General features: G+C 43.5%; 1 protein-coding gene and 1 pseudogene across 1 annotated transcript; both read left to right on the top strand.

Annotated features, from left to right (window-relative positions):
• Nucleotides 1-44,841: 44,841 nt before the first annotated feature.
• Nucleotides 44,842-141,499, top strand: LOC126249287 (uncharacterized MFS-type transporter C09D4.1-like). Its single transcript, XM_049950942.1, has 7 exons — nucleotides 44,842-45,138; nucleotides 61,864-62,094; nucleotides 67,403-67,544; nucleotides 83,447-83,649; nucleotides 85,976-86,079; nucleotides 110,920-111,030; nucleotides 141,211-141,499. The coding sequence occupies exons 1-7, from the start codon at nucleotides 44,842-44,844 to the stop codon at nucleotides 141,497-141,499; spliced, it is 1,377 nt and encodes a 458-aa protein (XP_049806899.1).
• LOC126249902 (5S ribosomal RNA) lies at nucleotides 121,923-122,040 on the top strand (annotated as a pseudogene).
• Nucleotides 141,500-144,179: the final 2,680 nt, after the last annotated feature.

Here is a 144,179-nt window from a genome sequence, read left to right as displayed (position 1 = left end):
TGCAGGCCGGCCGCAGTTGCCGAGCGGTTCTAGGCGCTACAGTCGGGAACCGCGCAACCGCTACGGTCGCTGGTTCGAATCCTGCCTCGGGCATGGTTGTGTTATGTCCTTAGGTTAGGCAGGTTTAAGTAGTTCTAAGTTCTAGGGGACTGATGACCTCAGATGTTAAGTCTCACAGTGCTCAGAGACATTTGAACCATTTTTGACTGTGTGCAGATTTTATAACTGTGCTGAAACTTTTCATTTATTCCTTGCTTCCAGTGGTCATTCCTTTGATGATGTCATTGGTATCTCTTCTGTTTCTTCACGCTTTTCTTATGACTGTTGCTAGTAAATATTTCATAATTGTTGGTACCTGCGGAAATATTAATTATTACTATGATATTATGGTCAATGCTCAAGGGAACTATTACCACGATCACACGATTGTTACTTCATACATTCAGAGACATTTCCGGAACTTTTTCTGTGACTACAACTGCCATAAATCTGTTATACTCATTTTTATTTAATTTTGAGTGATTAAAGTACTGCACTTAACGTCCTTACGTCAAGTTACAACAATATTACGTCCTTGTGGCGCGTTCTTGCGCCATCGCGCAGATTAGGCCACCTTATAAATCTTCCGCCTCTGAACGATGATTTACAGCTTCCATTTACACAATTAACGGTGCGCTCCTACGTCCTTACGTTGAGCGTTCTACCTTTTGTCATATGTTTTCCTCAAAGGAGACAAACAGCACTGTTGACACTCACAGGTGTCATCGCAAACAATATACTGGTGAAACAAACATCTGATGCAAAACATTTCTTCATCACGGTCCACTGTTCCGAAAACTGACAATTTTAAATGTATGATCATTCCTACTGCTGTTGTAACATTGTGGTATTTCCCTTTACTTTGTGTTAACAATTACTTCATTCATGTTCTCGCTTTACGTTAGCAAGGTACTGTACTATCTTCAGAGTGAATTGCCACGCCACTGCTTTCCGCATTTTCATTCGATGTCATAGAGACTATATTTCATTTGCCAGATAATTCTTAGGAGGCTGAACAAATTAGTCGACACCCACGCTAAATATGAATGCAACAATTTTCAGTTGTGGATAACAACATTCTGCCCAGCTATTGCACAAATTTCTCCAGCTTATACTAAATTATTCTTACGCTATATTGTTAAACCTACTTATTATCTAAATTTATAATTAACTTACTGACTAAACATATGTATATTATTTACAGAATCCTTCCCTTTTTAAGTCCACGTGCCTCTCGTCTTACTTCACGAAGTGTTTGATATGACTGAATCAAATGGCTCTGAGCACTATGGGACTTAACATCGGAGGTCATCAGTCCCCTAGACATAGAACTACTTAAACCTAACTCACCTAAGGATATCACACACGTCCACGCCCGAGGCAGGATTCGAACCTGCGACCGTAGCAGTAGCGCGGCTCCGGACTGAAGCGCCTAGAACCGCTCGGCCACAACGGCCGGCTGATATGACTGAATTTGACTTTATTTTCGGGCTGTTTCTCAGTCTTGCCAGACCCATGGCCTAGTCAGTCGTGATTATTTATTTCTTCAAATTGTACACCGTCTGGATTTGTTCAACTTGTCTCTGTCCCTAGTTGTCTATTATCATGATGATTGTATTGCCATTCTTGGTCACGTCGGTGGGGGCCACTCCACTGAACCCTAATGTTCCAAGATTTCCATTTCGGTTCAAGTGGTTGCATACTGTCTCTCACGTAGTTTCTCCAATTGGAATTATTTCCGACTTGGTTTCCTAGTTTAAAATTTTGTTGTTTCTGTCTACTTATATCATTTTGCCCTCTGTTATTTCCGTTATGATTCTCGTGTATCGCATTCTTTATTTCCTTCTGATTTCCTTTCTCTCTTGCCTGCTGTTCATTAAAAACAAACTCCAATTACTTTAACATTCCTTTAAATAGTTCTATGTTGTCACTCCACCTGTCAACTAGTGTCTGCTGATATGCTATTGGTAATTTCATGTAACACAGTCGAATAATTTCTGAAGGGTCATATTTTCGAAAAATTTTACTGGATTGCGCAACACTGAATTTCCGAAATCTCTGCCCATCATCAATTCTTGTTTGATTGTATCTTGGACCTCTCTAGACCAGTACTTGTTGAGAAAGGCCGCGCGTAGCTCCTCATATGATGTACATGTTCTGGCTATATTCCTCATCCACTCTGCTATTGTGCCTTCCATATGTGAGCAGACAAAGTCTAACTTGTACATGAGAGCCCAGGTGAGTGGTGAACTGAGATCAAATTGTTCCATAAACGTTTTTGGATGTAAAATGTTTCCATCATCTTTATAGTGTTGGAATTTCCTGATCGAAATAAAATGCTTGAAATCGAAATTCTCCTCTGGGTGTTCAGCTGTTTTCACTATGGACTTCCGTATCTTTCACGCTCCTTCTGACGTACGCTGCTCTGCCTGGGTCTCTCCTCGTTTCTACCACGTATTCTGTACTACTAGGTAGGTGTGCAGTAATGCATATTAATGGGGTACATGAGTTGATGTTGTATGTTTCGTTACTTCTAGAGTAGTTCGCTGTTTGTGAAGCTGTCAGGCTGTGTGTGGACGCTTCATTCATGTCACAAGGTCCCTCCATCGTTCACTCACTGTGTTCACTGTCTATAAGACTTTATTGTCTGACACGTTCCTTTCAATTTACCGCAATGACTTTGGACTTGCTGCTATAGTAGCTGGCGTCTGCAAGTCACCTCCCCTCTCGGTTTCCGTAATCGCGGTACCATTCGTCTCGGATTTTATTTCATCAGTTAGTTCACTTGGGTTTCCAACCTTTCTTTAAATTGTTCTGATTCTGCAGTAAGTGTTTTGTTAGGCGGAGTCTGTTTCTTACATAACTGCGTCTCTTCAACTCACTTTACTCTTGTCTGTAATTTGTATATTACTATTCTTCCTCTTTTTGCGGTACGTTCCGTCTCCTCCTTAGTAGCACAAGCTACGCGTTTTGCGTTTCTCGCTATCAATTTCGCAGCGTTCGCCGTTCTTTTTGCCTCTGCTATCTCGCGTTCTAGTTTGGATCTCAACACAATCATCTCATCTTTGACTTCCCTAGTTTCAGTTTGAATTGTATTAATCTCCATCTTCAGTTCAGTACTGACGTTATTTATCCGTGTTTTCACATCCTTTCGGAATTCCTCGTTGCTGTCATCTTTAGCAGTACGCAAGTCCGTTCTTTGCTCATCTATAGCAGTAAGCATTTCCGTTTTCAGATCGTCTATAGCAGTACTCACTTCCGTGTTCTGGTCTTTAAGAAAAGCCAGGAGGCGTGACAATCCTGTCGTGTCTAAGGCTTGCATGTTCGTTCTGAACTAGCACGCAAATTTATGTCCCCTTCCCTGTCAATGTCATTGTGTCTCTGATAACTGCGACTACGCACACCAATTGATCAACTACGTACGGAAACATTAGACTGTTGTCGACTGTAGTAATATGTAAGGCTTTTACGTCCGCGTGGACTACCTACATCTTAGTTTCTAATGTTTACAATTGCTTCAACATGATTCTGTGCTTCGTCCTCGCTATCAGGTGCACCACCCATGGCCTGACTATGTGCCGTTCTCCATAAATTCTCTGTGGCCGGCGTTTATCTCATTACTTCTCTGCGCTCCCGACATTCGCAGTTCTGTGTCGTCCCACAGGCTTTTCTTATTGCCATGTGCATCTGACATTTCGTACGAAATAGCAGAAGAAATTACTACCCCAATAAGAATTGTGAAATCTCAGTGCAGAAAGAATAGTACTTGTGATCTCAACAATTTATCATTATTTCCTTACACTGACAGAGCGTATGCTATATCACCGTCATCGTAGAAAAACGGCAATACAGAGCGCTGCTTCTCGATGTGCTCGGCACCAACAACACTGCTGGAGAGTGACTCGAATACATTGGACGGCTGACTGCGTCCCGTATACTGCTAAACGAATACTGCTTTATAACTTCACTGTACAACAGACGAAGTGGTCTGTGTCACTGTTCACTGAACCAGACGCGAACTCCCAGCCGTGGGGCAAAGTTCAGACAACGTCTAAGTATACCAGCAAGTTTAGTATCGTCACAGCTATCTACTACAAAAGAGCGTGAGACAGCAAGTCCGTCCGTCCTATGCACAGAGCACGTCCGATCTGAACAAGCTCTAAGACAGAAGACGGTAGACTGCTCACGTTTCTTTACAGCGTTTCCTACAACAAGTGTCGGTTCTCCTGGCCTGGAAGTCGCTTTCTTCTGTGCGCCGACCACTCTCCGACTTGGATTTTGGTTTTGACAGTCAAGCTGCTTCATAGACTAAATGTGAACCTACCAATCCGCATCAAGTCGGTTACAGTTTTCGCTGGAACTTCGCCGTGCCTAAGTGATCAACAAGTCGGGTCTCGAGCCATGCGAAATCCGCTGTATTGTCTACGGCCACGGCAGCCAGGCGCCGGACGCCACCGCGTCTCAGGATTCGCGACTCTCAAGCTGCTGCCGCTATTCACCGCCGAACTCTACGAAGATGGTTGCCGCGGACCGCTAGTCCTTCCCACGGTTACGCATTTCAAGAGCTTCTCAAGAGCTCCCTGGAAGGAAAACGTCTTGCTATAAGCATACGCTCCCATTCTTTCTTACACTGAGCTAGTACAGCAATACTTCTAACCGATCTCCAAACATGCACAAACAATATGAACTGAAGTAAGCGTACTTGACGATTTTGATCTCACAGATGGTCAAATAATGAATTAGAACGTATTTGAGATCTCCCTGTAGTAGCTTAATTAAGTAGTACTGGAGGGAAAGGCTCCTTGTAAGGGGCAAAATACTGCCACCTTACAAAGCTCGAGAAATTGTTTTTAAATTCACTTTTAGAAGCGCCTCAAGATAAAATTTTTCCATGTTAATCCATCCTTTAAAAGTGGTTGAGAATAATTGTTATCCTGATACTGGAAAGGATTTTTATGCAACTTTTAAAAGGGTGTCCGTCTAAATTGTGCCCTTTGTTACTGTTGCTCTTGTGCTCTTCTTACTGGTTGCGTTAAAATTAAGTATAAGGCTCTATCAGTTGCTAACAGCTAACTTGTTGCGTAGTAGAACAGCCTGTATTAACTCCGCCGGCTGGGGTGGCCGAGCGGTTCTTGGCGCTACAGTTTGGGATCGCGCGACAGCTACGGACGCAGGTTCGAATCCTGCCTCGGGCATGGATGTGTGTGACGTTCTTAGGTTAGTTAGGTTTAAGTAGTTCTAAGTTCTAGGGGACTGATGACCTCAGAAGTTAAGTCCCATAGTGCTCAGAGCAATTTTTTTGTATTAACTCCTGTTTAGTCTGTTCAGATCGACTCGAACTATTTGTGTAACATTGCTGAAATTACTCGATGCGCACCCCGGCGCTTAGATTGATTAAGGGGACCGGTACATGATCAACTTGTCACGTATTGATTTTAATATGGTGAAAAAGTTGCCTTCCATCTAAATTTTGAGTAAAGTTATGGATGTATGTGCATGTGCTTTTCAAGTATATGAATTTTTCCCACTTTTATTGCGTTGAAAGTTTTTATTTAAGCTCTTCGTTAATCAAGCCTCCGTTGAAACTTGGATTTGAACCTGTTTACTATTTAAATTGCTAACCTGCCTGTGAAATAAAATTTTGCTTAACCGTTTCAAGTAACGTTTGCTTTAATGAAGTCTGTCTGAACAATTGTTCTGCATTTCGGTTATGCTGCTTCAAAAGTTGTGCCTGCTTGTAAGGTTAAATTTTCTTAATTGTTTCAAACAAAATTTTTACCTTAAACAAAACCTTGTCAAAACATTTTTTTGCTGAACCTCAGTTGTGCTACTCAGATTGCTGATCTTGTCTGTAAAATCAAAAGGTTTTTAATTACTATATGCATGGCGTCTGTGTACTGTGTAGAGGCAAATGGAAGAAAAGAAATTATATTTTTGCAGTATCTTCGACTTTCGTTTAGTCCCATCCCTCCAATGGGCGCACACGCACACACACACCTCCATATTTTATACATCAACTACTGTATTCCTTACATACACTTCTGATCTCTCTCTAAATATTCGTGTTTCAATTACTGTACTCCTTATATGCACATGTGTTGTCTCTCTAATTATTCATATGTCAATTACTGTACTACTTACACACACACATACACATACACACACACACACACACACACACACACACACACACATCTCTGTATTTCATATGCCAAATGCTGTACTGTATGCACATGCACTCCAATGAGGTGTGTGTGTGTGTGTGTGTGTGTGTGTATGCAAGGAGTCCAGTATTTGAAGTATAAAATATACAGATGTGTCTGTGCGTGAGCAATTATAAGTAAATATATCGGAAAGTGCTAAATGGATAAGCAGGGATGGCTAGAGGACAAATGTAAGGATGTAGAGGCTTATCTCACTAGGGGTAAGATAGATACTGCCTACAGGAAAATTAAAGAGACCTTTGGAGAAAAGAGAACCACTTGCATGAATATCAAGAGCTCAGAGGGAAACCCAGTTCTAAGCAAAGAAGGGAAAGCAGAAAGGGGGAAGGAGTATATAGAGGGTCTGTACAAGAGTAATGTACTTGAGGACAATATTATGGAAATGGAAGAGGACGTAGATGAAGATGAAATGGGAGATATGATACTGCGTGAAGAGTTTGACAAAGCACTGAAAGAGCTAAGTTGAAACAAGACCCCAGGAGTAGACAACATTCCATTAGAACTACTGACAGCCTTGGGAGACCCATTCCTGACAAAACTCTACCACCTAGCGAGCAAAATGTATGAGATAGGCGAAATACCTTCAGACTTCAAGAAGAATATAATAATTCCAATCCAAAAGAAAGCAGGTGTTGACAGATGTGAAAATTACCGAACTATCAGTTTAATAAGTCACGGCTGCAAAATACTAACGCGAATTCTTTACAGACGAATCGAAAAACTGGTTGACGCCGACCTCGGGGACGATCGGTTTGGATTCCGTAGAGATATTGGAACACGTGAGGCAATACTGACCCTACGACTTATCTTAGAAGCTAGATTAAGAAAAGGTAAACCTACGTTTCTAACATTTGTAGACTTAGAGAAAGCTTTTGACAATGTTGATTGGAATACTCTCTTTCAAATTCTGAAGGTGGCAGGGGTCAAATACAGAGAGCGAAAGGCTATTTACAATTTGTACAGAAACCAGATGGCAGTTATGAGAATCGAGGGGCACGAAAGGGAAGCAGTGGTTGGGAAGGGAGTGAGACAGGGTTGTAGCCTCTCCCCAATGTTATTCAGTCTGTATATTGAGCAAGCAGTAAAGGAAACAAAAGAAAAATTCGGAGTAGGTATTAAAATCCATGGAGAAGAAATAAAAACCTTAAGGTTCGCCGATGACATTGTAATTCTGTCAGAGACAGCAAAGGTCTTGGAAGAGCAGTTGAACGGAATGGACAGTGTCATGAAAAGAGGGTATAAGTTGAACATGAACATCAACAAAATCAAAACGAGGATAATGGAATGCAGTCGAATTATGTCGGGTGATGCTGAGGGAATTAGATTAGGAAATGAGACACTTAAAGTAGTAAAGGAGTTTTGCTATTTGGGGAGCAAAATAACTGATGATGGTCGAAGTAGAGAGGATATAAAATGCCGACTGGCAATGGCAAGGAAAGCGTTTCTGAAGAAAAGAAGTTTGTTAACATCCAGTATAGATTTAAGTGTCAAGGAAGTCGTTTCTGAAAGTATTTGTATGGAGTGTAGCCATGTATGGAAGTGAAACATGAACGGTAAGTAGTCTGGACAAGAAGAGAATAGAAGCTTTCGAAATGTGGTGCTACAGAAGAATGCTGAAGATTAGATGGGTAGAGGAGGTATTGAATAGAATTGGGGAGAAGAGGAGTTTGTGGCACAACTAGACTAGAAGAAGGGATCGGTTGGTAGGACATGTTCTGAGGCATCAAGGGACGACCAATTTAGTATTGGAGGTATTGGAGGGCAGCGTGAAGGGTAAAAATCGTAGAGGGAGGCCTAGAGATGAATACACTAAGCAGATTCAAAAGGATGTAGGCTGCAGTACGGACTGGGAGATGAAGCAGCTTGCACAGGATAGAGTAGCATGGCGAGCTGCATCAAACGAGTCTCAGGACTGAGGACCACAACAACAACAACATCGGAAAAATGATGTTCTGTCACCATTTTTACAATCAGTCGACGAGAGCCGTTCAATAAACAATGCAACAGATTTCTTTCTCGTCCATTTTCGATTGAAAAAAATTGCGGAATTTGTTGTGGGTTCTTGTGGAATATTCCCGCTTCAGCCGCTGCAGTTTCATGAAGTTCCGATACGTGACTGCGCTACACACTGTCATAGCACGGCTTGTAGGTTAGGTCATCAATGCCTTACAACACCTCTTGTAATAGCTGGTATTTGGCGTGAAATAACGTTTTTGAAAATACTTGTACTTACCCAAAGTGAACTCGAACAGGATGTGTACGCAGTGACATGATAACGTTCACCTTGTCATAGTTTCATGGACCTATAATGTGCTGTGTATTGAACTGGGGACCTAGAAACGACGGAGAGTCTTTGTCCCGCCGTAGCCCTCAGTAGTTCACAACCCCACAACAGGCCACAGCATTCCACCCACCCCACCGCCGCCCCACAGCGAACCCAGGGTTATTACGCGGTTCGGCCCCCAGTTGTTGGTACAGACGGACTTGCTGTCTTTGCTCTCAGGAGAGTTTACAGTTAGAATAGTTAGGCACTGTACTGTTGCGAACCTATACGATTCTGGACTTCACCTCCTGGCTGGAAGTCGTCGTTGAGTACGCAACGTTCAGTAATTGAGGGCACTCCTTCTGCCTATACTTATGTTGAGACGTTATCTGAACTCCGTCCTTGTGGCTGGAAGTTCACGTTTCTCGTCTGTAGAACACAGAGGGGAGAAGAAAGTATCAGAGTATATTAGTCAAAGGATCGCCTTCTGCCGTCGTAGTGTTTGGAAGATTTCGTTTTGTGGCTGGAGTTCTTCCATCGACGCAGACGTGTACGAGAACCAGGACGCTGACGCACCAGACGCAGTACATAAGGTGATATCGCAAATTGCTTTCGCTTATTAGAGCTATAAAGCTAAACAACTGTGATAACGTTAGTTTATTTCCACTGAGGTTCCACACCACTGTAGATCATTTTGGAAGTAGTGTCTTCTAGTGTTGGTACGAAGATGATGTCAGTCATTTCGCGTTATTGATATTAGACCGCGCAGTCATAATAAGGGGCAGAGTTGGGCAATTGATTAGTAATTTTACTTAGGAAATGTAAACTTTCTAATATAATGGTTTTTTTAAAATCTGCAATAAATATATAAGCAGGAACAACGTTTATCATTTAGTAAGATTAGTTGCCTGCGTTATTCATTTATAATTAGATTATAATTTATAGAATTAAGAGATCCTAAGATCTGCTTCAGGGGGTAATCAGACAGGGCCAAATCTTCATTTAGCGTTTATTATTTTCCGTTGCGCACGTTCATTTTACATCCGCCTGGAGTAGCATCTTGGAGAGTGTTACATAATTTCAGACTGCTTCATCCATATTTGAGCCAGAGTAAACAGTGCAATCTGTAACATGCCCTTTTATTTATATTATTGTTCCCGCTCGTTCGGGATCTAAATAGCAGCCCAAAATTAGATAATTAATTAATGTGACCGTGTACCTAATGGGCTGGCAATCGGATTGGACTGCTCAGGGGATGTTACATTCCGTATTGTCCTTCGCAAATACTGTAATAAGTACTGTTTGGTGGTAAGAAGGACACAACACAGTTTCACAAACAAGATCTATATTCTTAGCAAAAGCACAAAATAAGGAGACAGCCACTGCCTTCGTCAATACACTGTTAATGACGGCTAATCTCAGCACAGGTTTCTTTAGCTATTCTTAATCGTCACACGCAACATTCAATCACTGTAATCCAAGTAATGCCGGCGCGGTAGACGCGGGAGTTCAATAACGGCACTTAATATCACTGAAATCACTCTATAATTAAACTTTCTCACTTTCTCGTATAATACTAACACAAAGGGGTTAAACCACGGCGATGGCCACTCCCTTTGCCGGTAATTTACATTAATTCAACTGCTGGCTTCTGCACAGCTCTGCCCGCCTCGCGGGGACCTACCACACCCTGACTCCGCACTCTCCACACCAACTCTCCGCCCAGTTCTTCCCGCCTCGCGGGAATCTACCCAAGCAGCACTCGGCACTCCGGTGAACCCCCTCTAGCTCTCGCGACCTGCACACACACTACTCGATAGTTGCCCTGTCGACCTGTGTGAGCGCAAACTTAGTAGTAAGGGCCTGCGGACCCCTTACATCCCCGCCCTCAAAAACTTCTTTTGAACCGCAGGCGAAAAAGAATCGGCAAGGGATTTAAAACATGGCTACATTTAAACAGTACATATAATACAAATAATTAATGAATTTACAATTTGTCAAGATGATCCTGGACTCCGGTAGTGGGCTGCCTCCACAACAATTTCTACAAAAGGTTATTACATCACATAAATGGCATTGTCCAAAATTACAATTTTTCATCTCAACCAGCAATAGTCCTCTCTAGTCCAATATCTAATGAAACCACACAACATATACATTCAAAAATCATTACCTAAACACGGAACATATGAATTATTACTACATTACAATTTAGATATTACAGGTTTTATATTCATTCTTAGATAGTCTTTGACGTGAAATATGCAACTCTAATTGTAGTATATCACAAAACACAATGTAAATAAACCCTTCCCTCTTTCAAATGTCCATTTTACAGCTAATTGTCCTAATCATGTCCTACACACTACTTCAAGGAGCTTAGACGCTCTCAGTTCATACGTTTGCTCTAATCGAGTTCCTCTTCCTCATATGGGTTATTTCTGCTCTCGTGCGCGTAGTACCTTTTTATGTTTTCCACATGCTCTTTACCATGCACTCTCTTTGTCCGCGCATATTCCAACTCCACAGTGTTAGGATGACCAATTTTTATAATTCTGTATGGTCCTTTATAAACGTGGTTAAACTTATGTATTTCAGAGTTTATTTTCTTTGATCTAGCATGAACCTTTACTAATACTAGGTCTCCCACTCGGTAAGTTATCGGTTTCACTAGTTTGTCGTGTCTTTCCTGTCTTTTCCTAGCCTTTTCCTTCATACTTAATTCCACCAGCTCCAACTTCCTTTCCCAGGGCAATGAACTTCCTGGTGGGTAGACTACCAACTCACGAAAAATACTCTCGGGTTCCTGATTAAGCAATACCTCACATGGTGCAAACCCTGTAGAATCATGTGGGAGGTGATTCCTAACCCGCTCAAATTCTTCCAGATATTCTTTCCATGAACCATGTTTCCTATGACAGTAGGTTCGGCATAAACGGTTCAATTCCTTCATTGTTCGTTCCGCTTGGTTAGAAGCTGGCCTATACCTAGAAATGGCAATTTGCTCTATTCCGTGCTCCCTTAGCATCTCTGTCCATTCCTTTGACCTAAATTGTGACCCATTATCACTCAAAATTCGCTTAGGAATACACACCTTTGGAAAATAGTCTTTCTCAAATTGGTTAATGATGGCTCTACTAGTAGCTTTCTTCAACGGGTAAAATTTTATGTACTTGGAAACCAGTTCTTCCGCTACTAAGATTTGTGTGTAATTCCCTCGTGAGGCAGGAAGTGGCCCAAATAGATCCACTGCAACTATGTCTTTAATTGCTGTTGGTACAATTGGATGCATATATCCTTTGTGCTGTACTGTAGTCGTTTTAGATTTCTGACAGGTGTCACATGTACTCAGTATTTTACGTATACGCCTCCCCATGTTGTTGAAAGCACAATCCAACTTCAACTTTTCCAGACACTTCTTCGGTCCATAATGCGCATTACTATAGTGCGTATACCAAATTAATTTTTCTACCACATGCTCAGGCACACAGAGTTTCCAGTTCTCCTCACTCTCCTTGTTTCTTTTATAAAGTATCCCATTGTGAATATAATAAAATGTGCGAATTCTTTCCTCTCCTGCACACCTGTATTTGTTTTTAATTGTCTTTAATTTCTCGTCCTCGTTCTGTTCCCTACGCACATTCCTTAGGAACTTCCTTATGAATTCTTCATACTGTACTCCCTTCATCAGGTTAATTCTAACTCCTTCTCCTTCCGGCCTGTCCACCAATATTCCTCTTGAGTCAGCTGGTAATCTTGACAAAGCATCAGGTATTATATGTGTTGCTCCTGGTTCATAAATTATCTCGAAGTCATAGTCCTGTAATGCCAGGGCCCATCACGTTAGTCTGCTATGCCTCAATTTACTTGTAGTCAGAAATGTCAGGGCCTTATGGTCAGTCACGACTTTCACATGCCTCCCGGCCAAATAATAGCGGAAACGCTTAAAGCCCCACACAATTGCCAATGCTTCCCTTTCAGTAATCGAATATTTTCTCTCCCAAGCATTCAAACTTCTGCTACCGAATGCTATTGTTCTTACTCTCTCACCTTTTCCGCTCCTCTCTACTTGATATAAATGTATTCCTAGTCCATAGTCCGAGCTGTCTGCTCCTAAATAAAAATCCTTGGAAAAATCTGGGTGGTACAAGATATCTGCATTATATAGTGCTTCCTTGATATTCTCAAACTCGGTTTGGCACTCTGCACTCCAATGCCACGGCATCCTCGCCTTGGTCAATTCCCTCATACTTGGGGCGTTAAGCATAGGTCCTTTGACAAACTTTCTATAAAACTCGCAAACCCCAAAGAATGCTCGCAACTGTTTCTTACTATGGGGAGCCGGAAAATTTTTAATAGCCTCCAGGATAGATACCCTCCTCGGATATTACATGGCCCAGAAATTTTATCTTTGATTTGCCAAATTCCGACTTGTCCAGGTTTACAGTTACCCCTGCGGTTTCAAAAGCTGCCAAGATTGCATCCAGTCTATCCAAATGCTCTTCCCATGATTCGCTTGCTATCAAGAGGTCATCCACGTAGACAGTGACCTTCTTAAGTAACTCTTCACCTAGTATCTTATCCATTGCTCTTATAAACTCAGACACTGACACATTAAGTCCAAATGGCAACACTCTAAATTGATAGCACCTTCCTCCATAAGTAAATGCTGTATACTGGCGAGACTCTGCGGCCAATGGTATCTGCCAGTACCCAGCAGTCAAATCGATACTACTAAGCACCTTTGCTCCTCGGAATTTTTGAATCAGTTCTTCTATAGTTTCCGGTTTGTCCCTCTCCGGTTCAATGATTTTGTTCACCGTTCGTGCATCCAAAACTATCCTCACTTTTCCATCCTTCTTATCAACAACAAATAGGGGGTTGTTGTATTGGCTATTGGCCCGTTCTATAACCCCAAGGTCCATCATCCTCTGTATTTCTTCATCTACTGCTCTTCTTTTCGCCTGGGGAATGGGATACTGCTTTATATTGAACGGTTTATGGTTCTTTATTTTTAACTTACACTCCACTCCTTGCATGATACCTGGCCGTTGAGAAAATACTTTACCACGCCTGTATAATACTGTAGCTAATTTCTTCTTAGTCCTCTCATCTAGGTGCTTCATCTCCTCCAATTTTTTTCTGATCTTGTCCTCTTTATGTCTATCCTCTCGTGCTAGTCCCTCAAGGTATATCAACACTTCTGCTCCTGGTTCCTCTTCTCCGTGTCCCGTGGTGGGTTCCTCTTCGTGACACAAATTTATTCTTCTGAATTCTTCCTCTTCTTCGATCGCATTCCCTTCAGCAAACTTCAACCTCTTCTCTTCTCCCTTCTTCCTTTGACTTTGATAGTACCTTCATCAAAACTCACTACTGCATCAACTTCATTCAACCAATCTATCCCTAAAATAATCGATGTGTTTAGTCCAGCCACTACCAAAAACGTTGCTTCGTATTCTTCTCCCTCTATTTCGAATGTAATTAACACTTGTTCCTTAATAGGTTTACTCTTTGCACCCAATGCGTTCACAATTCTCACTCCACTCACTGGGAAACTAGGCAAGTTAACATTCGCTTTTAGTATCTGTTCATATAACCTTTTGGATATTGCACACGCTTCACTTCCTGTATCCACTAATGCCTCGATATTCAGTCCACATAACTTGATCCCTATCATGGGTAACCTGGGTTCTTTGGGAATCCCACTTCTTTCCTCCAGTAGATCTTCTCTGAGGTCTCCACCATCGTCGTGTCTTAGTAGGTTTATTCTGGTCCTCGTAGTTCTCACTCCCGATCGGACCTCATCTGGAGTGTCATTCAGTTTTCCGGTCTCTCCTCCTCTTCTATATGCACCGTGTCATTCATTCGCCTATCCCATCTTCTCTCATGATCTCTTGGTTCTTCATTCCTTCTCCAATCATTTCTCCATTGACGTTCACCACCCTGGTTCCTGTATCTATGACTGCCACCTCTTCCTCTATAATTAGACGAATTACCGAAATGATTCCTTGGGTCATTACCTCCCCCTCGGTTTTGATCATTAGGTTGATTGTATCCCTGTGATCGAACAGATTCCAACTGTTCCAGTATCTTCATCAAAGCCTCCCTATCTTCAATTAGGCTCCCGGATACAGTTTCTTGCATTCTCTGGCTCATTCTTCTTTTTATTGCCGATATCATTACGTCATCACTCAGGGGTTGTTCCAGGGTCTCGTTCAATTCCCACAAATGTTCAGCAAACTCTCTCAACGTTCCCCTCCATGTACTAAGTGACTTGCGGTGGAGTAGGTCCTCAATTGCTGCACATTGATGGCTTTTGGACCAGTATTTCTTCAAGAATTCCTCTTCAAATTGGTCATAACTCGTAGTCCCTTCCTTCTTCCTGACTCCCCAAGTGAAAGCCTCACCTTCCATCCTATCTATTGCAAATTGAATCTTGTCTGAGTCCTTAAGATGTGCTGGGAGAACTCCTTTTAGCCATTTCATAAATATCATTGGGTGCAATCCTCCTTTCGGTCTAAATTTCTGCCCTGTATTACTTTGGATGCACCGATTATCACTGCTCATCAATGTAACGACCTTACCTCCCCCAATGGCTAAGGTGGCATTGCTAATTCGTTTATCAATTTCTTCTGTCTTGCTCTCCAATTGCTGCACTCCCTGTTGTAATTGCTTGACCTCCATTTCAACCCTCTTCTTATCCTCTTCTCGTTGCACGGCTATAGCATTTCTCAGATTGACAGCTAGTTGGTTCTGCCTATCTCCTATCCCCTTAACCGCCTCATTGCATTGTTTCTGCATCTGCGTTACTTTGGCAATTCGATGATTGCAATTTGTTTCCACTTCGTTGATTCTTTCTCCCAATTCGGCTTTCGTTCCTTCAATATCGTCTTCTATCTTTTTTGTTAATTTTCCTTCCACCTTTTCCACATCTCCCTGAACTTGGTCTATACTCTTCTGCAGCTTATTCTCTCTCTCGTTGATATCCATTTTCCACTGTTCTTGTAGCTTCTGTATTTCCTTCTTCAGATTACATTCCATCTTCATCTGCGATGTTTTGATCTCTTGTGCTATAGTTGCTTGTAACTCCTCCTTTAATGATGCGTTATTTTCTTGTGAATTCTTCTTTAATGATTCTTGACCTTTTAGCAACTCTACTAACATCGACCGTATATCGGCATCCTCTGAAACTGGCCTAGCTCTCATCGTTTGTCCCGGTGTCTCAGGATAACTAGTTGAATGTGCTGATGGGCTTCCTAATGACAATCCACAATCACTAATTCCTGAATCATCTCTGTCTTCCTGTCCTATCCCTTTCCTTTCAACTACTGCCTCACAGACCTGCTTATCTTCAGAAGACATTTTTGGTTTATTTTTAATGCCCTGGCAAGTAATACAAAATAACCTCCAATAACCCAAAACACTCCTAATTACCATGAAACTAATCAAACAGTCCCTGCAATCCTTTCAGTTAATTCCCAAAATGATACAACATGCATTAGTACTGAACATAACAGCCCTCAAAAACCTAAATTTCCAGTAACAATTTCCACATACACAGTTTATGTAAAAATGTTTTAAACAAGATAATCATAACACTCACAAAATCTATAAATGCAAATTCATCAAAACAATTATCATTTATCCAGTGCAGTGTGCATAAATAAGCATGCTAGACTTCCGAGTATGTTTCGCGACTTTTTTTTTTTTAAATTACTGCAATTGAGCACTTTTCCTAATGTAAATATCAGTTAAAAACTGTTTATTTATCGCGAATACTGCACACTGCAATTTACTGTTATGTTAACCCGTCGTCTTCACTCACCAACCGACGTTACCGCGAGTCGCGATGTTTTGACGTTTGAGATGGGTGTGGCTGTGCCGCTGCTGGAGCTCGCGTGAAGTTGAAGATCAGCTGCAAGGCGACGTAGTTCCCCGTCGGCCACTCCGTGGCGCTGCAGGCGGGCGTAGTTCGTAGTTCGGCCGCTAGATGCCGGAACTGCGCTCGTTGTCTCGAAGTTGCGTCGCTCCGTGGCGCTGTAGGTGGGTGTAGTTTGTAGTTCGGCCGCTAGATGCCGGGACTGCGCTCGGTATCTCGCAGTCGCGTCGCTCGCCGTGGTGTCGTGTGAAATCACCTCGCGGATCGAAGCTCTTTGGTGCAACTGCTACGCGGCTGTGTGACGTCATTCACTAATTGCGTCGCCACAGTACATTATCGTCAGCATACCAGTTTATGGGTCCACACGAATTCGTCCGATTTTCACCGTTCAAAAAGCAATTTCAGTCAACATGTTATCATTAAACACCTTTCTAACAACTTGTGTGACGAAGTCTTGGCTCGTTTTGCTATTTTAATGTTCACACGTGTCTCTCTTTAGTGTCCACTTTTCACAGTTTTTCGCGCGGATTTTCGCATTTGCACTTTACAACACAGTTTATTGACGCTATTGTTCTATTTAATATTGCAAGAAAAACAGTTTTGTCACAATCGTGCGATATTATTACTTCGTATTGTTCAAAAAATGCACTGTTCCTCATCGCGATTTTAACGTTGCAAAATATTTTCTTGCTTTAAGCACGGTAAATTACCTATTGTTCATTACGACTCGTCCGAAAATTGCACTTGTCCTTTCACGGTAAGCCAAGGGTGTAACATGCCCTTTTTATTTATCCGCTCGTTCGGGATTTGAATAGCAGCCCAAAATTAGATAATTAATTAATGTGACCGTGTACCTAATGGGCTGGCAATCGGATTGGACTGCTCAGGGGATGTTACATTCCGTATTGTCCTTCGCAAATACTGTAATAAGTACTGTTTGGTGGTAAGAAGGACACAACACAGTTTCACAAACAAGATCTATATTCTTAGCAAAAGCACAAAATAAGGAGACAGCCACTGCCTTCGTCAATACACTGTTAATGACGGCTAATCTCAGCACAGGTTTCTTTAGCTATTCTTAATCGTCACACGCAACATTCAATCACTGTAATCCAAGTAATGCCGGCGCGGTAGACGCGGGAGTTCAATAACGGCACTTAATATCACTGAAATCACTCTATAATTAAACTTTCTCACTTTCTCGTATAATACTAACACAAAGGGGTTAAACCACGGCGATGGCCACTCCCTTTGCCGGTAATTTACATTAATTCAACTGATGGCTTCTGCACAGCTCTGCCCGCCTCGCGGGGACCTACCACACCCTGACTCCGCACTCTCCACACCAACTCTCCGCCCAGTTCTTCCCGCCTCGCGGGAATCTACCCAAGCAGCACTCGGCACTCCGGTGAACCCCCTCTAGCTCTCGCGACCTGCACACACACTACTCGATAGTTGCCCTGTCGACCTGTGTGAGCGCAAACTTAGTAGTAAGGGCCTGCGGACCCCTTACAAATCTGACAACTAGCCGACATCCAGGGGAGTGTTAACTCTTTCTTCTAGATTTGCTTTGCCATCAGATCATGTTTTGTCATCTCGCTTAATATGTATCTTCTATTTTACAATCAAGAAACTTGTACCGTAACGTTTGTATAAGATCATTCCGTATTGATACATTTATCACTCATCAACAATTAAGTAAAATAATGACAAGACCACCATTTCATTAACATTATTTCATCATTCAAGTTAATGTAGATTCAGAGGGGTTGCATAGCATTTACACCAGGCGAATTTCGCCGCTGAGACATCAACTTGAGTTCCCGATAATGCTCTTCAAACCACTGTAGCATGGTTCTGGCTTTGAGACACGGACAATTATACTGCTGAAAGATGAAATCGCCGTCAGGGAAGACAAGAAGCATGAAGGGATGCAGGTGGTTCGCAGCTGTCAGCGTGTCTTTTGTTACTACCACAGGTCCCATGCAGACACAGGTGAATGTCTCCCATAGCATAATGTTGTTCCCACCAGCCTGCCTCCGTGGCGCACTGCACGCTTCAGGCCGCCGTTCACCTCAATGATGGCGTTTGTGGAGATGAACTTCGACGTAGTCTAGCAAAAATTTGATTCACCCGAAGAGCCAACACCTTTCCATTGATCCACCTTCGAATCCTGATGGTCCCGTGTCCACTACAATCGTAATTGACGATGTCGTTGGGTAAACATGTGAACACGTGGGAGTGGTCTATTGTGGAGCTTCATGGTCATCAATATAACATGAACGGTGTGCTCTGAAACACTTGTTCATTCACCAGCATTGTGCTCTTTCGGCAGAGATACCACAGATCACCATCTGTCCTACTTTACACAGCAGGCAAGCCGCTGAACCCCACGTTATGTGAAGAGTCGTAGACGTCCAACCATTTAGCGCCTAGTGGTAGTTTCATTGTCCTTCTACCTCCTTCCGTAGATGCTCACGACACAAGCATGTGAACATTCGACCACTTTTGCCGTTTACGAGATAATCGTACACGGGCTCTGCGTAATAATAATCTGTCCTTTTTCAAAGTCGCTAATTTCAACGGATTACCCCATTTTCAACCTCTTTCTTCGCTAGGGTGATCCCACGTCTGTGTCTGCTCCGCTTACATACTTTTGATACCACGTCAGGTGCCTGCAACGCCACCAGGCACTATCCTACGTCACTGTGGGCAGTGGTCATAATGTTTTGCATTGTTGTTGTTGTGGTCTTCAGTCCTGAGACTGGTTTGATGCAGCTCTCCATGCTACTCTATCCTGTGCAAGCTTCTTCATCTCCCAGTACCTACTGCAACCCACATCCTTTTGAATCTGCTTAGTGTATTCATCTCTTGGTCTCCCTCTACGATTTTTACCCTTCACGCTGCCCTCCAATACTAAATTGGTCATTCCTTGATGCCTCAGAACATGTCCTACCAACCGATTCCTTCTTCTAGTCAAGTTGTGCCACAAACTTCTCTTCTCCCCAATCCTATTCAATACCTCCTCATTAGTTATGTGATCTACCCATCTAATCTTCAGCATTCTTCTGTAGCACCACATTTCGAAAGCTTCTATTCTCTTCTTGTCCAAACTATTTATCGCCCATGTTTCACTTCCATACATGGCCACACACCATACAAATGCTTTCAGAAATGACTTCCTGACACTTAAATCGTTTTGCATTATCAGCGTATAAAGCAGATTGGAATCTTAGGAGAGTCGTAAGAAACAACATGCTGTAACAAAATAACGCACTCCTTTGAGACACCGACGGGACAGAGCCAAAACAAATTCCTTTCTTTAGCTAAAGACCTCTGGGCGCGAAAATGAGGAATCGCATTAGTAAACCTGGTCTGACGTAGTAGTTTTGGAAGATTATCTGGAAGTGGGAGGACGCTCCGGGAGAATTGACACTTGTCATTGGATGACTGCTCGTGAGAAGCTAGGACTAGCTCTCGAAGAAGATGCGGATGCTACAAGGAAAGACAAGAACTAAGGAGACACTTCGTCCGATGCTAGTGACAGAAACACATCGAACTGTGCTCGCAGATTTCGGTGTGAGAAGTAGTTATTTCACATTTGCAGCTCCAACTAGAGCGTGATGTGAAGTTTGCCTTTGGTAGCTTTTCGGGATTCACAGGCATCGTATCCGGCACAGAGGTTGCCGACAGCAGCACTGGCGGAAAACACGACCGGCGCTATTAAAAAACTGGAGAGATCTGCAGTTGACTTCGGTGTGTGGGTCGCAATGTACTCAGTAAACGTTAGAGCGATAATGAGTAGGAAGAAGACGCCCTTCTGGCATGCATAATTTAATGAACTCAAATCTTAGCAATCACTAAGACAGACTACGGAAACGGATCAGTGAGCCAGTAATGTAGTAACCTAGCTGTCGGTTCCTTGTCTTGAATCTCCACCAAACTTAATTACTTAAACTGTTTCATGTTCTTGCGATAATATTTCAGTGAATTGGGTGTTATACAACATGTTTGTGGTACATTTCAGTGCAACTACTGCACTCGTTTCGTGTGAGGATTTATAATTAACTATAGAACTTACGGTAACTTTGACTTTCATTACATACATATCTTACCTGATCAAAAATTAAATTACAGTGTCTCTATTCGATCACCCTTTTGAAGGTTGTAGGGCCATAATTTAGCGTTAACTAACAATCCTTGTGTAACAAATGATAGTCTACAGTCTTCATTGGGGATCTACATACTGATACAGGTTAATTACCTAAAGGCGTAGGCGGTGGCGTAGTTTCTTTTTGACATACCCATCCCAGGATGACGACAGAGACTGGCGACCTTGTGATATGGCCAGGAACCAAAACTTGCACTTTTAAATTTTCAGAAATTTTTTTAGAACCTTTTGCCTAACATAATGCTCAAAGAGCAAAGAGAGAAGTAAACATTTTACATTTAAAATTAGACTGGTTTGTAATAACATTTCTAGACACATAAATCCGCGTTTTTTGATTGGTTTAATAACATTTTATGTACTTGTATGTGAGGTGTTTCGAATACGTGTTTCAGAGAGGACTAGGAAAATGGCTCTGAGCACTATGGGACTTAACATCTGAGGTCATCAGTCCCCTAGAACTTAGAACTACTTAAACCTAACCAACCTAAGGACATCACACACATCCATGCCCGAGGCAGGATTCGAACCTGCGACCGTAGCGGTCGCACCGTTCCAGACTGAAGCGCCTAGAACCGCTCGCCACACCGGCCGCCCAAGAGAACTAGGAGTCATACGAGTGCAGCTACGGAGTTATTTAAGTTTACGGGAATTTCGAATATGGAACGAGATCAAGATAGTGATTATCAAGTATGGGTGAGCTGCAGATAACTTTTGCCACGGAACGGACAATTCAGAGTCCATCCGTGCTTCAAACTGGACAGAGAATTTCGAGTCAGAGGGTGCAATCTGATACGACAGGCAGATCGAGAAAGAGGGCGCCATGGTCGCTTCATGACATGACGGTGCGCTTAAAAGGATCAGAGATTACTGGGCAGAAGCGAGCGCCAGGTTAGTTTCACCACTAGAAAGGCATTCTCAACTGAGTTCAGGAGTGTCAACTCCCAGTAGAAGAGATGAGAAACGTAGCTCCGAACTTGCTTTATTGCAGTTTCCGTAATAAATGGGGTAGGTGAATGAGGCAGCGTGAAAGAAAGTGTTACATGAAATGAAGATAACTAGGAAAGAGATAAAGAATAAAAAGTATATTTTGAAGGAATATGTAAAAGGGTTAGCGACGGAAGCAACGGAATGAGGCTACTCAAGCCAAAAAGGTATCGAAATTAGCTAAACAGTTCACAGAAGACGTAGAGAAACCACGGGAAGGAATAAGTATGCACTTAATACAATTTAAAGTCCTGGGAAAGTATCTGGGAAAAGTAAGCTGGAAGCAGACAGAACAAGAAACACGCATGATGGAAATCGGAATAAGATTGGACAATATTGATGCTGATACTGTCACGGAATTAGATTAAACCTCAGTACTGTTAAAATTGCGCAAGGAGAAATTAATCTCACGTGAAATACAGAAGAGATACAAGGATTCTCGAAATTCGAATATAACTTCAGCCGGGGAAAATCAATCATTGGTCCAGTCGAATACACCACAAAAAAGAAGAATCAACAACTAGAACGGTTTTCGTAAACCGATAGTGCAACGTTCACGTTTGGATGACAATTCTACTCTACTCATGAGGACGCATGCAGCGGACATGAACAAGTTTGCTGCAAGCGACAGTAGAAGTAGTGAGTCAGCAACATACGGGGAACCTGTAAAGGGATACAGACAAATACAAACAGCTTATAGGACGTACGCTCGGGAGGAAGAAGCATTTGGTTTCAAGCACTTCCTTTCCGTACAGAAATTCCAAACGTTTATAGACAACGGCAAATCTGTTCATCCCAAGGTGTGAATATCTCAATTCAGTTTGTCATTACAACCATCATGGCCACTGGAACATAAGCTAGACCTCTTCTGTGCACATTTCGAAGGAGACCCGGCATTCTGAATGAGTGAGACAGCACAAACGTGTAGCTCATATTAGAATTTTAAAGATGCTTTCCTTGCGATATACTGGTCCAAGGGAACTTAAGAGCGCATCAAGCAAGAAATTGCATTGCACAAAGACTTAGAATCATCAGAACAGAGGAATCTGGTGAAATTCTTTGACAGTCTTTCATGCAAGAACCAGAACTTGGACGCGCCAAACAAACGAGCGAAATCATAGGATTTTGCCATAAGAAAGCAAAGCACCTCTCAGGTATCAGCAAGCATTGGCTGGCAGGTGTGAGGAGACATAGAAGCATTGAAATCGCTTATTACGGGAGTTATAAATTTGCTTTCAACGAGAATCAGGCGAAGAAAAGAAGGAGGGATGCAGTAAACAATACGAACAATTCTAATAATTTTTGTGGACGGCCGCCATGAGGAATAAGATAGGAAGGAAATGCCCGTTGACGATATATAATCAGCAGAAGAGGAACATGTCACAGAAGATAAAGGTTTACAAAGGAAACATACAGAGGTACATAGAAACTGTCTCTATATTTTAAATTTATATTTACAATTATTCAATATAACGTTTGTTCCACGCCACATTTGAATAATTCAGAGAATAGGGTTTTTTTTTTTTTTGTTCTGTGTTCTTTGTTGTGAGTTTCGTTAAGACAAAATCGACACCCAGTCCAAGAGAAGGACCACTTTAGGAGTAATAAGGGGAAAGTACCATACAAAAAGTCGGTTGACAGGTAGATGGAGTAGATAAATGGATGTATATAGAGAAGGATGACTGGGAGGAAGTCATTTGATCCAGCTATTTGTCTAAAATCTAGAGAAATTGTGTTAGATTAAAATTACATAGGGGTATGAAAGCATGTAAAATTATACCAGCAAGACGGTGGTGAAGGGTTAAGGCATGTCAAATTATTAACAACGCTAGTGTAGTACACCCAAGTTATACATAAGTTATCATAAAGGTCTAACATTCACCTTGTAATCTATTCCTACTGTTACAAGTAGTAAATAAATATAGGATTTCTTGTACCTCTTGGAATGATTTTATGCCACTGAACCAAAACATTTCGCTTTTATAAATGAAAAACAAAATATTGAAGGGCATAGAGCTGTTGTACATATATGGTAATTTCATAAATAATTTCCTGATAAATACTTTCGGTTAAGATTTAACCAATTTAATTTCTGATTTACTATGTACACTTGACAGCACAAAAAGTGGGTCACTGCCGAATACAACCAACATAACGTAGCTGTGTTGCAGGTCCTCTAAACACCAAAACCCTGTGGGGTACAGTCATTTGACTACACACAATGGGTACCGCAAGAGACTACTAGAGACCAAAGGTCTTTATGGCCGTCAGTCTAAGGGTCAACTAATATCGTCATACAAAGCAAATTAGAAAACACGTTCTTAGCGATGAGACATCCCATAACACTCATAAACTAATCTTAATTACAACAAGTGACATTCCAAAAGTTGTGAGAAAACGGATTATTTTACATATATCGTACAGTAATCCCTCCTCAAAATTAAATACTTGAGAGAATATATGGAGTTACAAAGCTGTACGGCAATTGGAAAAAAGTTTTTCGCTCTCCAGAAGGTTTTCCATCCATGTGCTGAGCGTCGCTCAACGGCGAGTGGCTCTGGAATCTGGATATTGGACGAACCAGTAAAAAAAAGCGATTAACAGCAACAAGCACTCTACGGAAATCTCAATATTAACAGCGAATCACCAGTAATATCATTGTTCTCGTAACACATCAACAGCTACGTGTACACATGTACACAAATTTCAACTTTAAATGACGTGACCAACGTCTTCGTTCTAGACCTGGATTCAAACCCAGCACCTATAGCCATTGCTAACTAAGCTAAGCTTTGTTTGTGCGTTATTGAGACCCGATAACTAGGCATAAAGTGACGTGAAGTATAGACGTTTGCACCAGTATCAGTTATCAATTCAGATCCTGAAAATAAATGACGAAAACGTTTGTACTGAACTGGGAATCCTGTCATAACAGTTACCTCCTTGGGAACTACCCCCATCGACGTTTAATATGGTGTCATTCACAAGGAACAAGGTATGCTCATGTTTAAAATTGAAATTCCATCATGTAAAGCTTTTGACATGGATGCGAACCCAGCACCTAATCGGATTGTTAACGAAGTACGTAAAATCAGAGTTAAATATCAAATGTTTTCACCAATAGCGAAATGTTGGAACCTTAAATGACGATAGAATTGTTTATGCCTGACTGGGATTCAAACCCAGCATCCAGCGCCATCATTTTCTAGCCAGGAACAGACAGCTATTGTTGGTAGCGAGGTGTGCGCATGTTTAGCTAGACATCAGGCCACGAAAAGTTCTGTGCTGAATGGAATTTAAACCCCGCACACGTGGTCATGAAGACACTTTAACTATCAAATTCTTTTCCAATAATAGTTAAGAGTGGCATGTTTGTACCTTCAATGTTGTGATGGAAAATACTCTGTGCTGGCTAGAAGTTGAATCCACAACATGTCGTCGTTGGTGATCACAACGAACACAACGTCAAACCAAAATCCGTTTTCGACAGTAGGATGGAGAGGAATGTTTGAACTTGAAAAGATGTAAGGAAACGTTTGATCTTGTAATGTGATAAAAAGCTCATCATGTGGCTGTGAGTTGAAACGAACACGTTACAGCTGACAACGCACGAAGAGACGTTGAAAATGCAACTGTTTTTCACTAGTAGTTCGGAGTGCACATGCTAGGGCTTGAAATGAAATAATGAATATTTTGTGCTGATCAGGATTCGAAACCAGATAGGTGCCTTTCGAGGAGGCCTAGAAGAGTTTGCAATCTTGGGGAACTCAGTGAAATCGAATTCGAATCCCACAACTTTCAACGTCTCAATTTCAAATAAAGTAAGAGCCTTGTGAACTTACACGGCCATTGGTTCTTTAAATGAAGTACGTTTTCTAGTTTACAACGGCTTTATGGTGACAGAGTCTCTGCCTTCCGGGGTTTCTCCACCTGTCACAGCTCAAACGAATGCCGCTCTGCCCCAGTTGGCAGCGAAGGGATGTTATCTTTACTGCGGATATTGAACTATGGAGCTTACTGGCGTTCTGCACCTGGCGTTACTGTGGGTGAAGCAGAGTTACTTCTGTGTGTTAAAAATCTGACATGAGATGTGAACCTACACGTTTTACAATTCAATACAAGATTAATCCACCAGACCACAGAACCCCCTGCCAAGCACATAATTATGAACTGCAGAGTATTCATTTAGATGTAGATGCAGATGTCAAGGGACGGGTAACAGGAAGGAAGGCGGGATCTGGGAATGGATAGAAGTGCAGAAGTGCAAAACATAAGCGTGAAATGCTTGCAAAGTATTGCTTACTTAGATGTGTGCCACAGTTCCTTTTATCTTAGGACCGAGTGATAAGGAAGGACTATTTTCAGAACGAAAAATGGGTCATAGGGAAGGGGAGATCAAAGAATACGGTTTCATAGGTGTTGAGACGAATGATGGAGAGTAAAGACAGCAGCAATTAAAAGAGAAAATATAGCGTCAATGGAAACCGCTGGATTTGTTTATGAAGTTTTGGGGGAATGGAATAGAAGGGCACTTGCGGCTATAGTGTCAGAGAGAGAGATTGTGAGAGAGAGTTTAGGAGATATTAACAACGAGTAAACATAATATGAAATCGTTTGCGTATTGTGTGGAAGACGGAGGGTGTATTCATGGATGAAGAGGAAGAGAGAGATGTATTTGAAATAACAAAAACTACTGTGACAGATTCCATCTACGCTGATAAGTTTGTAAGTATATACACTCCTGGAAATGGAAAAAAGAACACATTGACGCCGGTGTGTCGGACCCACCATACTTGCTCCGGACACTGCGAGAGGGCTGTACAAGCAATGATCACACGCACGGCACAGCGGACACACCAGGAACCGCGGTGTTGGCCGTCGAATGGCGCTAGCTGCGCAGCATTTGTGCACCGCCGCCGTCAGTGTCAGCCAGTTTGCCGTGGCATACGGAGCTCCATCGCAGTCTTTAACACTGGTAGCATGCCGCGACAGCGTGGACGTGAACCGTATGTGCAGTTGACGGACTTTGAGCGAGGGTGTATAGTGGGCATGCGGGAGGCCGGGTGGACGTACCGCCGAATTGCTCAACACGTGGGGCGTGAGGTCTCCACAGTACATCGATGTTGTCGCCAGTGGTCGGCGGAAGGTGCACGTGCCCGTCGACCTGGGACCGGACCGCAGCGACGCACGGATGCACGCCAAGACCGTAGGATCCTACGCAGTGCCGTAGGGGACCGCACCGCCACTTCCCAGCAAATTAGGGACACTGTTGCTACTGGGGTATCGGCGAGGACCATTCGCAACCGTCTCCATGAAGCTGGGCTACGGTCCCGCACACCGTTAGGCCGTCTTCCGCTCACGCCCCAACATCGTGCAGCCCGCCTCCAATGGTGTCGCGACAGGCGTGAATGGAGGGACGAATGGAGACGTGTCGTCTTCAGCGATGAGAGTCGCTTCTGCCTTGGTGCCAATGATGGTCGTATGCGTGTTTGGCGCCGTGCAGGTGAGCGCCACAATCAGGTCTGCATACGACCGAGGCACACAGGGCCAACACCCGGCATCATGGTGTGGGGAGCGATCTCCTACACTAGCCGTACACCACTGGTGATCGTCGAGGGGACACTGAATAGTGCACGGTACATCCAAACCGTCATCGAACCCATCGTTCTACCATTCCTAGACCGGCAAGGGAACTTGCTGTTCCAACAGGACAATGCACGTCCGCATGTATCCCGTGCCACCCAACGTGCTCTAGAAGGTGTAAGTCAACTACCCTGGCCAGCAAGATCTCCGGATCTGTCCCCCATTGAGCATGTTTGGGACTGGATGAAGCGTCGTCTCACGCGGTCTGCACGTCCAGCACGAACGCTGGTCCAACTGAGGCGCCAGGTGGAAATGGCATGGCAAGCCGTTCCACAGGACTACATCCAGCATCTCTACGATCGTCTCCATGGGAGAATAGCAGCCTGCATTGCTGCGAAAGGTGGATATACACTGTACTAGTGCCGACATTGTGCATGCTCTGTTGCCTGTGTCTATGTGCCTGTGGTTCTGTCAGTGTGATCATGTGATGTATCTGACCCCAGGAATGTGTCAATAAAGTTTCCCCTTCCTGGGACAATGAATTCACGGTGTTCTTATTTCAATTTCCAGGAGTGTAGACAGCGTATAAATGAAATCAAAAGAGAATATTTATCAAACTATATATTCAAAAGAAACCCACTTGAATTAAAAAGGCAACTCAAAGGAAAACTAACCCATATGGTACCTTTTCTGTTGCCACGCGATCTTCCACTAGCTCTCAATGAGGAAAAATGACGAAAAAAAAGACATAACAAAACATTTTAAGGACTCTAATATTTTATCCAGAATCCTTCATTATTTTGTACTTCTATCATGCGTCTTGGCATAGAATGTGTAAGCAGTCGGACGTAACAGCCTGAAGAAGCAACTTCCTCCCAGGCTTTCAGGTCGCAGTCCCAAAGAGCGTCCGCAGTAGTTGGTTGGTTTCGTGGCCAGTTCTCTGTTAATGTTCTGGCGACCTCAACACACATGTTTTCCATGGGGTTCATATCAGCCGCCCGTGGCGGCCTGTCCATGACGTTGACGCCAATCGTGGAGAGCCGCTGCTGAACAAATGCTGACTTGCGAATGGGAGAATGGTCCTCTTGTAATGTGACGTTCCCTTCTGTGTACAGCATTTGTACTGACGGAAGCATCACATTTTCCAGTATGTGGGCATACTGCACGCTGTCCAGAGTTCCTTCTATCCTGTGGAGAATTCCCGCCCCTCTCGCAGAAATCCAACCCCAGCAGGTAACAGATAGCCGGCCACTTCTTCTCGTCGTGGTTACATATTCGCGTCGATGGCTAGTCCCTTGCGGCCTGTAAACGATTCGTGGACCGTCCGTTACTGGTGGAAAACATCTTATCATCAGTGAAAATGACGTTGCCCCACGACACCCTCAGATGGCGCTCCGCAAATGCTAGCCGGTATAAAACGTTGTCTTCGCTGAGCTCTTGTTTCACGGCGGATCGTCGTGCATGCAGTTCAGCGTCCCTCAGCCTTCGGCGAATCGTATCACTGGAGCTGGGGAAGTTGGTCTCCCGCCGCAACTGCTTCGCGTTCGGAAGGGGATTTTCTCTGCTCCTAGACACTAGGTCCCTGTCTTCCTGCTGTGAGCTCACTCTCTTCCTGCCTGAGCCAGGAGCCCTGTTGGTGGTGCCACTTTCAAGGCAGATCCTCCACCATCTCGTTACAGTGGTATGTGGTACGCCATACCGTCTGCCAGCTTCTCTGATGGAACATCCTCCTTCTTCAACGAGAGCGACGACTCTATCTCGAATAGACCTCTCCCAGTGAGCCACTACGGCAGACAGCCTGATGTGTATTTCTGCTTGCCGCTCTTATACTGATGCCAGGAGAGGAGGTAAACATATTTACGTCAAACGGAGCGGCAGAGGCATGCGGCGCAGTCGCGCTGGCTCGTCCCAGGCTGTTGGCCCACCAACGCCACCGCCAGCTCGCTCACTTCCGTCTCGTCTCGGCCAGCCTGGCTGGCCCGTAGCTCGCGACCAGCGGCTAGTACAGACCCGGGCCGCAAGGCCACGATCACCCCTTGAAGAATCAAAAGTTACACCTAACCTACCCAAGTCTGTAGTATAAACTAACGCAGCTACAGCTATTATGCTATAACATGTGCATGTACACCTACAGTTGACGATTCATTCAAATATTTGACGAGCAATACGTTCAAAAATACATTCATTTTAAACATAGCTACCACAAAATATTTCACCCAGCTAGCAATAGCATGACGCAGGAAACTATTCTTTGTTGTAAGCGCTCTGCATTAGATGTAGCCTTAAGAAAACGTGTATTCAACCACGACAACTAAGCGGAAATTAAAAGTAAACATGTTTGGCGGCAGCTTCTCCAAATAATAGTATATACGTAGTATATAATACACGTTTTGTGCCCTTATAACATATACTCAGTGTCTCTGAAACAATACGTGATGCACGACAGAAATTACTTTCTGCTGAGCACTTCATTTGCATCTCAATGATACACGACTAGTAAAGAACATTGCTCTTTACGGCAGTCAATCCACTTGTAAATTAACACCATGATATCGCAGATATGAGGCAACACGTTACTAGAGATGTGAAAGGCCTTAAGGTTTGCAACTAAACATGCTTCTCCTAGCTACTGCTGAATAAGAATTTGATTATTAACGTGTCTTCATAACCATGTGTGCGGCGTTCGACTCTCAGTCAGCATAGACGTATTCGTCGCCTTATTTCTAGTTAAAGTGCGCACATCTCGTTAATGGTGGACCAACATTGGACATTTCTCGTCTGTTCCTGGTTAGACAACGACGGCGGTAGGCGCCGGGTTCGAATCCTGCTCAGGCAATACAACTTCAGTCGTCATTTATGGTTCCAACCTCACTACTGGTGACAAACTGTGATATCTACATTCTGATTTTACGTATTTATTCAACAATCCGATTAGGTGCTGGGTTCGCATCCTTGTCACCAGCATTACATGATGGCACTTTAATTTTAAATATGTGCGTCCTTTGTTCCTTGACAATGCAACAATATACAACGTCTTTCGAGGTTAATTACCAAGAAGGTAATTCTCATGTTAGGGTTCCTGATTTCGTACAAACATTATCATCATTTACGTTCAAGTTGAGAATTGATAACTGATACTGGTGCAAACGTCAGTATTTGATGTCTCTTTCTGCCTAGTGATCGAGTCTCGATAAGGCACAAAGCTTTGCTTGGTTAACAGTGGCTTTACATTCTGGGTTTTCATCCGGATCCAGAACGTCATTTAAAGTACAACTTTGTGTACAAGTAATTGTTGATGAGTAATGTGAACAATGATATAACTTGTGATTAGCTGTTAATGTTGGGATTTCCGTAGAGTGCTTGCCGCCGTTAATCACTTTTTCTTTTAACTGCTTAGTATTACATAAAGTTGTTGCGAAACCACTCCCCGTTGAATGTTGAACGACGTTCAGCATGTGTTGGGTAAACCTTTTAGACAGCAAAGAACTTGTTTCCAATTGCCATACAACTTTATAAATCCATATACTGTCCCAATAATTTAATTGTGCCTAAGGATTACTGAACGATTTATGTGACAAAATTAGTTGTCCCACGACGTTTGAAATGTCATTTATTGTAATTAAGTTTAGTTTACAAATGTTAAGGGCTGTCTGATCTCTTCTGTACTATCGTGGTGTTACTTTACATCTGGACAGACTGTCATAAACACCGGTGTTCTCTAGTAGTCTCTAGTGGTACCCATTGTGTATCTTACAACGGCTGTACTGTGGAGAGTTGCGACGATGTGCAACACAGATATGCTATGTTGGTTGCATACATTCAGGTGCAGCCTACACGTTGGAATTCAGGCGCGACCCACTTTCTTTGCTGTCGAGTGTACGTACAAAGTGTTTGTAATAATCTAATGTTTAGTTGGGATGCTCGCGAGACAGGGAGGAAACCACAGTAAGATGGCCAGCGTCTACGAAAGCGAAGGTAGGGACTGTCTGACAGAGTTTCTGTGGGATGAGACCACAGAAGCGGGAAGCGAGCACTGCAAGGCAGCAAGAGCGGCAACTGTCTGGCGTGGAGGGCCGTGTCGCACCTACAAACCAGCTTCCTCACGGCCAGACAACAGCAGGGACTGCGACTGACACACCAAGATAGATGATGATTCCGGGAGAAGAGGTACGACAATAGCCGCCGGCAGAGTTTGGCCGTTAACAAAAGCAACTCTGCAAACGGCAGCGGAAGCCAAGCAACGACACGGGCTGGCATTACATAAAATGGAGGTAAACCAATCCATAATCCAAAATCAGTGTTAACCCTATCCTTTGTGCTATATCGTGAACTACGGGGTCAAATGGCATATCCGGTTAACCCATTCCAGTACCACATGCCATAGGTGTTTTCCTGCACCATAGCCTTACGAATACCTCTTACAAGTACGCTCTTCACTAGTACATGCAGGTTCCAACACCCTGTAGAGCATCTTGATGAATGGACTTAAAGGAACGTCAGCCTACAAAAGAATACCAAAGTGGGGTCCTGCAGTTCAGTCGACGAAGAAAACTTATGTGTATGCTAATGCAACGTCATACTGAGAACCTCACTCCTCAGTAATGAGCCTTGAGCATGTCCACACCGGCTGTCACCAACGGATGATATGTGACGGAGAATGACGGATTTCTCCTCATCAAGAAGCAAGGACAATGCACGCCTTTTCGCCGAACAACGTGACCTACGCCCCCCACAGACGAGCTGGAATGAATAATTGTCCCCATAGTAAATGAGAGAACCCCGTGTCTCCAAAATTATGGAAATAGGTGTTGTCCTATATGTCATGTGCCATCTCGAATTCAATACAGGAAAAAAAACTTGTGAATTAAATATATATATATATATATATATATATATATATATATATATATATATATATATATATATATATATACTCCTGGAAATAGAAATAAGAACACCGTGAATTCATTGTCCCAGGAAGGGGAAACTTTATTGACACATTCCTGGGGTCAGATACATCACATGATCACACTGACAGAACCACAGGCACATAGACACAGGCAACAGAGCATGCACAATGTCGGCACTAGTACAGTGTATATCCACCTTTCGCAGCAATGCAGGCTGCTATTCTCCCATGGAGACGATCGTAGAGATGCTGGATGTAGTCCTGTGGAACGGCTTGCCATGCCATTTCCACCTGGCGCCTCAGTTGGACCAGCGTTCGTGCTGGACGTGCAGACCGCGTGAGACGACGCTTCATCCAGTCCCAAACATGCTCAATGGGGGACAGATCCGGAGATCTTGCTGGCCAGGGTAGTTGACTTCACCTTCTAGAGCACGTTGGGTGGCACGGGATACATGCGGACGTGCATTGTCCTGTTGGAACAGCAAGTTCCCTTGCCGGTCTAGGAATGGTAGAACGATGGGTTCGATGACGGTTTGGATGTACCGTGCACTATTCAGTGTCCCCTCGACGATCACCAGTGGTGTACGGCCAGTGTAGGAGATCGCTCCCCAGACCATGATGCCGGGTGTTGGCCCTGTGTGCCTCGGTCGTATGCAGTCCTGATTGTGGCGCTCACCTGCACGGCGCCAAACACGCATACGACCATCATTGGCACCAAGGCAGAAGCGACTCTCATCGCTGAAGACGACACGTCTCCATTCGTCCCTCCATTCACGCCTGACGCGACACCACTGGAGGCGGGCTGCACGATGTTGGGGGCGTGAGCGGAAGACGGCCTAACGGTGTGCGGGACCGTAGCCCAGGACGGTTGCGAATGGTCGTCGCCGATACCCCAGGATCAACAGTGTGCCTAATTTGCTGGGAAGTGGCGGTGCGGTCCCCTACGGCACTGCGTAGGATCCTACGGTCTTGGCGTGCATCCGTATGTCGCTGCGGTCCGGTCCCAGGTCGACGGGCACGTGCACCTTCCGCCGACCACTGGCGACAACATCGATGTACTGTGGAGACCTCACGCCCCACGTGTTGAGCAATTCGGCGGTACGTCCACCCGGCCTCCCGCATGCCCACTATACGCCCTCGCTCAAAGTCCGTCAACTGCACATACGGTTCACGTCCACGCTGTCGCGGCATGCTACCAGTGTTAAAGACTGCGATGGAGCTCCGTATGCCACGGCAAACTGGCTGACACTGACGGCGGCGGTACACAAATGCTGCACAGTTAGCGCCATTCGACGGCCAACACCGCGGTTCCTGGTGTGTCCGCTGTGCCGTGCGTGTGATCATTGCTTGTACAGCCCTCTCGCAGTGTCCGGAGCAAGTATGGTGGGTCTGACACACCGGTGTCAATGTGTTCTTTTTTCCATTTCCAGGAGTGTATATATATATAATATAAAACGTTTCTCTGCAGTGAGGGCATTGTAAAATACAGTACAGGGCCCAGAAGACGGGCAACAGCGAGCCTTCTTGGACGGAGACTGCAGAGAAGACGGCACAATTCTGCTAATAGGAGAGCCATATACCTGCGGACACTATGCAATCTCTGTGAAAGCTACAGGTATTTATGGCTCTATGCTCTCAGCAGAACACGGCAGGCGAGGTGTGACTATTCAATAAGTGTTAGACTGCAACTCTCTCGTCCCAAAAATACCTGTAGCTTCCTTCTCATATATATAAAGCAGATAGGACTCTTAGGAGGGTCGTAGGAAACAACATGCTGCAACATAATAACACACTCCTTTGAGGAAACGACTGGACGGAGCCAAGACAAACTCCTTTCCTTAGCTGTGGGCCTATGGGGGGAAAATGAGGGAATTTCATTGGTTAACCTGGTCTGACGTAACAGTTTTGAAAAATTATTGAGAAGCGAGAGGACGCTCCAGAAGAACTGACACTTGTCATTGGATGAGTGCCCGTGAGAGGGTAGGATTGGCTCTCGAAGAAGGTGCGAATGTTACGAAGGAAGACAGGAGGAACTAAGGAAATACTTCGTCCGATGCTAGTGAGATAAATGTTCTCGCAGAATTCGATGTGAGAAGTAATTACTTCACATTGCACCTCCAACTGGAGCGTGATGTAAATTTTGCGTTAGGTAGCTTTTCGGGATTCACAGGCATCGCATCCCACACAGTGGCCAACGACAGCAGCACTGATGGAAAACACGACCGGCGCTGTTAAAAAACTGGTGAGATCTGCAATTGACTACGGTGTGTGGATCGCAATGTACTCAGAAACGTTAGAGCGGTAATGAGTAGGAGGAAGACGCCCTACTGGCATGCATAATTTCATGAACTCAAATTGTGGCAATCACTCTCGTCAGACTGCGGAAACGGATCAGTGTGTTAATAATGTAGTGACGTACTTGTCGGTTCCTTGTCTTGAATCTCCACTAACCTTAGTTACTTGTAACAGTTTCAAGATCCTGCGGTAATTTGTCAGTGAATGGGACGTTATTAATCAAGTTTGCGGTATACGTCACTGCAATTACTGCAATCGTTTTGTGTGAGGATTTATAGTGAACAGTAGAACTTGCGGTAACTTTGATTTTCGTTACATAGTGTCCCAAAATTAAATTACAGTGTCACTATTCCACCACGCTTTTGAAGTCTGTAGGGTCATAATTTAGCGTTAATTAAATTCTTGTGTAATAAATGATAGTTTATAGTCTTCAAAAAATGTTAAAATATATGTGAAATCCTATGGGACTTAACTGCTAAGGTCATCAGTCCCTAAGCTTGGACACTACTTAACCTAAATTATCCTAAGGACAAACACACACACCCATGCCCGAGGGAGGACTCGAACCTCCGCCGGGACCAGCCGCACAGTCCATGGCTGCAGCGCCTCAGACCGCTTTTTTTTTAATAAAACCTTTATTAAAAAAAAACAATGTTACACATTGCAAATACATACTAAGTTATACATACATGAAGTTTTTTAAACAAAGCGGTTTGATCATTTCAATTGCGCTGACATTAAGGAAAGACAACAGAAGATTGTGTTACTGACTAAATCACCAGAAAGAATTAAATTAAACATAAATACTTGAGAATGGCGGAAAGGAGATATCTAATAAAGTTGACTAGCCTTCCAACTACACTTTCTGGACATTAATTGGATCTAAGTATTTGAAGTGATCGGATCTATATAATCAGTCTTTCACTGCAAAAATGAACAGGGCAATGTGCCAGCCATTGAATATTACATTTATCGGATAGAATCTTATGGTTTTAACCAATCGATAAGGAGATTTCTATAAAAACTGTCTATTTCCAAATTTCTAGTATAAGCCAATAATGCACCTTTCATGTTTTGTGTTTGGCACTATTAGACACACAATATCAATGGCACATAAGTTCTGTACATTAGCTTATAAATTTCAAAAAACTACTCTCTGAAGTAGAGAAAGCACACATCATAAATATACTGTAAAATCTTAAATAGTATCCTTAGGGTAACTACAATACATCACTGTCAACACAGTCTTCTTTTTTATATTAACCAATGCCCATTCTTTCAAATACAATTTTTAGCATATTACCGAACTTTTTCTTGTGATTCGAATAGCTTCTAATTTTGTGGAACTCACACAGCATGTGTACCTTGAACTCTATGATGCTATCGGATCCTAATTTGTTAAGGACGTAGTTAACGAAATTTCCCAGCAACCAGTACACAGCGTTATTTTTTGCTTCTGGGAAATAGCGTGCTTCAGGCCTGTGTATCAATGACAGCGATATATACTCAGGGGATGTTCTTGTAATCAGAGCTATTTGCTCCCGGATCCACTTCCAACTATTCATGTGACCACTGCAAGTATATCGATGAATTACTGTGTCAACTAGATGGCATTGTTGACATAAATTTGTTTCACAGAGTCCGATTGAGTGCAGTCTTTCATTGGTGCTAACTATGTTGTTAACTGTCTTGTACCATGACGTTTTTATATTAGACGTGAGCACATTGGAACTAATGTTTTTCCAACTCTCAGTCCACTCAATGTTTGGAAACTGTCGTTCTATTTTGTTTCTTTCTTCGCTTTTCTTTCGTTCCCGCATTATGGCTCTCGATGTTAAGTGTCGGGACTGCCTGAGTTCGACACTGACATAACTAAACTCAACATAGAAAATCCTCACGTGCTGTAAGCAACTGTTGATATTCTGCACGTCAATCGGGGGAAGCAGGCTTGGAGGTTTAATGATCTCGAAAAGTTGGCTGGTGATGCTTTCTCGCGAGTCTCTTATTAAATTAACTTGCCTTTTGATAAAAAGAGCAGAGGCTTTATCCGTTAAATCAGTTAATCCTAGTCCACCATTTTTAGGATCCAAAGTGGCTACTTTAGCAGGTACTCTGAACACTTCACCTCTCCACAAAAATTTTGTGATTTTGGACATTATTCTTCTCGCTATCATTCTCGGTATTGGAAACAGCTGGGCAGTATAATAAGCCTTAGCAAGGATGCATGAGTTGATATACTGTGTTCTTTGAACTTGGTTCATATATCGAGTTAAATTCTCTACAATGGCTCCTTGCACTTTATCTGCTGCAACTTTCCAATTTAAAGCCGTCATTTTCATAGGGCACGCTGTCAGGGTGATCCCAAGTGTTTTATGTTGTCGGACTAATTTTGCCCACTCGACGTTGATATTATCAAAACCTCTGAGATTTAACATCTTACTTTTTTTTCCGTTTGCATTGGCTCCAGATGCTCTACAGTACGAATCAATCACTGTTGCTAGCGTGGTTACCTCGTCATTATTCCTTATAATGACCCCTATATCGTCAGCATAGGCTCTTATAACTGTTTTGTTTCCTGATAATGTTAAGCCTTTTAATGTAGCATGGACATGTCGGAGGAAAGGTTCTAGCGAAATTGCGAAGAGCGACATGGACAGAGGACTTCCTTGAGGAACACCTCGTTGTATTTGCATCGGCCTGGATTGTTGACAATTCACCGCTATTTTAGCATTTATTCCAGTTGCTATGTTCTTAATCAACTGTATAACCCTATCTTTGAAACGTATTTTCTTCAATGTCCGTAGAAGATATTCATGGTTTACTACATCGAACGCCTTATAAAAATCTAAAAACAATAAAGCACACTTTATGTTTGTTACAGAAGTTATTGCAATGATATCCCTGAATTCCGCTAGATTTTGAAAAATGGTTCTGCCTTGCGCACAGTTATGATGTTGACTAATAATTTTATCTGTAAGGCATGAAATTCTCTTGTTTATTACTCTAGCTATTAATTTATAATCAGAATTCAGCAGTGAAATTGGACGAAAATTATTTAAATCTTTGTTTCCATTATTTTTTGGCACCAGAACAATTTTACTCTCCTTAAACTCAGCCGGAATCATTTTACCCTGAATAACCTCATTTACAATGTCCGTGATTTTCGCACCTACTATTGGCCAGTAACGGATGTAAAACTCCGCTGGCAGACCATCCGGTCCTGGGGATTTTTTTGGTGGCGAGGCGCACAGAGTCTCATACACGTCTTCTTCACTGACAACCTCGAGAAAATTTTCGTTGTCATCTTCTGTCAGCTGTGGGGCTAGGATGTCAAGGAATTCTTCCAAGGAAGCATCACTACTTTGATGTACAGAATATAGCTTGCAATAATAGCGATAAATCTCGTCCATGATATTCTGCTGGGTTCTGAGAATCGTGCCGTGTTTTGTTCGAATTTCTTCAATAAAAGTTCTTCTCCCGTTTTTCGTATGCTTCACTAAATGATATAGGGAAGTAGTTTCATCTGCTGACACCGAATTTGCCTTCGATTTTATTTTCAACCCTTCCATTTGACTTCTCTTGATATTAAGTAACTTGGCTTTGACTTTTTTTATGTCTGCTATCCGAAGTGAGGAACCTGCGGAGACTTGATCATATAGATCTCTCAAAACGGAATAGTAATACTCTATAGTGCATTTCATTTCCCTTGCGCTCTGTGCACTGTATTGAATAAGAACTTTCCTCAACTTTGGCTTTGCCATTTTAACCCACCAGTCAATAGCAGTGGCATATCTACTACGGGCTCGCAGGCATATTGCCCATGTTTCTTTAATCAGATCTTCTAAATCATGATTAACTAACAAGGAAGTGTTCAAATTCCACTGATTCTTGAATCGGCGAACCGGCTGTCTTGTTAGATTTATGCAAGCTAAGACACTTGAATGGTCTGAAAAGTACGTAGGAATGGTTTCTACTTTTGTCACGGAAGTTACAAGATTTTTAGAAATATATAGTCTATCAATCCTGCTACGTGATGTTGCCGTGACATAAGTGAACTCAACAGTGGAGGGGTATTTGATTTCCCATATATCCTTTAATTCTAAACCAGTAACTAATTGTTTTAGTTCACTTGAGAAATTAAAATTAGGTAACTGATCTTTTCGATTTATAACACAATTAAAATCACCTTCAAGTAATAACTGTCTTGGTGATTTCCTTAACAAGTATATCAAGTCATCCTTGAAGAAACGTGCCCTGTCAGCTCGATGAGAACTTCCTGAAGGGGCGTACAAGTTGATGATAGTCACATCATAGATATTTAGTCCTATTCCCCTTCCGGATTCCAGTCGTTCCACCTCGCTTACTGTAATCCCTTCCCTTACCAAAATAGCTGTTCCAACACTTGTTTCGGGAGACACATTTATGTAACTGACAAAACCGGGAATTACCAAATCCGAAATTAGAACTTCTTGTAACAGGGCAATATCAGTCGCGGATTCGTACAAAAATTCCTTAAGGGCCGATAATTTCAAACCGGTCGTGATTTTATTTATGTTTATAGTGGTGACAGAATAAGATTGCGTCATTGTGCTGTCACTATGTAGTTGTTTTGTTGAACTAATTTAGTTTACTGTGGTTCAGGGTTCAGTTAAGCTGTAACAGTTTTCTCGGAAGGCTGAACATGGAATAACACTTCAATCAGTTTATTAGTTACTGTCCCGTTTTTTTCTACTTCTGATGTTTTCTCTTGTACCGCAAGCAGACTGATTTCCTGGTAAACTTTCTGATTTTTCCTCCAGTGATTCGTGTACGACCGTTTCGGACTGAACATTCTTTGGGCTTGGGTCGCCCCTACTGGATTTTCCCTTCCCTTGGTTACGAGCTACATTCTCATTTGGTTGCGTCGGTATTTTACTTCGCGGCTTATCTGGAGCAGCAGCAGACACTTTAGCAATTTCGGTTGCCGGCGCCTGCCCTGAGATGTTGACCGTGATTTCAGTTTGGCCATCACTTCCTCGTTCTTTATTAATTTCACTCACTTTCTGATCGAGGGAAACAAATGGAGACTGCAGTTTTGCATCCTCTCCCTGAATTTGTTTATTAACAGATAGATTCTGATCTTTGCAATCGGCTACTGCACCTGTTGTTTCTTGCAAATTAATGCTGCTTACACCCCTTTCATTTTCTGGTACCGTATGTGTATTATTCTGTTCATTAGTTTCCATTCGCATTTTGCCTTCAGGTTCCTCTGCCTCCTCATCGCACTGTTTTTGCTTGCGAAGTGAGGGAGAGGGACAAGACAGCTCGTCCTCTGAACAACTATCAGTTATGTCCAGAGGTCGTTTTTTCGGTTGCATTTCAGTTTCACGAGTAGTGGCAACGGGGTTTCCTTTTGTTGTTAACGGGGGAAATTGACTGTTATCGTGAAGGGAGACATCAGCTTGTCCCGCTGCGTTAACATCGTCAACCAGTTGTTCCAGGCTATTCTTTGGTAACAGATCATTTAAGATAAGCTTCTGACGCTGTATCAAATTACTTTTAAGCACAACAGTTCGCCGCGGACATTCCTGTCTGAAGTGGCCGGTTTCGTTACATATATGACATGTAGCTTCCTGACCTGTATAAACAATTTGTGCCTTATACCCACAAACAGTTATGTGAGACGGAATATTCGTCTTAACGTCCATCTCTACACAGCGGACCCCGTTAAAACACTGCAGTTTAAAGCGAGGCGACCATCTTTCATTTGCAATTGATTTAACGTCTCCGTAGTTTAAAAGAGCTTCCTTAATCCTATCATTTTCAATTTCAATGGGGAGATTCAAGACACGAACGGTTTTGTAATGAATGTCCACTCTATAGATGGAAACCTTACTTTTATAACCATTTCCATGCACAAAATCTACTTCATAGCCCCACTTTCGTAACACTTTATCAACAGTCGAAGCACTGATTAACTTGACAAAAACACAGTATTTTTCCTGATCCAGTTGCCAGGTATGAACGGTTTCAGAATTTAGACCAATTACCTGTGTAATCCAGTCATCTATTTCCAGGGATGTCGGCTGAACAGGACGGGATTCTTTGTCAAAAGCAAATACCAGAGTATTCTTCCTGAGGTTTGTAGCCATGGTTAATCCAGCGAAGCAATTTCGGTTAAACAACCGAAATTCCAAGTAGCAGCAGCAAGACCAGAAAGAGCGATCAGATCACAAGGAACAGGAACGAACACGGAGATTAACTGACGGACGGCACTCGGCGAAGCACAAGTACAGCAATGTAAACACTGAAGTGCAGCGCAACAGTTAACAGCGGCCACTCGCGAGCGCGGCTGAAACGGAACTATCAAACTTCTATTAAGAACTGTTGTTCATATTATTTACTCAAATTTACGAGTTTATGTTGATTATTAACGGGGTGTAATGGGGCTTCATGGCCACCCTATACGGCAAGTCTTTCGGATAGTTTTTCTTTCACAGTTTTGCGATTTTGAGTTTGCTGAATGTTTATTACTTCGTGTAAGTAAAATGGAAATTTGTGGTAAGTTCTATGGGACCAAACTGCTGAGGTCATAGGTCCCTAGGTTTACTCACTGCTTAATCTAACTTACACTAACTTACACTAAGGACAACAGACAAACCCATGCCCAAGGGAGGACTCGAACCTCCGACGGGGGAAGCGGCGAGAACCTTGGCAAGGCGCCCAAGACCTCACGGGTACGCCGCGTGGCCTCGTGTAAGTATCTCTTCCGTTTATACAGTTCACAGTCATATTTTACGATGCAAAACCAGGTTTGTACACTGCTTAACATTAACCGTTAAACACAGTGAATATTAATTCAGCTTTATCTTCATTGTTAAGAATTAAGCTACCGCAAAAACAACTGGTAATTACGGATATTAAATAAGTTTTAAATTTGAGTAGTGAAGGGTAACTGCGGACAATTGTTTCAGAGAAACTATCAACGAAAATTGAAATTTGCTTTACAAATTAAGATCCTGCCAAGTCGTGTGATCTGTTTACAGATACGTTCTACACCAAGGGAGTGCGCCCGCCATGTTGTGCATGTACAGTCTGCTACAGGTCCGGCAGGTATGCTCACTTCACCAGCCGCCTGGCGAGCTACGAATTTGGCAATAACCAATACTTTTTTAAAAAGTTCTTGCAGTGTGTCTCAGCAGCCGAAATTTTGACAAGATTTTCGTTTCGGTGTATTCCTCCTGTATAAAAAATTTCAGGGCATATTTCGACATGTCACATTGGACCATTCCCTTGTTAGATTAGTCAAATCTCGGCTACTTTCCTACTGGCAGTGTACGGCGTACATACTGCTTATACTAATGTTTGTGATGAATGAATAAGGCATATGTACTGTCATACAAATCAGCTAGTTCCAAGCACTTTCGATAATGTACATTAAATTACCATTCCCTCTTACAGCATGCTACAGTGTACCACTGTGTATAGTTCATGTAATGTATTTTATGACGCTAAATACCACCCACCATGGATTATGATCTATTGTCTACTACCATCGTACTTCAGTATTAGCGGAAATATCTCTTGTAAGCCTGATGTATTTACACTAAGGTATCTGACAAAGAAGTGAAGCACCAAAAGACATGGTCAGATGTCAACGTAACTTCGTACCCGTAAACACCATCATCAAGGATGTAAATAATTAGAACTGAAATTTTGTTACTAGTAGAAAGGTCACCAGACTGCATTAGCGTTGTATGTGTTTAGTGCTGTTACAAGGCCTGGTAGTGTACATAAGGGGCGTGCACAGTGTCAGATGTTGTATTGTACGCCAAGCACATAGTAACCATTTCACATTTGTACCATCCATCTGAGAACAAATAATAGACTCCCTGCAACATTCAGTATCATCTCGCACCACAGCCTGACTATGGAACTACCGTCTCACGCGTATTCTGTCATTACCTACACAACACAAAAAACTGTCTGGATTGGCGCCACGATTGGGAAACTTTGCCAGCTGGTGAATGGCATCACACTGCGTTCAGTAATAAATCACGGATCTGCACTACCCCAGTCGGCGGGTATGGTGGCGAGGGGAGTGGTCCTCTCCTTCCATTGTTTGGACAGGCACGCCGTGTTACTCCTAGCTTTGGTGTGGGGAGCCCTCGGGCAGGACTTCAAGCCACGACTAGTAGCGATTGAGGGAACTCTGATGGAACAATCGCAGGTCACAGCCTTTCTGTGTCCTCACGTGTTGCATCTCATGTGACAATATCATGGTGCCAAGTTTCAACAGGACAATGATGGTCCATGCATGGGACGTGTCTCTATGAACTGTCTGCGTGATTTTGAGTTACTCCCGTAGCCAGCAAGATCTCCATATCTGTCGCCAATAGATCATTTATGGAACCAGCTCGGAAATTAACCCCGTCCCAGTGGCAGTATCGAGGATGTCAATGACCGGTTACAACAGTTGTGGGCCAGCTTCACTCAGGAGGGGATACAAAGGCTTGTGACGTGAATCAGCGCGTGCATGCGAGCCAGAGGGCGTGCAACCTCATGCGGATAAATGCTCTGATACTGACAAGTTCTTTATAATTCTGACTCGATTTTGTAATCACTGAAATAACGTCGCACACCCTCTCAACCTGTGAAGTTTCATTTCTTTTCTGGGCACTGTACTTTTTTGTCATGCTGTGTATTATCCTCTATATTCCAGTTCAACAAGCAACTCGACGTTACACTTTAACAGGCCTGTCTGACGAACTTAAAATTAAATGGATATTGACTTACGGAATTCTGTGCTTACACTAAACTAAAAATGACTGATTTGCTTTGATTATGAATACATTAATAAAGTAATGTGCAACTCGAGGGTCAAAATACACTAAATGATTGCATAAAATTGAACTAAACATCGACATATTAATAGGACGTGAAACATCTTTAAATCAAAGTCGGATGCAAATAAGATAGGATTACTGATTCCTTATTATGAAACAGGATTTAATAGCAAAGCAATAAAGGACTGCGTCTGTGAAAGGAGGAGCATTTAATGCTGTTAGATAAATATTAAGGAAGTATTAGAGAGTATTACAATGTGAAACGACTGGAGCTAGTGACTGAATCAGAGTCGAATAACGCTAAACAGGTTCACCTGTAAAGAGAAGAACAAAACGGCTGATAGAGCTGATTGGATTCAGGACCTGGAAAGACAACACTACATTAACGCTGCAACAAAACAAATAATCTTCTTTGGTTCTGTTTAAAATAACAAGCACAAGATAGACAGTCTAGTTCGAAAGAAACAAGAAGAGGGAAAACAGTCCTTATAAGTGCGCGTAGGGGATGATGGGACAGATTTATTTGAGGTGCAGTTTACGATGTACATCTGCGACAAGATTTCAAGTTCAAAATTATGATGTATTTAACTAAATAGAAGTACTTATAAATGACATTACAGATACAATTTTGAAAACATATTACTCGAAATTGTGGTGCAATAAAGAATCAGAGACCTACGACGGTTTTGCTTCAGATGCTCAAACGGTAAGCCATCTGAATGCATCAAAATTGTTTGACGTCATAAATAAGTCTAAAAATAGAGCAATCCTTGTCCTTGAAGGTGTTAGGATAGAAAATACTCGGCAAGAAGTTGAGAGCGAAGCATTTCGTCGATTGCGAAGTCTTTAGAGACGAAGCATTAACACAGAGGGAACACAAAGATGTCTTAACGAAGGTACCCTTCCAGCAGTCGTCTGAAGGGATTTGAGGAAACCACGAAAAACCTAAACCAGGGTGCCCACACGGGATCTCAACCCTAAACTTCCCGAATACAAGCCCAAAGTCTCTAGAACTGCGTCATATCCCTGTGTCATGCCACCTTCAGTACTAACCTCTATTGTATGTAAAGGAAATTAGAGCAGCAATTTGAGTAAGAGTAGAAAACTGGCTAAACTTTACTAAATTAGATATGTGGTCGCCACTAACGCACTGGGCACGAGTTGTGGCACATTTAGTATGCCATCTGACTATCTAAATAGCGAACAGATTCTGGTTTCCGTGATAAGATTTAATGACTGCGTATAGTGACCTTGTATTTGTGTGCTCGAGCTGAGAAACAGAAGCGGAACTTCTTACGGGTTTGCTGTGTAGCTCAGTAGTAAAGAACTTCACGAAAATAAGTAAAGTATTTCTCTAAGTCTTAGATTACTACTGCCTGCTGACGTAAAATCCAGCATGTGCTCTCCCAGTGACTTATTAATCTCAGCACCGAAGCATTGTCTTTCTGTCGTATATATGAATGAATGACACTTGCGCTGTTTACTTTTCAAGACCGCCACCTACTTTGGGGGGAATTGTACGGAGATTCCTGGGCACACATCACGTGCTACCTCTTTCGGTTGAGAAGGTGGGGCAGCTGGGACAATGTAGTTAAAAGCGGTTGTGGCTTTGCAGAAGGATTCATTATCTCATAACCACACACGGCTTCTGCGTGAGAGAGCGGCGACGATGGCACTGAAAGGTGACTATACAGGGATTGATGGCAAGGCAGCTGAACAGCTGCAACCGGTTGACGGTGAACAGCAGACGAGAGTTAAGGTCTACCGCCGACGATGGTTAATGCTTCTGATGTACGTCCTGTTCTCCATGTCCAACAACTGGCAATGGATGCAGTACACAATAGTCGGAAACGTTGTTCGAAAATATTACAATGTGGACAATTTCGCTGTCGACTGGACGTCTGTCATATACATGCTCGCGTCCGTGCCTTTCATCTTCCCTGCGTCTCTCTTCATCAGTAAAAAGGTACGTAGTCGGAGTTATATTTAGTCAGTACTACGTACTGAAAGGCTGTGACTTAATTTTGTTAATGTTGGTTGAAAAATTTCAACTGGGTATGCTAATGAAACGAGGTAATTTTTCCTTTAGTGTACATAATTACTTTCTGTGTGGCTCATTTTCTAGCACAAGTCACCTAACTCGATGCTATTTCAACAGCTTGCGTGTCCGATGTGTCAGATATATAAGAGTATAGTGTCAGTGACTGCAGTGAGTTCCTGTAGCGTGTAGCGCTGTGTTTATCTTGCTGAGAGACAGAAAGGAGAAAGAAAAACCTAGTGTCAACATATAGACAACTCTCGGATAGTAACATAGAGGACACAGGGTTTAATCTGCCGGAATGATCGGCATCAGACGTGTCATATTCCGTCATTAGATGAGATTCTGCGGAGAGGTATGGCAGCTAACTCGGGACAATGACATATAGTCTGTTGTTGACAATCAGGATGTCACCAAGTCTTATCCCCTTACCATCTCTACACTGATGGTGAAAATTCTTCTGCCACCGGTATTCGAACCTGCTACATGGGACGGAAGATACCACACTAGCACACGTTAATGACATAGGTTACAAGACGAGTAAACTTAGTTCAAATCTGTTATAAGGTAGCTGGGTATGCCCAGGTATGTATATATGGCTCTGAGCACTATGGGACTCAACTGCTGAGGTCATTAGTCCCAGGTATGTATATATTCCAATCTTCTAGTAGTCCATCTCCTCCTCCCACCCTCTCTCCCCACGTTGTAACCATCATTCCAACAGAACGCTGGTGGTTCTAGCCCCCATCCCCAGTGTTTCTTTCTAGGTCGTAGCTAATATTTAGGAAACATACGTTTTTATAAAAGTATTAGAACATTAAAAAATATGTGTCCTGTTTAATGTTAAAATAGTTTTAACTACTTTGCTGGTAACATCAAATTGGTATAGTTGTAATGAGTTCAATTTGACAGGCATATGTTGAATCCTGCCTGCTCTTCGAATATGGGGTGTCTAGGAAACCTGCTTCTCGGATCGCTAGACAACAATTCAAGCAAATCGTATTAATGAGTTTTATTGCGAAAAGTACATGACAATCCTTAACTATGTGTTAAACAGATGTGTTGCAAGCAAAGGGCGAAAGACAAAATGAACAATGTTCGTCTGTATATACAATTCCTCAGTCGCTGATCTTGAAGTGCCTAATCTTGATGTTACTGCAGAACCGGCGCGACCAGTCTCTTCGCACAGAAGCCGCTGCCGTCCTGGAGATGGGTCGGTCAGCATGCAGGTAGCTTCACAGCCACGTCTTCTTCACAGTCCTCTCTGCTCTCTCGTTTCCGACTGGCGTGCCGGCGCTTAACTATACGCCGCAACAGGATTTTAGGTGGAATTACTCCTGACACTGACAACAGATCCAACCTCATACGAACTGAGTTAGAGAAATTATGAAAAATCTTCACCGATACAAGTGACCTCGATATAATGTAAGTGATTAAGACGAGGTACTCGCATTCGGGACAAGCACAGTTGAAATATTTTTCGGTAATACGGATTTAGATTTTTATAGTTTACATTAATCATTTCAGGTGAATACAGGGATGGCCTTTCCCTGCCAGTCCTTCTCCACCGGAGTTACCGCCCAGTCTCTAAGGACTTACTATTGACGAGACTTTCAACGCTAAGCTTCTTTTCGAACCGTGGTTTGATGCCATCTCTCCCAAATAAATATCATTATCATCAACATTGCAGTTCACATTTGGAAGAAGTGTTGTACAATCTTTACAGCACACAAACGTTGACAGTAATATGTATGAAAAGGCCGTGCGTAGAATCGCAGTTTATTTTATTTTTTTTTTGGGGGGGGGGGGCTATATTGGTGCATGGTTCCTATTTGAACTAGGAACATGGAGTGAAAAGTTTTTGGTTTAGCCCGGACCAGGGTTCATTTCTAGAGCCTTTCCAATATCTGTCTTTCTGGATATATGTTACAGTATATTAACCAAGGTTTGAAAGACGAACCGGAGCTGGCGTCAGGCAAATTGTGCAAATCGATTAATTCCTTTCACAAAAGACTTTAATTGGGTTGAAATAAATGCTCAGTTAATGGCACCATTTACATGTGCACTGTATGGATTTTAGGTGCATAAACAGTCACCCTCGTTCGGATTTGATGTGCAAAAACAGTCACGTTTAAATAACTTAGGACTGGAACGAGACTGATAGATCAGATTTTGTCCACCTGTGTATCTGACTTTAGCCTAAGATAAGTTTTAACCGTGTGAAAAAATCTAGCCGGCCGCTGTGACTGAGCGGTTCTAGGCACTTCAGTCCGGAACCGCCCTGCTGCTACAGTCGCAGGTTCGAATCCTGCCTCAGGCATGGATGTGCGTGATGTCCTTAGGTTAGTTAGGTTTAAGTAGCTCTAAGTCTAGGGGACTGATGATCTCAGAAGTTAAGTCCCATAATGCTTGGAGCATTTGATTTTGAAAAAATCTTGCTTCGTTTGGATTTTATGTGTAGGAGGTTTCTGAAGTGCGCCATTTCCATACTTTAAACTTGTATTAGTCGGTTCAAACTTTGCAAGAAGGTAGATAAATTGATAAAGTCAAAAGAAAATTTTTTATCCAATAAATAATTTTTATCCGTTGTCGAGATATGATGATTTTAAAGTAGAGCTAAATGTAGCATGTAACATTATTCTCACGTGAACTGAATGCGCGGAAACGGTTTAATGTGCATCGAATAAATAAATATATAAATTCTTAAGATAAAGTTGAAAACTCGCTTTCAAGGATGTAGCGTCTTTTGGATTTTAAGTGCAAAAAACATGTTTTGTGAGTTTTTCTTACTCACACCGCTTCTGTGTTTCAGACGTCTGCGAATCGAAACAAATTTTGTAAGAAGGCAGAAAGATACATGTAATTAATGGTCATTCTCTTGTTTTCTGAAAGCTTTATACATTCCCACGATACAATTTTCTAAATTTGGACATAAAATGCAGGTAAAATGCGATTTTACGTGAATCGTACGCGCTGAGACGTTTTAAAGTGGTACAAATAAAGTAAAAATATGTTCTTACAGTAATTATAAGAGACGTTTGCAAAAATTTTTCATCGTTCGGCTTTTACGTGCGAAAAACCTCGCCTTTGAACATGGAACAGTGTTTCGTAGAAAAGCGTTACATCTTAAGCGCTGTATTTGGATATCATTTTAAAAAAATGGTTATTGTATTTGATTATCGTTTCGTTGCTTATACGTTAAATATTTCATTCACCAGTCGCTTAAAATATCAAAAAATCTGTGGACTTGCAAAACAATGCATGCACCAAACCAGTATTATGCCCAGCCCCATACAAAATGATACATTGTTCGATCGAGCTTTTAAAGCTTTATAGATGATCATACAGAAAATTAAACTAAACAGAAAATTACTATAAAAGTAATTATCAGACAAAAGGTCACCTTATTTTTAACCACTTGAAAATGTTGTACTGCATTTTCTTCAAAAACTAGTGTGCTAACTCGCTGAAAATTTATTTTCGGACAAAACAAGCTTAAGTTTGTCATTTTTTTACAGGACTGCATAGTTGATCGTATCTTGTAGTGAATACACTGTTTCATAGTTCTTCTGCTTATTTCAGCCAATCATACTCATACTTAATTCGGCTTGATTGTTGCAACATTTCGCACCAAAATAATTCAGGTGAACTTTTAATGGTGATGGTTTCTTAAGTTTCAATTTTTGTTATTTGACACTTCAAACAAACATTTTCAAGAATTTTAAGATAAGAAATAATTACAAGATGTATGCTTTTCAATAGTTTATTATTTGTTGCGCGAAACATTCAGCTTGCGATATAGTAAGCTTTTAAGTAATTTTATCTACGCAATAGGTCGAATCGTAAGTTTATGTACGTGGTATAAACTACTTACACACATTATTATCATCAACTCCTCACAGTATTTAATATTTCGTTCAGTATCGTAGCTTTTTTTGTGCACTGTGTTCAGCATTTACAGTTGTTTCCCGTACGTTTCTGTATACAGTCTCGTGCATATATGAATAAAACGTGTGTAACCATAAAACAAAAAAATTAAAAAACAATAAAAATTAAATACAATCAAAAAGTTAAAAATGTGAAACAGAAAATTAGAAAAAAATTAAAGTAAATAAAAGAAAAACCTCCTGTTGGTACGTGACCTTGATGTGGTGGTGAGGGTTGTGCACTCTGAGGACACAGAAACGTATACTGAACAGGTTGAACCATACCAGGCAGGTATCGACTGGCATGGATAGTACCCATTCCATGTCCAGGCTGGAAACTGTGACGCGAAATGGGCGGTGCCACTCTAGTTAAATATCTGTTCACATAAGATCCCTGCCATTCATGAATCTTAATACTGTAGTTTGCAATATAGCTGTCTGTTGATAAGAACCCATCGCGTGTATTTAGATTTTGCGTCTGATACTTTTCTATCTAACAGTGATACCTTATTCCTTCCTTAGCCCAAGTATCGACACAGAAGTAAGATTAGAGATACCCACGCTTCATATCACAGCAGGGGACGCCCCCACAGCCACGGGCATGGCGTGTGAGCGAGACCCACGAGAAAGAAACTACAGCATGTGACACTGCAAGTCTTACAATTGCCAACAGTCATCTCCAGAAGGGAGCGAGTAATTATTTCAGACGAGTTTAATAATTCTTAACTGCGCATTTTAATGTATACAAGCTCTCGATAACACACGACTAAGTTAAGACCTTTAGTGGCTACCTTTTCACTGACATATTGAGTTCCCATGGGCCAGCACGGAGCCGAGCGTTCACGAATTATGGCGGACAAGGCGGCTAGTGTGACGTCACAAGTTCGTTGCGCGACACGTATTTCTAGTGGGCCCCTCGTGTGTGCCTACCTACTGACGCGAGAGTTCCTGTACATAACGCAGTCCCGCATTTGTCCGGCAGTTCTCGCTATTCTCTGAAGTGGTCGATATGCACCATTGACAGTAGAGTGATTCACCTGCCCTGTGTTTACATTTTTTGGATTCCTATCGCTCCCTGAACTGTTTTCACACACTTACGTCGACTTTCGCTACAATCTGGACATTTCCTCTGGCTGCCCATTCACTTAGTGAACTCTGCTGACGTCTACCGCAGGAATCACCTGTTTCTGCACCGGTATCTGCGTCACCGCCAATTCAAGTGATCGTAAACCGTGTTTACCTATGCAGATCAAGGCAGAGAAGTGGCGACGAGGACTTTCTCACTGTGAAACCATTTAGTGGGAGGCATGCATCCTGAACTCCTATATATGTGGCAGCAGCAATTGCAGCAGTAGTTGCAGCAGTAACAGCAGCAGCAAGAACAGGAATGAGAATTCCAGCAACAATAAAGTGAGAATTCCAGCATCAACAACTGGAATTGCTCTTACAACTACCACGATATCAATAACAGTCTGCAGCTGTAGTATGTAGCCCCCCGAAACCTCAATCATTCGCTTGCTCCGACGAGGCAAACGGGAGTTTGTAAGTTTATTTACGTGCTTCACTGCCAGTGACAGTGATCGTAAGCTGTGTGCTAACTATGTACAGTATGACAGAAAAGATACTATTGGACTGTTTGTATTAGCTCACAGCAAAGTTAACCTGATCAAACTTACTTTGACAGTTCGAGATCGCTGCACTTCCTACGTCTTTCGCTATGCCTGTTGTTATGGTGTATCCACAAAAATACAAACAGAAGAACCTTTTTTTACATTGCTCAAAGAAAATATGACTTCAGGTTTGTACTTCACAATATGCAAAGTACACTTTTACGTGTAGTAGCAAAACCACAATACTGTTTCGCTTGATTGTAGTAACAGAACACTTTGCTAGAATTTAATCATTTCTCAGGTAATGTGAGAAGTGCATTATTAAACAATACAAACTGAATTTCTGTGAGTTTACCTCCTGATTAAAACTGAGCATGAACAGAGTTGAACTAAAGCTGGGTGCGTTATAATTAATTTCGAAAAGCGATACGGGTGGAATCATACTATGACAGTAGCTAAAACGTTCGGGTAATTACGTGTCCACAGACAATCCATTTGGGATATATTTGCGAACATGGGCTTACGATCCACCACTGACTTCGGTATAAAATTATTTCCTAATTACTACACATGTGTTTGAAATGTAAACTTTTAGATTAAATTCTCATTTAAATGGTCTCAAATTTCACGTATGAACATGCCAAGAAGACAAAGATGATATCATTCGCAGACCACGTGCATAAATCTGAGTTACAAGACGCCAACAGAGACAGTTTTCATCTGTTGTTCCTGTTAGAGCTGAGAAGAAGCGTGGGGTTATAACTTGGGTGGAACCAAGCCAACCGCCGAAAAAACGGCCAATGGTTTTCGGTGCCAAACAAGAGGCCACTTCCAGACGGCCACTGTTTGGGAGCTGATGCGTCGCAACTGCAGTTTCCGTGAAAGAGGAGCCTCTGCTTGAAAAGTGATCAAGTTCATCGTAACTTCAAACATCTAGTAATTACCGTTTAGAAGTTTTTAGATGATGACAAAGCGCTTGTTGAATTTCTGAGAACATCCAAATCATTCCCCAAACCATAGCGGAGTCTGGTCGCTTTCGTAATCCACGTTGTATTATGCGTGTAAATTCTCCTTGCGTAGCAAAGCCCTAGCTATTTTTCGTCTGACGTCTCTCAAACGCATCGAATATTATGGAATTTAGCACACTTGAACAATTATTGTTTCAGTATTCACTGTTCAAGCGCCATTTCTTAGTCATGATTCGATGGGTATTGCAGTCAGCTTCTGATTACAGTTGTGGCGATGAATTATTACTCTAGCTCATCATCTGACTGACCTAGCAAGATTTATAGCTTATCAAATACCATCCCATGCGTGAAGAGAGTTTTGTGTTTTCTTCTCATAACAGATTCCCCATGTAAAATTCATTAACAATGTACGCAGTTTCTGTTAATCAATATTGTTCACAATTCCTTAGCCATGACCAGCCCAACAGTAGATTGTGTGTTGGTCTCCACATGCACCTGGCACAGTGAATTAACCTGGGGTTAATTACCTCCAAAGGGGTAAAATTAAGTTTTCCGACCGGTAAAAACAAAAGGGTGCCATAATGTTTCGGTACGAAACTAAATTATTTTTAAGTTGTCATTACTATTACTCCTATTTTGTAAGATTGTAATATTGACTGATTATGTTAGTCACGAATAATTACATTTTTTTTTCAAGTAATAGCATTAATGTGTGAGATAGTGTGGTGGAAATTACAGCTTATGAAACGAATGAATGAGCACCTTTTCCACACAGTCCACCTAGCACACACTTGGTTTGTGCGATGCATTTATGACAGTAAAACTGAGACATGTGCATCACATATATTTATATATCTCATGAAACAGCCTTGTCCGAGTTGTAAGTGGTTCCTGCAGTGGACCAAAACTTATTTCATTATTCATTTCACAACAAATAATTATTTAAATAAAATAAAATTTTAATGTGCTCAGTTTTTAAATTGGACTAAAAACACAAATTAATTTCCCTTACCCCCATACATATTCCTAACCCCATACATGTGTTTTTGAAAATTTCTGATTGTGAACTTTTGAGACTTAAAACGTGTATGGCTTAAAATGGAAAACGTGAGACACGTGTAATAGATAATTGTAAGGAAGCGAACTATACATGCATCAGTTATGTATTGCATGCGACCAAAGTTTCTCTTTTTAAATCTTACAAGTATTTTCACAGCTATTAAAAATACAGAACCGTGAATTTTTAGGACTATCTGTATGGGGTTAGGAATCTACACTCCTGGAAATGGAAAAAAGAACACATTGACACCGGTGTGTCAGACCCACCATACTTGCTCCGGACACTGCGAGAGGGCTGTACAAGCAATGATCACACGCACGGCACAGCGGACACACCAGGAACCGCGGTGTTGGCCGTCGAATGGCGCTAGCTGCGCAGCATTTGTGCACCGCCGCCGTCAGTGTCAGCCAGTTTGCCGTGGCATACGGAGCTCCATCGCAGTCTTTAACACTGGTAGCATGCCGCGACAGCGTGGACGTGAACCGTATGTGCAGTTGACGGACTTTGAGCGAGGGCGTATAGTGGGCATGCGGGAGGCCGGGTGGACGTACCGCCGAATTGCTCAACACGTGGGGCGTGAGGTCTCCACAGTACATCGATGTTGTCGCCAGTGGTCGGCGGAAGGTGCACGTGCCCGTCGACCTGGGACCGGACCGCAGCGACGCACGGATGCACGCCAAGACCGTAGGATCCTACGCAGTGCCGTAGGGGACCGCACCGCCACTTCCCAGCAAATTAGGGACACTGTTGCTCCTGGGGTATCGGCGAGGACCATTCGCAACCGTCTCCATGAAGCTGGGCTACGGTCCCGCACACCGTTAGATCGTCTTCCGCTCACGCCCCAACATCGTGCAGCCCGCCTCCAGTGGTGTCGCGACAGGCGTGAATGGAGGGACGAATGGAGACGTGTCGTCTTCAGCGATGAGAGTCGCTTCTGCCTTGGTGCCAATGATGGTCGTATGCGTGTTTGGCGCCGTGCAGGTGAGCGCCACAATCGGGACTGCATACGACCGAGGCACACAGGGCCAACACCCGGCATCATGGTGTGGGGAGCGATCTCCTACACTGGCCGTACACCACTGGTGATCGTCGAGGAGACACTGAATAGTGCACGGTACATCCAAACCGTCATCGAACCCATCGTTCTACCATTCCTAGACCGGCAAGGGAACTTGCTGTTCCAACAGGACAATGCACGTCCGCATGTATCCCGTGCCACCCAACGTGCTCTAGAAGGTGTAAGTCAACCACCCTGGCCAGCAAGATCTCCGGATCTGTCCCCCATTGAGCATGTTTGGGACTGGATGAAGCGTCGTCCCACGCGGTCTGCACGTCCAGCACGAACGCTGGTCCAACTGAGGCGCCAGGTGGAAATGGCATGGCAAGCCGTTCCACAGGACTACATCCAGCATCTCTACGATCGTCTCCATGGGAGAATAGCAGCCTGCATTGCTGCGAAAGGTGGATATACACTGTACTAGTGCCGACATTGTGCATGCTCTGTTGCCTGTGTCTATGTGCCTGTGGTTCTGTCAGTGTGATCATGTGATGTATCTGACCCCCAGGAATGTGTCAATAAAGTTTCCCCTTCCTGGGACAATGAATTCACGGTGTTCTTATTTCAATTTCCAGGAGTGTATATGGGACTAGGATAATTTTTTACACTTTTCAGTCCATTTCAAAAACGTGGTATATTGAAAATTTATATTTATTTAAATAATTATTTTCTGCCTTTGAACCATGTGTGTGAGTTTCCAATGGATATTAAACATGTTAATGAGATTATAAGAAAGACAAATGTTAAGTCTGAGGTTTGTGCCAGGGTCTTTTCACTTGATAATTTCTGAAATAGAATAATGGTGTACCTACCAGCTGATGATATATCAATCTATTTCATTGTTATTTTCCTAAAAATAAAATAAAGGAGGAAGCAAAATTAATTTAAATTTTTATAATAATTTTATTTCAATACTCATCTCAATATTCTGCCCCACTCTCTTTGTCCATCAGCTCCTCTCCCTTTCTTTGTTCATCACTTCTTCTCTCCTGTCTCCGATCATCTCCCACTATCCCATGCCTCTCTATTCATCTTCTCCTCCACCTCTCTCTTGGTTCAAATGACTCTGAGCACTATGGGACTTAACATCTATGGTCATCAGTCCCCTATAACTTAGAACTACTTAAACCTAACTAACCTAAGGACATCACACAACACCCAGGCATCACGAGGCAGAGAAAATCCCTGACCCCGCCGGGAATCGAACCCGGGACCCGGGGGTGGGAAGCTAGAACGCTACCGCACGACCACGAGCTGCGCCCCCCCCCCCCCCCTCTCTGTCCAGCTTTTGCTCCCCTCTCTTCCCGTTTGTCTCCTTCTCCCCCACTCCCTACGAATCTCCTCCTTGCTCCTGTCTTTTAATATCTGCTCCTCAACTCTCTCTCTGACCACTTCAGCCTTCCCTCTCACACTATTCATCTCCTCCTCCCCCAGCTCTCTGCTCAGCTGTGCCTGTACGCAAGTATGCCTACTGGAACTTATGGGGTTAGGAATCTGTATGCGACTAGGATAATTTTTTATACTATTCAGTCCATTTCAAAAACATGGTATATTGAAAATTTAGAAAGGACACTTAGAAGATGCAACAAGTCCACTAAAGAGACAGTTTACACTACAATCGTTCGTCCTCTGTTAGAATATTGCTGCGCGGTGTGGGATCCTTACCAGGTGGGATTGACAGAGGACATCGAAAGGGTGCAAAAAAGGACAGCTCGTTTTGTATTATCAGGTAATAGGTAGGAGGGAGTGTGGCAGATATGATACGCGAGTTGGGATGGAAGTCATTAAAGCAAAGACGTTTTTCGTCGCGGCGAGATCTATTTATGAAATTTCAGTCACCAACTTTCTCTTCCGAATGCGAAAATATTTTGTTGAGCCTAACCTACATAGGTAGGAATGATCATCTAAATAAAATAAGAGAAATCAGAGCTCGAACAGAAAGGTTTAGGTGTTCGTTTTTCCCGCGAGCTGTTCGGGAGTGGAATGGTAGAGAGATAGTATGATTGTGGTTCGATGAACCCTCTGCCAAGCACTTAAATGTGAATTGCAGAGTAATCATGTAGATGTATACGTAGAAACGCATTTAGATACCACCCATACAACTTGCTGGTCTTGCGGAGCACCCTAAATGTCAGGCTTTACCAAAGTCTTCCGCACGCACCTCTTCCGAACAGACTGACAAGAAAGTGACTTAATAAAAAGGTCGTAAAAATAACCAAACAGCACAACACAATAGTAACTATCTAATGGCTACTACATTTCTGTAGGGTCTACACAGTATTATTATTATTATTATTATTATTATTATTACTATCATTAGTGGCAGCTGTCATACACAAACATTGGAAATCTGAAGTCTTCCAATTTCCGCCCGTTCAGCAGTAAGGAGTCTAGGAATCAAGTGATTTGAAAACTAAATGTAGAACAGCCATTTTAACTTGATTGATTTTAAACAGTGATGCAAGCTTTGAGTGAAACAACTGTCGCTAGGGAGAGGAGTGATGCAAAGGAAACATGTTTTGTAAGAAGTGTCTAACCGAAATGAGGATAGTTATCTTTCTTTTCTGAGGAGTTTGCAGGTAGCACCCACGATGCACGCAGAATTGCTTCACCATTTAATAAAAAAAGATTCTTAGAAATTAGCATTACCAGTACCAGTTGCATCATTGACTCATTAGTTCATGGCTTAATTAAGATGTGTGAACACTAAATGTAATTTGTCTTTCGCCATTTTAAAAGTAAAAGGTTTCAAATAAAATTCATTTTCATTCTAAAGTTTATCTAGGCCTTACCGTTGATGATGGTCAGGGGGTGGGGGTTGATAGCTAATACTTGAGTGAACTCAGAAGTGATGATCTTAGAAAGTCTGGGTGCCACTGAGCTAGCAGCTCTGGAATCGATCCACGCTTGCATATTACTGTCCAACCTTCAAAGTAGTATCGGAGGAATGCCCTTGGTCCAGAGCACGTCTGTAAGTACAATTTTGGTTACTGTGAGCGGTTACTCTTGCTGAACAGTTCTGGAGTACATTAATATGGCATCCGTCTATGATCTGTTTATTTCAATTAGCCACACCAGCACAACCGGTCGAAATAATTGTTGAGGAATGGGCTATTAATTAAGCTAAAGCGGAGACCGACAGGAGGGTACTGTCACTTTTCCTGTAAATTCGTCTGACTTTCTAGAGTCTACATCACACTAAGCCATACAATGAATGTATGTCTGCAATTCCTATAACGACTAGCCGGCCGTTGTGCCCGAGCGGTTCTAGGCGCTTCAGTCTGGAACCGCGCGACCGCCACGGTCGCAGTTTCGAATCCTGCCTCGGCCATGGATGTGTGTGATGTCCTTAGGTTAGTTAGGTTTAAGTAGTTCTAAGTTCTAGGGGACTGATGACCTCAGATGTTAAGTCCCATAGTGCTCAGAGCCATTTGAACCTGCAACGACTTGGACAACCAGTCGTGAAGTGTAAACAGTGTAGAACTCCACCGTGGACGTACCTAAGACGATTCTGTATTGTTATCCAAGGAGGCGCTACCAACATCACTGTGCAGACGTGTTATGAAACATAAGCGCTTTACAAACATGTACCTCACGCGTATAGCTCACTGGAAACCTCGGACCACCTGAAATATTCGTTTCCTACCATTGGTTCTTTACCTCAAAATACTCCACTTACGATCAAATCCAGCGATACTTACTATATCGAGCTTGTTCTGCTGTTTTTCAGTTCCACGCGCATTAAATCAGTCATTTTCGCATCCTTATGGCTACAAAGGAGCGGATAACAGCTCGCTGTTCTTGTACGATGGACACTGACAGCGGCGCGACCGTGCTGCATTCACTACTACGTAGGCACATGGAGCTCGATTACGTGACACAGCTATACCGAATTGTTGAGGAGCCATCATTAATCCCACAACGTAATATTTTGTTGTGTCTAAATCCTCCTAGAAGTAATAATAAAATTCCAATTTTTTAATAATACCCCATCAGTTCAGAAAGTTTCGAGACTGGATTTTTTTTAAAAAAGATAAAAATTAAGAAGGTATTAATGCCTGAAGTGTTCTACAGTCTCCCACAACTTTGATTACAACGCACAGAACGTTTTTCAATTGGTGCGTCGCACTGGCTTGAATGTCATTCATGTTGTCCAAGTTTTTGATCCTTCATGTGAATTTCTGCACTTCGTTATTTAGCAGTAGGTTCTTACTGATAACACTACGTCTTGTAACCGTGATTAATTTTGCCAGAAAAGAACTGCCCGCTATTTGCAGTTCAGGCTAGTCACGGCATGAGTCCACGCGTCGATGATTTTGTTTGGGAATCAGGGTGTGTGGGACAAACTTCGCACACACTTTTCTCTTCTTGAAGACAGTCTAGAGAACGTTGTGAACACTTCATTTTTGCACCACTGCAATTTGTTAGCAACTACGTTGACACACGACCACCGCACTTCCAGTAATTAACACTGCCTAATTACAACTGACTGGTCGAATGTACATCTGCTGTTTACTGCTGTTAGTCTAAGCTGCCACTATAGCTGCTGCACTGACGTCACTTGTACGCCATGAATAAAATCAGTGTCGAAACATTTTGGACGGATAGTGTACATCCCATTTTATTTTTATTACATTTCAAAGCGAACCGAAGACCCGGCCGTAACGGGAACTAACTTGGTCGCCTGACTAGATACAGTCACATTCTGGTTCAGTGGTATGCTTCGTTATACTTGTAGTGTAAGCACGTAAAGTGATGGTGAAAGAGCCTACGCGACAGCTTTCTGCAAATGTCATTAAATGGGTTAAAGAAGATAAGGAGGAAGGAGAGACAATACTGACGAGAAAGGTACTTATGGTAAAACTGAATAAATCGATGTTATGACAGAAAGGACACGGTAATAAGTGGAGTAGGACTCAAGTATCTACCGCAAAGAACAAGGAACAAAGAGCACACAATAAGTATCCCATTTACGTTATGGATAAATGTGTTATTAGACAGCGAATTCTACAATATCATGAACAATACGAAGGAATACTAGCTTTCCGTAAACTTTACAGCTTTTGTCACTCTGTTTTCAAAATTACTTCGAACAGATGCTAAAAAAAGAATCATCACATATTAACGAGGCGATATAGTTTAAAAAAATATTGTGTTTAATTTATACGAATAATGAAGCATCAGAGTTAAAGCATTCAGTGGCTTCTTCAAACGAAATATGGTTTCATATTCATTAAACTCTGAATAAATTTTGTCACAATGATAGTATCCGAGAAGTATTGGTCAGTGCTTCAGTGTCGTGCTATGCAGAGTATAGGTCTACAGACGTGTGGAGTGTGAGGTAGACTGCTGGCCTGTACACTGTAACAGTCTCCTCTCCCTGTTTTTAGGGCATAAACTCGACGTTGCTAGTCAGGTCTACAGTTCACTTTGCCAGGTTCTTGTTTCTATTGCATTTATGAGTGCTGTAGCTAGTATACAACTTCACAAACAGACTGCTGTCGCCTGATGGCGGCCTACTGTATTAACACTCTTGACTGAACTCGCACTCTCGCCCCATTTCACTTACTATTCACGTCGCAATATGTTTCTTCACCACTCACTGCTCTTGTCACCTGACCTCCTTCCTAAGGTGCGTATGCATTTGCAAGCCGAGTGGCTCACAAGCGGCTCGCGTGCACCATTCTCCCAAGCGTGTACGTTGCTCGTGAGCTGCTTGGCTTGAGCCACCAGATGTTGGTTTCTCCGGTGAGCACAAAGGGGCGATCAAGCTTACTGTGAAAATGTCACATCAAATGAAGGAATCTCTTAACGAGGGGTGAATGCACACTGCCTTAAAAAATAAATAAAGAAAAAAAAAGTTATACACCAAGAAGAAGAGGAGGAAATGAAATTAAACTTCACGGGTTAAGAAGGTTTGTGATTTTATTACAGTGATTGAAAAATCGAGTCAGGTGTTCCAAGAACTTGGCATTATGAGCCCACTTACCAGTATGACATTGCAGCCTCTCTGACTTGGTCACATGCACTGTTTCGGTTGGGAAGGTTGTCAAGCCGTTGTATCCTCTCCTGAGGCAAGCTGACCCATAACTATTTTAAGTGGCACTGGGACGGTGTCGATGTCCGCGTTTGTCCATCACATGTTGTATCGGACACAGATCTGGGAGCCGGCCGAAGTGGCCGAGCGGTTCTAGACACTACAGTCTGGAACCGCGCGACCATTACGGTCGCAGGTTCGAATCCTGCCTCGGGCTTGGATGTGTGTGATGTCCTTAGGTTAGTTAGGTTTAAGTAGTTCTAAGTTCTAGGGGACTGATGACCACAGAAGTTAAGTCCCATAGTGCTCAGAGCCATTTGAACCATTTTTGAACAGATCTGGAAATCTTGCTGGCCACTAGAGTACCTCAACATCATGCAGACCGTCCACAGCTACACATTTCTTATGTGGACGAACATCGTCCTGTTGAAAAGTCGCATCTCAATACTGTCACATGAGAGATGACACATAAGCACACAGGATGTCCATGACGTACCGTTGTGGTGTCATAAACCCTCAATTCAAAAATGTCCAAATGTGTATGGGACTTAACTGCTAAGGTCATCAGTCCCTAAGCTTACACACTACTTAACCTAAATTATTCTGACAAACACACACACACATGCCCGAGGGAGGACTCGAACCTTCACCGGGACCAGCCACACAGTCCATGACTGTAGCTCCTTAGACCGCTCGGAATCCCTCAATTACTGCTAGCCGGTGGCTCCCCACACCATGATGACAGAAGTAAAACCACTGTGCCTCTTCAAAACATTGGAAAAACAGGACCAGGTCGCCACCATACCCGCCACCGGTGGCTATTTGGGATAGTGCAGGATCACGATTCGTCTATCAACACAGTGTAATGCCATTCATCAACAGTCCATGCTTCCCGGTCGTGGCGTCATTCGAATTGCAACCGTGTGTGTTGTGGGGTTAATGGCAGCCTACTCGTGGGACGGCAGTTCCGTAGGCCGGCTACTGCTAGTCTCCGATCAATAGAGCGGGAAGACAGAATGTAGCAAGGAGTCCATTACTTGTTCTAGGGTTTCTAGGGACACATGTGGACGGATTACTATATGCTTGGTGCACAATACGGTCATCCTTCCTTGTGGTAGTCAGACGTGGTCGACTGGAACCTTGACAAGAAAATGCCTGCCCTCAAGTTCCCACGCAGTCCAACATCGGACCGCTGTTACCTTCAGATGCACCGGAAGTATGGATATTGCACGATTCGACCAGCCAGCCAAATGGGGACCAACAACGAGGCCCCTTTCAAAGTCTGCAAGTAGCTGATAACGGTGTCCGCTGTCTCATACGAGTACAAGGCATTTCCATGTTATCCGCAGTGATCAATTAATATTTGACGTTATTCATGCGCCTTATATCCCCCCATTGGGCATGGAAACAACAGTAAAAATGAACAACACTAATGCAATATCTGTCAGGATAATTTCAACTCTAATAATTTAACTACCCGACGATGGCGTGTACATGTTCGAAGTTACTTACATTGACAGCTAGCCGTGGGTGCTTCTCTCTCTCTCTCTCTCTCTCTCTCTCTCTCTCTCTATCTCTCCCCTTTTTCCGGGAAACGGAAGTCCGCCTCCATAGCTGAGTGGCCAGCGTAGGTGACTGCCAAGGTGAGGGCAAACGTTCGATTCCCAGACTGCCGAGGCTTTTCGCTTGGTGGGTGGATTGGTACAGGATTCGCTCAAGCTCATGATGCCAGTTGAGGAACAACATGATTGAGATGCAGCGGCTCCAAGGTCTGGAATGTCGGAAAAACGGCAGGGACAGCGGTGTGCTGACCACAGGTCCCTCCATACCGCATCTACAAGACGCTGCATGGTGGAGGATGACAGGGTGGACGGTTGACATCCCTTGGGGCTCTAGAGCGAGGAACTCTGTTGTTACTGTAGCTTGAAAAACAGAGCTCTACGTTACTCTCTCATACGGGGGGTTGTGCTTTTGGAAGCTGCATATGGATTGCAGGGTCTGTGGTTGTGCCTGGCGGTGGGATCTGCACTGAACGCGGCGGGCACGTGGCTCAAGGCTGTGGAGGCGGCAGGGGCGGTGGCACGTTTCTGGCTGCTGTTCGCCGGCCAGACGCTGGGAGCCGTCGCCCAGGCCTTCATGCTGCCCGTGCCGCCCGCGCTCGCCTTCATCTGGTTCGGCCCCAAGGAGGTCTCCACTGCCTGTTCGCTCGGCTTCTTCGGCTACCAGGTAAACCTCTCCTTACAGCAGAAATGGCGCACTTCTAAGACACCGGACTCGCATTCTAGAGGACGCCGGTTAAGACGGATTCAGATTTTCCGTATCTTTCATACATAGCTTAAGGCGAATTTCGCGTTAGTAACTTTGAAAAGGTGAGAATGTGTTCCGTCCCTAATGATCACGACATACACTCGACATTAAAACCTAATCCTCCTTCCTTCCTTCATTTCTAATCCGAGAGCTTAGGAAGTGGGATGAAATCGCAAATACAAGTCGCTGTACGGACCCGTTATTTGAAATGCGCGATAATTACCATAGATTTAACATGTTGTTACATTCATCCGAAATGTGCTTGTATTCTAACTTTTCTTGACCTACTTTTTTTGTCCAGGCCACCTAACTTATTGGATTTATTTATTTCAAAGAGCTTTGGTCGGTACGTGCACACATCATATAGTGATCTAAAATATGTCAAAAACGTAAAATTACAAGAAATATTAATTACATAATTACTAATAATTTGTAAAAAGAACTTACGGGAATACGAACGGGTTACGTCTTCGATAACTGCCGCTATTTCAACACAAGGACACGCCATAATTTTCCAAGACACATGCAAAGAGAGAGCGCTGTGTGAAGAAATTTAACCGTCGGTACGCGGGACTGCGCCGACCGAGAACCGTAATACGGCATATGCAGAAAGACAACACGTACACCGTTAACAACTAATGCCACCACACAACGGGTGAGCAAGTAGAATTAACTCTATCTCCATGTTGTCTGACCTGCTCTCTATCTGGCTACACAAAAGAGGGAAAAGGTAATGCTACTTGCTCTCCTTCTGGTAAATAATATTTACTATCGACAACTTCCGATGCAGTTGATATTTGGTTCTGTGTTAGGGTCAGTTGTTCTCGGTGTGTGTATGTGCAAGGGGTTGGCCAAAAACCGGGAACACTGCGATAAATTCATGTTTGAACACAAATGCAGATGCTAGGAAAACCTGCAGGTAAGGCATTTGACGACAAACGGCACCTGTGCAATGTCCACAATACACGTGCCAGTCGTGGTCATAACAGTATTCTGCGTAGTGTGAGTGCATTACGTCCGAGCTAAGTGTATTCAAACGAGGGCAAACTGTTGGTGCTCGTTTGGTAGGTGCTTCCGTAACCAAGCTAACCGAAGTGTCTGGTGTTCGAAAAGCACGGCAAAGAGAAAAAAGGATTTATAACGTGTGCTGACTGGGGAGGGGGTGGGGGCTCAACTGGGTGGTAATCAGCGCCCGTACAAAGTCCCAATTTTTTTACACAGTCCAACTTTTGTACACAGTCCAATCTAGCCTCAGTCACAAATGATGATATTGATGATGAAATGATGAGGACAACACAAACACCCAGTCCCCGGGCAGAGAAAATCCCCAACCCGGCCTGGAACCGAACCCGGGACCCCGTAATCCAGAGTTAGCAACGCTAGCCACTAGACCACGAACTGCGGACGCAAAAAATAGGAGGACGACAGTAGCAAAAGTCACTACACAACTGAATGGCGCACTCGCGAACCTTGTTAGCATCAAAACAACACGAAGGGAGCTCAAGAAGCTGGGAATTGGAGGCGACCTGGAATTCCAAAACTGCAGCTAGTGATGGAAATGCCCGTGACGGACAAATATGATGGGGGAGCCATAAAACCTCGACTACGGGGCAATGTAAGAACGTCATCTGGTAAGATGAGTCTTGTTTCGTACTACTTCCAACTTCGGGTCCAGTTTACGTCCCAAGAGTGAAGCATGGCAGAGGCTGGGTGATGATCTGTGCAGACATATCGTTGTATTACATGGGTGCCACGGTTATTCTGTAAGGGCGCGCCGCGCGGGATTAGCCGAGCGGTCTGGGGCGCTGCAGTCGTGGTCCCGGCGGAGGTTCGAGACCTACCTCGGGGATGGGTGTATGTGTTTGTCCTTAGGATAATTTAGGTTAAATAGTGTGTAAGCTTAGGGACTTATGACCTTAGTAGTTAAGTCCCATAAGATTTCACACACATTTGAACATTTTTGTTAAGGTCGCTTACCGTCAAGGATTATGTGAGCGTATTGGCTGATCAGGTCCATCCCACTGTACAATATTTGTTTCCCACTGGTGACGCTGTGTTCCAAGACGAAAGGGACCCTGTTCACACAGCTCGCAATATTATTAAACCCATGTCATCTGCTATGGAGGGAAGGATGCGTGCCGGCCACTGTGGCCGAGCGGTTCTAGGCGCTTCAGTCCGAACCGAGCTGCTGCTACGGTCGCCGGTTCGAATCCTGCCTCGGGCATGGATGTGTGTGATGTCCTTCGGTTAGTTGGGTTTAAGTAGTTCTAAGTCTAGGGGGACGGCCGAAGTGGCCGTGCGGTTAAAGGCGCTGCAATCTGGAACCGCAAGACCGCTACGGTCGCAGGTTCGAATCCTGCCTCGGGCATGGATGTTTGTGATGTCCTTAGGTTAGTTAGGTTTAACTAGTTCTAAGTTCTAGGGGACTAATGACCTCAGCAGTTGAGTCCCATAGTGCTCAGAGCCATTTGAACCATTTTAAGTCTAGGGGACTGATGACCTCACATGTAAAGTCCCATAGTGCTTAGAGACATTTGAACCATTTTTGAAGGATGCGTGATCGCTACCCACCTCTATCATCTTTAGCTGAACTTGCCATTAATTTGCGTTAAGAACGGTATAAGATTCCCTTGAAAACCGTATAGGACGTGTAATTAACCATTTACAGACGACTGGAATCTGTTTTGGACGCCAACGATGTTTTCATGTACCGTACTAGGCATCGGAACGTGTTATTTTTGTATTGTTTCCGTAATATCGTCCACTCCCTCTCTGTGCGTGCGTGAGTGCGTGCGTGTGTGAGTGTCTTTTGTCTTTTGGCACATGCCGTTTAATTGTTTTTTGGTAGGTATTACCTCACCTGCTAAGGGTATAAATTTCCGTGCACAGCGCTCTCTCGTTCCATTTGTTTCTTGAAAATGACACTGTGTTCACCTGTCGAAATATCAACTGTTGTCGAAGAAATCACGCGTCTGCATTCCAGTAAGTTGTTCCAGCGTTTTATACGCCGGGAGTAACTCAGTTTTCGTACTCATAACGTATTTATTTTGTTTATTTATACTATAATATTTTAAAAAAATCAAAATACCCTAACACTGCCTACATTGCTCAATCAGAAAGGGTATTTATGAGTGTCCTGAAGGTATAAATTGCTTACATAGACGCCAACGGAGATTTTGCTTGAAGGTTAGTGACTTTTTACAATTATTGTTGATGAATATGAGAGGTTACAATTGGTATATTTTGCCATAATAGATAACTTACTGTGTGGTTTCTTGTAATACATTATTAACAGTAGGCTACTGTAAACAGAGATTGTATCCTATTAAAGTAGATATTGATTATTGTTTTAGTAATAAGCAAGCAGATAAGTGATTATTTAAGATCGTTATTTGTGAGTGTCGCACTGTGCGTTACCACAAATCTTAGCATACGCTGCAGCTGCACCGTTGTTGGAGAAGACGTCGATGTAGAGTATAGAGGTTGACTCCGATTGACAGTGAAATGGACAGCATCAACCATGCATCTCTTGCTGTGCTGCTGTAGTCATCTTTACTGCCACCTATATTGTTCACACACAGCCTGAGTGGCTGGAGTAACACCTAGTCCACAGGTTCTTTTAGACTCTATCTCATATACAGGGTGTTACAAAAAGGTACGGCCAAACTTTCAGCAAACATTCCTCACACACAAACAATGAAAAGTTGTTATGTGGACATGTGTCCGGAAACTCTTAATTTCCATGTTAGAGCTCATTTTAGTTTCGTCAGTATGTACTGTACTTCCTCGATTCACCGCCAGTTGGCCCAATTGAAGGAAGGTACTGTTGACTTCGGTGCTTGTGTTGATATGCGACTCATTGCTCTACAGTACTAGCATCAAGCACATCAGTACGTAGCATCAACAGGTTAGTGTTCATCACGAACGTGGTTTTGCAGTCAGTGCAATGTTTACAAATGCGGAGTTGGCAGATGCCCATTTGATGTATGGATTAGCACGGGGAAATAGCCGTGGCGCGGTACGTTTGTATCGAGACAGATTTCCAGAACGAAGGTGTCCCGACAGGAAGACGTTCGAAGGAATTGATCGCCGTCTTAGGGAGCACGGAACATTCCAGCCTATGACTCAAAATTCTTCGTGCAGTTGACGATAACCCTAATGTCATCGTCAGAGAAGTTGCTGCTGTACAAGGTAACGTTGACCACGTCACTGTATGGAGAGTGGTACGGGAGAACCAGTTGTTTCCGTACCATGTACAGCGTGTGCAGGCACTATCAGCAGCTGATTGGCCTCCACGGGTACACTTCTGCGAATGGTTCATCCAACAATGTGTCAATCCTCATTTCAGTGCAAATGTTCTCTTTACGGATGAGGCTTCATTCCAACGCGATCAAATAGTAAATTTTTACAATCAACATGAGTGGGCAGACGAAAATCCGGACGCAATTGTGCAATCACGTCATCAACACAGATTTTCTGTAAACGTTTGGGCAGGCACTGTTGGTGATGTCTTGATTGGGCCCCATGTTCTTCCACCTACTTTCAATGGTGCACGTTATCATGATTTCATACGGGATACTCTACCTGTGCTGCTAGAACATGTGCCTTTACAAGTACGACACAACATGTGGTTCATGCACGATGGAGCTCCTGCACATTTCAGTCGAAGTGTTCGTACGCTTCTCAACAACAGATTCGGTGACCGATGGATTGGTAGAGGCGGACCAAATCCATGGCCTCCACGCTCTCCTGACCTCAGCCCTCCTGACTTTCATTTATTGGGGCATTTGAAAGCTCTTGTCTACGTAACCCCGGTACCAAATGTAGAGACTCTTCGTGCTCGTATTGTGGACGGCTATGATACAATACGCCATTCTCCAGGGCTGCATCAGCGCATCAGGGATTCCATGCGACGGAGGGTGGATGAATGTATCCTCGCTAACGGAGGACATTTTGAACATTTCCTGTAACAAAGTGTTTGAAGTCACGCTGGTACGTTCTGTTGCTGTGTGTTTCCATTCCATGATTAATGTGATTTGAAGAGAAGTAATAAAATGAGGTCTAACATGAAAAGTAAGCGTTTCCGGACACATGTCCACATAACGTATTTTCTTTCTTTGTGTGTGAGGAATGTTTCCTGAAAGTTTGGCCGTACGTTTTTGTAACACTCCGTAATGAATGTAACCTGCCAAAGCTAGGGAAACTGGAAATATACCTCGTGTTTCAGATAGGGGTGGCTACAAGCTTGCTGGTGAATCCTCTGCTGGTACGGGACCACGAGAACATTGAGGACATAGGGCACGATCTCCGCGTGTCTGCCTACGGCGTGGCCGCAGCAGCAACCGCTATCCTGCTACTCATTTTGTTCTGTGAGTGGAACTTCATGTTGTAAACACTCTAACATATATTCTTTATTGTATTATTTGAACAGTTTCATCTAATGGCACATTTACTCTTTGTTTTGCCTGTGTAACTCAGTTGCCTTTCCTCCGGAAATATCTTACTTGATGTTTTAGTTCTTGGTAATTGACGTGAAAACACATTGTTCAGAGATGAAACTCTTCCATATTGATGTTGTTTTGGTCTTCAGTCCGAATACTTGTTTTAAGCAGCTGCAGTAGTCTGTGCTGTACAATTCTTTTCATCTCTGAATAACTCGCGCAACATACACTCCTGGAAATTGAAATAAGAACACCGTGAATTCATTGTCCCAGGAAGGGGAAACTTTATTGACACATTCCTGGGGTCAGATACATCACATGATCACACTGACAGAACCACAGGCACATAGACACAGGCAACAGAGCATGCACAATGTCGGCACCAGTACAGTGTATATCCACCTTTCGCAGCAATGCAGGCTGCTATTCTCCCATGGAGACGATCGTAGAGATGCTGGATGTAGTCCTGTGGAACGGCTTGCCATGCCATTTCCACCTGGCGCCTCAGTTGGACCAGCGTTCGTGCTGGACGTGCAGACCGCGTGAGACGACGCTTCATCCAGTCCCAAACATGCTCAATGGGGGACAGATCCGGAGATCTTGCTGGCCAGGGTAGTTGACTTACACCTTCTAGAGCACATTGGGTGGCACGGGATACATGCGGACGTGCATTGTCCTGTTGGAACAGCAAGTTCCCTTGCCGGTCTAGGAATGGTAGAACGATGGGTTCGATGACGGTTTGGATGTACCGTGCACTATTCAATGTCCCCTCGACGATCACCAGTGGTGTACGGCCAGTGTAGGAGATCGCTCCCCACACCATGATGCCGGGTGTTGGCCATGTGTGCCTCGGTCGTATGCAGTCCTGATTGTGGCGCTCACCTGCACGGCGCCAAACACGCATACGACCATCATTGGCACCAAGGCAGAAGCGACTCTCATCGCTGAAGACGACACGTCTCCATTCGTCCCTCCATTCACGCCTGTCGCGACACCACTGGAGGCGGGCTGCACGATGTTGGGGCGTGAGCGGAAGACGGCCTAACGGTGTGCGGGACCGTAGCCCAGCTTCATGGAGACGGTTGCGAATGGTCCTCGCCGATACCCCAGGAGCAACAGTGTCCCTAATTTGCTGGGAAGTGGCGGTGCGGTCCCCTACGGCACTGCGTAGGATCCTACGGTCTTGGCGTGCATCTGTGCGTCGCTGCGGTCCGGTCCCAGGTCGACGGGCACGTGCACCTTCCGCCGACCACTGGCGACAACATCGATGTACTGTGGAGACCTCACGCCCCACGTGTTGAGCAATTCGGCGGTACGTCCACCCGGCCTCCCGCATGCCCACTATACGCCCTCGCTCAAAGTCCGTCAACTGCACATACGGTTCACGTCCACGCTGTCGCGGCATGCTACCAGTGTTAAAGACTGCGATGGAGCTCCGTATGCCACGGCAAACTGGCTGACACTGACGGCGACGGTGCACAAATGCTGCGCAGCTAGCGCCATTCGACGGCCAACACCGCGGTTCCTGGTGTGTCCGCTGTGCCGTGCGTGTGATCATTGCTTGTACAGCCCTCTCGCAGTGTCCGGAGCAAGTATGGTGGGTCTGACAAACCGGTGTCAATGTGTTCTTTTTTCCATTTCCAGGAGTGTAGATCAGTCTGGATCTGCCTACTGTAGTCAAGCCTTGCTCTCCTACAATATTTAACACCCCGTCCCGCCACTCCCCTCCGTTCGCCCGCTCAGTCCACTCCCCCCCCTCCCCCCTCTCCCCATCCCACACACACATTGCTCCATTACCAAATTGACGATTCCTTGATACCTCAGAATGTGTCCTGTCAACCGATCCCTTTCTTTTATTAAGGTTATGCCTCAAATTCTTCTCTCTCCCATTCGAATAATATCTCTTCATTAGTTATCAGACGCACACATGTAATTTTCGTCATGCTTCTGTAGCCTCACATTTCAAAAACTTCTATTCTCTTCTCGTCTGAACTGTTCAGCGTCTACGTTTCACTTCCGCACAACGCTACACTCGAGCAGAAACCTTCCGGAAAGGATTCCTAACAATTAACTTTATATCCGATGTAAACACATTTTTCTAGTATAGTAATACATTTCTTGCAATTACTAATCTGCATTTTCTATACTCTGTACTTGGACCATGGTCAGTTATTTTGTTGCCCAAATTGTGAAACTCATGTCTCATTTCCTAATCTAATTTTCTCTGCATCACCTGCCTTACTTCGTTTGGTTCTATTACATTTGTTTTACTTTTGTTGATATTTATCTTATAACCTTTATCCCGATACTATCCTTTCCGTTGCACTGATCTTGGAATCTGCCCGCATCTCGTGGTCGTGCGGTAGCGTTCTCGCTTCCCACGCCCGGGTTCCCGGATTCGATTTCCGGCGGGGTCAGGGATTTTCTCTGCCTCGTGATGGCTGGGTGTTGTGTGCTGTCCTTAGGTTAGTTCGGGTTAAGTAGTTTTAAGTTCTAGGGGACTTATGACCACAGCAGTTGAGTCCCATAGTGCTCAGAGCCATTTTGATCTTGGAATATAATAATATCATAAGAAATCATCAAAGTTTTTATTTCTTCTCTCTGAACCTTAATTCCATTTTAAAATATCTCCATGGTGTCCATTAATGCTCACTCAACGTACAAATGAATAAACATCAGATAATAGACTACAAACCTATCTCACTCCCTTTTCAACTGCTGCTTCTCTTTCATGTTCTTCCACTCCTGTAACTGCAGTCTGGTTTCGGTACAATTTGTAGATAACCCTTCGCTTGCTGTACGTGATCTCTGCTACCTACGGAATTTTGACGTGTGTATTCCAGCCAACTTTTTCAAAAGCTATTTAGTCATGGAAAAATGATGTAAACGTAGGTTTGCCTTTCTCCAGTCCTCTAAGATAGGTCATAGTGTCAGTATTGCCTCGCATGTTCCTACATTTCTCCGAAACGCATACTGATCTTCTCCGGGATCTGCTTCTACCAGTTTTTGAATTTTTCTGTAGCTGATTGGGGTCAGTATTTTGAAATCAGTACTTATTAAACTAATTGTTCGGCTATATTCAAACTTGTTAGCACCAGCCTTCTTTGTAATGGGGAATATTATACTCATCCTGACACCTGGAGGTTGTTTACTTCTCTCATAAAGATGAAATAGTTTTATCACAGTCTGTACAGCTAAGGCTCTAATTAATTCTGAGAGAATGTTATCTACACCAAGTGCCTTGTATCGACTTAGGTCCTTCATTGCTCACAGTATCATCTCCATCTATTTTCCCTTCCTTTTGCATAGTATTGTCTACAAGTTTGTTTCCTTTGTGTGTCCCTTTTTTCTTAGGAATGGTTTACCATCTGAGCTCTTGGTATTTATATAGTTGCTTCTTTCCCATTGGAATGCATGCTTCTACAGCGTTGCATTTTTCCTCCAATTCTGCTTCGGTCGCTCTTAAATTTGTGAATATATTTAGTTTTCCTTGTAACGTGAAAACAGAGCGTTTGGACACAAATATTTCTGCTTATAACTTTATTTCATAATTACCCTCTACAACCTGTCGAATATTATTTCGCGGACACCCTGTACACATGTTGGTTTCTTGGATGGAAAAGTAAATAAGTTTAAAGATTGACATGTCATCAGTTTGTAGGCCACTAAAACGGATTACTACACGGTCCTGTCACATTAATGTGACCATCGCCTGTGGTCGACGTCAACGTGCAATAACCACTCACAGACGGCTGGTAGTAGTACAAGCAGTAGAGGGTGTCCGTGGGACATGGAAAACAGTGCAATAGTTGTAATGTGGAGAGGGAACGATTTATCTGATGTCCAATAGGGTATGATTATTGGCTTTCGGGCAAAGTGGGAAGCATTGCCAAAACGCCTAAGTCTGTAAACTGTTCGTGTGCCGCCGTGGTTGAGGTATACTGAGGTGAAAAAAGTTATGGAATACCTCCTAATGTCGTCTCGGACTTCCTTTTGCCGTGCGTAGTGCAGCAATTCGACGTGGAATGGATTCAACAAGTTGTTGAAAGTCCCCTGCAGAAATATTCAGCCATGCCGTCAATAACTGCGAACTGACCTCTCGATTATGTTCTATAAATGCTCATGTCTGGCCATCTGGGTGGCCAAATCATTCGCTCGAATTGCCCAGAAAGTTTTTCAAACCAGTCGTGAACAATTGTGGCCCAGTGACAGGGTGCAACGTAAAATGGCTCTGAGCACTATGGGACTTAACTGCTGAGGTCATCAGTCCCCTAGAACTTAGAACTACTTAAACCTAATTAACCTAAGGACATCACACACATCCATGCCCGAGGCAGGATTCGAACCTGCGACCGTAGCGGTCGCGCGGTTCTAGACTGTAGCGCCCAGAACGCTCGGCCACACCGGCCGGAGGTGCAACGTCGTTTGGGAACATGTAGTCCATGAATGGCTGTAAATGGTCTCCAAGCGGCCGAACTTAACCATTTCCAGCCAATTATAGGTTCAGTTGAACCAGAGGACCCAGTCCAATCCATATAAACACGGCCTATCGCATCAGCTCTTACCAACCGAAATTGGGACTCATCTGACCAGGCCACGGTTTTCTAGTCGTCCAACCGATATGCTAACGAGCCCAAGCGAGGCGCTACAGGTGATATCGTGTTATAGCAAAGGTACTCGCGTCGATCGTCTGCTACTGTAGCCCATAAACGCCAAATTTCGCAGCACTTTCCTAACGGATACGATTTCCTTGCGTCCCCCTTTGATTTCTGCCGTGTTGCCTGTCTGATAGCAATGACAACTCTACGCAAACACCGCTGCTCTCGGTCGCTAAGCGACGGCCGTCGGCCACTGCACTGTGCGTGGGAGAGGTAAATCCTGAAATTTCGTATTCTCGGCATGCTCTTGATACTGTGAATTTTTGAATATTAAATTCTCTAATGATTTCCGAAATAGAATGTCCTTTGCGTCTGTCTCCAACTACCATTCCGAGTACAAAGTCTGTTAATTCTCGTCGGGCGGCCATAATCACGTCAGGAACCTCTCCAAATGAATCACCTGAGTACAAATGACAGCTGTGCAAATGCATTAGCATTTTATACTGCAGCTTGTGTACGCTATGTTACCACCATCTGTATTATGGGCACATCGCTATCCCATGACTTCTGTCAACTCAGTGTATAACATGTATGGCGAAATGGCGCTATCCAGAAGCGGCGTGATGACTGGGTGTTGTGTGATGTCCTTAGGTTAGTTAGGTTTAAGTAGTTCTAGGTTCTAGGGGGCTGATGACCATAGATGTTAAGTCTCATAGTGCTCATAGCCATTTGAACCATTTTGAACCAGAACCGGCGCCAAGGTAACTATGGTGTAGCACGGGCCATAAATAACAAGGGTGAACGACGGTAGCGGGGATGTTTACGGCAGAATAGACATGAACTGTTGAGGAACTGCCTGCCCAGATGAACCAAGGGGCTACCAACAGTATCCCCTAACGGCCATCCAACGAACGTTTCTGTGTATGGGCCTCTGCAGCAGTCGCCTGGTCAATGCTCCCATGCGGACTGCTGTTCATCGGCAACAGAGGCTGGAATTTGCGTGCTAATACGGCTACCGGACGTCCACTGAGTGGCCACTGGTAGCCTTTTCAGATGAATCACGTTTTATGCTCCTTGGACAGGTGAAAGCAGACACCCAGCAACAATCACTGGAGGATTCCAGTCAGAAAGAGGGGCGTTACGGTTTGAGGATTGTTTTCGTGGCATTCCCTCGGTGATTTCGTCATTTTGAAAGCCACAATGGATCAACAAAAGTATTCGATTATCTTTGGGTTCATTTCCACCCCTACATGCAGTTTGTTTTTGTTTGGCACGACGGCATCTATCAACAGGACAACGCAACGTGTCACACAGCTTATAGTGTAGGTACGCGGTTCGAAGAGCCCCAGGATGAGTGTACCATACTTCCCTGGCCATCAAACTTCCTCGATTTAAACCCAATCGAGAATTTGTGGGACCACTTCGATCGGGCTGTTCTCGCCATGGATCCTCGAACGAGAACAGCTGGCCACAGCACTGAGTCGGCATGGCTCCACATCACTGTCGGTACCTTCCAGAATCTCACTGACACTCCTCCTGCACGTCTCGCAGCGGTCGGCGCTGCAAGAGGTAGTACTCAGGCTTATGATCGTACTGGGTATCTCACCTGATAGAGGCTGATACGAGCTTGTCGTGTTTCGAAGAAATCATTTTGGCAAGTGAGTGAAACGATTTTAGAAAACTACGAAATAGTCAATATTATTGGGGGAAATACAAGTCTTGAATACACATCCTGAATTTGTACATCGTAACAGTTCTTATCTATTGAAACTACTGGCTTGGCTTTGGCCAGGTATTTATCTATTCCAAATTTCTATTGGCCCAACTCCTACCACTTCCTCTCTCTCTCTCCATCTCCTCCTCCTCCCTGTCTCGCCTATCTCCTGCTTCCCTCTCTTCCTCGACCTGTCTCTGTCTGTCCATCTCCTCATCCTCTCCTCTGTGCCCACCATCACCTCCCTTTCCTTGTCCATCTCCTTTTCCAACTCTCTCGCCTATGGCCTACTACAGTCCCTCCCTGTCCGTCTACTCCTCCCCCCTCTCTCGTCTGGGCATCTTACCCCTCTCTCTGCCTACCTTCTCCTACACCCCGTCTCTGTCTATCATCCCGTTATCCCCCACCGTCACACCCCAATCGGAGGTTGGTGGTTTTTACCGCACAGTATTCATTTCAGGCCCCTCCCGCCGGAGGTTCGAGTCCTCCCTCGGGCACGGGTGTGTGTTGTTATTGTTAGCGTAAGTTAGTTTAAGTAGTGTGTAAACCTAGGGACCGATGACCTCAGCAGTTTGGTCCCTTAGAAATTCACACTCATTTAAACATTCATATTTATTTCAAGATTGTAAGTAACATGTATACTAAGTTTAGTAGAAATCGGTCAATGGGTCTAGGAGATGATGCTGAACATATCTCTACGTGATACAGATTGCATGTATACAGTACACTCTGATTCACTTCTGTTTTACATGATTCGACTCCAAAGAGGAAGGTCAGTTTGTTCAGGTATTCTGCTATGTGTCTTGATCTTAAATCCAGAAACACGCTGACAAAATTGTTAGCTCGCTGCAGTACTCATTCTCGGGTTCTGGTTGACACACTGAACAGCATAAATAAGAAACAAACAGTAATTCACACATTTAAAATTATTCAAGTCAACTAAATACAGGAAACAAATAGAAACTGGTCATTTTCGAACATTTTTAAGTCGTCTCTTCTCATACAAACCCCCAACCAATCGGTAGTGGGGAAGCATAACCCTATAGCACTTTTATACGAATACTAAGTAATGTACCTAACAAATATGGTTGAAACTGCTCCAAGTGTTCCTGAGTTATGCTTCAATGCTACCCCCATTTCATTGCGACCCCTATGGGATGTAGGTGGTTCTTAATCCCACAGTGCTTCTTTCCAGGCAGCAAGTAACCAGTAAACCCCGACTGTTTAATGCACCTAACTTCCCTGTGTAACACAGCTTCTAACTTCTGATTACAAATCAGTTAATATGGCAAATATTTGACGTTAAACATATAAAAGGGAAAAGCTTAAGAAAGGTTTGAAATTATGTTCAAAGCTAGTTGTAAGTTGCTAAGTGTTCTCATTATCAAACATTGGATGAGTTTAGTCTCGATAATTCGCTCTCCGCTTTAAGAAAATCTAGTTCTCTACGTATCTCAATGTTTATGACGTCATACCTCCCGAACTATGAGTCGTAAAATGATACGATATTTCAGTTACATTTAGTAGTATATGTGGATACTGTCTGCAAAATATGTTAGGAATAAAGTTAGTAGTAAAGAAGTAATAAATTTAAAAAAAACATTCCGTTGCGACAGCGTTACTGCATGAAAAGCGAAAATGCAGTGAGCTATAAACTTTTTTCTTTCGTCGATTTGTGTCGGGTGCCAGCAAGGAAAAGTTACATAAAGATTTGAAACTGTTTTAAGTTTGCTGCAGTTCGCTAAGTGCTCTCATTCTCAAACACATGAATGTAGTTTGGGTATTTGCGTGCCGTGAGCTACGCTTCTTTTCAGCCCCATTCCCATCACTTTGGGAGGGAGATGGTTCCTACCGCCAGAGTGTTTCTTTCCAGATAACAAGTGAAATATGTACCAAGTTTGGCTGAAATCGGTCCAACAGTTTAGGAGGATATGTTGAAAATACATTCATGTTTATGTAGATTATATACATATTTATAAAATATAAAGAGTACTTCAGTTATGACTTACCCATTTACATTAGTCTTCAAATAATACAGAATGAGGCCATCCAATGGTGTAATGCAACTCAGGACACATATCAGGGAGGAGTGAAGTGTAAATCCCGCAGGGGCGCTCTGATTGAGGGTTCTCGTAGTTCCCAAGGCTCAAGTTGGCTGGTTTCCTTAAAAAGAGCCAGCCTCTACTAATTTCCACAAACTTGTCCTTTCTGAGCTCGTGTTCCGTCTCTAATTACCTTGAAGTAGCGAAAACCTATAAATTATAACCTCCCTTCTTTTTTCGTAATAGCTGCCATGACTTCTATAACTGGACATTATTGTTATTGTTCTGATATTGTCACCTGAAAGATCCAACAGAAACAATATGACACGAGAGAGATTGCCGGTGATCCGAGTTTATCACCTTATACGCTCCTATTCTCACCAGCTAGTTGAATGAATTACGTATAATATGACACTGGTTCGACTAAGGACTAAAGCGGTGTTCAAATTATGAATAAAGAAAATAAGAATGCTGAAATCGTGAAGCTGAAAAAATTAGCATATAGTACCATTGAAGTTATAGCGTGTTGATCGAACTTACCGGTAACAAATCTGGCACCACCCCTCTGAACTGTTCGATGACTTACTTTAATCCATCCTGGTGTCTCAAACGCTCGAGTTGTACTGAAGAATGGGAAGCATTAATATTCAAAATGTGGTCTCCTTTATAGATGAGCTACACTTTCTTAAAATAAATCGAACTCGACCGTTCGCCTTACCTACTACGATACTTAAGTGCCCGTTCCTTTTCGCATCGTTCTGCAACGGTACGCCTAGATATTTGATCGATGTAACGTGTCAAGCAGCACACCAAAAATGCTGTATTCGAATATTACAGGATTATTTTCCCTGCTCATTAGCGTTGACTTACATTTCTCTACATTGAGGGCAAGCAGATATTCATCAGACTAAATAGAAATTCTTGGAGTTATCCTGCATCCTTCTACAGTTACTCAAATTCGACACATTCTCGTACACCACAATATCATCAGCAAACAACAGCAGATAGCTACCCACCCCGGCCACTGGATCATAAACACTGAAGCGCCAAAGAAACTGGTACAGGCTTGCTTATTCAAATACAGAGATATGTAAACAGGCGCAATACGGCGCTTCGTCGGCAATACCTATGTAAGACAACAAGTATCTGACGCAGTTGTTAGACTAGTCACAGGTCATCAAGTTGTTAGACTAGTCACAGGTCATCAAGATTTAAGCAAGTTTGAAAATGGTGTTATAGTCGCCGGACGAGCGATGGGACACAACGTCTCGGAGGTAGTGATGAAGACGACCATTTCACGAGTGTACCGTGAATATCGGGAATCCGCTAAAACATCAAATGTCCGACATCTCTGTGGTCGGAAAAAGGGCCTGCGAGAACGGGACCAACGACGACTGGAGAGAATCGTTCAACGTGGCAGAAGTGCAACCCTTCCGTAAATTGCTGCAGATGTCAATGCTGGGCATGACAAGTGTCAGCGAGCGAGCCATTCAACGAAACATCATCGATGTGGACTTTCGGAGCCGAAGGCCCATTTGTGTACCCTTGATGATTGCACAACACAAGGCTTTACGCCTATCCTGGGTCCGTCAACACCGGCATTGGACTGTTGACGGGAAACATGTTGCCTGGTCGGACGAGTCTCGTTTCAGATTGTATCGAGAGGATGGACGTGTACGGTTATGAAGACAACCTCAAGACCCCATGGTCCCTGCATGTCAGCAGGGGACTGTTTAAGCTTTTGGAAGCTCTTTAATGGTGTGGGGCATGTGTAATTAGAGTGATGTGGGACCCCTGATACCTCCAGATACGACTCCGCTAGATGACAGGTACGTAAGCATCCTGTCTGATCACCTACATCCATTCATGACCATTGTGCATTCCGACGGACTTGGACAATTCCAGCAGGACAGTGCGACACCCTACACGTCCAGAATTGACAGAGTGGCTCTAGGAACACTCTTATGAGCTTAAACACTTCCGTTGGCCACTAGTCTCCCAAGACATAAATATTATTGAGTATATCTGGGATGCCTTATAACGTCCTCTTCAGAAGAGGTCTCCACCCACTCGTACTCTTACGGATTTACGGACGGCCCTGCAGGATTCGTGGTGTCAGTTCCATCCAGCACTATTTCAGGCATTAGTCGAGTCCATGCCACGTCGTGTTGCGGCACTTCTGCGTGCTCGCGGGCCCTACACGATATTAGGCAGGTGTACCAGTTTCCTTGGCTCTTCTGTGTATGTGTATAGAAAATAACAGCGGTCCCATTACACTTCCTGGGACAGTCCTGACGATATCCTTGTCTCTGATGAACACTCGCCGTCGAGGACAACATACTGGGTTCCGTTACTTAAGAAGTCTTCGAGCCACTCACATATTTGGGAACCCACTCCGTATGCTCGTACATTCGCTAGGAAAATGGAATCCGTATGTTGCCCTTCATCGATGGTACACAGAGCAAACTGAGTTTGGCACGAGCGATGGTCTCTAAATCCGCGCTGATTTGTAGACAGAAGTTTTTCTGTCTCCAGAAAATTATTATATTATAACTTAGAATATGCTCAAGAATTCAGCAGCAAACCGATGTTAATGATACTGGTCTACAATTTTGAGAGTTCATTCTTTTACCCTTCTTATATAAAGGAGTCACCTGCTCCTTTTTCTAGCCACATGGGACTTTGCGAAGGGCGAGAAATTCGCGATAAATGCAAGGTACTTAAGGGGCCAGTGATGTAGAGAACTCACTGTAAAACCAAATTAGGATTCCGTCCGGTCTTGTTGACTTATATATTTTCAACTTTCTCAGTAGCTGCTCTACGCCAGGGATGCTTATTACTATCTTGTCGATGCGGTAGTTGCTGCAACCGTCAAACGATGGTATGTCGGTACGATCCTCCTGGCTGAATGATTTCTTAAATGCGAATTTTAAAACGTCAACTTTTCTTTTGCGGTCTTCGACTACCCACAGCAGACTGATCGACAAGTGACAGGATATAGCAAGAGATCAGGATATAGCAAGAAATTGGCACATTTTTAGCGTTGGAATAAGTGGGAATAAAACCAGGTGTAGTGCTACAGATGAAAAGCGCTTGGCTGTAGAGATAACAATGCGTGAAGCCTTCAACGACTGCTGCAGCACAATATTGTCGGAAGCTCTGACACAAAACTCAAAGAAATTCTGGTAGTACGTAAAGGCTGCTAGTGCTATAAAACTCCACTCACTCAAGGACGAGACAGGAACTAAATTGAAAATAGCGAGACAAAAGCAAAAAAACATAACTCCACTGACAAATAGTCCTGTATAAACGAAAACCCAGGCAGTTTGCCCTAATTTCATCTCCTACCACTGGTAAGATGAGCGAAATAGATATTAGTGTCAGTGGCGCTGATAATCAGCTGAAATCGTTAAATTTGAACAAGGCCCCAGGGCCCAATGGAATCCGTGTCAGTTACTATACCGAATTTGCGGCTAAGTTAGCCCCTCTGTTAACCATAATCTATCGTAAATCTCACGAAAAGGAAACAGTGCCTAGTAGTTGGAAGAAACCACAGGTCACATTCAACTACAAGAAGGGTGTCAGAAGTGATCCACAAAGCTACTGTCCAGTACCATCGTCATCCATTTGTTGCAGACTTAGAACATAGACTAAGATATCTCGAACATAATGACATCCTCCATGCCAACTGGCATAGATTTCGCAAACATGGATCACGTAAACCCAAATCTCACTTTTTTTAGATGACAGACTGAAAACCTTGGATCACGGCAGTCAGATAGATGCAGTGTTTCTTTATTTCCGAAAAGCAGTTGACTCTGTACCACACCTGAGCTTATTAACAAAAGAACGATCGTGGCTCCGTAAACTTTCCCGGCATAATAATTGGTTGCATTCATGTCTGGTCTCCAGCCGGAACATATTGTCATCTGGACACAATGTTTCGACGGTCCACCTGGCCACCATCTTCAGGTGAGTAGGCCGTCACACTAACTCGCCGGAACTGAACTCAAACACTTTATTTTCTTTATTGTGATTTGAATACCCGTATAACAACAGGTAGGCTGGCAGCAGCACATTACGCCGCTCTTCAGCCCAAGAGTGAACAATGATAAAACATAGAAGACACATGAGGTCGAACAATCGGCGGGTAAAAAACAGTAGACACAGTAACATACAAAACATGAAGCCGTTCACACTCGATGACAATCCACACTACAAACTGTTGACACGACGCACAAGCACTGATGATTTCGATGGTACACGTGAACGATGGAGCGTGACGGTGAACACTGAACACAAAACACGACGGCACACACGAGAAACGGATGGCGATGATCTCCGGCGCGCGAATGTTCACGTAACGTGTGCGAGTCGAACTGAAACACGCCGCGGTGGCTCCTTTATACACCGCGCATGAGCGAACATAACTGCCCTCTAGCGTAAGGCACAACAGCGCACCGGTGGTGAAAGCTCTTGGAAACGATAAATCGATATCAAAGACTATTGACAGCTTTTGATGACCGAAACAAGGACCGTTGTTTCTTAATGTCAAACAGAACAGGGCTCCAGCTCTTACTTAAAGGATACACCATATTTCTCTTTATAATATTGTCTTATAGCCGGATTTCAATGGCTTCATTCACTACATAGTCCCAATACAGCGACCCAGGGGCAACCACTTGTGTCTAATCGTACAACATTTTATGTCCTTCAATAAGACAATGTTCCGCCACTGCAGTTTTTTCTGGCTGAAATAAACACGTGTGGCGATGATGCTCCAGGCAACGATCCTGAATCGTACGAATCGTTTGCCCAATATAGGATTTTCCGCAATGGCAGGGAATCTTGTAGACCACGCTTTTTCTCAATCACAAATCATTCTTCACTGAGCCCAGCAGAGCTCTGGTCTTAGCTGGCAGACGGAATACACTTTTAATATCAAATTTCTTTAAAATTCTTCCTATTTTTGAAGATATACCCCCCGCAAAAGCTAGGAATGCCACCGATTTCCTGGTATCTTCCGTTAGTTCCCGCGAAGGGCACGACGGATCTGATTGCACACCATAACCATTCTGCTTGAACACTGCTTTTAGATGATCTAGTTCTTGTGTCAAACTATCTGCATCTGAAATGGCGTAACCTCCTTTTACTAATGTCATCCATCGTACCAACTCCGTGGGGTCCAAGGTACCGGTGTTGTGCCTTGTGTTAGAGGGCAGTTACGTTCGCGCACGCGCGGTGGACCCACGGTCGGTGTATGAAGGAGCCGCTGCGGCGTGTTTGATTTCAATTCCGGCGAGTTAGTGCGAGGGTCTATTCACCTGAACATAGGGGCCAGGTGGATCGCCGAAATGATGTGTCCAGATGACAATATGTTCCGGCTGGAAACCCAACATGAATACAATCAAAAGAACGATCGGCGCTTGCGGTAGCCGCGCGGTCTAAGGCGTTTTGTCAAGGTCCACGCGGCTTCCCCCCGTCAGAGGATCGAATCCCCTCTCGGGCATGGATGTGCGTGTGTCGTCCTTAGCGTAAGTTACTTTAAGTTAGATTAACTAGTGCATAAGCTTTAGGGACCGATGCCCTCAGTAGTTTGGTCCTATAAGGCCTTACCAAAAAAAAAAAAAAAAAAAAAAATCGTATGGGGTATCAAGACCAGATTGAGGAATTTTTGGTAGGAAAGACGCAAGTAGTGGTCATGGATGAAGAGTCATCGACAGATGTAGAAGTAACTTCGCGGGTGTGCCCCAGGAAGTGTGTTGCGTCCCTTGCTATTCATGTTGTACTTTAATGAACTTGCAGACAGTATTAATAGTAACATCTGACTTTTTGCAGATGGTACAGTTATCTATAACGAAGTACAGTACGAAAGAAGCAGCACAAATATTCTGTCAGATCTTGAAAACATTTCGAAGTGGTGGAAAGATTGGCAACATGCTTTATAAATGTTCAGAAATGTAGAATTGTGCACTTCACAAAACGAAGAAACGTAATATTCTATTACTATAATTTCAGTGAGTCACAGCTGCAGTCCGTCAACTCATGCAAATACCTTGATATAGTACTCTGTAGGGACATGATATGGAACGATCACACAGGTTCAACTGCGGGTAAAGCAGGTAGCAGACTCCGGTTAACTGGTAGAACTACAATGCGTTTACAAAGCAGATTGCTTACGGATCACTCGCACAATCTGTCCTGGAATACTGCTCTAGTGTGTGGGACCCGCACAAAATAGGACTAACAGGTGAGATTTAACGTATACAGAGAAGGTCACCACGATTGGTCACAGATTTGTTTGATCCGCGAGAGAGTCACAGAGATGTTGAAGAAACTGAAATGGCAGAATCTTGGAGAAAGCCTACTTACAAGGTTTCAAGAACTGGCTTTAAATGAAGACTCTAGAAATATACTACAAATCCCCTACATATCGCTCCCATAGGGATGGCGAGGACAAGATTAGAGTAACTAGAGCGCGTAAAGGGACATTTAAACAGTCATTCTTCCCGTGCTCCATTGGTGAATGGAACGAAAAGAAGCCCTGATAACTGGTAAAATGGAACATATCCTCTCCCATGCACTGCACAGTGGATTTCAGAGTATGGATATTGATGCAGATATATATGTACAGTCTCTTCAGCGTCGTCAGTGGGAGAATCTAGTCAAGCTGCACAAGAACAGAGAAATCAGATGGTCTAACTTTCTGTAGGAATAATCTCGACATTCATCTGAAGGAGAAATAGTGGAATTTAGGATGGCCAGATAGGGATTTGATCCTATTTCCCGCGGAGTGCTGCGCTTTCTTTAAATCTAGCCCGCATCTCGTGGTCGTGCGGTAGCGTTCTCGCTTCCCACGCGCGGGTTCCCGGGTTCGATTCCCGGCGGGGTCAGGGATTTTCTCTGCCTCGTGATGGCTGGGTGTTGTGTGCTGTCCTTAGGTTAGTTAGGTTTAAGTAGTTCTAAGTTCTAGGGGACTGATGACTATAGATGTTAAGTCCCATAGTGCTCAGAGCCATTTGAACCATAGCCTTAAATCTATTCAGAAGATTGCAGACTTGTCACCTTTAGAAACCTCACGGTCGTTGGGCTATTCTTCGGTCTATGGTTGGCTCGATGTCAATGGACTCTTATCCTCTGACTTACCTTTCTTCCTCTGAGCATATTACGAGATAAATGTTTACCATTATGCTATTTATCACATCGTTGTGTAAAAGCTGTCGAAACTGAAAAGCAGAGGGAAGGAAGAGAAAAGTGAAGGAAAGGAACGTCGGCAATACTGAGAACGACCTCGTATCAGAGGACGTAACTGAAGATGTAACAGAGAGATGTAACTGAAGAAAATTCGCCATTTAATGTGAGCCATTAAAGAACAGATCCATGAAAAAAAGTTCCGTGTCGACCCCATAAAGATTAGGAGGAGAGCGATATTAGATATAACGAACAGAGAGCATGTAGTGTTTCACTGATTTTCAGTTTTCAGGAGCAGGCCACCAACTCCGCCGAGCAGCGCGGCGCTTGACCGAGCCAACGCGGCGCCGGACAGGATGCTGTCCGTCGTGCGTCGCCTGCTGCACATGTGCAACTTCCTCGTCCTGCTTTCGGCCTTCAGTTTAAGCTACGCTGTGCTCAGCGCCTTCGCCACGCTCCTTAACCCTGTCATTCTGACTTATTACGAGGTCAGTAACTTTCCTGCGTTTTTCTTAGTGGGAATCGGGGAAAGAGTTCAATAACATCTTTCTAAAACCTCTGGCCTTCTAACCTTATCAGAACCACGTCTCTACCTTTCCCAAAATATCTAGTAACTCTATATTGATTACAAAGGAAGTCTTATAAGTACGTAATTCGAAATTATCATACGATGCACCATATCACACTATAGGTCATTGACCCGCACTTCCCAACCACAGCATCTTTCTAGAACATCCAACCACGGCACTCAGACCACTTGCATTAGGCCTTCCTTAGAATGAAACACTTTAAAATCTGTTTATGTCGGGCACTGCTCAAGGTAGAAAACTGCTTTGCGAAACAAATTATTGAATCGCATCATTCTCGAATACAAAAACCATCCTATAAGCCGTGTATAACAAACAATATCCTGTATATTGCTAAGATGAAAATGAGATTTCACTGGAATAGAGGTCAAAAATTCTAAATAAAATGGGGACTAGGCTTCGTTATTTACATAATCAAATGGTTCAAATGGCTCTGAGCACTATGGGACTTAACTACTGAGGTCATCAGTCCCCTAGAACTTAGAACTACTTAAACCTAACTAACCTAGGACATCCCACACATCCATGCCCGAGGCAGGATTCGAACCTGCGACCGTAGCGGTCACGCGGTTCCAAACTGAAGCGCTTAGAACCGCACGGCCACACCGGCCGGCATTTACATAATCAAAGGAACAACAAGTCCATGTCAGAGTCAGAACAGAAGATGGTGTGCGTGGGGGTAACGTATATCAGTGGTTCCAGATGTTTATTATCTTCAGTTAGAACCCTTTTTGTTTCGTAACTGCAGTATTAAATTTGGTGTTAATATTAGGTCTCCTAAAACCAAAATGGCCCTCTCCTAATCTGCTCTCAGTTTTTCGTTCAGTTCTATGATAAATTACTGTTGTGAGTATTTATTCAATGTTGGGGTGTAATACTGCCATATTAGAAAAATATCGTACATAAGGGCAAGAGATAGTCAGGGAATTAAAGAAAACTCCTTCGCTTTAACAATGTGATCCTAAGTTGATTGTGAGGTAATTTTCACATCTGTCCACTTTTGCTGTCTTTGGAAGCATAATCACCACATTCTTTTGAAAATCTATTAGAACTTCCCTAGTTTCATAAATTTAACTGGAGAGCTTATATAGTTCTTGTACCACTATTTGACTTACTGGTCAATTTTTATCTCAAGTTAATTAATTTTCGGCAATCAGACTGTTTAATTAGTAGCAGAGCTCACATCCGTTGGTCGTATTCGCTTCTAACAATGACCGTGTGTCCTAACGAATTCGTCAACGGATAACGTATTGGTATGGGTATGTATACTCTTACTGTCTGGGAAAGCATTGGATAGTAACAGTTCAAGTTACATAACGCTTTTGGAGCTTATTATCAAATACCATTCACTATGGTTCCTAGCTCCTTCATCCATACTGTTGAAATCACGGTTAAAACTTTCACGCACGGAAGTCAATTACCACCAGTAAATTCTTCCAGTTGTATGAAATAATTTACGTAAGATACAGTCTGCGTAAATCACTCGCTATATCTTTTCGTCTCTCTCCTGTTACTAACTGATTTACATCCATTGTAATATCTTTACCCCGACTACATGCTTAGAGTCCATACTCCGGCCCAAGACTCGACGGACTCCTATCGGCCGCACAAGCCGTGCTGCAGTTCAAAGAGACTAACGATGGAAAATAAGGTACACTGCCCTTAGCTACGGTGAGTGATACGCTTACGCCTTGAGAGGTTCGCTATTATTTCATCACTGTCTGGGCATTTGTCACTTCGAATTTCATGCACAGCCTTTTGAAATTCACAAATAAGTATTGAATCTTCTCCCTATCGTCTCCAGCACTGTGCATTCATTTTCTATTTGACTAATTTCTTCTGGGTAACTACAAAGTTATTCCAAGTGAGGGAATTAATAATGACGTATTAGGACACTACGGTAAATAAAGCTCAAAGATGGGCATGGAATTAAAGATAGACCCGTTGCTTCAACAATGGCTGTTTAAAACTTCTTCCGCCTCATGGACAATGTTCCTGCATTACTGGTTCCTCTTCTCCAAGAATCTTTCAGATTTCAAGTCCTATTTAGTTGTAACTTCTACGCCAAAATTCCTCGCAGCTCTCGGCACTAACATAATCTTCCACACTGTAAAATGAGTGAGTAACAGGGCTTGAAGTTAGTGTGAACTTTCGGTTCAACAGAAATTCTCGCACTCAGCACATGTATGTGGATACTTTTTATGTTGTTCATCCCATTTCGTTTCAGAATGGTGAAGAGTTTGCTGGCACAGTGGGGCTTGTGCTCATCATCGGAGGAACAGTGGGAGCCGTCATCTGTGGATTCATCTTGGACAGAACACGCAGATTCAGGTGGCTCACATCAGCAACAGCCATTACTTAATTCAGAAGCGTTTCTTAACCTCATTTTCAGTACTTTTGTGTCCATGTGTGCATGTACAGAACGTGTTTGTATTACAGTGAGGTGACAAAGGTCATCGGATAGCGATATGCAGGTATACAGGTGCGGTAGTATCGCCTACACAAGGTATAAAAGGATAGTGCATTGGCGGGGCTGTCATTTGCACTCCGGTGTTACATATGAAAAGGTTTCCGACTTCATTATGGCCGCACGACAGGAATTAACACGGAATGGTAGTTGGAGCTAGAGCATGGGATATTCCCTTTCGAAAATCGTTTGGGAATTCAGTATTCCAGCATCCACCGTGTCAAGAGAGCACCGAGAAATACAAATTTCAGGCATTAGCTCTCACCACGGACAACACAGTGGCCGACAATTTTCACTTAACAACCGAGAGCAGCGGTGTTTGTGTAGAGTTGTCAGTGCTAACAGACAAGCAACACTGCGCGAAATAACCCCTGAAATTAGTGTGGGACGTACTATCAACGTACCCGTTGGGAAAATATGGCATAATTTGGCGTTAATGGGCTATGGCAGCAGATGACGGAGGCGACTTCCTTTGGTAACAGCACGACATCGCCTGCAGTGCCTGTCCTGTGCTCGTGACCATATCCGTTGGACCCTATATGACTGGAAAACAGTGGCCTGGTGAGATGAGCCCCGATTTCAGTTGGTAAAAGCTGATGGTACCGTTCTAGTGTGACGCGGACCCCACAAAGCCATGGACCCAAATTGTCAACAAGGCACCGTACAAACCAGTGGTGGCTCAAGAATATTGTGGGCTGTGGTTACATGAAATGAACTAGGTCCTCTGGCCCAACTGAAGACATCATCTGCTGCAAGTGGCTATGTTCGACTACCTGAAAATCATTTGCAGCCATTTATCGACTTCACATTTCCCAAGACCGACGGGAGTTTTACGGACGACAATGCGCCATGCCACCGGACCACAATATCTTGATTGGTTTGAAGAACATTCTGGACAATTGAAGAGAATGATTTGGCCACACAGATCGTCAGACATGAATCCCATCGAACATTTACGGGAGATAATCGAGAGGTCAGTTCGTGCACGAAATCCTGCACCGTCAACACTTTCGCATTTATGGACGACTGTAGAGGCAGCATGGCTCAATATTCCTGTAGGGGTTTGCAACTACTTGTTGAGTCCATGCCCCATGGCACATCTTGTTGCGGCACTGTACCGGGAAAAAGGCGGTCCAACACGCTGTTGGGAGGTATCCCATGACTTTTGTCACCTGAATGTAAGTGTGTATGTGTGTGTGTGTGTGTGTGTGCGTGTGTGTGTGTGTGTATGTGTGTGTGGTTGTATCGTTTTAGTAAATCTCGTGATAATCCTGCTGTCGTGAGTAATTTTTTATAAACCAAATAATGTTGCGTAGCTCTCAGAATTTCCTTTTTCTGTGTAGTATCCATATGTTAATACGTATATATAGCGTACGGTACACATAAAAAGGAAGCAGATTGACGGCTTGCTGTATGCCAGAGTGAGTCGGCTGGTGAAGATTATCCATATGCTATCTAATGCTTGTAAATGGTCCGCCTGGTCGTAGATATTGCTAATTGCTATAATCGCACTATTTCACTCCAATTTACGGAGCTTGTTAGCACTTGATGTTAGGTTGGCGCCATTACAATGTATTGTATTGTAGTAATCGCTGCTGCTTGCTGGATCGCTGCTGTGTCTCGATGCTGATGCTGGCTCTAAATCTGGTTGTCTAGGGTAAACACATGAGGTCCCGTGTTTTTCATGTGCTTTTGATGATAAAGGACGAGCGAAACCAACACATATGTAAACATCAAACATTTATTACTTTGGTGGCCATATTAATTCCACTGTCCACCAAAGACCATAACACAACACAAAGTAGTACTTCCTTTACAAGTTCTTTGCATTGTTTATCCATCTCAAACAATAACACAGAAACACACTTTACCAAAGTGACATTCCGACTGCCCCCGACTGCCTCCGACTGCCTTTCTGACCCTTCTCGCTGCTTGTATTTATAACATTGTCAAAGAACTACTAAAAAGAGATATAGTTTATAAGTCACATGTACATCTGTTATCATAATTTGTGCAGAAAAGTTATTAATTTGCATCGAGTGACATAATTTAACATGTTATTAAAATGACAGACATATTTGTTGACTTGACAGAATAATTCTTTGTTACAAAAAGGCCGTTTTTTAGAAGTTTGTCAATTGACTTCTCTAATTTGCATAAATAAGTAAGTAACATGAATTGTTAAGAATTACATTGGTTTTCGTCTAAAATAGGATTGATTACGTGAATACTGAGTGAAAACGCTCCTAGTGAACAAATAGGTTTCACTGGGTGATTTTTATTTAAGGAGATCCAAAATACCTAAGTTGGCCACTATTTTTCGTACTTCATATTAATTATCTAAGATAAACTTAGTGTTTTTCATGATGACATTTGCTGTATCAGTGATCAAGTGATATAAACTTTTGTGTGGGTCAGTTATTCAGTATAATTTAATGGGTTGACGGTTTATGGAGACATGTTGTGCAATCATTGTTAACATACACAATAACTTTTCTATAATCATAAATACTCATTAAACTGGTTGAATTTGGAGGGTATCGCATACTTCGGGAAAGTAAAGCCTTTAATATGTTCCGTTACATGCTGCAGCACGCAGTGTCAGCCAGATGGGTAGTCCTTCTGGTACGCGTTAACTTATATACTGGTGTGTACGACAAGGAGGTTACATACTGAATATAATTAAAAAAAAGACTTGACAGGGGTCTTATATTTCCAATCTAGAGAAAATGGGTAGTACACTACTGGCCATTAAAATTGCTACACCAAGAAGAAATGCAGATGATAAACGGGTATTCATTGGACAAATATGTTGTACTAGAACTGACATGTGATCACATTTTCACGCAATTTGGGTGCATAGATCCTGAGAAATCAGTACCCAGAACAACCACCTCTGGCCGTAATAACGGCATTGATACGCCTGGGCATTGAGTCAAACACAGCTTGGATGGCGTGTACAAGTACAGCTGCCCATGCATCTTCAACATGATACCACAGTTCATCAAGAGTAGTGACCGGCGTATTGTGACGAGCCAGTTGCTCAGCCACCATTGACCAGAAGTTTTTAATTGGTATGAGATCTGGAGAATGTGCTGGCCAGGGTAGCAGTCGAACATTTTCTGTATCCAGAAAGGCCCGTACAGGACTTGCAACTAGCGGTCGTTCATCACCCTGCTGAAATGTAGGGTTTCGCAGGGATCGAATGAAGGGTAGAGCCACGGGTCCTAACACATCTGAAATGTAACGTCCACTGTTCAAAGTGCCGTCAATGCGAACAAGAGGTGACCGAGAGGTGTAACCAATGGCACCCTATACCACCACGCCGGGTGATACGCCAGGATGGCGATGACGAATACACGCTTCCAATGTGCGTTCACCACGATGTCGCCAAACACGGATGCGACCATCATGATGCTGTAAACAGAACCTGGATTCATCCGAAAAAATGACGTTTTGCCATTCGTGCACCCAGGTGCGACCAACGCGACCAGCAATGTCGCTATACGATAAACTGCAATCGCGATAGGCTACAATCCGACCTTTATCAAAATCGGAAAAGTGATGGTACGCATTTCTCCTCCTTACGCGAGGCATCACAGCAACGTTTCACCAGGCAACGCCAGTCAACTGCTGTTTGTGTATGAGAAATCGATTGGAAACTTTCCTCATGTCAGCACGTTGCAGGTGTCGCCACCGGCGCCAACCTTGTGTAAATGCTCTGAAAAGCTAATCATTTGCATATCACAGCATCTTCTTCCTGTCGATTAAATTTCGTGTCTGTAGCATGTCATCTTCGTGGTGTAGCAATTTTAATGGCCAGTAGTGTATACAGTGCTCCCACTGCCGCCCTTGTGCGCCACAATACAAAGAGAGTGAGCTGTTCGTAACGTCCATCATATTTCATACACGGCTCCAGATATCGAAACTAGTTTTTCGCAAGTAAAAGCATTCAAAGAAGGGAACGTTTTTCTATTTGGCTAATATGCGAAACTCCCTTATCTAGCTCGATTTTAGAGTTACTACATTTTTTTCAATGGAATAAATTATTCTTTTACTAGCAGCTGGTAGCTCGTGAAAAGAGAATGTATGAGTTTTTTCGCGAACATAAGTGAAGAAATTTCACGTTTGTTTTTATTTTATCCTGACAATGAACTTTTCCATAAGCTATTGACCTGTAGGGTCCTCAGTTGCTTGTACAGGGTGGCAATTACTGAACTATATGAAATAAAATCGTCATAACTTCTGAATGGTTTGCATTAGGACGTTCGAACTGTATGGCTGGCTGCGGTGAATGATGGGAATTAGTATGCGACTTCATGGTTTGGTTTAGCGACGAAGCCCACTTTCATTTGGATGAGTTCGTCAATAAGTAATACTGGCGCATTTGGAGAACTGAGAATATGCATTTCGGGATCGAGAAGTCTCTTCACCCTCATCGGGTGACTATGTGGTGTGCAATGTCCAGTCACGGAATAATCGGTGCGATATTCCTTGATGGCACGGTGACTAACGAACGGTACGGGAAAGTTTTAGAAGAGGATTTCATTCACATTATCCAAAGTGATCCTGATTTGGACAAGATGTGGTTCATGCAAGGCGGAGCTCGATCCTGCCGAAGCAGGAGAGTGTTTAACGTCCCAGAGGAGCACTTTGGGGATCACGTTCTGGCTCTGGGATATCCAGAGGCCGCTAGCATGGGCTTCGATTGGCCACCATATTCTCTGGACCTGAACACATCCGGCTCCTTTTCGTGGGCTATATTAAAGACAAGGTGTACAGAATAACCCCAAAGCCATTGCTGAGCGGAAAATACCCATTCAAAGGTCATTGACAGCATCGATATTCCGACACTTCAGCGTATAATGGAGAATTTCGTTATTCGTCTGCGCTACATCATCACCAGTGACGGCAGGCATATCGAACATGTCATGACCTCAATCCGAATATCTGTAGTGACTTTTACATGTTGAATAAAGTGTGTGCACACCGTAGTTTGTAATTAATTTGCATCTTTTTTCATGTAGTTCAATAATTGTTGCCCTATACATTGTGTGTGAGGATTTCGGTACAACTTCAATTGCATTAACATGTTATTAAGGCGTTGCGATTGGCTAAAAGAAGCACAATTAAAATATTAAAAAGAGAAACGTAGGAGTTACTCGTCACCGACGCTTCTATGACGAAATAAAAAGAGTAACAAGCCTGGGGATTATGGATCAGCACTGCTGTTGCAAACTCATCTACATGTACAACATACTCTGCTAGCCAGCTAACGGTGGCCGAAGGTACTTCTGTTACCGCTAACCGATCTCTCCTTCCCTGTTCTACTTGCGAATGGCGAGTGGGACGAATGATTGAGGGTAAGCCTCTGTATTAGCTCTAATTTCTCAAATGTTCTCGTCGTGGTCATTTCGTGAGATGTATATGGGAGGAAGTAATATGTTGTCCGACTCTTCCCGGAAAGTGCTCACTCGAAAGTTCAACAGTAAACCTCTCCGTGATGCACAACCCCTCTCTTGTAACGCCTGCCACTGAAGTTTGTTGAGCATCTCTGTAACGCTCTCGCGCTAACTAAACGAACGCGCGAAGAAATACGCCGCTCGTCACTGGATATCCTGTATCGCCTCTATCAGTCCTGTCTGAGCCGGCCGCGGTGGTCTAGCGGTTCTAGGCGCTCAGTCCGGAACCGCGCGACCGCTACGGTTGCAGGTTCGAATCCTGCCCTGGGCATGGATGTGTGTGATGTCGTTAGGTTAGTTAGGTTTAAGTAGTTCTAAGTTCTAGGGGACTTATGACCACAGATGTTGAGTCCCATAGTGCTCAGAGCCATTTTGAGTCCTGTCTGATAAGAATTCCAGATTGATGAACAATACTCAAGAATTGTTCGAACAAGCACCTTGTACGTCACTTCCTACATGAATGAATTAAATTTTCTTAAGATTCTTCCTATGAATCTCAGTCTGGCGTCTGCCTTTCTACTGTTTGTTTCATGTGGTCATTCACTTAAGGTCGCTCTGGATAGTTACTCCTAGGTACTCTACGATAGATCTTGTTTCTAGTAATTCGTCATCAACATTGTAGTTGTACGGTAGTGGATTTCTTTTCGTACGTAAGCGCAATATGTCACATTTATTAACGTTCAGTGTCAACTACCAGAACCTGCACCATTAATCACCTCTAGTTGGAACACGTGAGGCAATACTAACCTTACGACTTATCTTAGAAGAAAGATTAAGAAAAGGCAAACCTACGTTTCTCGCATTTGTAGACTTAGAGAAAGCTTTTGACAACGTTAACTGGAATACTCTCTTTCAAATTCTGAAGGTAGCAGGGGTAAAATACAGGGAGCGAAAGGCTATTTACAATTTGTACAGAAACCAGATGGCAGTTATAAGAGTCGAGGGGTATGAAAGGGAAGCAGTGGTTGGGAAAGGAGTGATACAGGGTTGTAGCCTCTCCCCGATGTTATTCAATCTGTATATTGAGCAAGCAGTAAAGGAAACAAAAGAAAAATTCGGAGTAGGTATTAAAATTCATGGAGAAGAAGTAAAAACTTTGAGGTTCGCCGATGACATTGTAATTCTGTCAGAGACAGCAAAGGACTTGGAAGAGCAGTTGAACGGAATGGACAGTGTCTTGAAAGGAGGATATAAGATGAACATCAACAAAAGCAAAACGAGGATAATGGAATGTAGCCAAATTAAATCGGGTGATGCTGAGGGGATTAGATTAGGAAATGAGACACTTAAAGTAGTAAAGGAGTTTTGCTATTTAGGGAGTAAAATAACTGATGATGGTCGAAGTAGAGAGGATATAAAATGTAGACTGGCAATGGCAAGGAAATCGTTTCTGAAGAAGAGAAATTTGTTAACATCGAGTATAGATTTAAGTGTCAGGAAGTCGTTTCTGAAAGTTTTTGTATGGAGTGTAGCCATGTATGGAAGTGAAACATGGACGATAACCAGTTTGGACAAGAAGAGAATAGAAGCTTTCGAAATGTGGTGTTACAGAAGAATGCTCAAGATAAGGTGGGTAGATCACGTAACTAATGAGGAGGTATTGAATAGGATTGGGGAGAAGAGAAGTTTGTGGCATAACTTGACTAGAAGAAGGGATCGGTTGGTAGGACATGTTTTGAGGCATCAAGGGATCACAAATTTAGCATTGGAGGGCAGCGTGGAGGGTAAAAATCGTAGAGGGAGACCAAGAGATCAATACACTAAGCAGACTCAGAAGGATGTAGGTTGCAGTAGGTACTGGGAGATGAAGAAGCTTGCACAGGATAGAGTAGCATGGAGAGCTGCATCAAACCAGTGTCAGGACTGAAGACCACAACAACAACAACGGGTCATTCTGCATATCGATACTGTCTTCTGGCGTTGATACTTTCTTATAGATATATATCTGCGAACATACTTCAAGAGCTTCCGACGCTTTCTACTAGATCATTTATACAGGGTGTTACAAAAGGGTACGGCCAAACTTTCAGGAAACATTCCTCACGCACAAAGAAAGAAAATACGTTATGTGGACATGTGTCCGGAAACGCTTACTTTTCATGTTAGACCTCATTTTATTACTTCTCTTCAAATCACATTAATCATGGAATGGAAACACACAACAACCGAACGTAACAGCGTGACTTCAAACACTTTGTTACAGGAAATGTTCAAAATGTCCTCCGTTAGCGAGGATACATTCATCCACCCTCCGTCGCATGGAATCCCTGATGCGCTGATGCAGCCATGGAGAATGGCGTATTGTATCACAGCCGTCCACAATACGAGCACGAAGAGTCTCTGCATTTGGTACCGGGGTTGCGTAGACAAGAGCTTTCAAATGCCCCCATAAATGAAAGTAAGAGGGCTGAGGTCAGGAGAGCGTGGAGGCCATGGAATTGGTCCGCCTCTACCAATCCATCGGTCACCGAATCTGTTGCTGTGAAGCGTACGAACACTTCGACTGAAATGTGCAGGAGCTCCATCGTGCATGAACCACATGTTGTGTCGTACTTGTAAAGGCACATGTTCTAGCAGCACAGGTAGAGTATCCCGTACGAAATCTTGATAACGTGCTCCATTGAGCGTAGGTGGAAGAACATGGGTTCATCAAGACATCACCAACAATGCCTGCCCAAACGTTCACAGAAAATCTGTGTTGATGACGTGATTGCACAATTGCGTGCGGATTCTCGTCAGCCCACACATGTTGATTGTGAAAATTTACAATTTGATGAACCATTCGCAGAAGTGTACCTGTGGAGGCCAGTCAGCTGTTGAAAGTGCCTGCACACGCTGTACATGGTACGGAAACAACTGGTTCTCCCGTAGCAGTCTCCATACAGTGACGTGGTCAACGTTACCTTATACAGCAGCAACTCCTCTGACGCTGACGTTAGGGTTATCGTCAACTGCACGAAGAATTGCCTCGTCCATTGCAGGTGTCCTCGTCGTTCTAGGTCTTCCCCAGTCGCGAGTCATAGGCTGGAATGTTCCGTGCTCCCTAAGACGCCGATCAATTGCTTCGAACGTCTTCCTGTCGGACACCTTCGTTCTGGAAATCTGTCTCGATACAAACGTACCGCGCCACGGCTATTGGCCCGTGATAATCCATACATCAAATGGGCATCTGCCAACTCCGCATTTGTAAACATTGCACTGACTGCAAAACCACGTTCGTGATGAACACTAACCTGTTGATGCTACGTACTGATGTGCTTGATGCTAGTACTGTAGAGCAATGAGTCGCATGTCAACACAAGCACCGAAGTCAACATTACCTTCCTTCAATTGGGCCAACTGGCGGTGAATCGAGGAAGTACAGTACATACTGACGAAACTAAAATGAACTCTAACATGGAAATTAAGCGTTTCCGGACACATGTCCACATAACACCTTTTCTTTATTTGTGTGTGAGAAATGTTTCCTGAAAGTTTGGCCGTACCTTTTTGTAACACCCTGTATACATCATAAACGGTATCGGTCCCATCACACTTCCTTGGGGTAGTCCGGAAGTTACATTTGTCGATTTTGTTCCGTTAAGAGTAACGCACTGAGATCTATGTGCAAGGAAGGCCTGAAACCAGTAGCAAATCTGCTCCTATACTCGGTAAGCTTGTATTTTTTTCACTAAACCGCAGTGCCGGACGGTATCTAGTGCCTCCCAAAAGTCAAAGAACACGGCATCAACATGAGCGCCGTTGTCTATAGTGCTATGGATCTCATGGAGAAACAGAACGAGTTGAGTTTCGCAAAACCTCTGTTTGCAAAATCCGTGTTGATATTTAAAGAGTAGTTTTTCGTTCTCCAAAAAGCCGTAATTCTATAGCATAAAACTTGTTCCATAACTCTACGACATATTGACGTCAATGATATGGCCCGGTAATTACGTGCCTCTCTCCTACGACCTTCTCGAAAACTGGAATTATCTGCGCATTTTTCCATTCGCTAGGTAGCCTTCGTTGCTACAGCAATCTGCTAGACGAGGAGCAAGTTCTATCTCATAATTTTTGTAGAATCTTATACGTGTTTCACCCGGTCCGGATACCTTTCCACTACTAAGCGATTGTAGTTACTTTTCTGTTCCCGATCGGTTATCTCAGTGTCTGCCATTTCGAAGTACGTGCGATGGTTGAAAGGAGGGACCGTTTTTCCGTGGTGAAACAGTTTCTGAAGACCGTATTCAGTATTTAGGCCTTTTGTATGTTTCCCGTTTCTGGTTACTGTTTGAATGTTTCGAACCTCTCACTGATTTTACGTAAGACTATAACCTCTTAGAGTTTTTACTTAGATCGGTTGACAAAATTTTACTTTAAAAGTCATTGAACGCTCCTCTCATTGCTCTCCTTACGCTCATATTCGCCTCTCTCAGCTTTTGTTTGTCAACTGTGTTTTGATTTCTTTTGAATCTGTGACGGAGCTGTCTTTGTTTACGTAGCACTTTTCTGACACGGCTATTAAATCACGATGGATCTTTCCAATCCCTTAAGACTTACTTGAAACATACTTGTCTAAGACATATTGAACGATACTTCTGTTTTTTTTTTTTCATTTTTACTCCACAACTTCGTCATCAGCACTAAATATTCGATGCTGACTACTCAGATATTCTGAAATTTGTATCCTGTCACTCTTGCTAAGCAAAAATATTTTCCCATCTTTCAAAATATTCCTTATAAAACCGATAGTCATATTTGCTACCACAGCTTTATGATCACTGCTGTCTTTCTCTCCGTTGACTAAATGGGTAAGTTCGGGTCTATTTGTTGCCAGGAGCTCTAAGACGTTACTTTCACGTGTTGGTTCTCTAATTATCCGCTCAAAGTAATTTTCGGACAAGACATTCAGAGGAGCGCCATACGAATTCCTGTCTCTGGCACCAGTTTTGATATTATGACTCTTCCAATCTATATCTGGCAAGCTGAAGTCACCCCCTATTACAACGGCATGATTAGCAAATTATTAACTATATTCTGCAAGATCTCTCTGAAGTACTCTACCACTAAATCTCCTGTCCCAGGCAGTCTAGAAAAGCATCCGGTTTCCATTTTTGACCTACTTTCGACGTTTAACTTCACCCAAATTAATTCACACTGGGAATCAGCCTTACGATTAATATTCCAATCTGATCTTAGGATTTCGTCGCTACTCACTTCCGGTTTCAACCAACTTTCTGTTACTTATACTATTTCGAAATAATCCTTTAATCTAGTACAGTTCATTTTTAATAAAGGAAACTTAACATATCTACACGTCCAAGTTATTAGAATAAATTTCAACTTAAGCTAAAACGTTCCTAAGATGGCTGACTTTCTCTTAACCAGCCAACTGGCTTCTTTAAAATCATTTGAGAAAGACTACAAAGCAGCCGGTATACTGGAGATACTGGTGCTCCTTGACTGGTGGATTATCCAGCGTTCTCTGTGTGCACGTGCAGGCGGGTACGATTAACTCTGCTGGACGGTGCGGGGAGTAGCCATGCAGTTTTTTTTTTTGTTTTTGTTTTCTCACTCTGACGCTTAGAGCACTAACTTGTGAAGCAAGATGAGGTAACATCGGTAGTATCCAAGCGTAGTACTAACGACCCCTGGTCTAGAAAACTGGAAATATTGGATGTAGTTTTAGGTGACTTCCCGTATCCATTTAGATGAATTAGAGGATGGTTCACCTACTCTTTATTCGTAGCACGATATGAAAAATCTCTTCAAACACATACTCTGCGATAGGAGAATAACGCTGACCACAAAGAGCAGAGTGGGTGGCTCGTAAGTTACGATTTCTCTAACCCGTGTCCGCTTGCAGTCTTCATCGGTCCTGAAACCGTGCTCCACTGTGAGCGCACTTGTGTGTATTTCGGTAAAGTTGTATGATATCTGCTGATTCCCTGTGCACAATGATCCCTTACGTTAGTTGATGAGACTTTGAGCGATATCTGCTGCAAGAGCCACAGAAGAGTAATGTTATTTGATGAAGAGCACATGATATCTAAGCTACCGTATGTCCTTTTAGTTTTGTTTATTTAAAACGGGTTCAACCGTTCGTCGGTTCGTTGAGTTTTACCATGATCAGCGATTTTAGCTGGCTTGTTGCATCTGTCTCAGGCTACAAACTCGAAGGTCTCGAGTTCAACCGTTCGGCAGTACGTTGAATTTTTCCTGTGTTTCGCCTTTGGTAATGATTTGTATGCAGAGTGTTTCACTATTCATGTTACCCACTTATAGAGATTGTAGAGGGACTTAGTAGATCAAGTTTTACTTAGGAACCCATGTACAGGAACGGTTTATTTCCATGTTACAGGGAAAACGAGATGTACAGACTTTACTCCCATTTACTGTGTTCGATATGACGACCTCCAAGTTCGGTGCTCACAGTGTATCTGCGCAGTAAGTTCACATAAACTCTGTCAAACACGTGCGGTGCATGGTTAATCACTTCTGCCGCAGCAGTGATCTTCCTCCACTGGACAGAGATCTCGTAAACTTGACTCTTCATGTGGCCTCACAAGAAAAAGTCCAATGGGATTAAATCTCGGGATCTTGGTGGCCAAGCATGTGGTCCACTTCGACTGATCCACCTGTCCCCGGAGACTACGTTCAGATTTTTTCGGACTTGAACTGCAAAATGGATTGCCGCTCCATCATGTTGGAACCACAATGCGTGCCGAGTGGCCAGTGGCACATCTTCCAAAAACTCCACCGTCACTTGTTGCAGGTATATCAAGTACTTGGCTCCTATTAGGTGGGTAGAATGGACGGAGGGCCCAATCACACTACCATCGTAGATACCTGCCCAGACATTGATGTCGAAGGTGTGCTGAAATCTTCGTGTAAATGTGGCTTTGGAGTTTCCTTGATCCAAAATGTGGCTATTTCGGGGATTTAAAACACCTTCCCTGTTGAAATGCCCTTCGTGGGTGAACAAAATTCGCTTTGGTAACTGAGGTACATCCATAAAACGGCGTGAAAACCAAGTACAGAAATTGACACGTGGCACAAAATCCGCCGGGAGCATGGCGTACACCTTCTGAGGGTGATATGAGTAGAGTCACTGTTCGTGCCAAGCACCAGAGAGACGAATGAGACACATGAAAGTAATGTGCAATGGCTCGAGTACTGGCCGATGGGTTATCTTCAGTTTTTCCAATATGACACTGCGCCGCCTTCTTGGAGCACCATAGTTAGCTCTATTGCTTGTGAATTTCCCGCTTTCGCGCAGCCGTTGTTCTACGCTGGTCAACATAGGATGAGACGGAGTCACACGATTTGGAAAGTACTCATACTACAGAAGTTGAAGTTTTCTTTCATTACGGCGAGTTTCATCGTAAATTAACAAAATGTCGGTGTGCTCTGCGAACGTGTACTCCGGCATCCTTTTACTGCAGTACTAGTCACCGTAATTGTCAACAGACGCATCACCAGGAAGCACGAAAACAAGGCAGGTGGAAACGGACAAATCACGTGACATCGTGTCATTGTACCATCCACTTGAATGTGGGTAGCCTACCACGACAGGCGAACAGCGTAAGAAACATCTAGCGGGCCATTAAGTAGCTCTTGTTTTCCTCGTAACACAGAAAAGAACAGTTTCCGTACGTGGGTTCCTACGTAGAACTTGATCTACTACACCCCTCTACAATCTCTAGAGGTGTGTAATATGAGTCGTGAAACACCCTGTATGTGAAATATTGCCCCTTGTTTTAAGTCCGCGTTTAGCTGTAGCCTCCCTACAACAGGCTGGGTAAATCAGTACAGAAGTCGGAGGAAGACGACGGCATCTCCAAGAGATTTATACCTAGTCTAGGATTGGTTCTCAAAATAACCCACAGGCTTAGGACGACGTAATCTTCTTTTATCTTAAAGCTGCAGCTCCAGTACTGCTTATTCAAAACATCTGCATAAATACAATTCGTCTGTTAATCATGTACGTTTATTGTGTAATTGTCGTGACATGTGTCCAGTCATACTTTGACATACATCGTATATTTCCATGTTAAAGTAATGATCACTTATCTCTCGGAGAGAGGGAATTCATATATCGCTGAAGCCATGTAACTTTTACGAGAAACTAGTTAAAAAGCATTTACACTGTAAATTTTTTTAGGGGCTATACGTGCAGTTTGATAAAAGTAAGAAAACAATACTAGCAAAATAACGTTTAATGTTGGTACGTGATGACTGCTCAGAAGTTTCAGATGGCATAATGCTGTCATCAAAAGACAAAGACAAGTTTGCTCTTCCATTCTTTCAGAAGAATCTGAGGTCATCAGTCCCCTAGAACTTAGAACTACTTAAACCTAACTAACATAAGGACATCACACACATCCATGCCCGAGGCAGGATTCGAACCTGCGACAGTAGCAGTCGCGCGGTTCCGGACTGAAGCGCCTAAAACCGCTCGGCCACAGCAGCCGGCTCAGAAGAATCATTCGCGTAGATTGCTTTGCTGGATGATTTTATTATCACAAACAATTATAATATAATTTTTCCTTTATGGACATTGTTTCTCCTTCGCTGTCCTCTGTACTCTCTTAACGAATCATCTGAGCATAGTACTCAATCGTGTTACCATTCTCATTCCTGAAGAAAAGGCCGATCATAGTTGTTATGGGGCTCTGATAACCTCTAGAATGCATAGTAGCAAGTATCACTCATTGGCGCACTGTGTAGTCCAATGCTTTCCATGGCTGCAACCTCTGGATGGCGAATTTTTATTTATAGTGTTGCCACAACCCGCATATGATACGTACATACCTGTGTGGGCTATGTAGAATGGTGTAGCAGCAGTAGGTTTAGAAGTAGGTATTATTGTAGTTAGTTTGCAAACCTAGAGTTATTCTGAAGCTGTCAGTTACATATATAGTAATATCAGTTGGAAGTTGTTCACTTGGAACTTGAGTTAATTCCTTTTATTCTTTTGAATCAATTATTATTTTCAATTTTCTGCTTTATTATTACATTAATATTCCAATGATTGTTGTCAACGTAATTTATTACTGTATATAATATAAAAATCATTGCATGTCACCATGATTATTAAGTATGTACGCACTGTTTAGAGTGTCTAGATAGCAGGTTAAAATTCGTGACGATAAATTGAAATTGTAAAAGAAAACCGAACGACAAGCATTTAACCATCTGGCCATTTTTGTTTGATCTGTCTGCCTCAAATATGGTAATTACTCTCCATCGCAGCTGGTCTGTCGTACTGATCCCATTCTATCAGGATGGCTCTCACAGAGGTTTCTAGAGACTGCTGGCAGCAAAGGACAGGGCACACAGCACAGACGTGCACAGAATAACGCCATGGACCTTGTGTGGGCGCCGGTCGCTGTGGCCGAGCGGTTCTAGGTGCTTCAGTCTGGAACAGCGTGACCACTACGGTCGCAGGTTCGAATCCTGCCTCGGGCATGGATCTATGTGATGTCCTTAGGTTAGTTAGTTTTAAGTAGTTCTAAGTTCTAGGGGACTCCTGACCTCAGATGTTAAGTCCCATAGTGCTCAGAGCCATTTGAACCATTTTTTGATGGCTGCATGGCTCCACGCTCGAATGGTAGACCTCCAGGATAGGAGGCCGGCAATGGCTGATGTAGATCCACAGGTGACCCACTGACCCACTGATTGCAGGGTGTAAAGTCTACTGCATTGGACCCAGCTCGATCAGCAGGACTGCAGCTATCAGTGGGAGAGTCCGGGGGAGAAGACTGATCCACGTACACTCGAAGACTTCCAGACCGTCGTAGGTACCACCTCGGAGCTGGTGGCTGGTATACTGTAATACCTCTGACTAGAAATGAGAAGTATTTATATAGGCTTGACCTATCCATGTTTTGCTAAAGCATTGGCTTCCTTCACGTAAGTCATAACAGGACCACGGATCGTTTGTGAAGCAATCAAATAACCTGAGCCACATCGGCTCTACTTTTCTGCTGCGACGACGATTTTTGGTCCTCCTGCCGTGTCGAGCTATGTGGTACCTGCTCAGTGCCTCGGGGGCAGCAGTTGCCACGTCAGCAGATAGCCCCTGACGTAACTTCTCCTAGGCGGGCCGAACTGATCCGTTTCCACAGCTTCTTCCGTTCGCTATCGAAGGTGTCTGAATATTCATCAGCCATGGCCAGTAAATTATTTGCGGAACAACACCAGATATGAAGTTGTCTGCTATGTACAAATGATGCTAGTAGACCAACACTCTGGTCTTCTTGTGGAGGACTTCTGCAGCACTAGCAAGGTAAAAACAAACTGAAGATTCGCTGGATTGGTTTCGCATTTTCATGACTTTTGGCTATTTTTCCCCAATTTATGAAAACCTTGGTGTATGCTGCAGATGATGGATACATGCGCGCCCAATAATCAGTCTCTCTCTCTCTTTTTTTTTTTTTTTTTTTTTTTTTGTTTAACCAAATTCGTTCATTCATTCTCTTCTTCCCTCACATAGCGTGTCCCGTAAATACTATCATGAAGGAGAGTCTTCAGGGATGTGGAATGAGTCAAGTTATACCTTAACAGACAGAAGTGGCATCTTCTGGCTACTTCTGTAAAGTATTCTAGTAACAAATCATGACTAGCGCTAATCTGCACAAACTGATGATGACTTTATTTTTTTATCTTAAGAGCGGAACAGATACTCTCAAAACTGCCACTGCTCTTCCTCCTATACTACTCAGCAGCTAAAACTTCAGAAAAAACATTTATGTAACTTCACACAGACCACTTTCAGCGCTCTTTATACTGGAAAACTTAGGCTATCTTTAATATAAGTATTAGAATTAGGTGGAATTTTACTCTTGTGTCCAAATGTTCTGATAAATTGTAGAAGGAGTGGCCAGTGAAAAATATTTTACATTGTTTTTAAATATTTAGGTTTTCCAATTTTCTCCCTAACGTCCTCTGGCATCCTATTAAAACATTTTGCAACAGAATACAAAAGCCCAGTCTGATTCTCAGAGAAGAATGCATAATTTATATGGAAATTATTTCTGTTCCTAGTATTGTGATTGTGAATTACTGAGTTCATCCTAAACACACTGTTGTTTTCAACAACAAATAACATATGGCATGTAAGTGTAAGAAGCCCCAGATTCCTGAAGAGGCCTCAGCAATATGTCCTGTCAGCAACTTTGCAGAATATTCTTATAGCAAGCTTCTGTGGAATAAACATTTTTTCACCTTAGCTGAAATGTCCCAGATCATTCTGTCATACGACAGAACTGTGTGCAGCCAATCTTGTCTGTAGGTCAACACAATGAAATAGATTTCTGAGTGAAAAGCAGCCAGAACTGAGCTTTTTACTATTTTACCCACATGCTGGTACCACCTCAGTACATGTGAGTTTACGTGAGTGCTCAGGAATTCAAAAATGGAGTCTCATCCAGTGTACATATGCGCATTGACCTCTACTTGTGGTACCTGTAAGCTATTTTCTTTTCTTTTTTTTTTTTTCTTGGAACTCCGTAAGACGAGTTTCTGTAATACACACATCAAAAAAGTTTTGCGTCACCTCGGTTCCGAGAGGTTCTGAACCTATACAGAAAATTGGAATAGAGATCAACATAAACATCATTTCCACCATTTTTATTGCTCATGAAAACCACACACTGTATGTTGTACCATCACACAGCGAGACCTTCAGAGCTGGTGGTCCAGATTGCTGTACACACCGGTACCTCTAATACCCAGTAACACGCCCTCTTGCATTGATTCATGCCTGTATTGGTCGTGGCATACTATCCACAAGTTCATCAAGGCACTGTTGGTCCAGATTGTCCCACTCCTCAGAGTGGCTGGTGGGTCAAGTCGTCCATAAACAGCCCTTTTCAATCTATCCTAGGCATGTTCAATAGGGTTCATTCCTGGAGAACATGCTGGCTACTCTAGTCGAGCGATGTCGTTATCCTGAAGGAAGCCCTTCATAAGATGTGCATGATGGGGGCGCGAATTGTCGTCCAAGAAGACGAATGCCTCGCCAATATGCTGTCGATATGGTTGAACTGTCGGTCGGAGGATGGCATTCACGTATCGTACAGCCGTTACGGCGCCTTCCACGACCACCAGCGGCGTAAGTCGGCCCTACATAATGCCACCCCAAAACAGCTGGGAACCTCGACCTTGCTGCACTCGCTGGACAGTGCATTCAGCCTGACCGGGTTGCCTCCAAACACGTCTTCGACGATTGTCTTATTGAAGGAATGTACGGCACTCATCGGTGAACACAACGTGATGCCAATACTGAGCAGTCCATTCGGCATGTTGTTGTGCCCATCTGTACCGCGCTGCATAGTGTCGTGGTAGCAAAGATGGAACTTGCTATGGACGTCGGGAGTGAAGCTGCGCATCATGCAGCCTATTGCGCACAGTTAGAGTCGTAACTGGATGGCCTGTGGCTACACGAAACGCATTATTCAACATGGTGGCGTTGCTGTCAGGGTTTCTGCGAGCCATAATCCATAGGTAGCTGTCATCCACTGCAGTAGTAGCTCTTGGGCAGCCTGTGCGAGGCATGTCATCGAACCGCGGTATTGACCATCTAGGCATGGTTGAACTACAGACAACACAAGCCACGTACCTCCTTCCTGGTGGAATGACTGGAACCGGTCGGCTGCCGGACTCCCTCCGTCTAATAGGCGCTGCTCATGCATGGTTGTTTACATCTTTGGGCGGGTTTAGTGACATCTCTGAACAGTCAAAGGGACTGTGTCTGTGATACAATATCCACAGTCAACGTCTATCTTCAGGAGTCCTGGGATCCGGGGTGATGCAAAACTTTTTTTGATGTGAGTATTATTCTTCTTCCTGTGTCTGTTAAGAATGTGAACTGGGCCTTTTATCAATGTAGTTGTATAATCAGCAAACATTAAAGATTTTGAAGAGTCCCCGAATGTTCCAGGTAAATCAGTTAATTTGACCAAGAACGGGTGTGGGTGAAGCGCTGAACCCTGTGGCACACCATATTTCCTATTGTTAATATAGGGCTACTGCCATGCAATGGGAAGCTCTTTAATACCATATCATTTTAGATTACTTAACAGAATTTAATGATCCACGTTATCAAAGGCTTTGGCCAGGTCACAAACAATCTGAAGGGGTATTCTTTCTTGTTTAGTTCTACTACAATTGAGTTCGTGAAATCATACATTTCATATATTGCCTTCTCAGTAGCGAAGCCTTCACGAAAACCAAACTGAACTGTTGCTAAGATGTTCTTCTGAAAATGAAAATTCAGTATTCCGTTGTATTCTTTTCGAGAACACAGGAAGAAGCGATATCAATAGATGATTTGAGGTCAGTTGCTTATCCAAAGTCTTGCGTATTGGTATTACCATCTCATACTTAAGTCTTCCAGGAAATATGCCTAGACTCGTCCCCTGGTTACAAAATTAACTCAAGGGTGGAGCTACCAAGTCTGTATCTACATCTACACAGACACTCCTCAGGTCACCTTAAGATGCACGGCGCAGAGTACCCTGTACCATGCTTCTCATTTCCCCTCCTGTTCCACTTGCAAATAGAGCGAGGGAAAAATGACTATCTGTACACTTCCCTATGAGCCCTAATTTCTCGTGTCTTACCGTCGAGATCCTTAAGCGCGATGTTTGTTGACAGTAGCATAATCGTTCGGCAGTCAGCTTCAAATGCCGGTTCTGTAAATTTTCTCAACAGCATTTCCCAAAAAGAACGCCGTATTCCCTCCGGGGATTCCCGTTCGAGTTCCCGAAGCATTTGCATAACACTTAGGTTTTGTTCGAACCTACCGGTAACAAATCTAGCATCCCTCTGAATTGCTTCGATGTGTTCCTTCAATCCGATATGGTACGGATCCCAAACACTCGATCAGTACTAGAGAATAGGTCACAGCAGCGTCCTATATGCGGTCGCCTTTGCAGGTGAACCACTGTTTCCCAAAATTCTCCAGTAAACCGAAGTCGACCAATTGCCTTCCGTACCACAGTTTTCACATGCTCGTTCGACGTCATATCGCTTTGCAACGTTACGTCCAGATATTTAAACGACTTGACTCTGTCAGGCTGGACACTAGTAATACTGTATCCGAACATTACACGTTTGTTCTTCCTATTCATCCGCATTAACTTACGCTTTTCCACATTTAGGGTTTGCTGCCATTCATCATACCAATTGGAATCTTTGTCTAAGTCGTCTTGTATCTTCCTGCAGTCACTCATCTTCGCCACCTTTCCGTATACCACGGCATCATCAGCAAACAACCACAGATTGCTGCCCACCCGGTCCGCCAAATCATTTATGTATGTAGAGAACAACAGCGGTCCTATCACACTTCCATTGGGCACCCCTGACAAAACCCTTGACTCTGATGAACACTCACCGTCGAGGACAACATACTGTGTTCTATTATTTAAAAATGTTCGAGCCACTCACATATCTGTGAACTTATTCCATATGCTCGTACCTTCGTTAACAGCCTGCAATGGGACACCGTGTCAAATGCTATCCAGAAACCTAGAAATATGCCTATTGTCCTTCATCCATAGTTCTCAGTATATCATATGAGAAAAGGGCAAGCTGAGTTTCGCCCGAGCGATGCTTTCTAAAACTGTGCTGATTTGTGGGCATAAGTTTCTTAGCCTCAACAAAGTTTATTGTATTCGATTTGAAAATGTTTTCAAAGATTCTGCAGCAAACAAAAGTTAGCAATATTGGTCTGTAATTTTGCTGGTCCGTTCTTTTACCTTTCTTATACACTATAGTCACCAGCGCTTTTTCCAGTCGCTTGGGACAGTAAGCTGGGCGGGAGACTCATGATAAATGCAGGCAAGGTAAGGGCCCAATGCTGTAAAGTACTCTTTGTAAAATCGAACTGGAATCGACCCGGACCTGGTGATTTATTTATTGTCAATTCTTTAAGTTGCTTCTCTACGCCATTTATGCTTATTTCTATGTCGTCCGTACAGGAATCTGTAAGATGGTCAAATGACGGTATGTTTGTACGGTTCTCCCGTATGAACGATTTCTTGAAAGAGAAATTGAAGACTTCGGCTTTCGGTTTACTATCTTCAACTGCCACACCAGACTGAGCAACAAGGGACTGAACAGATTCCCTAGACTCTCTTAGTGATTTTACGTACGACCAGAATTTTTTCGGGTTTTCTGCCACATGTTTTGCTAAGGTATGACAATGGTAGTTTTTGTATGCTTCGTGCATAGATCTTTCCGCAGACGCACGAGCCTCCACTAACCTTCGCTTGCCGTCATTTGTGTGTCACTTTTAGAACATAGAGTGCAGCAGTCTCTCTTCCTCAGCATCCGCCGAATTTCTTTATTAAACCATGGTGGGTCTTTTCCATCCTTTATCCACTTACTAGGCACATAAGTCACCAGACCACGATTTACAATCTGCTTGAACTTTGTCCATAATTCCTCTACATTCATCTTACTGGAACTAAATAACGCCATTTCACTGTCTAAGTAAGATGTTAATAACTGGTTGTTTGCTCTATCTAGCAGAAATACTCTTCTGGCCTTCTTGACTGATTTATTAATTTTCGTAATCATAGTTGCTATAATGACATCATGATCACTAATCCCCGTTCCCATAGTGACATTGTCAATAAGGTCCGGCCTATTTGTAGCTACAAGGTCTAAGATATCTCCATTGCGTGTGGGCTGCCGAGCTAGCTACTGACGACAATTTTCAGAAAACGCGTTCAAAAGTATTTCGCACGACAGTCTGTCTGTCCCCCCGTAATGAATCCATGGGCATCCCAGTGTATACGCGGCAGGTTAAAGTCGCCTCCAACTAGTACTGCATAATCTGGGTATTTACGCCCTTTTTACCGTAGACTTTCTTTGAATGACTCTAGAACTGCCATAGAGGATTCGCGTGGCCGGTAAAAACATCCAACAATTAACTAAGTTTTACCTACGTCTGTTGTATGCCACCAGACGAGTTCACTCTCACACTCAACTTCGATCTCAATAGAGAAAATATTTTTGTCAACTGCAATGAAAACTCCCCCTCCTATAGCCTCTAATGTGTCTTTCCGATATATGCTCCACGACCCACTAAATATCTTAGAGCTTTCCACGTCGTGTTTCAGTCAGCTCCCAGTACCAAGAATAATTTCAGCCAGAGAAATTTCCTGGATCGCAGTAAATTTGAGAACTTCATTACGAATACTTCGACAGTTTACTAATAAAATTGTGACAGTCGAAGTGTCTTTATTCTGAACGCCGTTTGACTTCCCTTGCTGTGAAGTCAGAGCAAAATTTTAGTAATTTTGATTCGATACCATCATAGCTAGAATATTTACGACTTTTTAGTGACTTAATGATTTTTGTGTTCTATCTGGTAGACGATTCGGCAGAAACTATGTCTGCTGGTGGAGTATGCCCTGCGTGTCTAAGTAAGTTTATTGGATTTGGTTTCGATGGACCATTTTTCGTCCACATGTTATCGGCTACTGTTAGAATGAACTCAGAGAATTCGGTAGCTAATGATCTGAGTGTCATACCACGTGTCTCGCTGCTACTGTCGTCTGGGAGTTTAAGGTCATTCTCGTTGCCGAGTTTATTCGTTTCGTGCCTGATAATATTCCAAATTGTCTTCGCCTTGTCCTTGAAGTTTTGATTTTTTGGGAAATGTACCTGTATTTGCCTTATTGATCGCACGTTGAAGAATTTACATTATTTTTAATGTATTCTTAAGCCTTGAATAGAGTTAATCCTTTGCATTAAGTAAAACTCTCTGTTCCTTCTTTCAGCTTTCATTGTAAATATCATTGACCCGTTGCAAAGGAAAACTTTAATAAGATTTTTAGGAAACGTTAAATTTCTCATCTACTGTGTGTCCGTGGTAAATATCTTCCCTTTTTCATACTATAAATATTCTCTGAATAGTGTAACTTAGACAGCACTTACAATTATATGAAATTTTCCTTTCCTTTATTGCTGTAATTTGAGTCACATAAACCATTTATTGTGGTTCTCACACCTATTTTATTAAAAATAATTGGATTTAGCTTGAACTATCAATCCATGTTGCACTGTGTCCGTCTGTTCTTGTTGGGAATGTTATTGTGGGAGTCAAATCAGAGGTGAAATGTGCATTGTACACTCCAAGTGCAGTCACTTTCCAGTTACTTATACTAAGCCTTATTCGTACTCCATCTAATTGCTTAGTGAAGTTTAAAACATTTCCTGTTGGTGACCTATATACATTCAGAACAATTGTCTTGTATGTTAATCAGTCTATTACTTATGTACAACACTCAAATAGCTGTTCTGTGTAATATTAACTGAGATCTATTCCCGGGGATTTTATTCCATTTTATATGAATCCTTATTTTACACCCGCTCTAATGTGATACTAACTTGTATTCATCCAGAAGCACCTGTTAAATTTCTTTAACTTCCATAGGATGTTCTTTTATGCATAGCACATCTGTAGAAATACGTTTACATTTTTCAATATCCTGTAGTGATACGACAAGTTCATTGTTCTTATTGATCAAGCTTCTTATGTTTGATGGAAAAGTGCAAATGTATTATGATTATTAGCCTTTGTTCTGTCCAAGCTGCAGTATTTTGTTTCTTCCTTTAGTGTTACAAATGTGTGTCTAGTTATTCGTTAGCTCTGTCTTATGAAAACATTTAGCTTATAAAAGGCCTAATAAAAAAGCTGGAAATCACAAGTATTGAACAGATCTGGTTATATTGAATGCTTCTGGAAATTAGTCGTGCTAGTAATCTCTTCCCGGAAACTTCAGATGTAGACAATGCCATGTGTAGTGTGTCTGTATGAGGGGCGATTTTTTGATCGCACCCACGTGCGACTGCCGTAGTCTAGGGAGTGACTGGTTAAGCTCTGCATTTACACATTCGACGGAGCGCTCCATCCATTCAGGGCTCGTCATATCGCTCAGAGGGTGACAAAATCTTCGCATTGGTGGGAGGAGCATTCCCAGCGATGCGCCTGATGTCTTCTTCAATTGCGTAGTTCAGTTTATGACCCAAACTTTTTCTGGCGCCCTGAATAACCCTTATACGATCTTCTTTACCGAGAACCTCAGAGAACCTCAATCATTGCTGAAGTTGCTGAGCCGTGCACTTAGTTGAAAATACTAAGTACCTCATATTCCATGCCCAGGCAATTACCTATGATTTTGGACGTTCTCTTCCCATGGCTACTCCCTTGCAGAAGAACCTTGACGACATTTTTAGTCCTCTGACTGCTACTAACCTTGGCTTACAATTTTTCCCCTGTTTCGTCAGAGTGTTCTTGACTCCTTGGGTTGTCAGAGCACTTTTGCCTACAGTCTCCAAAGCAGTAAAGCTGTTGCCTGATCAAGCCGATTTCATCACGGCCAAGTCATCTGCCGTATTCCTAACTTTACTGCTGCCAACTGCAGCTCTCAGCCCATCTAATTCTGCCTGCGTTACGGCCTGACCAGCTTTGAGTTTCAAAATCAGCTGCCCTTTCCCCAGGGAATGACAGGCACAATTACAGCAACGCCAAGGATGTTGGAGATTTCTCCATCCAAACTGGCTGTTTGACAGCACCCAACATGAAAAGAAAGAGTAGCCAATCATGGTACTGTCAACCGTCTCACTAGCCTGCGGCAGTTTCCAGACTTGGGCCCTCTCAGTCTGCCATCATTGCCCGTGGAGGAAAACGTCTCACGTGCTCCACCAGTCGGTATGTAGTGTATTTTCTGTGACGTGTATTTTCGTGTTTTATGCTCTTCACTATGTGTGTAATATTAAGCTGGGAGTCAGACCGTCATTTACATCCTCGACTGCGGCGAACGGAATAAAAACAACTAGACTGAGCGTTCCCACAGCCCTACGGCCTTCAAATTGGCGTGCGAATTTGTTCAGCGTTTGGCTCGCATTCTGTTATAATCTCATGTCCTGAGTGTTACGCTAGCTTCTTGTTTCTTTGTTTATTATTTTTAATTTTTATCCCCTAGTTGTAAAATTTTGTTGATTAGTTATCTACGTGTGCTCATGCAAGCCACCACTGATCTAGTGTCGCAGGTTCTAGTCATGCCATGAAAACGTTAGTCGATTTTAACTTTTTAGTCCTTAGTACCTGTAATACACAGTTTTACCTCCGGTAGCGGCCGTGCGGAGTTCTGAAAACTGGATCATACATGTCCGCTCACATAGGTAAAAATCCATGTCGTAAATAGTATAAATTAAATTTGAGACGTGAACGTGTTTTGTGTACAGGGAAACGGTTCTGGTGGTATACGCTCTGTTCCTGGCATCGCTGACCTCTTTCGCGGTGGTCGTGCACCTCGGGAACCGCGCCTTGGTCTACGCAGTCATCTCCGTAATGGGGTAAGAACTTAAAAACAATCCGTCTTTTCAATTTTCTCATTGTAAAACCATTAAAAACAGAGCACCACTATTTCCTCCAACCTCAAGTACTTCTATCATTTCTTACCATTCGGCCCATGCTTTCTCCATTCTCCCTGCACCATTGAAATTTAACTCTAAGAGTTTTTGTTTCAGTGGGGTACTCGCTGTGTTGTCCACGTCTTTTGGCAGATCACTATCATTCTCTCCTCATTTGTTCCACTACAGATGACTTGTGTCAGATCCAACGCAAATTCTCAATTAAAAAATCGTTGTACTAAACCCGAGTGAGGTGACTTCTGGAGGACGACAGTCCATCTGTGCATCCGGCCACGCAGAATTAGGTTTTCCGCGGTTTTCCTAAATCTCTTCAGGTAAATTCCGATACGGCTGCTTTGAAAGAGCGCAGCTACTCTTTTGCTCCATGCTTATTACTTAATTATATATCGACAATGGCAGTCAAATTGATGGATATTTGCTATTTTGACCATTTCAGCCATTCCGTAGTAAACATTCTGGAGGAGAAGAGTTCATGTTCCAGTGCAGACATCTTGAGCCCAGTTACAATGGTTGCTTAAAATCACTTCTGGTGAATGCCTCAATGGTAGCTACAAGAATTCTCATCCGTTTTCTCAAAAATCTCGTTGTCAACTGTACGTTAAATTTTATCCGTTCGTGTCATTAAGAAATTAATTCACTCCGTAGACCTACTACCTCAGTTTAACTAGTTACAAAAATAACTGCAATATAACAAGTAAAAGTATAAATATAAAGAAAAGGAAGTCGTAATGAATGTATCTGTATTTTTGTCGAGTATGACAAGCGAATCCCCTCATACGCAACGACTGAAGAATACGAAGAGTTTAATTTGATTTTCTTCGATCGAGAATCTGTGTGGAAGACAAGAAATCGTGAATTTTTTAAAATAGCATTTAAAAGGCTTCGTGCCACATAGAGGATGATGACCATTTTCGAAATGAATCGATGTGCATATCTGCCGCACACGAACTGGCAATGACTCCTATGGCTTGAACAACGCTAACCATCGTTTCAGTAATTTCATCGACCTGTCATTTCATGTTGCCTGACACTACTGTAAGATGAGGCAGATTGTTGGAGATGTCCACGGGTCCTAGCTGCGAACCGATATCTACCAGCTACTCATTTCCGGTCCGATATTCTCCACGTGATACTTATGGAAACAAACGGAAATCTTTGGCTGACATTTCAAATGGTTCAAATGGCTCTGAGCACTATGGGACTCAACTGCTGAGGTCATTAGTCCCCTAGAACTTAGAACTAGTTAAACCTAACTAACCTAAGGACATCACAAACATCCATGCCCGAGGCAGGATTCGAACCTGCGACCGTAGCGGCCTTGCGGTTCCAGACTGCAGCGCCTTGAACCGCACGGCCACTTCGGCCGGCTGGCTGACATTTCCATACGTCTTCTATTTATATTTTTTTCACAGAAGCTCGTAATGCTTTAGAACATACACTTCGGCGTCTTTCACAATGAGAATATATTCTTAGGAATGTAGTCTAGCTTTCGCACTTCTTTTGGTCTTACAATGCCGGCCGCGGTGGTCTCGCGGTTCTAGGCGCGCAGTCCGGAACCGTGCGACTGCTACGGTCGCAGGTTCGAATCCTGCCTCGGGCATGGATGTGTGTGATGTCCTTAGGTTAGTTAGGTTTAAGTAGTTCTAAGTTCTAGGGGACTTATGACCACAGCAGTTGAGTCCCATAGTGCTCAGAGCCATTTGAACCATTTTTGGGCTTACAATCGCCCACCATGTTCCTACGGCAGACAATTGACTGATCGGGTAAGCTGTTCAAGCGACTGCACCGACATCTGCATCAACATGTCTATTCTGCAACTGACAAAAATGGTTCAAATGGCTCTGAGCACTATGGGACTTAACTGCTGTGGTCATCAGTCCCCTAGAACTTAGAACTACTTAAACCTAACTAACCTAAGGACATCACACACATCCATGTCCGAGGCAGGATTCGAACCTGCGACCGTAGTGGTCGCGCGGTTCCAGACTGTAGCGCCTAGAACCGCTCGGCCACTCCGGCCGGCTGCAACTGACACCTATGTGCTTTGCAGTGGGTTCATAGAACCACTTTCAGACTATTTCTCGACCGTCTCGCTTTTGAGTACCATATAGAAAAGATGAACACCTAAATCTTTCGATGCAAGATCTCACTTCTCTTATTCTAGTACATTGATTATTCCTCCTTACGTAGGTGGAAGGCAACAAAATATTGTCTTAGTCCAAGGAGAAAGTCGGTGATTGAATTTTCTTGAAAAAATCTTGCCGAAACGAAAAAGGCCTATGTTTAATGATCGCCACTCCAACTCTTGTGTCATACCCGTGACACTCCTCCCCTATTTCGCGATTATACAAAACCAGCTGCATTCTCTAAAGTTTTTCGATGTCCTTCGTCAATCGTATATAGTAACAAACCCATGCTGCAACAGTCCAGAAGAGGAAGGACAAGCGTAGTGTAGGCAGTCGCTTTAGTATGGTTCAAATGGCTCTGAGCACTATGGGACTTAACATCGATGGTCATCAGTCCCCTAGAACTTAGAACTACTTAAACCTAACTAACCTAAGGACAGCACACAACACCCAGCCATCACGAGGCAGAGAAAATCCCTGACCCCGCCGGGAATTCGCTTTAGTAAATCTTTTTCATTGTCTTAGTATTATGCCAATAAAAGTGGTCTCCCCCATAATATTTTCTATGTGATGGTTCCAACTTAAGTTGTTCGTAATTGCTGAATAGGAAAATTTTCTGCAGCCAAGATCGTTCGGTATTTTTATTTTATTTCACAATGACCTGTTTCGACAGAATCTTGCTGTCATCATCGGATCTTTGGAAAATTCTTATTAACATTTATTCATGGCACCAAAACAGTGAGAGCAGTTTCCACTCATTGGAAATAAAATACCAAACGATCTTGGCTGCAGAAGATTTCCCTCTTCACCAATGAAACATTGCTCCCTAAGATCGAATGCAACCTATATTCAAATGGTTCAAATGGCTCTGAGCACTATGGGACTCGACTGCTGAGGTCATTAGTCCCCTAGAACTTAGAACTAGTTAAACCTAACTAACCTAAGGACATCACAAACATCCATGCCCGAGGCAGGATTCGAACCTGCGACCGTAGCGGTCTTGCGGTTTCAGACTGCAGCGCCTTGAACCGCACGGCCACTTCGGCCGGCCTGCAACCTATATTGCTCGTAATTGCAATCGCCATGTGTTTAGTTGAATCGAAAACCTTTAAATTTGAGTTAGTTATAGTGTTACTTAATTTAACGATTCTTTTGAGTGCTCATGAAGAAGACTTTACACTTCCGTATTTTTTAGGGTCAAGTGCCACTTTCTGCACTATTACGATATTTTGCCTAAATCAATTTGAAATTCGTTTTCGTCATCATATGTATTTACTAGACGGTAAATGACAACATCATCTGCAAACAATCAAACAGCGCTACTCACGTTTTCTCCGAAGTCGTTTGGATGGACTGCAAAGAGTAGGGGACTCTAAACCCTACCCTCGGGAACTCTCGATTTGACAAAAGTTTCATAAACGACATTCCATTAATTATTAGGAACTATGAACATTCTGACAGGAAATCATGAATCCAGTAGCACACTTCAGACGATACTCCATAGGCATGCAGTTTTATTGGAAGGCGATTCTGAGGAGCGGTGTCAAAAGCTTTCGAGAAATTTAGAAATACTGCGACCGTACGAATATCTTTCGGTTAGGTGCCCTTACTACAAACGTGTTGCTAGGAAACAAATAGTTTCTGCTAATAAACTGTCCTGTAGAATTTACCTCGCTAGTCCCCAGAAATCCTAGCCGTAGAAATGTTGGAACACATGAGGCAATACTGACCCTATGACTTATCTTAGAAGAAAGATCAAGGAAAGGCAAACCTACGTTTCTAGCATTTGTAGACTTAGAGAAAGCTTTTGACAATGTTGATTGGAACACTCTCTTTCAAATTCTGAAGGTGGCAGGGGTAAAATACAGGGAGTGAAAGGCTATTTACAATTTGTACAGAAAGCAGATGGCAGTTATAAGAGTCGAGGGGTATGAAAGGGAAGCAGTGGTTGGGAAGGGAGTGAGACAGGGTTGTAGCCTATCCCCGATGTTATTCAATCTGTTCATTGAGCAAGCAATAAAGGAAACAAAAGAAAAGTTCGGAGTAGGTATTAAAATCCATGGAGAAGAAATAAAAACTTTGAGGTTCGCTGATGACATTGTAATTCTGTCAGCGACAGCAAGGGACTTGGAAGAGCAGTTGAACGGAATGGACAGTGTCTTGAAAGGAGGGTATAAGATGAACATCAACAAAAACAAAACGATGATAATGGAATGTAGTCGAATTCAAATGGTTCTGAGCACTATGGGACTTGACATCTATGATCATCAGTCCCCTAGAACTTAGAACTACTTAAACCTAAAGCCATCACACAACACCCAGTCATCACGAGGCAGAGAAAATCCCTGACCCCGCCGGGAATCGAACCCGGGAACCCGGGCGTGGGAAGCGAGAACGCTACCGCACGACCACGAGCTGCGGACGTAGTCGAATTAAGCCGGGTGATGCTGAGGGAATTAGATTAGGAAATGAGACACTTAAAGTAGTAAATGAGCTTTGCTATTTGGGAAGCAAAATAACTGATGATGGTCGAAGTAGAGAGGATATAAAATGTAGACTGTCAATGGCAAGGAAAGCGTTTCTGAAGAAGAAAAATTTGTTAACATCGAGTATAGATTTAAATGTCAGGAAGTCGTTTCTTAAAGTATTTGTATGGAGCGTAGCCATGTATGGAAGTGAAACGTGGACGATAAATAGTTTAGACAAGAAGAGAATAGAAGCTTTCGAAATGTGGTGCTACAGAAGAATGCTGAAGATTAGATGGGTAGATCACGTAACTAATGAGGAGGTATTGAATAGAATTGGGGAGAAGAGGAGCTTGTGGCACAACTTGACTAGAAGAAGGGATCGGTTGGTAGGACATATTCTGAGACATCGAGGGATCACTAATTTAGTATTGGAGGACAGCGTGTAGGGTAAAAATCGTAGAGGGAGACCAAGAGATGAATACACTAAGCAGATTCAGAAGGATGTAGGCTGCAGTAGGTACTGGGAGATGAAGAAGCTTGCACAGGATAGAGGAGCATGGAGAGCTGCATCAAACCAGTCACAGGACTGAAGACCACAACAACAACAACAGTCCCCAGCTGCAACTGAACGAATTATGGATTGAAAGTTAGCTGGAAGTTTTCGTTCGTAGGGTCTCTGAATACATAGTTGGCTTTTTAAGCTTCGGCTACGGTAATGTCTGGGAGACTACCAAACGTATTTGTCATTTGTCATGAATCGAAGTTCATTCAGCTTAAGTTTTAAATTAAAGTCCATATCACCAAAACAGTCGAAAATCGCACGCTCCGACCACCCGCACATAATCGCAGTAAGTTTTTGAAGTTTAGGCTAGTTCCTGTAACCTGAACTATCCTAAGTTCACAAATCGAAATATTTCAAAGTATTCGCTACCGTCAAACGTGAATATCACTAAATTTCCGTTTCAACACTTAGGGAGTTTCGGACAATATCGAGACGCGACCCAAACGTCGCTAATACGTACGTGTTGCTTCCTTTAAATCCCAAAGTCGACTGATCTCAACTGTCCGCAAATAAAATAGCTGCCGAGTATTTAAGCTTTCGATCTGTCGTGAGTCAAGATCATATAAGACCATACATGTCCACTTTCAGAGCATACTTAGCAACTATTAATTTTTACGCATTCTGTTATACATGCAAATTTCTCAGCTTCCCAGTGCTCTTTTATACTTTTTTCGTACGTCAAATATTTTGTTCAATAATAGTGATTTTGCTATGGTAGAGGCTACTTTACGCTGTGTTTTTGCTAACAAAAGCAAATAAAACTAAATACATTTACACTACATCTACATCTATACTCCGCGAGCCACCTTACGGTGTGTGGCGGAGGGTACTTATTGTACCACTATCTGATCCCCCCTTCCCTGTTCCATTCACGAATTGTGCGTGGGAAGAACGACTGCTTGTAAGTCTCCGTATTTGCTCTAATTTCTCGGATCTTTTCGTTGTGATCATTACGCGAGATATATGTGGGCGGTAGTAATATGTTGCCCATCTCTTCCCGGAATGTGCTCTCTCGTAATTTCGATAATAAACCTCTCCGTATTGCGTAACGCCTTTCTTGAAGTGTCCGCCACTGGAGCTTGTTCAGCATCTCCGTAACGCTCTCGCGCTGACTAAATGTCCCCATGACGAATCGCGCTGCTTTTCGCTGGATCATGTCTATCTCTTCTATTAATCCAACCTGGTAAGGGTTCCATACTGATGAGCAATACTCAAGAATCGGACGAACAAGCGTTTTGTAAGCTACTTCTTTCGTCGATGAGTCACATTTTCTTAGAATTCTTCCTATGAATCTCAACCTGGCGCCTGCTTTTCCCACTATTTGTTTTATGTGATCATTCCACTTCAGATCGCTCCGGATAGTAACTCCTAAGTATTTTACGGTCGTTACCGCTTCCACTGATTTACCACCTATGGCATAATCGTACTGGAATGGATTTCTGCCCCTATGTATGCGCATTATATTACATTTATCTACGTTTAGGGAAAGCTGCCAGCTGTCGCACCATTCATTAATCCACTGCAGGTCTTCCTGGAGTACGTACGAGTCTTCTGATGTTGCTACTTTCTTGTAGACAACCGTGTCATCTGCAAATAGCCTCACGGAGCTACCGATGTTGTCAACACTTCACAATTCTGCCGCTGCTTTCAATATTTTATTAATAATTGTGATAAAAATCCGTGTTATTACGCACGGTATGCACATTACAGACTGTAATTTAAAACATTTAGTGTTTATAAGAAACCTATTCTGATATTCTGATAGTGTTAGATGAATCCCATACGTAGACAGCTTTTGAAAATCTCACAAGGTATTGTCAAGATATCAATTTTCAAAGCCCATTTCAGTAACAAAAGCTTTGATATTAAATAACTTAAGGATTGTGCTGTTTGAGGCTTTCCCGGCGCTGCATCTGCTTGATAGGTTCCCGGGATTTACGCCGGATAATATTGTAGAAACCGCACAATATTTCAGCGAGACAACTGCCCGCCATCTTCAGGTGCTACTGTCGCGTCGCTGAGAAGCGCGCCAATTTATATGCTGGCTTTCTAGAACAGCGCAGGCGCCAGCGGGGCATAACGTCATCGAAGACCAATCGTAGACAGCGTCGAATACCAGAGTCCTCTGCTGGAGAAACGGGTCGCGGTCTGCGGAAGCGCGCCGCGGCGCGGGAAAATGCGGCCGGGAGCGACGGACCCCGTTCGCGCGCGCGAGGTGTTGCCGCGCGATTTAAGCATCGACCAGCACGCTCCAAACCTCAAGAACAACCTGAAGAAGCAGATAACACCACGGGGTTGGTTTTTCTACCGTATGTCGGTGGCGTGTCTTTTAAGGTGGGCAGAATTTTCAAGAAATACCGGATTAAATGTGTTTCCCGGCCTCCAGCAAAAGTGAAATCGATGCTGGGCTCTGTTAAAGACAACCTCGGCCTGAGGAGACCAGGAATATACAAAATCCCGTGCCAGTGTGGGAAATCTTATATTGGCCAGACGTGTCGTACGGTCAAAGACAGATGCGACGAACATAAACGTCACACGAGGTTGGGTCAGCCAGAGAAATCTGCGGTTGCTGAGCATTGCCTTGACACGGGACACGGCATGAATTATGAAGAAACCAAGATCCTCTCGCATGCTTCCACATACTGGGACTCCATCATCAAAGAGGCGGTCGAAATACGTATAAGCAGTGACCTAATAAACAGAGACACGGGGTTTCACCTGAGCAAAGCCTGGGAACCAGCCTTGGCGGCATTAAGGAATCGTCAGCCACAGATTAGAAACCGCACCGAGTCAACGCAGATGGGAAGCCTTAGCGCAGATGCTTAAATCGCGCGCCAACACCTCGCACGCGCGAACGGGGTCCGTCGCTCCCGGCCGCATTTTCCCGCGCCGCGGCGCGCTTCCGCAGACCGCGACCCGTTTCTCCAGCAGAGGACTCTGATATTCGACGCTGTCTACGATTGGTCTTCGATGACGTTATGCCCCGCTGGCGCCTGCGCTGTTCTAGAAAGCCAGCATATAAATTGGCGCGCTTCTCAGCGACGCGATCCATCTCCTTTCCCAAGGTGGCTTCCGTCAACTCCCCCTCCCAGATGATGCCCTCTCTCCCTCCATTTATCCTTCCTATCAACTCTGATCCTCACTCCCCCTCCTTTCCTCCGTCCTTTCCCTGGGCTCCCTCTCCCTCCCCCCCTTCCCTCCTGTGTTTTCTCCCCGCCCATCCTCCCCCTAGGTCCCTTCTCCCCCCCCCCCGAGTCCTTTTGCATTCCCCTCCTCTGCCTTCCCCACTCCCTGGCCCGTCTGCTCAGCACCCCCCACCCCTCTTATGGGTCCTCATTCTCCACTGGCTTCTTTCCCCCCTCCCACCCTTCCCTTTTCCTCTCCTTCCCCCCCTTTTTTATTTCTCCGTCTTCTGTCCTGTTTCCCCCCCACCCGCTCTCGGCTGTGGTATGTCATGTTTGTGCCCACTTTTTAGTGCCGTGTTTAAGTGAGTGTTCGGTGTTGTGCGTCTTTCCATAGTGATGCGAACAGACATCATGCTGTCGCTGGGTGTGCATTTTATATTTTGCGAACAGAAACCAGACTGTCGCCGTGTTTTTTAACTGTCTGTCTGCTATTTTTCTGCTTCTTGTATCATCAACCCTGTGTTTTATGTTTTACGTTCTAGAATTTTCTGCCATTTTACCTTTAAGTCGCCGATTTTCTCGCCAACTGTTGTTTTTTCTTATCTTCATCTTTTTAACACAAATTCTGTAGGCTGAAGAGCGGCGTAGTAAGCTGCTGCCAGCCCGCCCCCTTCGGGGGGAATTGAAATTCAATAAAGAAAAAAAAAAAAAAAGCGACGCGACAGTAGCACCTGAAGATGGCGGGCAGTTGTCTCGCTGAAATATTGTGCGGTTTCTACAATATTATCCGGCGTAAATCCCGGGAACCTATCAACCAACTTAAGGATTACTTTTCAGGTCGAGGGCACGTTTTCGCCCATGCACTCGTCGTATTTTTGAGCTTATAACTATGTTAGTAGCTTCTCAATAACTAGTGGGGTTAAGTTTTCTTGAATTTGGTCTGATTTAATATTTATGCTGGTCACTCAGTTCAGCCATCGCGGTTTCCCCCTCCACGTTTTTCGCCAACGGCTGAAACGCGCGGGCTTTTCCCGATCATGTGCCGAACCTGAGTTCACCTGCTCGCTGTTCTGACAAGGGAACCTCCCCATCACACCCCCCTCAGATTTAGTTTTAAGTTGGTACAGTGGATAGGCCTTGAAAAACTGAACACAGATCAATAGAGAAAACAGGAAGAAGTTGTGTGGAACTATGAAAAAACAAGCAAAATATACAAACTGAGTAGTCCATGCGAAGATAGGCGACATCAACCGTCAAATGCATATGTCCAAGCAAATCTGAACATGTCCTGGAATTTTGGAGAGCGATGTTGATTATGTGTTAGTGCCTGAACTTTGATAATTGTCTGAAAATAAAAAATAAAGTTTTACGCTCGAAGGAAGACTTGAACCAAGGACCTCTCGATTCGCAGTTGCTCACGCTAACCACGGGACCACGGCGCTTCTGAACACTGACCATCCTTGATGTTGCCTATCTTCGCATGGACTACTCAGTTTGTATATTTTGCTTATTTTTTTCATAGTTCCACACAACTTCTTCCTGTTTTCTCGATTGATCTGTGTTCAGTTTTTCAAGGCCTATCCACTGTGCCAACTTATAATTAAATCTGAGGGGGGTGCGATGGGGATTTCCCTTGTGAGGACACGATATTTCTCATACACACAGTGTCCGCCAGTCACTGAAACTCACAACTCCCGCCAACTATCGACGACACTGCATTACTAGAGATGGCGGATATGGCTGAAACAACCGGTTTTCGGCTACACCGGTACTTTTCGTCTCAAGTCAACTGAAGAGAGTGCCTACAATACGCTTGTCGTCCTCTTTTAGAATACTGCTGCGTCGCGTGGGATCCTTACCAGATAGGATTGATGGAGTATATCGAAATTGTTCAAAGAAGAGCAGCACATTTTGTATTATCGCGAAATAGGGGAGGGAGTGTCACTGAAATGATACAGCATTTGGGGTGGACATCAGTAGCAGGATAAGGGTTGCGTCGCCCTACTCTGCAATGTTGCCCAATTTATTCAAGATGGTGGATCCAAGATAGCGACGATAGAAGTGAGAACGTCGAAATAAGGTCATGGCGGGAAGCTCAAATTATGGCGGGAAAATAAGTGAATTGGGCTATTTCCACCAACCTAACTCTGTCCCCACCCCTCCTCTCCCCCTCTCCCAAAGAAAGTGGCGGGAAGTTCAAACTTTGGTGGGGGAAAATGTCAATTGGGCCATCTCCACTAACCTCAGAAAAGGGCGGGGAAACGACTCAGCCTGTGCTGGACAGGACAGTCTTTATTTTGCATGCAGTGCTTATTTTAACAATTTCAGTTGTCACAGGCAGTAGGTCCATCCAGAGTGCTTATCATGAGGCCCAGAGTCGAACTGAGCTAGTAACAGTACTGCCACCAGAGGGCGCTGTCCTCCCATAACGGTCTGGGGAAAAATGTTGGGAAAAGGACTCAGTCTGTGCCCAGCTGATGGAGAGAGGAAGGAGTGTACTTTATTTATTTTGGAACAACTTATTCAGGCATAGGGCAACGGCCTGGCCGCAGTGGATAAACCGGTTCCCGTGAGATCACCGAAGTTAAGCGCTGTCGGGCGTGGTCGGCACTTGGATGGGTGACCATCCAGGCCGCCATGCGCTGTTGCCTCGTGGTGCCAGTTGAGGAGCTAATCGACCGAATAGTAGCGGCTTCGGTCAAGAATACCATCTTACGACTGGGAGAGCGGTGTGCTGACCCTCCTATCCGCATCCTCCACCGAGTATGACACGGCGGTCGGATGGTCCCCGTAGGCCACTCGTGGCCTGAAGACGGAGTGCTTTTTTATTTAGGCATGGATTTCATGTAGTTCATTTATTACATACCTACAAAATACTCCCACTGACATACCTGGGGTCACAATACATAACCTACAGACCTGCAAACTACTCATAAAATTGTCAAAATACTGCTTCTAAAACGCTTTGCAAACACGATTACTAATTGTAAACTGTCGAAATAATGCAGGGCACAAACACTCATTGCATGTAAAAACGCTTGGTGTTTTGCTTATTCGGGGGCTATTCGGAAAGTAAGGAACGATAGGTAGCGAAATGGAAACCACAGTAAAAATCAAAACTGTTTTATTTGCAACGGTTAGCTACACATTCCAGCTACTTCTCTACACAGTCGCCGCTCAGACTTAGACATTTATCTTAGCGTTGTCCAATTTTTCAATTCCCTCTTTATAGAAGACAGCCGCCAGTGCTTTTCGACAATTTTCTACTCTGGACTGCAGCTCGCTGTCTGTGTCAAAATATTATCTTCATAGCCAGCGGTTCATATGAGCCGAGATGAAACTCAGAGGTACCAATTACGGGCTGTATTGTGGGTGATCAAACACTTCCCATCGACAACACTACAGGAGCATCGTCATTGCCCATGCAGAGTGCGGCCGAGAGTTGTCGTGTAGAACGAACCACAAGACAGTTATGTTATATGGATTGCATAGCTTCAGGCGAAACCAACCGTCAGGCCCTCATACATAGCGGGAGACGCTAATTTCTAGCCGTCTTTACATTCTCACTGTGAGCTCAGAACTGAAAAGAGCGACATGATGCGATCGACGGGCGCACTAGACACAGTGCCCAACGCATCAGTGCAAAGCTTCATCAGATTTTCACTGTATTTTCCATTTCGCGACCGACTGTTCCTTACTTTCAGAAATTCCCTCGTAACCTGCTTTTCTACTCCATGTCATCCACCCACTTCCATTAACTATTTTACTGCTAACACCACGTTGAGACAAAAGAATTACCCAAATTAGTTATGTAAATTAACTAAATCGATATCCTTCACATATTTCCTAGCATCCTATTGGTGGGGAAAATCGATGGAATATAGTTTAAACAAAAGATAACTAATAAAAAACACATCCCGCCACCCGACGGCAATGCCCTGACTTCACACACATGCTTTGCAGATCCAGACAGATGCAAGACACCGCAGCAGAGACAAACGCCGGGGCACAAGCCACCGCTCTCACACCGCTACCACCTGCAGCCAGCAGATGAATAACAGACAAATTCTCCTCTGGACGCCGTATATATATCTTTTGGAAGCTTCCCGGAATAATACCAGGTGTATTTTCCCTGGCGATTCTAACGGGACACCCAGTCCCACGGGCAAGACGTGTTGGACTGTGCGTTCATGTTTAACGTTGCTGCCGCAGTGATGCATACCCTTTGTACCCGCAGTCCAGCGAAGACCTAATTGTCGAACGACTCACCAACTCAAGCGCAGCTAAAAAGTTGTCAGTGTTACATTGACGTTACAAAAATGGTTCAAATGGCTCTAAGCACTATGGGACTCAACATCTTAGGTCATAAGTCCCCTAGAACTTAGAACTACTTAAACCTAACTAACCTAAGGACATCACACACACCCATGCCCAAGGCAGGATTCGAACCTGCGACCGTAGCAGTCCCGCGGTTCCGGACTGCAGCGCCAGAACCGCTAGACCACCGCGGCCGGCCATTGACGTTACAGGTCTATGTAAATAAGAGCGAAGTCTCCCTCTGGATGCGCTACAGAAATCTTCTGCACTGCTTTCAGAAACTGTTAACGAAAATAATCCAGAATAACACCGAATGCATTCTTCCTGTTGCTCCTAACGGCAGAGCCCGTTGATCACATATCAGCCCTTTACGGAAATCGTCAAGTGTCGCAGAAATAGTTAATGGTCTCTTTTGTTGTTGTTGTTGCTGTGGGAGCTTGTCTGCATGGAATTTGTTGCGCTAACAGGAGATGTTTACGAAAATAGCTCAGAATAACACAGAATGCATTCTTTCTGATGGTGCTAACGAGACATCCCGCGCTACCCTTCCTGAAAATCGTGATGTCCTGCTTTCAACAAACGCCTCTGAAATGGTAAACGTTCTCACCGCTATGTAGAGGCCCCTGTGTCCCAGCACAAAGAATGTCTTGTGAATGAATCGAGCATTCTGATTGGCTCTTACTGAATTTACTCCGCCGAATTACTGCTACTGCCAGTGTGGGAGCACTGTCTACAAGTAATATATATATTTGCAGCGCATGAAATACATCCTTCTTGTGGGTTTCTCCACGATCAACTATGGTAACAAGCTGTAAAATGAAAAAAAAAACTTCTTTAAGACATTGGCTCTGTGTGATACATGCACAATATAGCTTTCCAGAGATGTACAGCGTCCACTGCTCACATCCGGTTACCGTTCAGATATTATTCTATGCCCACATCAGTCGTATATAAAATGATCGTTACTAACGTAGAATACCTCTTACAAGGAAACAGGTAAACGTGTATCAGTGACATTTGACATGTGAAATTACACATCATGTCGCCACTAACTCTGTAGAAAGATCCTCTGTCAAGCAGATGTATACATGGGGATTGCAGTGCCTCACAAACACCTATCGCTAATTTAGAACCATCTTAGTCATGAAAAAGAAGTTTCGATTTTACAGGCAAGATGCGACAGGAAAATGGAGTACGTTGTAAGGAAGGGATGGATTTGACGTGGAATACTGTGATAGGAAAGGGAAAAGTATGTCAATTCATAAGAATGGTACAGATACCTCTATTTCCAGAGCCACTGCCATCAGCAGGACGTGTTTATGGTATTTCGCTCATTATCGCATGTCGTCCAATTGAGACCACAATGGTAATATTTAATTGTAAGTGCAGTGATCGAATATATATGTAGCCGGTTTCCTGGGACGGTTCTGTCTATGGGTGCATGGCGCATGGCGCCAGTGGCCTGTGGTGGGAATGATTCATGTTTCCCACTAACGGCATTAGCCATCCGAATGGAAGGATCAGTGGGGGTACAGGAATGTAGCTGACCTAACTGTGTCGCTCTCTAGACGGTTGAGTCGCGAACTAATGCTCAGTATGTGTTGGACAGCCTTTGTGATCATGTGTGTTCTCCGTGGAAATCTGAGAAGATTCAATATTGACATGTGTTTGCTCTGGAACATTATTCCCTCCCATGTAAATTGTGCGATCGACTGCGTCTGCACATTTCTCACCTTTTTTTGGTTGAGAATATCGATTGTGGTGTGCACATCCAGCAGGTGAAAGACAGGTAGAAGACACGTTTGCTTGTTCTCTACACATGAGAAACACATTAGTTGACTTTGTAAATTATAAGGATGGTTTGGAATCTATTATATCACCAACATCAGTATCCACAAGTGGAAATACCTGTTTCCTCTATTTTTTTCGAGTTTTCACGTAAAGATCTTTGCAGACGGGATACATTTCCAGTTAGTCAACAGTTTACAGAGCGCCGAACCTCGCTAAAGTTTTGAGTTTCTAGAGAAATAATTTCCAGTCTATATCTTCGGAATTATACTGTGTAAGCGATACTGATATGCAAGCGATATTACTATGCGCTTGATATCGAGAAGTATCGCGAAAATGGTATGATATTCTGGTAATCCATGTGAAAATAAATGTGTTCTTGTAATCTCAGATTCTGGGGATTGGTGCAGAAAGCAAGCAGGTCGGGTGCAGAAACAGTGACGCCTTTGTGCCGAGGGCTACCGACCCAGCCTTTGTACAACAGTCTTTGCGGTATATGTACTAGTGTCGTGTGGTAGATGGCTACATGCAGGATGCAGATGTGGTGATTTTTTATGGCGCAGGATACGAATTGTGTGTTAATTATATCGATATGGTATGTGTAGATCGGTTTAACGCTGAAATATTCAAGCTTCCATCGTCAGTGCCAGAGCAGTCTAAATGACGAAGTGTCTTCCCGCATTTGACGATGTGTAGACCACTTTTGCAAGGTTTAACTGTCAGTGCAATATGGCGATATACACAAAATAGTTTTGCTGCTGAAAGTCTCGTCTGCAGAAAAAAATGGCAGACAGTGCTTCCAAACAGGCAGAAGCAGTAGCTTGGCGGAGTAAATTCAATAAGAGCCAATCAGAATGCTCGATTTATTCACAAGACATTCTTTGTGCTGGGACATAGGAGCCTCTACATAGCGGAGAGAACGTTTACCGTTTCAGATGCGTTTTTTGAAAGTAAGATATCACGATTTCCAGGAAGGGTAGCGCGGGATGTCTCGTTAGCACCATCAGAAAGAATGCATTCGGTGTTATTCTGAAATATTTTCGTAAACATCTCCTGTTAGGGCAACAATTTCCATGCAGACAAGCTGAGACATCACTAAAACTCTTACAACAACAACAAAAGCGACCATTAATTATTTCTGCGACTCATTACGATTTCCGTGAAGGGCTGATATGTGATCAACGGGCTCTGCCGTTAGGAACACCAGGAAGAATGCATTCGGTCTTATTCTGGACTATTTTCGTTAACAGTTTCTGAAAGCACTGCAGAAGATTTCTGTAACGCATCCAGAGGGAGACTTCGCTCTTATTTACATAGACCTGTTACGTCAGTATAACACTGACAACCTTTTAGCTGCGCTTGAGATGATGAGTCGCTCGGCAATTAGGTCTTCACTGGACTGCGGGTACAAAGGCTCTGCATCATCGGTGTGGCAACGGTAAACATAAACGCACAGCCCAATATATCTTGCACGTGGGACTGGGTGTCCCATCAGGATCGCCAGGGAGAATCCATCCGGTATTATTTTGGGAAGCATTGCAAAATATTTATATAGCACGTCCAGAGGGGAACTTGGCTGTTATTTACATAGACATGAGACATGAGTATAACACTCGAAGAACTCTAACTGTGAACCTGTAAAAAGACTTGCCTTTCATCTGCTGGCTGCAGGCGGTAGCGGCGTGAGAGCGGTGGCTCATGCTTCATCATTCATCTCTCCGACAGTGACTCGTATCTGACTGGCCCTGCAAAGCACGTGTGCAGAGTTGGCAGCGTCGGCGTCTACCGTCGGGCGTTGGGTGGCCGGATGTCTTTTATTAGTTATCTTTTGTTTAAGCTATATTCCATCAATTTCCCCCACCAATAGGATACTAGTAAATAAAGAAGCTACCCCACACATGTGAAGGATAGCGTTTTAATTAATCTGCATAAATTTGTTGTATCAACGTGGTGTTGGTGGTGCAGTAGTTAAGGGGATGGGGTGGGTAGGTTGGTGAAATGGAGCAGAATAGCAGGTTAAGTGCAGAATACTGAAAGCGTTTTTACATGCAATGAGTGTTTGTGCACTGCATTATTTCGACAGTTTTCAATTAGTAAACGTATTTGTATAATGGTTTACAAGCATTATTTTGACAATTTACGAGTTGTTTTCGTGTCTGTACGTCATTGTACTGCATTATTTCGGTGATATACGAGTAGTTTGTAGGTCTGTAGGCAATGTAGTGTGACCCCAAGCATATCAGAGCGAGTATTATGTATCTATGTATTAAATGAAGTAAGTGAATTCCATCCAATAATAAATTGTTCCAAAATAAATAAGGTACATTTCTTCCTCTCTCCATCAGCTGGACGCCGACTCATTCCTTTGCCTGCCATTTTTCCCCAGACCCCATTGGATGACAGCGCCCTCTGGTGGCAGTACTGGGTACTAGCTCAGTTGGTCTCTGGACCTAATGGTGAGCATACTGAATGGAGCAACTGCCTGTGACAACTAAAACTGTTTAAATAATCACTGCATGCAAAGGAAAGAATTATGTCCATCCTATCCAGCACAGGCTGTGTCGTTTTCCCTCCAGTTCCAAGGAAGAGGTGGTGGTCGGATGACTTAGGTTATTGGAGGTAGCTGGGGTGGCATTTTCCCCGCCATTTTCTTAGTTTAGTGGTGGTGGCCCAGTTGACATTTTTTTCCTACCAAAATTGAACTTCCCGCCATTTTCTTTGTGAGAGGGGTGAAGAGAGGGGAAAAATGGCTCTGAGCACTATTGGACTTAACATCTGAGGTCATCAGTCCAATAGTCTTAGAACTACTTAAACCTAACTAACCTAAGGACATCACACACATCCATGCCTGAGGCAGGATTCGAACCTGCGACCGTAGCAGCCGCGTGGTTCCGGACTGAAGCGCCTAGAACCGCTCGGCCCCCACGGCCGGCGAAGATAAGGGAGTGGGGAGGTAAGGGGAAGGGTTAGGTTAGTGGAGGTAGCCCAATTGACCTATTTTCCCGCCAAAATTTGAACTTCCAGCCATGACGTCACTGCGACATTGCCACATCTATCGCTGCCATCTTGGGCCCACCAGCTTTAATAAATTTGGCAACAATGCAGAGTAGTGTGACTCCATCCTTGCCCTGCTACTGACATCATTAAATCAAAGGTTTTTTTCGTGGCAGCGGAATCATCTCACGAAATTTCAACAACTAACTTTCTCCTCCGAATGCGAAAATATTTTGTTGACACTGAACCTGAACTACAGAGGGAAAAATGATCACCATGATAAAATAAGGGCAATCAGAGCTCGTACGAGAAGATATAGGTGTTCGTTCTTTCCGCATGCTATACGAGATTCGGATAATAGAGAATTGTGAAGGTGGTTCGATGAGCCCTCTGCCACTCACTTAAATGTGATTTTCAGAGTATCCATGTAGATGTGGATGTAGATGCAGAAGTTTAACTTGACCCTTAAAACCACTGAAAATAACCGGTTTCCGAAATAATAGATTTTCGGTCTTTTATTGTCTTCACTTGCAGTGATAAACATAAATTTCCAACAAACATTGAAAAATTATAATGAAGGTGAAGGCGTAGGAGTTCACGATCGATATGAGATTGAGGGGCAGCAGAAATCGATTTCATGGTCTGCAGCAAAGATTGTGAAGGTGAAGGAGACGAGCCTAATGACATCAACAGCGAAAGATCACTATATGATTGCCTCCCTGCAGCGTCTCTTTTGTATGGTATCAGTTTTTCACCCTGAAATAACCACAAAATTAGGGGTTCAGTTATTACCTCAAGTTTAAAGCACGTCAACGGAATTATAGACATATCGATCAAATTTACCTTCACTTCTTAGGAAGACTGTGGATTTTTTCTCCTTATATGATATCGCAAGTCTGTTGTGCCTCCTCCTCTTTATAATCTTTCAAAGCAAATGAAGCACATTGCTACCGCACTTCGTAAAATGGTATCATTCTGCAATACAACTAATATCTGAGCCGAAGACGAAAGCGAGAAACTACCGCATAGAAATGTAGGAGGCAACTCTTCCACGTTTCACGTACGTGCGTACAAGCTGAACCGATCACGCCACACGGCAACAGGTACGTTATTGTCTCTGTAATGCTGCACCGCTTCTTAAGTTACGTATCTGTTGCTATTTTCTAACTGCAGGCATTGTTATTTAAATAGAGTTCATGGATTTTCCCAATTTCTGTAATAACCTAATATTTCAAAGAAATGGAAGTTTTACAAATAAATGTTAGTGGCTTTTATAAGAGTTGTATTGTAAAACCAAAAATTTTCACACTGCTGCTATGATAAATTGGTACGCAGGATTTTTTACTCGGCTGTTAGTAAAATCCGGCCGCGGTGGCCGAGCGGTTCTAGGCGGTTTAGTCCGGAACCGCGCGACAGATACGGTCGCAGGTTCAAATCCTGCCTCGGGCATGGATGTGTGTGATGTCGTTAGGTTTAAGCAGTTCTAAGTCATAGGAGACTGATGACATCAGATGTTAAGTCCCATAGTGCTAAGAGCCATTTGAACCATTTTTTGTTTTTTTTTTTTTTGTTTTAGTAAAACATGAAAAGTCCTGTTATAACATAGACGAAACAAATATCGAAAAATACCGGTTATTCAGAACTAAAATACCGGTATCGGTTTTAACCGGTCGTTTTTCCCATCCCTACTCGATACTCGCGCGGCCTCTATGATCTCAGCCCAAGAAGGTCCGCACGCCTCCGTGATTGTCAAAACATACTGTAGCCCAGCCGCCTGTTCCTCAGGTCGCAAGAAGATGCGCACGCATAGCCGTGTCTGTCTTTTTAAGTTTTCAGTCATTCTTATAGATATATACAGTCACAATACGAAATCAAGTTGACATCCTTTGTCGATAGCACTCATTACATAGTGTATCCGCCCCGATAGCTGACTGGTCAGCGTGACGGATTGCCGTCCTATGGGCCCGAGTGCGATTCCCGGCTGGGTCGGAGATTTTCTCCGCTCAGGGACTGGGTGTTGTGTTGTCTTCATCATCATTTCATCCCCATTCGGCGCGCAGGTCGCCCAATGTGGCGTCGAATGTAATAAGACCTGCACCAAGGCGGCCGGACCTCCCCCGCAAGGGGCCTCCAGGCCAATGACGCCAAATGCTCATTTCCATTACATAGTATGAACGCACAGCCATTTGTATTTCAAAAGAACGATAATTTCTGAATCCTTGCTGGCTATGAAACAATAGGTAATTTTCTTCGAGGCATTTCACAATGTTCTAGCCGGCCACTTTGGCCGAACGGTTCTAGGCGCTTCAGTCCGGAACCGCGCTGCTGCTACGGTCGCAAGCTCGAATCCTGCCTTGAGAATCGATGTGTGTGACGTCCTTAGGTTATTTAGGTTTAAGTAGTTCTAAGTCTAGGGGACTGATGACCTCAGATGTTAAGTCGCATAGTACTTGGAGCCATTTGAACCATTTTTCAACAATGTTCTAACACGGTGTGGCCGACGCAACTTTCCAGTCTTTAGGTACGGATCTTTCGTCGAACAAGCAGTTGTTCATGATTGGTAAAGACCGCTCGATTTCTTCACCACACACTGGAAGAAGCGTAATTGGTATACACTCTTAGCTGGAAGACTTGCTTATATTAGGTGACTTACGTTCCTTTACCACAACGAGGGTATCTGCTGTATTTCTGTGGAACTACACGGTTAGACAAAAATATGGGAAAACCGCGAGAAGTCCATGCTTGACCATAAATGCAGCAGCTGTGCAGTGTATCAGTACGTTCCAAGTGGCAGTCGTGGTCAGCATAATGTTCTCCGTAGTTGTGAGTGCGTTATGTCGGAACTACGTGAATTAGAAAATCGGCTAATTGTTGATGTTCGTATGATGGGTCCTTCCATAAACAAGGGAGCAGAAGTGTTTGGGCTTTCAAGAGGCACCGTAACGCACAACGCGGAGGAAAGTGTATGATCGTGACGAACGGTCATTCAAGAGGATTATGACAAAAATAAGAGGACGACAATTTAAAAAGTCAGTGCAGAACTGAATGTTGCACTCACGAACCCTGTGAGCACCAAAACAATACGAAGGGATCTCCATAACCACGGTATTAAAGGGCAAGCCGAATTCCAAAAGCACTCAGTAGCGATGCAAATGTCCGCAACAGGCAAATATGATGATGAAGACATAAAACGTGATCTGTGGAGCAATGGAAGAAAGCAATTTGGTAGGATGACTCTTACTTCACACTGTTTACATCCCAAAAGTGAAACGTGGAGGGGATTCGGTGATGATTTGAGTAGCCATATTGTGGTTTTCCAACGGCACTATGAATACTCTTTGCGGTCGCTTTACTACCAAGCATCATGTGACCATTTTGCCCGATCATGTCCATCCAAAGGTAAAATGTTTGTTCACTATTGATGATGCTATTTTTCAAGACGACAGGGCTCCCGGTCACACAGCTGGCATCGTCAGGGACTGGTTTTGTCAGCGCGAGGATGAACTGTCGCATCTCCCCCAACCACACAGTCACAGGACCCAATATTTTGAACCTTCTTAGTCTACTTTGGAGAAAAGGTGACGTGATAGCTATCCACCTCCATCATTATTACCTGATCTTGCCACTATTTTGCAGGAGGAGTAGTATATGATTCATTTGAAAACCATACAGAATCTGTATATATTCATTCCGAGTCAGCTAAAAATTGTTTCGAATGCCAGCAGGTTTCCTAGACCTTAACAGGCATGGTAACGTTTTGCGCTTTTGATGTTGCCATACTTCTTTCCAAGCCCTTATAAGTGCTTCGAAACAGCAAGCGCCGGGAAATTCGAGCGAACATAAGCGCTAGATGTAGAGCAATATTGTACCCCTGACAGAGGGTGATGCCTTCATAGACATGCTCCTGTACAATGTACAGAACGGAATGTCAGTTTGGGGAGCAACTTCCCATGCGGCTAGTTTCAACTATCATCTATCCTGCAACTATAAGAATCATCTTCAATAAAACATTTGTGTCATGAACAATATACTAAAAATCTTCAACAGTGGGTTGTGAGCATCAAGCTGAGGGGTTGGGGGGGGGGGGGGGGGATGTCACTACAAGTTTAGTTTCTATGTTTTTCTAGAATATCTCGAAACCTTCGGCTTTTAGTGAAAATATTTCCCACTACTAAATTGTAGTGCCTTAAGTATTCTACAAAAAAGGTCCCCTTCGTTTTCAAGGCAACCTGCTCCTGTTACAGAGCGAGCCAATGGTCCGCCTTCAGATGTTGGGGTGATGCATTTTCTACCCCTCATTCTGCGAAAAATATTCCAGCCATTGATAGTGGAGTCAATGAAATCAACATTGTTAAATACATTTTGCCAACACATTACACTACAGAAGTTCTTAAATCTGGCAGGCAGCTGATAGCTCCTGCTGTGGAGCTTTTTAACATAATGGCTCATGTAACAATGGCAAATAAATACTCACTTAATAAGCTGAAAATAACTCAACTATGTAAACACTAGTTCAGTGAAGTTATTTTGTCTACATGAGAAAAATGGACGAGAAATGCTGCCATACAACATGACTAAGAATCAGTTTCCCCTCTAACAGTGTAGAACAGTGTGGGGAGATTTACGTAGATTATGTGCTTATGCGTTTATTACGTTAGTGTTATTAGTAATTAATATATTTATTCCATACCGTGTTGAAGCACATTGTGTAAAATAAACAGACTTGGGCATGTCTGTACATTCAGTCACTAGTGATTCATAAGGCGAGCTGCGGAAATGTGAAATATCTTGCAGCTGCTTTTGGTTATGTAGTGAGGTTGACAGAATGGGGAATCGCCTGCTCGGTGGCTCAAATGGCTCTGAGCACTTTGGGACTTAACTTCTAAGGTCATGAGTCCCCTAGAACTTAGAACTACGTAAACCTAACTAACCTAAGGACATCACACACAACCATGCCCGAGGCAGGATTCGAATCTGCAACCGTAGGGGTCGCGCGGTTCCAGACTGTAGCGCCTAGAACCGCTCGGCCACCTCGGCCGGTCCTGCTCGCTGTTCAGTTTTCAGACTTAAGGAGGAGGGAAGTGCATGAACACTATCTGGCGACCTACGGTACCTGCCGTCATGCTTCTAACCTCCACCCCAGAATTTATCCCTTAATACGGTTATCCTACAGATTTAACATTTGTTTTTAATCTAGTTCATTTACCATTACACATCAATTTTGTACCATTAAAACACTACTTTCAATAATCTGCGATTTTTCCAACACCTCCTTCCTGGGAAATATTAGTTCTAACGAAAAATGAAGAGGACCTTTTCTGTAGGACGTTTGATGCATTTTAATTCAGTACTGGGAAACATTTTCGATAGAAACCGCCACTTTAGAGATATTCAAGAAAAACATAAAGAAGTGATCTTTACAAGAGCCTCTCCCCCCCAATTTCACTTCACCAGTGAGGAATTTTAGTGTGTTGTTCAGTACACTTCCCCTACTGCTGTACAACAATTCGCAACTACACGAATTTTTTTCCTCTAGTGGGCAGCCTATACAACCTGCGCATGCCCGCGAAGCTCTCTGGCGAGCACACACAGGGTACCGTCTAGTGGTGCACATTTGGAAGAACGTGATGCAGAGGATGTAGTTTAGGCAGGAGACGGTTCTGTGATGGTTTTGTGTGTTCATCATATCATGAGTTCTCATTCAGATCACCTTGAACATTAACCGGGGTATTTATTTAAACATTTTTGATTACTAAGTATTGCCTTTTATTCCAAAGTTTCATGAAGAGTATGCTGAGAACACTCCTATCTTCCACGATGACAACAGCCATGTTCACACTACTGCATGCATACGTTCGATGTTTGGTGAACATTCAGGCACGTTATCACACCGCCATTGGCCCACTAAATAACTGGATCTGAATCTCATAGAAAATGCCTCGGATTACAGCGGGTGAAACGTTGCAATCAACAATCCAGAAATACGGTAGCTACACGGGATCTAGTCATCAGTGAGTAGCTTCAACTAGTTATGGCATACTGTAAGAACCTTGTGGACTTTTTTCCTCCTCAATTTGAGGTCAATGTCCCGACTTTACGTATTATACAGTAACACAGTATTGGCATGATGCCTTCTGGGGTGCTTGCGGTTGAGGGGGGGGGGGGGGGAGGAGAGGAATAGTTTTTTGTCTAGTGTGCTTATTTGGGGTGGTTTTAGCTGCCTCACTCCATTTGTGATGTTCCTACACGGCCACTGTTCGGTTATAGTTAGTACAGGGTAATTCAAAAAGAAAACACAGATTTCAGTTGTTTACCACAGACAAACTAGAAGGAGGGGCCAATAGAAGTGGCCTGGAGAACAGAGTTCCAGGGCACAAAGGAACACGGCAGAGGAAAGGAAGTACGGTAGTAACCTGACAACAGCAGATGTTGAAAATGACCACCATCTATCTCTTGACACTTCTGGGCCACAATGTAAGAATTTGACGGTCACAAAATCCTGTCGCCGTCGTCAAACATGACCTACCGAAACTGAATGTGTTTTGTGTCGTTTCTCTTCACTAAGTTTTTGGACCTTTCTTTTTTGCGGAGGAAACAATGACAGGGATGTCACACTGCATATGCTGCAAAATTGATTGATTCCTCAAATTCACGAATATTCCAGTGACTTCATTATTATGCACGAGGGCGCCCCACCTTACTTTCAACTTGAGGTGCAGTGTTATCTTAACAACACCATCCCACAATGTTGTATTGGAAGAGGTGCACAACAAGATCTTGTTCAATGTTTTTGGCCTCCCACTTCACCAGTCCTCACACCTTGCAATTTTTTTTTGCAGGGCTACATAAAAGATAGAGTCTTTGTCCCTTCTATGGCAGCTACACTTCAAGATCTGAGAAATCGAATTGTTGAAGCTGTCGATTCAATTAACAGGACCTGTTGATTTGGGTGTGGAATGAAATGGACTACCGTTTCGATGTTTCTCTAGCAACTCACGGTGATCACATTGAGTGTATGGTATAGTGTCTGTGAGAACATAAAACTTTGAACCTTTCACTATCCAGTGACATGCGCAATGTGTTTCTATCTTTCACAGTTTGTCTGCAAGAAACAATTGAAATCTGTTCTTTCTTTAAATGGGAACATTTTAGGTTAGGCTTTACCGTGACTGTTATTGACATCGAATGAAACAACAATTTCACCATTACCAGTCACTGTTTATTTATATCCGCAACGCGTTTCGAAGGTTTAAACCTCCATCATCAGATGGATTTACCTGTGTTAGTATGATATATGAGTGTGTTGTTACGATTTTGGGGTAACTTGTGGCACTGTCTAGTGAAGAAACAGAAGCAGTATTTCACAACATGGTTTTGGAGAGGTTTTTGACTAAACTCTAAGCTTATATCTAAAGACGAAAATAGAATACCTCTAGTGGTCACAGACTCGTTTCTCTGACTAACACATCACATGTGAAGTGTCATATTTTGTTAGCAAAATAATTTGTAAACAAAATTTGACAGTTTACATGTGATGTGTTACGGCAGAGAAAAGAGCCTGTGACCGCTGGAAGTACTCTGGTTTACTTGTTTTATTTTCAACTTTCGATATAAGCTTACATTTTAGTCAAAAATTTCCCCAAAACCATGTTCTGAAATAGTGCTCCTGTTTCTGTACTAGACAGTTATTCCAAAATCGTAACACAACACATACATATGTCATACTAACATATGTACATTCACCTGATGATGGAGGTTTAAACCTTCGAAACGGTTTGTGGTTATAAATAAATTGTGACTGATAATAGTAAACTTGTTGTTTCTGTTCTTTCTGAATCAATTCCGCGCACTATATGAAATTGGAATAATAGAGAGTTGTGAAGGTGGTTCGATGAACCCTCTGCCAGGCACTTGAATGTGATTTGCGGAGTATCCATGTAGATGTAGACAGCAATAGATAGATTCGTACCGTATAAGATAATAAGAGACGGGACTGATCCACCATGGTACACAAAACACGTCAGAACATTGTTGCAGAAGAAACGAATAAAGCATGCCAAATTCAGAAGAACGCAAAATCCCTAAGACTGGCTAAGTTTCACGGAAGCTCGAAATTTAGTGCGGACGTCAATGCGAGATGTTTTTAATAGTTTCCACAATGAAACATTGTCTCAAATATGGTAGAAAACCCAAAGAGATTCTGGTCATAAGTAAACTACACCAGTGGCAAAAAAACAGTCAATACCGTCACTGCGCGATAGCGATGGAAATGTTAGCGATGATGGTGCCACTAAAGCGGAGTTACTAAATACAGTTTTCCGTAATTCCTTCACCAAAGAAGACGAAGTAAATATTCCAGAATTCGAAACCAAAACAGCTGTTAGCATGAGTGACATAAAAGTAGATATCTTAGGTGTTGCAAAACAACTCAATTCACATAAGAAAGGCAAGTCTTCCGGTCCAGATGGTATACCAATCAGGTTCCTCTCAGAGTATGCAGACACAAAAGCGCCTTTCTTAGCACTTGACGAAAGGTCTGTTCCTAAAAACTGGAAAGTAGCACAGGTCACACCAATATTCAAGAAAGGAAATAGGAGTAACCCATTGAATTACAGACCCATATCACTGATCTCAATTTGCAGTAGGATTTTGGAGCATATACTGTACTCGAACATTATGAATCACCTTGAAGAAAATGACTTATTGATACATAACCAACACGAATTCAGAAAATATCGTTCTTCTGCATCACAGATAGCTCTTTATCACCATGAAGTAATGAGTGCTGTAGACAAGGGATCTCAGATCGATTCCATACTCCTAGATTTCCAGAAGGCTTTTGATACCGTTCCTCACAAGCGACTACTAATCATATTGCGTGCACATGGAGTATCGTCTCAGTTGTGTGATTTTCTCTCACAGAGGTCACAGTTGGTAATGACAGACGATAAATCATCGAGTAGAACAGAAGTGATATCTGGCGCTCCGCAAGATAGTGTCATAGACCCTCTGCTGTTCCTGATTGATATAAATGATCTAGGTGATAATCTGAGCAGCCCCCTTAGAGTGTTTCCAGATGACGCTGTAATTTACCATCTAGTAAAAACATCAGACGATCAATGCCAATTACAAAATGATCTAGAGAGAATTTCTGTAAGGTGCGAAAAGTGGCAATTGGCACTAAACAAAGAAAAGTGCGAGGTCATCTACATGGGTACTAAAAGAAATCCGATAAATTTTGGGTATACGATAAATCGCACAAATCTAAGGACTGTCAATTCGACTAAATAGCTAGGAATTACAATTACGAGCAACTTAAATTGGAGAGACCACATAGATAATATTGTCGGGAAGGCGAAACAAAGACTGCGTTTCGTTGGCAGAACGCTTAGAAGATGCGACAAACCCACTAAAAAGACAGCTTACATTACACTTGACGGTCCTCTGCTGGAATATTGCTGCGCGGTATGGGATCCTTACCAGGCAGGATTGAAGGAGGACATCGAAAAAGTGCAAAGAATGGCAGATCGTTTCGTGTTATGGCGCAATAGGGGTGAGTGTGTCACTGATACGATACGCGAGTTGGGGTGGCAGTCCCTGAAACAAAGACGGATTACTTTGCGGTGAGATCTACTTAGGAAATTTCAATCACCAACTTTCTCTTCCGAATGCGCAAATATTTTGTTGATACCCACCTACGTAGGGAGAAATGATCATCATAATAAAATAAGAGAAATCAGATCTCGAACGGAAAGATTTAGGTGTTCCTTTTTCCCATGAGCCATTCGAGAGTGGTATCGTACAGAAGCAGTATGAAAATGGTTCGATGAACCCTTTGCCAGGCACTTCCACATCTACATCTACATTTATACTCCGCAAGCCACCCAACGGTGTGTGGCGGAGGGCACTTTACGTGCCACTGTCACTACCTCCCTTTTCTGTTCCAGTCGCGTATGGTTCGCGGGAAGAACGACTGTCTGAAAGCCTCCGTGCGCGCTCGAATCTCTCTAATTTTACATTAGTGATCTCCTCGGGAAGTATAAGTAGGGGGAAGCAATATATTCGATACCTCATCCAGAAATGCACCCTCTCGAAACCTGGCGAGCAAGCTACACCGCGATGCAGAGCGCCTCTCTTGCAGAGTCTGCCACTTGAGTTTGCTAAACATCTCCGTAACGCTATCACGGTTACCAAATAACCCTGTGACGAAACGCGCCGCTCTTCTTTGGATCTTCTCTATCTCCTCCGTCAACCCGATCTGGTACGGATCCCACACTAATGAGCAATACTCAAGTATAGGTCGAACGAGTGTCTTGTAAGCCACCTCCTTTGTTGATGGACTACATTTTCTAAGGACTCGCGCAATGAATCTCAACCTGGTACCCGCCTTACCAACAATTAATTTTATATGATCATTCCACTTCAAATCGTTCCGCACGCATACTCCCAGATATTTTACAGAAGTAACTGCTACCAGTGTTTGTTCCGCTGTCATATAATCATACAATAAAGGATTCTTCTTTCTATGTATTCGCAATACATTACATTTGTCTATGTTAAGGGTCAGTTGCCACTCCCTGCACCAAGTGCCTATCCGCTGCAAATCTTCCTGCATTTCGCTACAATTTTCTAATGCTGCAACTTCTCTGTATACTACAGCATCATCCGCGAAAAGCCGCATGGAACTTCCGACACTATCTACTAGGTCATTTATATATATTGTGAAAAGCAATGGTCCCATAACACTCCCCTGTGGCACGCCAGAGGTTACTTTAACGTCTGTAGACGTCTCTCCATTGATAACAACATGCTGTGTTCTGTTTGCTAAAAACTCTTCAATCCAGCCACACAGCTGGACTGATATTCCGTAGGCTCTTACTTTGTTTATCAGGCGACAGTGCGGAACTGTATCGAACGCCTTCCGGAAGTCAAGGAAAATAGCATCTACCTGGGAGCCTGTATCTAATATTTTCTGGGTCTCATGAACAAATAAAGCGAGTTGGGTCTCACACGATCGCTGTTTCCGGAACCTATGTTGATTCCTACAGAGTAGATTCTGGGTTTCCAAAAACGACATGATACTCGAGCAAAAAACATGTTCTAAAATTTTACAACAGATCGACGTCAGAGATATAGGTCTATAGTTTTGTGCATCTGCTCGACGACCCTTCTTGAAGACTGGAACTACCTGCGCTCTTTTCCAATCATTTGGAACTATCCGTTCCTCTAGAGCAGGGCCGGCCAAACGCTGCACAGTGTGCAGACGTGCGGAAGTGCTGCACATATGCGCACTTGTGCGTCAGCGAGTGACAGCGACATCTGTTAGTAGACATGTGTCCCAAATGAACGGCGGCGGCTCCACTTCCCTGTGGTACAAGCAAGAGCGCAACATATCCAGTCTCGTTTACCCCTGGTGACCGTAACCTTAACACAGAAGTACTGAGAAACGGCAAGCACTGTGAAAAAGCAAAGGACGGGAGATCTATGTACTCAGTCGTTTAAAAATGGCTGGGAACTGCAATTGTTTTTTGTAGCCGTTGGTGAAAACTCACAGTGTTTGCTGTGCCGAATAATAGGCGGCCAGCGTAAGTTTTCAATTGAAAGACACTACAATACATATCACAAAGGCGAGTGTAGTGTACTCAACAGTGAAGAACGGCAAGCAAAATTAAATGTCCTTAAGAAAATGGATGAGACACATCAACTCGATTTTACTGTACGTCAATGTAAGTGATACTTCTTGAACTCTTAGTTTCTTGTGTTACATTTATGTCTCTTTTAATGTACGCTTTACAATGTACTGTTTTCAGTTTTCCAGAATGACAACCACACTAAATCTTCACTGTGAGCAAGTTTTAAAATCGCATTAAGAATTGCACAATCTGGGAAACCATTTTACGAAGGGGAGTTTGTGAAAGGGTGTCCGATTGATGCTGCAGAACTTGTGTGTCCCACGAACGTTAGCAGGTTTCAAGAAATCAGTCTATCCAAACAAACAGTGACAAGACGTATCAGTGCTATGGCCCGCGATCTGCACAGTCAGCTAATAAATAAGGCTAAATACTTTGTTGCTTTCTCTGTTGCACTCGATGAAGCAACAGATCTTACAGATACAGCCTAGGTTGTGATATACATACGAGGTGTCGATAACGCACTTTGTGTAACAGAGGAGCGACATCTGTGCGTAGAAACATGCACTACATGAACGCTGACGGCTGCGGCGTGCACGCTGTGACCCGGAAGTTGCACATGTGCAAGAGCACCGCACGCGTGCAGAATTTCTGGCCGGCCCCGTTCTAGAGACTTGCGGTACACGGCTGTTAGAAGGGGGGCAAGTTCTTTCGCGTACTCTGTGTAGAATCGAATTGGTATCCCGTCAGGTCCAGTGGACTTTCCTCTGTTGAGCGATTCCAGCTACTTCTCTATTCCTTGGACACTTATTTCGATGAATAAGTGTGAATTGCAGAGTAACCGTGTAGATGTAGATCTGGAATCTGTACGTATAGATTTCTCTGCCTCGTGATGGCTGGGTGTTGTGTGATGTCCTTAGGTTAGTTAGGTTTAAGTAGTTCTAAGTTCTAGGGGACTGATGACCATAGATATTAAGTCCCATAGTGCTCAGAACAATTTGACCTTTTTTTTTTTTTTTTTTTTTTTTTTTTTTTTTTTTTTTTTTTTTTTACGTATAGGAACTCCTTGATGTAAGACGAGTGTGTGTGCAGGTTGGCGTCCGGAGGGTTCATCCCGGTGGCGATGGAGTTTGCAGCGGAGCTGACGTACCCCGAGCCAGAGAGCGTGTCGGCGGCGTTTCTGACGGCGGCGGGTCAGAGCGCGGGCGTGCCCGTCACGCTGCTGCACGGCTGGCTGCTGGAGGCGGCGGGCCACGGCTGGGCGCACGCCGCGCTCTGCGCACAGCTCGCCGCCGGGCTGCTGCTCACCGCCTGCGTCCGCCCGGACCTGCGCCGCACGCGCGCCTACCAGCACGGGGCGCCGACCACGCTCGTTCAATAAATGCTCACACCCTACAGCGTACTGTCTCCTCCTTCGCGCTATAAATACCTCTCGTACCCTCGTGGCAGTGGTGCATCTGAATGCAGAGCAGTAATTGGCAACAATATCCTATGTCCTGTGCACTGAGGTGACAAAAATCGTCGGACAGCGATAAGCACATAGATGGTGGTAGTATCACGTACACAAGGTACAAAAGGGCAGTGCATGGGCGGGGCTTTTGATCTCAGGTGATTCATGTGAAAAGATTTCTGACGTGATTATGGCCGCACGACGGTAATTGACAGACTTTGGACGCGGAATGGCACACTACTGGACATTAAAATTGCTACACCAAGCAGAAATGCAGATGATAAACGGGCATTCATTGGACAAATATATTATACTAGAACTGACATGTGATTACAAATGGCTCAAATGGCTCTGAGCACTATGGGACTCAACTGCTGTGGTCATCAGTCCCCTAGAACTTAGAACTACTTAAACCTAACTAACCTAAGGACATCACACACATCCATGCCCGAGGCAGGATTCGAACCTGCGACCGTAGCAGTCGCACGGTTCCGGACTGCACGCCTAGAACCGCGAGACCACCGCGGCCGGCCCTTGTGATTACATTTTCACGCAATTTGGGTTCATAGATCCTGAGAAATCAGTACCCAGAACAACCGCCTCTGACCGTAATAACGGCCTTGATACGCCTGGGCATTGAGTCAAACACAGCTTGGATGGCGTGTACAAGTACAGCTGCCCATGCATCTTCAACATGATACCACAGTTCATCAAGAGTAGTGACCGGCGTATTGTGACGAGCCAGTTGCTCAGCCACCATTGACCAGACGTTTTTAATTGGTGAGAGATCTGGAGAATGTGCTGGCCAGGGCAGCAGTCGAACATTTTCTGTATCCAGAAAGGCCAGTACAGGACTTGCAACTAGCGGTCGTGCATCACCCTGCTGAAATGTAGGGTTTCGCAGGGATCGAATGAAGGGTAGAGCCACGGGTCCTAACACATCTGAAATGTAACGTCCACTGTTCAAAGTGCCGTCAATGCGAACAAGAGGTGACCGAGACGTGTAACCAATGGCACCCTATACCATCACGCCGGGTGATACGCCAGGATGGCGATGACGAATACACGCTTCGAAAGGTGCGTACACCACGATGTCGCCAAACACGGATGCGACCATCATGATGCTGTAAACAGAACCTGGATTCATCCGAAAAAATGACGTTTTGCTATTCATGCACCCAGGTTCGTCGTTGAGTACACCATCGCAGGCGCTCCTGTCTGTGATGCAGCGTCAAGGGTAACCGCAGCCATGGTCTTCGAGCTGATAGTCCATGCTGCTGCAAACGTCGTCGAACTGTTCGTTCAGATGATTGTTGTCTTGCAAACGTCCCCATCTTTTGACTCAGGGATCGAGACGTGGCTGCACGATCCGTTACAGCCATGCGGATAAGATGCCTGTCATCTCGACTGCTAGTGATACGAGGTCGTTGGGATCCAGAACGGCGTTCCGTATTACCCTCCTGAACCCACCGATTCCATATTCTGCTAACAGTCATTGCATCTCGACCATCGCGAGCAGCAATGTCGCGATACGATAAACCGCAATCGTGATAGGCTACAATCCGACCTTTATCAAAGTCGGAAACGTGATGGTACGCATTTCTCCTCCTTACACGAGGCATCACAACAACGTTTCAGCAGGCAACGCCAGTCAACTGCTGTTTGTGTATGAGAAATCGGTTGGAAACTTTCCTCATGTCAGCACGTTGTAGGTGTCGCCACCGGCGCCAACGTTTTGTGAATGCTCTGAAAAGCTTACCATTTCCATATCACAGCATCTTCTTCCTGTCGGTTAAATTTCGCGTCTGTAGCATGTCTTCTTCGTGGTTTAGCAATTTTAATAGCCAGTAGTGTAGTTTGAGCTAGATGCATAGGTCATTCCATTTCGTAAAACGTCATGGAACTCACCACTTCGATGTCCATAGTGTCAAGAGTGTGCCGACATATGAAATTTCAGACATTACCACTCATCTCGGACAACCCAGTGGTCGACGGCCTTCACTTAACGACCGAGAGCAGCGACGTTTGCTTCGAGTTGTCATTGGTAACAGACAAGCAACATCGTATCAAAAAACCGCAGAATTCAATGTGAGACGTACGATGAACGTATCCATTAGGGCAGTGTGGCGAAATTGGCGTCAATTTCAACAACAGACGACCGACGCGAGTACGTCTGCTAATAGCACGATATCACCTGTAGCGCCTCTGCTGGGTTCGTGACCATATCGTTTGGACCCTAGACGACTCGAAAAATATGACCTGTTCAGGTAAGTCCCAATTTCAGTTGGCAAGAACTGGTGGTAGGGTTGGAGCGTGGCGTAGAATCCACGAAGCCACTCTGATAGTGGCTCCATAATGGTGTGGGCTGTGCTTACATGGAATGGACTGGGTCCTCTTGTCCAAATGAGCGGATCATTAACTGGAAATGGTTGCGTTAGGCCACTTGGAAACTATTTGTAGTCATTAATTGGACTTCATGTTCCCAGACAACTATGTCATGTCAACGATCCACAGCTGCTCGCGATTGGTTTGAAGAACTTTCTGGTCAATTCGAGCGAATGATTTGACCACCCAGATCGCCCCACCTGAGTCCCGCCGAACATTTATGGGA

Source organism: Schistocerca nitens, chromosome 3 (assembly GCF_023898315.1).
Source record: "Schistocerca nitens isolate TAMUIC-IGC-003100 chromosome 3, iqSchNite1.1, whole genome shotgun sequence".
NCBI classification, from domain to species: Eukaryota; Metazoa; Arthropoda; class Insecta; order Orthoptera; family Acrididae; genus Schistocerca; species Schistocerca nitens.
The sequence above is the reverse complement of the archived record's forward strand: the minus strand, read 5'-3'. Positions and strand labels throughout refer to the sequence as shown.

Excerpts from the sequence above, each read along its gene's own strand:
- LOC126249287 (XM_049950942.1), top strand. The coding sequence starts at position 44,842 with ATGGCACTGAAAGGTGACTATACAGGGATTGATGGCAAGGCAGCTGAA. Across the intron at positions 45,139-61,863 it reads CTCTCTTCATCAGTAAAAAG|GGTCTGTGGTTGTGCCTGGC; the intron begins GTACGTAGTCGG and ends TATGGATTGCAG. Across the intron at positions 86,080-110,919 it reads GACAGAACACGCAGATTCAG|GGAAACGGTTCTGGTGGTAT; the intron begins GTGGCTCACATC and ends TTTTGTGTACAG.